General features: G+C 40.2%; 11 protein-coding genes and 2 non-coding genes across 14 annotated transcripts in view; 9 read left to right on the top strand and 4 right to left on the bottom strand.

Annotated features, from left to right (window-relative positions):
- Positions 1-30,908: 30,908 nt before the first annotated feature.
- On the top strand, positions 30,909-45,044 carry caln2 (calneuron 2). Its single transcript, XM_030782610.1, has 5 exons — positions 30,909-31,023; positions 32,824-32,967; positions 34,482-34,594; positions 43,873-44,029; positions 44,917-45,044. Exons 1-5 carry the CDS (start codon positions 30,909-30,911, stop codon positions 45,042-45,044), a joined length of 657 nt encoding a protein of 218 aa, XP_030638470.1.
- A 3,465-nt stretch (positions 45,045-48,509) lies between these two features.
- On the top strand, positions 48,510-50,330 carry LOC115819234 (legumain). Its single transcript, XM_030782796.1, has 5 exons — positions 48,510-48,550; positions 48,934-49,072; positions 49,225-49,395; positions 49,653-49,720; positions 49,950-50,330. The coding sequence occupies exons 2-5, from the start codon at positions 48,947-48,949 to the stop codon at positions 50,017-50,019; spliced, it is 435 nt and encodes a 144-aa protein (XP_030638656.1). The 5' UTR covers positions 48,510-48,550; positions 48,934-48,946; the 3' UTR covers positions 50,020-50,330.
- A 199-nt stretch (positions 50,331-50,529) lies between these two features.
- On the bottom strand, positions 50,530-55,410 carry sdf2 (stromal cell-derived factor 2). Its single transcript, XM_030782621.1, has 3 exons — positions 55,214-55,410; positions 54,287-54,483; positions 50,530-53,690 (listed from the first exon to the last, which is right to left on the bottom strand). Exons 1-3 carry the CDS (start codon positions 55,386-55,388, stop codon positions 53,394-53,396), a joined length of 669 nt encoding a protein of 222 aa, XP_030638481.1. The 5' UTR covers positions 55,389-55,410; the 3' UTR covers positions 50,530-53,393.
- A 344-nt stretch (positions 55,411-55,754) lies between these two features.
- On the top strand, positions 55,755-72,738 carry supt6h (SPT6 homolog, histone chaperone and transcription elongation factor). 2 transcript variants are annotated; one of them, XM_030781267.1, is made up of 37 exons: positions 55,755-55,825; positions 56,777-56,887; positions 57,418-57,585; positions 57,895-57,968; positions 58,273-58,453; positions 58,592-58,673; positions 58,882-59,137; positions 59,260-59,361; positions 59,632-59,745; positions 59,868-59,957; positions 60,068-60,210; positions 60,897-61,045; positions 61,304-61,417; positions 61,757-61,886; positions 62,166-62,316; positions 62,747-62,901; positions 63,283-63,478; positions 63,826-63,965; positions 64,074-64,191; positions 64,304-64,380; positions 64,730-64,865; positions 65,133-65,270; positions 65,562-65,729; positions 66,948-67,075; positions 67,385-67,592; positions 67,876-68,023; positions 68,265-68,407; positions 68,710-68,850; positions 69,060-69,255; positions 69,543-69,781; positions 70,127-70,240; positions 70,349-70,473; positions 70,686-70,798; positions 70,917-70,994; positions 71,121-71,302; positions 71,662-71,861; positions 72,269-72,738. In XM_030781267.1, the coding sequence occupies exons 2-37, from the start codon at positions 56,788-56,790 to the stop codon at positions 72,456-72,458; spliced, it is 5,187 nt and encodes a 1,728-aa protein (XP_030637127.1). In that variant the 5' UTR covers positions 55,755-55,825; positions 56,777-56,787; the 3' UTR covers positions 72,459-72,738. The 2 variants fall into 2 exon arrangements, with proteins under 2 accessions (XP_030637127.1, XP_030637126.1); XM_030781266.1 differs by having other exon boundaries at positions 57,415-57,585.
- Positions 72,739-76,831: 4,093 nt separating this feature from the next.
- Positions 76,832-80,476, bottom strand: rab34b (RAB34, member RAS oncogene family b). Its single transcript, XM_030782349.1, has 10 exons — positions 80,423-80,476; positions 80,030-80,121; positions 79,770-79,835; positions 79,298-79,399; positions 78,927-78,991; positions 78,709-78,760; positions 78,442-78,523; positions 78,264-78,354; positions 77,305-77,412; positions 76,832-76,896 (listed from the first exon to the last, which is right to left on the bottom strand). Exons 1-10 carry the CDS (start codon positions 80,474-80,476, stop codon positions 76,832-76,834), a joined length of 777 nt encoding a protein of 258 aa, XP_030638209.1.
- A 992-nt stretch (positions 80,477-81,468) lies between these two features.
- Positions 81,469-84,551, top strand: rpl23a (ribosomal protein L23a). Its single transcript, XM_030782296.1, has 5 exons — positions 81,469-81,517; positions 82,537-82,717; positions 83,172-83,348; positions 83,584-83,653; positions 84,487-84,551. Exons 1-5 carry the CDS (start codon positions 81,493-81,495, stop codon positions 84,499-84,501), a joined length of 468 nt encoding a protein of 155 aa, XP_030638156.1. The 5' UTR covers positions 81,469-81,492; the 3' UTR covers positions 84,502-84,551.
- On the top strand, positions 82,315-82,384 carry LOC115819887 (small nucleolar RNA Z17). Its single transcript, XR_004025558.1, has one exon. It is a non-coding gene; the product is annotated as a small nucleolar RNA Z17 (small nucleolar RNA).
- Positions 84,350-84,415, top strand: LOC115819886 (small nucleolar RNA SNORD42). Its single transcript, XR_004025557.1, has one exon. It is a non-coding gene; the product is annotated as a small nucleolar RNA SNORD42 (small nucleolar RNA).
- Positions 84,552-86,271: 1,720 nt separating the features above from the next.
- On the bottom strand, positions 86,272-91,002 carry tlcd1 (TLC domain containing 1). The gene is made up of 4 exons (XM_030783369.1): positions 90,797-91,002; positions 89,254-89,336; positions 86,999-87,081; positions 86,272-86,655 (listed from the first exon to the last, which is right to left on the bottom strand). Exons 1-4 carry the CDS (start codon positions 91,000-91,002, stop codon positions 86,272-86,274), a joined length of 756 nt encoding a protein of 251 aa, XP_030639229.1.
- A 4,098-nt stretch (positions 91,003-95,100) lies between these two features.
- On the top strand, positions 95,101-99,530 carry ca4c (carbonic anhydrase IV c). Its single transcript, XM_030783073.1, has 9 exons — positions 95,101-95,155; positions 97,250-97,297; positions 97,410-97,574; positions 97,781-97,926; positions 98,082-98,174; positions 98,386-98,452; positions 98,852-99,015; positions 99,209-99,326; positions 99,523-99,530. Exons 1-9 carry the CDS (start codon positions 95,101-95,103, stop codon positions 99,528-99,530), a joined length of 864 nt encoding a protein of 287 aa, XP_030638933.1.
- Positions 99,531-101,180: 1,650 nt separating this feature from the next.
- On the bottom strand, positions 101,181-106,550 carry asl (argininosuccinate lyase). The gene is made up of 16 exons (XM_030782257.1): positions 106,536-106,550; positions 106,126-106,320; positions 105,399-105,482; positions 105,181-105,237; positions 104,975-105,072; positions 104,758-104,835; positions 104,462-104,539; positions 104,312-104,364; positions 103,866-103,928; positions 103,580-103,694; positions 103,125-103,209; positions 102,630-102,689; positions 102,459-102,542; positions 101,980-102,060; positions 101,683-101,789; positions 101,181-101,370 (listed from the first exon to the last, which is right to left on the bottom strand). Exons 1-16 carry the CDS (start codon positions 106,548-106,550, stop codon positions 101,226-101,228), a joined length of 1,398 nt encoding a protein of 465 aa, XP_030638117.1. The 3' UTR covers positions 101,181-101,225.
- A 642-nt stretch (positions 106,551-107,192) lies between these two features.
- On the top strand, positions 107,193-110,413 carry crcp (calcitonin gene-related peptide-receptor component protein). The gene is made up of 6 exons (XM_030781989.1): positions 107,193-107,243; positions 108,132-108,168; positions 108,307-108,405; positions 108,890-108,984; positions 109,827-109,884; positions 110,266-110,413. Exons 1-6 carry the CDS (start codon positions 107,236-107,238, stop codon positions 110,407-110,409), a joined length of 441 nt encoding a protein of 146 aa, XP_030637849.1. The 5' UTR covers positions 107,193-107,235; the 3' UTR covers positions 110,410-110,413.
- Positions 110,414-114,200: 3,787 nt separating this feature from the next.
- The window catches only part of tpst1l (tyrosylprotein sulfotransferase 1, like), a 4,959-nt gene continuing 3,072 nt past the window's right edge, over positions 114,201-116,087 (top strand). Inside the window, exon 1 of the mRNA XM_030781988.1 lies at positions 114,201-115,121. Coding sequence (XP_030637848.1) covers positions 114,283-115,121 — 839 coding nt within the window. The 5' untranslated portion in view covers positions 114,201-114,282. The remainder of the gene's footprint in view (positions 115,122-116,087) is intronic.

Here is a 116,087-nt window from a genome sequence, read left to right as displayed (position 1 = left end):
ATAGGTGTCATTTTTGTCTTTTCTGATTCGTTAGAGAGGACTGATATTAAATAATAAATGAAGGCAGTCTGGCACATCTGACCAGTGAGCTGTCTTTCAGTTTCCTCAGATGTTAGCAGGTATTTTTTTCTTTAACCCTGTTGCAACATCTGTTTCTTAAGAGTTTAAATGCAGCCAGCACCAGTCCTCTCGGCCTGAGCACAGAGCATGAGTGCTACAGTCTGTATTTTACTGTACAAGAGTGGCTTTGTTATATTCTCAACAAATGAATGAGAAAAAAGCTTGCGTTGCGGTGCCTTATATCAGAAAAAAAGCTTTGCAACTTCTGCATCGTTTTAGAGTCAGATTACCAGTGCAGCAAGGTAGGTTTTTTAGGTATCACAGTTTTTTTGTTATTTAAAAAAACTAAATGATCCTCTCCCCCCCTCGAACATAACGTGTTAGTTAGTGTACTTTTTCTATGTACGCATTCGAATTAGGTCATATGCTCTTCTGTCTGTCCATAAAGGGAGTGCATGATTTCTCAAGGATTTCATTTAACTTGTATGCTGTTAAAACGGGAGTTAAATATTAACTCCCTGTTTTTCCTTCATTTTGCAAAGGGATGACTCAGCCAAATATCAAAATATTTCACAAAAATGTTTGAAATTTTTTTTTGTTTGTTTCTGTTTTGTCTTTTTGTTTGGTTTTATAAGAAGCCTGGACACATGTGGTTTGGTACTCATTTTAAGTCACCAGTGTCACTGACGCATATTCAACCATAAACTGTTGGATAAACAGAGTAAAGAAAAGAAATTACGCTTAAGAATATTCACAAGTTTGGTTACCCATTTCACAGCCACGCCACTTGACCTTAATCACCTTGTCTTACCCTTCAGCATTACCTTAGAAGCATTCCTGATAATTATTATGTGTGTACAACTGTTAGATGTGTTTAAGAAAGGCTTAGTTAATGCAGGTGAGGGAAACTGTTCATGTTTTAATGAATTCCTCCTGACACTTGCAAAGCTCCGGTCATAATCCTACACCGTGTGCTGAAACACCCTCTCCTTCAGTACAAGTGTAAAACACGTAGTCTGCTGAGGATTGCCTTAGCGGGGGTTTTAAAGCGTTTTATACAAATTTAACACTAAACATCATTAACCACTATTATGCAATTTTATCGAGTTGTGGGGGGAAACATACAGGTCCTTTGAGTAAGCAAAAGTGTTTTTGTTGTTGTTGTTTTGTTTTGTTTTTTTGCTTTCTCTGTGCCTATGTGCCTTAAGTTTTGTAAGATATGGGAACTCTGATCTCTGCTTATTCCTGCAAACAAACATAAACAAACTAAGTGTTAGAGGACAGTGAAAACCACTCACTGTAATGGATTAAAAACAGATCAATAACAAACCGTATTGTGATCTGTTCATTCTTTGGACTCCTCACAACCGTGGGCTCTTCATAGAATTTACCCTGCAGAGAGTGTAAATATACTGCAAGATGCCTTTTAATATATGTCCTTTATGTGTATATTGTCTGTTAATGAAATATGTTGCTTTTGTAGTGTTCAGCTTGTACAGAAATGTGAGCATATAGATGAGGTTATGGGAATGTACCACATTATGCCAAAAGAGGGCACAACATACACATTTCTCCAGTCTAGTCCTGTTTACCGTGATTTTCTGTTCCCTGTTAAACACTATGCATCACCTAATGATTTTGTTCATGTACCTATAAAATTAGTTACTTAGAGTAAAGAACATTATATCTACACTACACTGTTTTCGATCCTCCAGATAAAGCTGCTTTTACATTGGCTACAGTTTGTAAGATGAATAATTTGGCTTTACCCGCAAAACCTAAATATTAGGTTTTAATTAACAATATGACACTGACACACTGTTAAATACTGCAATTACGCTCAACAAAAGTAAATTACATAATTCAGTCACTAACCAAGAGTTGTAGAATTTCAGATTTAGATTAAATCTGATCTTTGCTTGAGGGCTGTTGGCCACTTCTCTCCCTGTGTAATGCTGTCATGCTTAATTGTACTTGGCAGTTATGAAGGGAATTACTCAGGTATCAATGTTAGTTTATTTGCTGGCAACAGAAAGCAAAGTTATGAATTAGAAAAATTGTAGGCACCTTGAATGCCTTGTATTTTTCCCAGAACTATCTGCTTCTTTTTCCCCAAGGTGATGTTGGTTTTCACATGACATGACAAGCTGCCTGTCCACACCCATAACACTGGTAAGTCACCTGGACTGAAGTGTGACTGGCTGGCTTCCCTGGTAATACATTTACAGTGCGTAATCCAATCAGAATGCCTAGGACTTCAGAATGTTTCAGACATGCAGAAATAAGAAGACTCAGGGATCTTTATGACCACATTTTCAACAAAGATCACAATCAGATTAAACAAAAAACAAAAAAAAACTTTGTTCATTGTGCATCCATTCCTTATTTGGCAGTCTCATCAAGTATTTCTCAGTAGTCTGATCAAGTCTACTGTTTGGCCTCACCATGGTGTTGGTTCAATGAGCCAATGAAAGCAGCTGGTCTAGCACAGGGAACATTTGTTATTCATGTGCCATTCATGTAATCGTATTAGCTGAAATCAAATTGTGGTCAAAGTGTATATTGTAACTGGGGGATTTTTTTTAAGACTGATATTGAGAGCACTTAATAGACTTAACTAAAATAAAAACTCACAATGAAAGTTCCTTAGCTTCATGGTAAGTTGTGGCTCAAACATGGTATGACATAATGAAAATACTACTAGAATTTGAGATCTGCATAAATAATCACTGCTTAACTCCTCCCCTGTTTTCATCATTTTATATGTGGAACCTCACACTCCGGTCCTAACACTGCCATGAAACCGGTCCCGGGGCATGTTCGTTACCATCTGTAGAGCTGGCAGAGTTACTTTGCCTTATCCAGAGTTTCAAGGTACTGGTTTAAATGTCCCGTCATTGGCTGTCAAGGTTTCTCTTGCTTTCTGCCTTGACAGATGGAGCTGCAAATCTTTGAAGGACTGTGCTGAGTACATGGTGTAAAAACAGATTTCTTCGTTAAACTTTTTCTGATTATAGCAGCATTTTTTGATGCTCCAGTTCTGTTCCACCTTTTTCTCACTGAAACCGAAGATGAAACTGAATACATTTCGATACACTTTCCTATAAAATAACATTTCTTATTTATAAACTTATCTCTGAACACTACAGCTGTATAACTGAACTCACTCATTTTTGCAATGAATGAACTGGACAGAAATGATGACTGCCTAGGTGGTGATATGGCCACCTACAGTCTTCAGACGTGATGGGAACAGATCTGGCACCTACCTGTTTTTTTCTGAGTAATGCTTAAGATTTCAGACAGATCTGAATATTTTAATGAATAAAGTTCTCTAATATAATCTTTAACGATTTGGGGGGAATGAGTCTGGATTATTTTAATATCGGATCTTTCGGCGAGAGGACAGGGCAGCCTCATCAACCCTCTGTGGGCGTGCAGTCCAGACTCCGTACAGCCGGAGTGCCGTGTACCTCCTCCCCCTCGATCTGGAGACATGAAAGAGCTCTGCACCTTTTGATGTGCCGTTTATCCGCAGAACCGTGCTCCGGGAGAAAGAGACTTCAGATCCGAGCAGCTGATTCGGGCCTTTTTCTCCCCTCCCACTGCGTCTGGGATCTTTCGCCACGTTCGCACGGTGAAAGTCCCACAGGCCGCACATTTCTAAGATAGGTATAGATAGATAACATCCGGAATACGCTGTCTCTCTTTTTCAGTTTGCTCTTCAGACCACTGTGAAATTGGCATGAAACAAATGCTTCATGTAAAGGCCATACGTAGACTATGTTTCTGTGGTATGAATATAGAACAGGCTGTGTGTCAAAAATAAAACATAGCATTTCAACACTGTACCTTTCCATTACCATTATGGGTGAGGATAAAAGAAACTATGGTTTCTATGGCCCACACCCGAACATGTGTTTTACACACATGATAAAGGTGTGAAAAGCTAGCCTAACAGAAGAACACTTTCTCTGATGCACATAAATAACCTGATGGATGATTTTTAAGGTTGTGTTCATCCATCTATAAGTGTCCTGTTCCAACATGGCCCAGTTCTCAGGAGCTTTGCAGTCAGGCAGAGGAAAGAGAGAGAGAGAGAAAGAGAGAGAAAAAAAGCACTTTCCCCTTTTCCTCCAGTCAAATGTTCTTTCATCACTTCTCTTGCTCAGGCAAGATGAGTGAGGTGGGAAAAGCATTCCCTCTCTCTCTCTCTCTCTCTCTTTCTCTCCGTGGGGAAAACTCTGCTGTGAAATATGGCGTTTGGAGAGAGTAGCTCTGAGCAGCAAGTCTCAGTAGTGTCAACTCTTCTATATTCAGAGAGGCGTCAGACCTGTTGGTTCCACACATATCACCAACATGTTCAAACTGTATATACCACAATAAAAATATATTTCTTGGGGCCATTCTTAGTTCAAGTAAACCCAACGGAGTACAAGCTTCTGGTAACATATTTGATATGCTTAATGATTTTTATACAGACTCTACAGCGTGAAAATACACCTACAGCTACTGCTCTTCTTTCCAAAGAATTAAGACATTTTATTGTAGTGCTGTTGTGTAGCATAGGTGGGTACAAGGCAAATGATGGAAAGCCATGAAAATAGCAAGCAGTGAAAAGCAGACAGTGGTAAAAAAAACTGCTGAATACTGTAACGCGAAGAGTACAGCAAATTCCTTTGCTTTGTGTGTCTAACAAGTCGCAGATGAGCAAACACATCCATAGCTGCTTGGGCAATTCAGAGCTTATCAACAGTAATCCATAATCCTTGTTCGTATTCCAATGATTCTAATGTTATATTTCCATAATTAACAAAGAAAGTACATCCTGAATAAACAATGAAAAAGAAGAATGGCTCTTACTGTAGGTTCTATTTCTCCATAGGTAATCCTTCTTTTGAGAGAAAATGTCAGAAAATATCATTCATTATGTGTTCTTGTTTGCCAATGTGAAGCAATAATGCTGATATAATTTAACTCCGTGTCGTTTTACTTGAGATTATTGCAGTAATAAGCTTGTCTTGCTATAGAAATATTTTTGCTTTTGTTTGCTTGTACTCAATAATCAGCAGCATTTGGTTAATAAGTGACTTCACTGCAGTGTCACGGGTGAAAAGTGTAACTTATACATCCAGTGTTTCAAGTAGCAGACCAGCTGTTGGATTCATATTATTTTCTGTGGGTGTGAATTAACTCTGGCACCTCCTGGTTGACTCATGAATGTGTCAAGGGATGGATTAACGGTTGATGTGACGATGGGACAGGAAGGGTGTGTGTCTGGACTTGTGTTCTGGACTCACTGTGTCAATCTGTAGGGACAGAGTATGGCAGAAAAGGTCACAGCTTCCTCTCCAAATGGGAGAAAAACACCTTTCAAATGCCTCACATCTCACAGCGGCACAAAGAAGACTGAAAAGGGTTTTTTGGGGTTTTTTTTGGTAAAGTGATTGTTTTCACTCTCATCAATATGTTATTGTCAATGCACCGTCATTCAGTAGTAGTTTTACTAAATAATATGTGAAATTATGAATGACATGGAAATTGAAGGTTACTGATGTGTCGTCCTACCTTTTTTAATGGTTTCATATCTGATCATCCTCTTTGGGCCACTGTAAGACATGGATTATTTAAGGTATTTGTTTTGTACAGAGATGAATATGGAGTAGTATTGCTTAATATTCAACATCTTTTTTTGTGTGAGTGAACACACTGCCTGCAGTGCTATGAAAACAGAGAATGTATTCAGTTTGTGGAAAGAGCGATTATGGTGTCAACCATAATCAGATTTGAAAAGAAAAAGCAAATCATTTATAAGCTGTTTTAGTTTTAAATGTATTTAGCAGAGGATGCTGTTATCTGACTTAACTGTGAAAAATGGAACAATTCTCTACATATTTCACAGACATTCTCCTACCAGATGGTTCTGGAGAAAAATAAATGTAATGTTTCCTACTTTGTTTTCCTCAGACTTTTGGTTGTTCTCTATGGTGCACGTAACATTTTAATGTTCCAATGCGGCATCACAGAGGACAGTTGAGATTCAAGTGAAACATATGGACCCATTTTTGTGTCATCTGTACAGTTTGGACTGGAGCCCTACCACAGTCCACACCAGTATGTACCATTAATCTTCCTCTTCTATTAGGACTCAGATGCTGCTTTGAGCTCCTGTTTATATTGGCTGTACAACATCAAGGTCATCATGGTATGTGTGTGTGAGCTTGCTGTCCATTCTAAAAAAAGAAAAGAAAAGAAAAGAAACGAAAAAAAACCCAATAAGTTCCATTGATATTCAAGTTAAAGCAACAGTGAATTAAACCAGGCTTTCATCAAGTAAGACTGAGTCATCCAATCTGTTACGCTAAGAGGGAGAGGAAAAGCCAGAAAGTCTGAGAGAGATGAGCAAAAGGTTGAGTGATGAGATTTAGAGGGGTACAAATAGAAGAAAGATGAACTGAAGGGAGGATGAAGGGAAGGAGAGAGAGAGAGAGAGAGAGAGAGAGAGGGAAGCATATACAGTGAGTTTGAGGACAGAGGGCAGAAGTGAAGAGACATAGCCTCTCTGATGGGGCTGTGATTATAACTCCATATGCTGAATCACTCCAGTGCACACCCACACAACCAGCACCTTAGTGAGTGAGTCACTCAGCCAGCAACAGAGCTTCACTGCAGTCATTCTACTCACACCAGAGGATTTCTAAGGCTTAGTACTTAGAGCCTCTTCACCCAAAGACCAAGACATCTGAGGATAGTTAATTCAGTTTAGTGGAAGATCTTGTCTTTTAATCCAGTCTGTTAGCCACAGAGAAGCCAAATAATCACAATTCGCAAACAGACATCCAAAAAAGCCATGTAAAGCTGGAATGAATCGCTAAATACATGTTACTGCTCAGTTTGTTCTTTCAGTTCATGTCTCCACAACAGGATGATTTGTGAACTGATATCGATGTCACACTATATCAGTGTCCAGTCTGCAAGAATGAATATCGCCTTCAGTGAAAGGACTTCCACAGCAGTAGGTACATGAGCATCTCAGAGGAGAGCCACGTATCAAACATCCACTCAAACATGTCTTTTTACAGGCAGAATGAGAAATTCTGTGTTGCTGAGAAGAGAACAATAGAAGAATGGTCTGCCCATTTATACTTGTCCACTGTTGAGCTTTGATAAATTCTGTTGAACTCTAAGGCCCAGAACTGGGAATTCTATCAGCAAAATGCAGTATGTCTGACAAAAGCCAGAGCATTTTTTCCTAAACTATGTTCCTCTGTTGGGTTTTTTTTTTTTCATTTGAAACTGATGTAAGCTTTATCAACATGGTGCTGTAGTTCGCATTATTGTTTTATGTCTGTTGTCAGCATAATTGTGCTTCAAAATAAAATGGGTCACAGGCAGCTATGACCTTGATAAAGGTTAAACATGACTTCCTTTCATCAGACCAAAGTCAAATGCTTTATCCACAATGCTGGATTAATGTAACAGATCATTACAAATGCTTTAGGTCCAGAAATAATTTCACATTCTGAAAAGAATAGAGAAGAATCACATTACATAAAATTGATTCCACGTAAGCCTGAAATGTGTATCTTTTGGCACAGTGTGAGTATATCTCTGTTAAACTCTTGCATTCTCATAATGGAATAGTAACAGCCAAAAGGAGGGTCCCCTCCATGATGGCTGTGTTACTCATGTTTCTTTTGTCATTTTCAGAGGTCGATGTGAATTAACAGCTCACTGACTTTATTGCTCTATCAATGATTTTCTATGTGGTTGGCTCGGCTGTATTGTTCTAAAAAACTGGAAATCTTTCAGGTCTCTTTTCCAATGAGTGAGAAAAAGCAATAATATGTGTCTGGCATTCTTAGTTACTATTCATGACAGAACAGTTTACAGTAGCTTAACATTCCCCTGGGGCAAGATAACAGTCTTTAATATTTATGTTTTGGCACACTCTGATCTTTATGAGGCTTTGGTTCTAATATGATGATGAAAAAGTAAAAGTAGTCTGCTAGTGAAAACATAACATATGTATGTACATTGTGTGTGCGCGCGCGTGCGTGTGAGTGTGTGTGTGTGTGTGTGTGTGTTTGTGTGCATGTGTGGGTTTCTGGAGACTTAATCACCAGAACACCACCTCTGCCAAATACTGTTTTCAAATACCCCTAGTGGCACATGAACCTTGACCCCCCCCCCCCCCCCCCCCCCCCGCACCCCCTCCACACACGCACACACGCACGCACGTACACAGATATACAGAGATAGAAAGAGAAAGAGAATGAGGGAGAGAAACAGAGACAGAGAGTGTTAGATGGAGGGAAAACAGTAAGACATACGCATAAGTTAGTCTTCCATTACTTTGGTGCAAAGATTATTAAGCTTGTATAGCAACACATTTATACAAACACATTTACACAAATTAACAGCCATGTGGCCAAGATCTCCACACACACACACACACACACACACACACAAACATTTGGAATTTTGCTGTCTCACCAAGGTCTTGGAAATAACGTAATTTATCACTCCTGGTCAGATAAAGTTTGTCACAGGTTTGTCCACACTGGGGAATATATGTCACTACAGAAAAGTCTTTCACAATAGTCCTTGATTATCAAGTCTGCAAAACCACAGGTCAGTCTAGGGCAGTCCAGTTCATTCTGGCCCAGACAGGTTCATTTTCGGTCTGTTTAATCTCTCCTGCATCTTCTCTGACTTGAAGATCCACCTCTGAATTATTCATTCTCTTCTGTATTTCTTCCGACAACAGCTAGACTGCTAACAAAAGCCGAAATAATTGCACACACAGAATAATCTTCTAAATTTGTTGCACTTTTTTTTTTTAATGAAATTTCCTCTTATAAATATTCAAGCAGTATTGAGTGTATGGTGTATCTGTCTGTGGATCCTAAGGTTAACACGTTAAAGAGCCTTTAATGAATACAGAATGAAACCTAGACTGTAAAACACAGTTACTTGTTGCCTGCAGATCCCTGACCGGTGCCGTGACTGGCAGATTATTTTGGGTTGTACCCTCTTTCTACTAATGACAAATTGCCTTTGAAGACAAGATAAATGGATGACTGGAGAATAATATATAAACTTCATATTTCAGCTCAGCGGTGAAGATCACAGCCATCAAACTCTTCCTCACATTTTAGCTCTTAGCTGTTATTAGTTCGGTCATTCAGTGGTTTCTCCCTCGGGCGGAAGGAAACCATTGTCTGTTGATTTGAATCTGTCTTGATCGTGGCATGGTATCGAACTGTGTTTGGTAATCAAACCTAGACAATGTCCATCTATCATTTTCAGGTCTGTGCGATTACGATGCAATTCTCATACAAGTGAAAAACACATTAGCGTTGCCGAAGCAGAAGGGAATACTCTGAAAGCGAACGCCTACTGAATTAGTATCCAGCAGATGTTTTCGGGGGGAGATGAGCGACGTCTCACCGTACAGATTGATCGCCTTATTATCGCCATCGGAGAGTTTGGCTGATTCTTTGAGTTCTGGGCTCGTTCCTTACAAGTTTACAAAAGAAACATTTTTACTCAAAGTGTGAACGTGTAAAATCCGTTTAGAGTATCTCGTTGCATGTTGCATGAACAGTTTATTTTAGAATGGTTTATATCTAGAGCCAAAGGCAGGCATGTATTATGTTAGCATTTAGATTGTTCTGTAATAGAATAATTTACTACATCTCCCCTGTGTGTTCTGCCCCAGTTGAGTACAATAAAGGACACATGATTATCTATGCATGTGGCGGATAGTGTGTACAGCATATCTTGATTCAGTTAGTTCATAGTATGTGCACACTATATTTATACAATGTATTGATTCATTTGATTTACATGGTGTGTACAGTGTATTCGTGCTATGTGTTTCACATTCATGGATTTGCATTTACCCTGCTACAAACTCTTGCTTCTCTAAGGCAATCTAACAGACCATTTACTTGTCTCGGCCCCCAGTCTCTGTGGAAAGAAACAGTTTCATTCTTCTGTGGAGTGATGTGTTTGTTTCCTGTGTTACCTCTTCAGCAGCCCTAGCTTGGTCTAAAGATGAAGTATATAGACATACACTGTAATTGCTCTGTGTATGTTTTGACTGGGACATTGATTGGGACACGGAGGATTACTTTTGATACAGGCAGATGTCCTTTTGTATCACTGTGTGCCAAGTGCCTCCCAGCTGACAGGACAGAAACTGAGAGGTACTGCTGACCAGAACCCAATGACAGGCAACTAACTTGGTGTGCTTGTTCAGGTTCATGGAAGGGAAGAGGCAAGAATCCATCTTTTTTTTAAAAAAAAATTTGTTTTCATGGAGATTGTTTTTCTGTGTTTTTCTGAACATTTGTTTCTCACTGTTGTTTGTGTCGCTCCTGCCTGCAGTTGTTCAGGGTCATATCCACACTGACGTCAGCAGGACACCTGAAGAGCTGATGTGACTGCAGAGCTCCAAGTGGAGTGGAGTGAATCCCAGACTGGACTGAACTGGACGGAAAGGACCAACGACTGAACAGGGACTCGAGCGTCACGGAATGGACTGACTGTGGGGCTTTCCCTTTCACCTTAATATTTTATTCATTCATTTCAAATTGGTCTTTTATCTTTGCACAGAATTGCTAAAGAAATACACTTGACACATTTTCCTTGTACATTTCTATGAAAAAAATGTTTTTACTTACCTTTGGTTCATTGGTTTGTGCTGGTGTGGCTTAGGACTCAAAGCTGCAGAAAGAAGAATTGTTCATTTAAAACACTATCATGTAGAGGATTATGCATAGTTAAATGACACATGGTACAATATGTGTTTGTAATATATTTACTGCTTGAGCACATTTGACTGTTACTTAAGTATTCTCTCTTTTCCCTTCCACCCATTGTTACAGTGTTTTTATTGAAGGATGAGTACAGGTAAAGGAAAGTACAATCATAAATGCAGGAATCTTCAACTGCAGAGAACTTTTCCCATTGAATTATTGTTGAAGGAGAGGAGATAATCTAATGAAAATAAAAAAAGCTTTTGTTTGAAACATAGTCCTCTGTTTTAACTCTGCGGTCGAAAACCTTGTCACATTTGACAGCCCAGCTTAAGATGGTGGCTCTGTCAAGTATTGATTTAATTCTGTGGTGTTACTGTCTTTCTTTGCCCTGCTTGTCACTGGACAAAAGCTGAAGTCTATTGATCCCCAGTGAGCAATTTATTCAACCGCTTGGTATTCCCTTCATGGATCTGTGTCTGTCCGAACATGAGAACTTATAACAAAATGTGACTGATTGGGAATTGACCCTCTTCATAGTCTTATGTATCTGTGCCATGACAAGCAAACATGGATTACCTCACCGACTCCAATAATACTTGATTCCTGGGAGGCGGAGTTGATATTGGTTAATGGTGCTAAGATCAGGTTGGGGCACATACCTTGGAATGATTAAAATGGTTTCTTTTCCCATTGCTCTTGCATTTGTAGGGCATTTATTATTAACGTAAAAATAAATGCAGTGTTTGTATAGGATGGGCTCAATCCCTCGCATTCTCAACAACAGATTGCAAACAAAAAGTGGAGGCATTGTGATTTCTAACATATCACTTAGATGGGCCCATTAAGGAGAAATAACAGGTTGTAAGCTCTCTGAAGTGATTTTGCAAATTTCACGGTTGACAACAAGGCCTCGTCTCAAGGGATATGTCCAGACTGACACTTCGTTTTTCCATCCTTTCTATTTTTTTTTTTTTTTTCATGGTTTGCTTTGTTTTTCCTTCTGAGGGTCTCTCTGCACCTCTTTGTTTATCCCACTCCCTCAAAATCCTCAAACAGCCTGGAAGCTTAACGTATCATCCCAAAGCTGGCAGCTTCTTAATATTGACAGAACAGAAAAGCCAGATTTTGCTCCTGTTGTCCTTGTAGTGACAATCCATTAGGGTGAACCGAGAGATGTGGGTAAAGCCAATGGGGAGCAAGGAGGAGTGAGTGAGAGAGAGAGAGAGAGACATACGATTTCTCAAAACCTTCTGGCAGGTTGTGTATGAGGGTGAAGGCACATCACTGTTGAACCTCCACACCACACATTACTCACACACAGATACACACATGCACAGTTTCTTGACGGCGTGTGTCCGTGTGTTGCGTTGAGCTCAGAGGTGCTCCTGTCTTGCTGTGGCCTATTTCCAGGCTGCTCACGTGATTAGCAGGCTGAAGCAGTTTGATTAAATCCAGAGACCTAGAGGTCCCTGAGTGCCCTCCACTATCTCTGTTTCTACAACCTGCTGAGATTTCAGTGCCTGTAATTAGTGAACATAGCTGCTGGGAGAGTGTGTGAATGTGTGAATAGGTTAACTGCCTTAGGGTTTTCATTTTAGCTTCTTGTGATAGATATTTCAAAAGGAAAATCACAAGCTTTAAGACATGAGTCTAAAGCATAGTATAACACAAATATCATTTTGGGTAGTACTGTGTGTGTGTGTGTGTGTGTGTGTAGCACCTTGGTATTGGATAGTTTATAAAATCATAAAAATAGCCCAGTAAAATGCCCACTCCAGTCTTCGTGTTAAATGTGGTCTCCTCTCCCCTCTCCTCACTTTTTCCCTCCACTCCATAATAAGCATGTCCTTCATTTCTCTTCTTTTGCTAATGCCGTAATGAATCACACTCACCGCCTTCAGGTACAGCATCATTCTCTCTCTCTCCATCTCTCCCCCTCACCTCTCCACCTCTCCGTTGACCCCATCATTCTGTCTCTGTCTCACTCTCCGCCTGCCCTCATCTCCTCTTTCCATGTGGCTGAAAGTATATTTTCTCTCTCACTCCCTCATCACCTCTTCATTTTCTAGACTTCTCTCTCCCTCTACCTCTTTCTCTTTTCACTTCATTCTAAAAGTGATTAATGGACATCACTGTGTTTCAATGCACTGGAAATAATACAATGTGTAGGAGCAATATAAATACACAGAGACCATAACTGTATAGACACAGACGCAATAATGGTAATAGTCATTGAAAGTGTATTAACATGAATGGGGTATAGCTTTTAGGCTGTCAAGTGTCAGGAAAAGATTTTTTATTTTTATTTTTTTGCAGCAAATGGAGCGTGCTCAGTTTGATGGAGGTAGTTGGATGGGTTCAACCATGTCACTCTCTGTGTCTCAGGTGGGAGAAAAAAAATTTCCAACAATATCTGTTTTTTAGTAAAGTCTAATGCTTCTCTCTCTCTCTCTCTCTCTCTAACACACACACACACACACACACACACACACACACACACACACCTCAACCCATCTCTGAGATATATTTGACTATTCCAGACACCATTCTTCCTCTATATTATTTCCCTTACTTTTGTTTTTGTTTGTTCATTTACCTTTCTCATTGCCCTCTCTTTCACTCATTCGACGCTGTAGCTTATTTTGTTTATGTTTTTTGTTAGACCCCTGCCCTTCTCAGCCTCCTCCTCCTCCTCCTCCTCCTCTTCCACCACTTGCCGTCTTATTCATTGTTCTCTGATGTTTTTGTTTTGTTTTTCTGTCATGCTCCCATCAAATCCTATTGCATTCACCATTACATGAAAACCCTCGCACTTTCTCTCTCTCTCTCTCTCTCTCTCTCTCTCTCCCTCTCTCTGTATTTGTGTGTGTGCGTGTGTGTATGTCTGTGTGTGTCTGTGTTTGTGCATATGTGTGTGTGTGTGTGTATGTTTGTGGAGGCTTCATCATCAGAACAACACCTCTGCAAAAACCGTTTTCAAACACTTTCAATGGCATATGAGTCCTGACTACCCCCCCACATAAACATTCACTGTGTTCTGCATCAAAGGCTCTGCTCTCTGTGTTCCCTCTATGAACGGGATGAAGGGAAGCAGTGCAGGGATGAAAGGGAAAGGTGAGACTCTAACAGTGGATGTTAATGAGACCATCATTTCGCTCCTGGATCCCCCCCCCCCCTCCCCAGCAGAATACTCTACCATTCATTCCATTCTCAGTCAATACACCCCCACGGTGATTTATACCCTATGTGATATTTCTTCCACTGATGAGTGTGAATCACTGATGCTCCATATCCAAAGTGATTTGACCTAGTAATTAAGGGTGGTATCGATTAGAAATATTGACTGTCTTTTTTTTTCTGATGTGGAGGAGGGTTTTTCTTTTCTTTTTCTCCTAAGATGGGGGTCATTGTGAACCTACATTCTTTGGTGACTAAGCCAATGCACTAAAAATTACCAACAAGAGCAGTGTGTCAGACCGCTGAATGAGCCACTCATAATGATGTGACCCACATACGTCTGCCCAATGAACACCCGACTTAAACGCTGTCATTTTGCTAAGCACTGCTGTTAAATTAATTCATGCTTTTAAAGTTCAAGCACTAAATTACTTTAAGAAATTAGGGAACCATGTTGCTATTTCTGTAGTAAAAATCCAAAAACATTGTAAATGAGAATTATATTTTCTCTTTGACTGGAGGTACAGTGTCTCCATTTCAGGGCCAAAAGTGGATTTTGGAGGAGTTGGTGGTGTTGGATTTTTGTCACTGCACTACCAAGCATCCCCCTGATTCAGGTTTGTCATTCATCTATTTTGATGGCTGTTCTGGTAAAAAAAAAACAACAAAAAAAAAACAAAAAACAAAAAAACCCCAGTGGTATAGAGAAGCAGTCTATCAGATGAAAAAAACACAGTACATTTGAAACGTTTAGCAGAGCTGTTCCCAATGATACACAATAAGATACACAGTGAAAACCAAAATGCTTCTGTTAGCAATATTAAAACAATGGTTAATTGATTTCTTCTGTTTCTTCCTTTTTATTCTGTCTTTCCATACAAAGTTCCCATGTGGCTCATGTCCTGAACTGTTATGGTTCTGGATTCTATGTTAAATTAACACAGATATTTCTGTAGAATAACCTAAAAGAGCAGTAGATGCGAATATTGAGTCACACATCCATCTATGGAACTTTGGTGTGTCCTCCTACACTAAAGAGGGGGGTCCATTGCTTAAGTGGGTCAAGGACATAGAGGTTTCTGCATCCCTCAAAGTGCCCCCAACCTCCTCTCTCTGCCCTCTCCTTCACCTACACCACAGGGGTTTTGGGCTGTACTGCAGGATATCAGTTAAGGTATGGTCCCATCAGTCCTAGCAGGTGCCCTTGGTGTTAACGAAGTGTGTCTTGTGTAGGCAGGTTTGGCTAACAGGAGCAAGTGGCTTTCACGATACTGCCATTCATTTGGTATTATTCATTTATAACAGGTGGCCATCTTTGCAGATACAATTAATTATGAATGGAGAAGGAATACACAATTGTATTTTTTTCTCACTTCTTAATAATGTCCAAATTTCACAATCTGTCAGAACAGTGTTGCTAAGGCAGAGAGGCACTGAGTTAGAAAACACTGCAGCAGAAAGGTACCGGTTGATGGGACTGTGTGGTGTAATTGCTTTGATTCAGTATGATGCAGATAAGTCTGGCCTTTTCTGTTCAATGACATAAGAATTGTTATTTGCTGTTTACCATCCAAAACTTTGATGGAAGTACACCTTTTATTTGCGAGAGAACTCTCCATTTCCAAAGAAAACTAAAAATACTTTAATCATTTTATCATACATTTGCAATGAAAGTGTGAGTCTGACAACTGTCTGTTCTGGAAATCCTCAACTTTAATCTTTCAGAAAGATACAGGTACACAGGTACTTTGAAAATAAAACAGAAGAAGATTCCATTTCTAACAATGGGGCTGATAAGAGCAGAGAACATTGTGAGTTGCAAGATTATGAGTGGGGTGCAATGAATGACAAACTCGAGGGAGCAATGTTGATGCACAGAACACAGAGATTCAGCAGGAAAAAAAAGCTCATTCATTTTCTTCAAACTCGGATCAGCTCAAATGTTTTCTTACTCGTGGTCGCAAACAGTGAATTTGATTTACAGCCTACCGAGAAAGTTCTGCTCCCTGTCTTCTTCTTGTCAGAGCTGAGTTATAAAATGCAAGCAGATAATCAGTCATTTTTCAAATGGAAATTGAATGTAACCCAGCGAATAAAAGACTTTGTCAAGCTTTGTCTGCAAATGTTTATTCATTAAGAGAAGGTGCTGGATTTTTCACTTGTATTTTGAGATGTTTGAATATTTTCCTCAATATTTTTATCAAACTTTCTCATCATTATAAAAAGGTTATACCAGGCTACAGATGTTCCACCCTCATACACAAACATGTAAGCATGCCAGCTTACATCGCTTCGCTGTATCCAGAATGCTGAATGCCTCTTTCTTCTTGTCATTCACTTTAATAGCAACCTCTCTATTTCTGTTTTTTCTGCCTTTCTCTTTCCTGTTTTTCATTTTATCCTTTCTGCTCATTCAAAAGATTTACAAGAACCAGGGTTAAGTCTGGAGTAATTCCTACAGGCAGGGAGAACACTGCCTTTCCAACAGTCATATTTTTGACTTCTCATTGAAGGCACAGGCATTGGGAGAGTTCTCTTCCTCCTCCTCCTCAGTCAACGGTGATTTATCTGGCCACCTGTGTGGGGTGATGATTATTCTGTGAGACTCGTCCGCGGGCTGATAAGGACTTCAGGGCTATCAATTCCACAAGTCAGCTGATAACTGCAATGGAGATCCATGCCTAGCCACAGGGCTATGTCTGGCCTCATTATCAAACCCCTTTCAACTCTCTTCAAAACGGGTTGCCTCATTCCTCATGGGACTGAAGGTAATGCCTTTCCACTCACAGCACAGGAGACCTGCATACTAGTCAAAGGTTTAAATGCCAAAGGATTAAGGTCACAGATTGCACATTGATCTTCAGAATGCATTTCTTTCCATAGCCAAAGGAACAAGGCTTTTTTCCTCAGCAGTGAAGGCATTACTTTTCAGATGTGAAGTCAGATCTTGAATCTGTCAGCAGAAAACCTCAGGAGATGGCTCATTTGGGGTTTTTTTGGGGGTTTTTTTTTGTGGAGAAACAAACTGGTGTAGATTTGCTTCAGGCGCTGGCCTTCATGAGTACGCGGTGTCCACGAAAGGGAAACATGTTATCTGCAGAAACTGTGTTTTTCATTCCCGCGGCCAATTTCAAACAGTCAGAGTCCAATTGATATTTGATTTGAGGTCATTTGTCATTGCCTCATTTCTTCAAGGCAAGACGTGGCACCAGCAGCCTCAGGAAAGCGAGCTCAGGATATGTGCTTGACTCCAGTGCAACTTAATCTTTCCATCAACATTCATCTATGCATACAGTCACAAACAAACAGACAGAGGAAGGGTGGAGGCTCATTATTTATTTACAAAGCTAGTGAATGGCTATAATTAACAGAAAGCAAAACTGGAATGAATCGTTTTAAGAAACAGTGAAGTTGTCGAGACTGTGACTTTACTCCAGTCCATATATATGCATGATATAACATTTTATATATATATATATATATATATATATATATATATATATATATATATATATATATATATACATACACAAAATGTTATATTATATAGATAGATAGATAGATAGATAAGCATAATATAAAATTGCTCTTTTAGTTTTTACCAATTATCCAGCATCACCATTGCAAATGACCCCTCATGCTCTACTTTACCACGTTAACACAGGCACAACAAAAAGCCTCAATGTGACGCCCAGTTTATGCCTGAAAAAAAGCAATTAATGAATTAGTTCTCCTCTCCTTACAGCGTTTTTCTTCATCTTTCTTTCTGGCACAGACCTAGTGATTGTTTGCGATGTAGAGAAAGTTAATCAAAAGTGTGCCCCAAGTAACTTAATTATTTTTCAATTAAATCTCTCAGTGGGTGGTTTATCCTTGGAGAATCCATTCCATGTAAATGAGGTTTGAGAGTAAAAAACCCACCTAAGATAATGGGAAACTATAAGAATGAGAAACATCTAATATCACCACTGAGACTACCTCCAAGTTATTGTAATAATATGATAAACAACACAGTGCAGTAAATGGCATAATAATGATTATGGTCTACTAATATCTAATTTAATTTGTTGTAATTTTTTACCTAAATATATTTATATGCAGTACTGAGAGAACTTTCGAAGTCAAATTCACTGGTTTCTCATTATGGGTCCATTGTGTGCAGGTCTGGTCCTGCCCGTTATGCCTTTGGCATGTGGAGCGGCAACAAAGGATTGCCACTCCTTTTTGTTTTGGGCCAGTGTCTTTATAGTACCCCAAGTGTAGTGCAGGGTCTTCATCTCTCTCTCCACTGTCCAACACCAGGTAGTCTTGGGTCGGCCTCTTTTTCACTTCTGTCTGGTGTCCAGTGAAGGGCAGTTCGGGTAATGCTATCCTGCTCTTTTTGGATGACATGTCCAATCCATTTCCAATGTCTTCTCATAATGATGGTCCATTTTTGGTTACAAAATGCGTATCGATTGTAGATCTGATGTTGATCAAAGTCTCCCTATCGTAGGTGATCATAACGTTCAAAATTATGGTGTTCTTGCATAAAATAGTGTGAATAAATTAACAAAAAAGTTTTTTTGTTAAGATAGAAGACTCGTGGTCGTATTCTCGTATTTAAGATAGAGCTCAGAGAAAAACAGCCATCTTGACGGCGCGTTACCATGGAAGTCAAGAACACATACAAAGTTGTATGAAGAACACATACAGAGTTTCGTTCCTAAACTTTAAGGGATAATATGAAGAAATGTTCTTGCTTGAACTACTAAGTATCAAAAAACAAAATATAGCTTTGGAAGCATTATCAAATGTTTTATCTTCCATTTGAGGTCCCGTTTGAGGTCACCCACCATGCTTAGCTAATCTTTTAATGCATAATTTATACCTCATAATTACATATAATGTACATGTGTTAAAACCAGTCAACTGAATTAACTTCATCAAGGGCCAAAACAAAGCAGAGGACCTCCCTTGTGCTGATTCTAAATCGATGTATTCAAACAACAGTGCTTAAAGTAACTAAACAGCTGGGGATTGTGGGATAGGGATGAATGGGAGGGAAACAGACGCTCATGGTTGGTTGAGAATCAGTTGGTGAGGGAGTTGGAGCTTTCGAGTCCTGTGACTTTCCCCTAATTTGCTCAAGGCCAGGGCTGACATCCAATTACTGATGCTGTTTGTTGTCAATATGTCTTTTCATATTTTTGATCAGTCCAAATTATTCCTGGGGCTCAGTTCCCAAAAAATCAAAGTCATAATGTTCATCTCCTGATACTTGTGGTCTTTTATAAGCACTAAATGTACAAGAACATTACACCATCATTTCCTAATACACTCATAAACATTACTGCTGGCAGAATGAACACAATAAATCAATAAATAAATAAAATCTGAAACAGAGATATCACTTTTGGATGCATGATAATGCCTTGGTGGAACAGATCAAGGACAATAAAAATAATTGTCATCGACAAAGTCTGTGACGAAGTCTGAAAATTTGACAATTAATTTATCTGGTAGAGAAACAGGCTCCGTCAGTTCACAGACTCAGGTCACAAGCTGTGATAGGCACCAAAGTACCTCAGTCTATTTCAGACTTTGCCAGCTCCTTACTGTGATTGAAAACACATTTTCGGTCAGTAATATGCACACATATCCAGACCCTGTGCTGTCAGTATCTTTTACCTGTATTAATGTTTCTCCTTCCCAACAGCATATAAAACAGCAGCAACAGACTTCAGGTTTAGACTTACATTTGTTATAAGACTTTCCCCCAATGTTTTACACCGCAACGATTCACAATACCCCTTTTGAAAATGCAAACACCTCTTACCAGGTGAAGCTGGGGGTTGACTCAGTTGCTAAAAAAAAATTTAAAAAAAGAAAATCACCAGTCTTTTCAGAGTAAATTATTTTCTGTACATTTTTTTCTCTTTGTCAACCAAAACACTCATTCCATCATCATGTAACAATCTACTGTTCCAAGACAATGTGAGAGACGAACACTGACAAAAGATTCTAAGATTTCATTCCAATAGTGTAATGACAGCACTGTATTCCAGAACCACGCAACTTTAAAGTTATCATTCTAGCAGCTGAGCAATATCACCTGGCAGCTGAGATATGGTTATGCCAAGGTCGGTAAATTGCTTTTCAGCAAAGAGTATAATTTTTGACCTCAGAGAAGGTCTCATGTTATATTCACATTGTATTGCATTATTCATTTTGTGTTTGCCTGAGTAACCTTCAGAATCCAGTTAAATTTTCATACCTGTTACATTTATATGCTTCTGTGTCATTTTTATAGATGAATGTGCTGAATCGCTCTACTTCCACACAGAGAGGTGAAGCATCCTCATCTATGACTGAGCTGTTGTGTTGACCCTTGGGATCCTGCCAGGAATACAGAATGATGAAATGAAACCGACATATGTTATACTTTTGTATCATGTAGCATAAGATGTTCAGATTGGTAAAACAGGCACAAATACAGAAAGGCCAATGTGCTGTAGCTGGGATGTGCTTTCAGACCACAAACAGACAAGTGGTGATATGGGTTCAATGGGGCTCTGTTGTCAGTCGTTGTATTTGAGTCAAAGTGTGCACACTCCAGTCCTCAAAGAAGGTGCAGTGGTTGCCGGTCTTGTATGCAACCACATCTTAACAGATTTCAATTTTTTCCTTTGCCGTTCTTCTTTTGTCCAGTTGTCTGCCCTCCCTGAGGTAGTTCACTATATGTACCAAGAATGGCAAAGTCATTTCGCTTCCATGTTACACAGACATGAAAACCTTAACATTACCTTTGCCGTACACTTGAAAAAAAAAAACAGGTTTACAACTGTTTATAGATCTTTAGCAATATCCCACAATGATTCAGACTTCATTCCATTTTATGGCTTTTTGCGTGCATAGACTATATATGTAAAGCCTGTCATTTCATCTGCATGTCAAAAAAATAATACTGACGTGGTGATGTCATTTGTCATTGTCATTACCCACAGCAATATCTGTGATAACAGAATGTAGAGTGATATGACACTCCGATGCTTCCTGATCTGCACTGATGAAAATTCCAACGTCTGATCTGCTGAAAATTTCTAACTGTGTAGCTGATTACATCCAAAGACGTTTTTTTAAGACAAGAGAATCCTGTCTTATCTCTTTAATGTATTTAATGATAATGAAGCCTTTGCCTAGCTCTAGAATAAGCACACAGTTGTATGAGTTAGACATCAGGACAAAAAGTATGCCTTCGAGAAGGATCCACTGCAAATACATTTGTATGCTAATGACAGTAATGTGAAGATTTGTAGAAAAACAGAGGATATTAAGAAAGCCCCTCAGCTTTTCCCAATGTGCTTATTTTCCATTCCAGGGGCTCTGGGATGTTTCAGTGGAGACTCTGCAGTGCCTTCCTTCAGATATATACTGACAAATGCAATCAAACCTATATATACCTTTCTGCACAAAAGGAGTGAATATTTTGGCTCAGTCTTTTCTGTTTACAAGAATAGGCCAACTGGATGAAATGCAGTGCATATGCTGATATCTGATATTCACTTTAGAGGCATGCATGACACAGTACCAATTATTTACCATTCAAGTGACTGAAAATACTACTAAGTTTCTCCTTGCTTCTCATGCTTCTACAGCTTCACCCCAGCACGGCTGCACTAATCGTTTCACCTCTCTATTGAATCTAGTCTTCTACTCTCTTAATAGTCCTCATATTTGTTCCCTAGACTGTAGTCAATTAATTAAACTGAATTCATGTATATTGGTAAAGCTGTATACTCTAGTGGAGATATGATACTGTAAGAAGTGGTTCAGAAGACATCAACTAAATGGGTCTCACAGAGCAAGAGTGGACATAAGAAAGCTGTCATAACTGTCCATGGAGAATTCACATGTATACTCACTGCCTATACAACTGTTATTAGCGCTGTAAAGTCATTCCAACATGCCTTCAAAACAGTGTTGCCCAATCTTGACCCACATTTTAGGTGTCTTCTTTCTCTGACACACTGATTCAGCTAATAAATGGCTTGATCATTTGCTGATAACTTGGGTTGGGTGAATTAGAGCATGGAGAGATCTAACGTGTCCAGTGCCGGTCCTCAGGATCAGCAGTGGGAAACAGTATTTATAAAACATTGCCTGTGAGACATGACATTAGACATGTGGCAAACTGTTGTCTCATGAACATGCACCTCAGCACCTGAACTAGTTTATGGTCTGCCTCATGTTTGTGACCATATCCTGTAAAACATGGAAACACATACTGACACACACTAACACAAACGCACAAACACACAAACACACATGGCCGTAGCTGTGCATACACAAACACACATAAACACGCAAACTATGTACACACATGCAGAGTCATCAGGGCAGGACCTTCATGCACACAGCACTTTACGCACAGTGAGCATTATTTATATTACCTTCATTACTATTTTTGTTGTTCTGTTGTTATTTATTACTATTGTTGATGCAATGTCAAGGAGCCAAAGCCCAAGAATTTTATTCTCTTATATTTGTATGCTGAGGAATCTTGAATGTTTGAATCTCTATACAGTATGGATGAATTGATGCTGAATTATAGACATGGGCTAAATGCAAAACTGCACTTGAAGAAGCAAATCTGAGTCACTCAGTAAACTGTGAGAAAGCAAGAACTGGTCAAGTGCACATTTTCACATGCATAATTTAAAAGTATTAAATAAGACGCATGCAGTTGCGACAAACGTCACCTTCCAGAGTGTTTGAGTGATGCCTGCGTCTGGGCGTGAAAATAGTATCATGTAGGCTGATTGTGTAAATATATAATTTCAGCAGAAAAAAAACACGTGAGGGAACCAAACTGTGAACCGTGACTTTTACATAGCCTAATCAATTCACTGCAGTGAAGTCCAGGACATGGATTTAATCAGTGTTCTCTACACATGCTGCAAAACAGCATTCGTTTCCAGAATCTCTGGCTACACGTTCAATTACTTGAATATATCGTTATTACATTATTTTAGCCCCACCCTACCATTCTCCCTGACACACCTGCCATATTTCTGAAGGTGAGGAAATACGGTGGCTGAACCAGTTCAACCATGAAATCGCTCCAGGGCAGTGGACTCCTTCTATTAGCCCAATAGGTTATTTTGGTCAGTGTTACAGAGGGGGTGCTTAGAAACAAGAAACGCAATGAGATCGGTTCCTCATGTTTTTTCAGATAATGCAACTTATGTAAAAAGGGGGCGACAAAATTTCAGTGTGATTTCAGATAAGTTGATCTGGAGATAGACAAGAGCAAGGTGGTTCGAACGCATAGGATCCTTGGGTGCGTAACGGAAAACGCCTGTAGCGCGAAACGCAAGCATGAGGTGTAGGTTTCTATGAATAAAACGGGCACCCTCATCTCAACCTCAAAATATGGGGACTCTGAGAGATGGACGGCTCATTCAGTCCACGAGCACTTGAATGAACTAAGTGCTGCTGTGGTTATGGGGTGTTCACATGCCTGTGGATCTGACAACGGATAACTGGATCATTGTGATTTTTTTTCCAATTATTTTTGTCAGTTACTGAAATTGTTGTCAACGTTGATATTTTGAATTTGTGAAAGCTCCACACGCCCAGAATATCTCAAATATTTAGCCACTGGACGCGACCTTTTAAGAGGTAGGTGCTTAAAACTGCCATGCAGTTTCAGCTGTCTGTTGTGTTATACTTCGTTATTAAATTGCATGGTTTAGCAACAGGGATACAGTTGGTCGGAGTGTTACTTCTCTCTACTTCGGAAAAGGCCATTCTATTGAACCTGTTGGAGGTGGCAATCAACGAAATGTTTCACGATGCATTAGACCGTGCGACATTTATTGTTTTGTGAAAGGAATATAATTACCTGATGGGGGAATGGCCATTGACTCCTTTTGCAAGGCACATTCAATCCAGCTGTCCATTTTCACTGCCAATCGATTACCCTGGAAATGCAGTGTTATTTAGTGTTTGAGTGATTTCCACCATAGGCTACTTTAGGCATAAATTGTTTTCGCAAGCAATTTTCTTATTGATGAAGTAGCCTATAGATATTTCACAATTTAGGCAAATGTTTGGTTATACAGATCGTTTCTATGTCAACATATAGAGCGCTGACGCTGTGTAGTTTGGAAGTTAACCAAAGGCGAAGGAAAGGTGTCCAGTGCATTCATCCTTCAGGGGTGTTGCGATGACATTGGAGTGGTCTCTGATGTATGGAGTGTGTGAATGATGGCGTGTCACTTCATTCTCCCGGGGCGACGGAGCAGGATGCTGCGAGTCCAGACTTCGCGCCGCTCTCTCAGGCGGTCCACTGGAACACGGGGAGAGCTGCCTCTCCCTCGCTTTGAGAAGTTATCGGCTTAGCGAAGCTCTCGTGTTTTGGGGAGGTATAGTACACCTGCGTCCAAATGCGGTGTGGTTAGAAGAGGAGAGTCACGGGTTCACGTGAGGAGAAGGAAACATTAAAAAGATGAGTCCGGAAAGGTCATTCATACAGTTGCCGCTGCCACCCATGGAGGAACTCGGTCTAAATTCAAAGGAGGGGTCGGGGGCAAAGGAACAGTGTGCACTGGATGCGGTCACAGATACCCCACCGGGAGACTCGCTCTTAGTGCGGTTCCCTGCTGAGTATATTCTATCCCGGTAAGCAAAACCAACAGCAGATAGAAACGTGACTGTCCACTCGTAAGCTTTGATTCTAGCGCCTCGCCCCAAACTTGAACCTTTCAAAGAGGCGTTTAATTCATGTGAGCATCACTCATATTTTTTTCTCTTTGAGAGACCTTACGCGTTCAATATGGTGGTAAACTTTGGTCACATGCGCGTCTGAAGGTCAATACAATGATCGTTTGTGACTCATTGTTCAATGTATCGTATTACTGGGATTTGAGTCGCTCATATTATTCTGGAAGTTTGGCTGTCTCCAAGAATCTAAATAGCGATGTTGTGTTTGAAATCTTTCGGTGAGTTCTATCGCGAGGAAGAACGGTCTCAGGTGATCTATGGGTGTAATGCTCTGTGTCAACAGTTTCAAAACTTCTGCTGGCAACTTCATTTAATACCCTGTCATGGCCTGCCAGAACCTGACAGCAATTTGAAAATAGGCTATTGCGGTATGACCATGCTATTTCACCCTACACAACTAAATACCAAGAGACACAAAATTCATTGCTCCATCCATAGAAACCCAGGCAACACAGCAAATAAGCTTGATGTCAGAATTTGTATTTTGATGTCAGAATTTTGCAATATTTATGACTCTTTCATAAGACTGTTATGAGTTTTATAACAGGCAAATGGCAGGTGAAGTGTACATTTTATATGAATGTTCTTATGACCCTTGAGATGACATTTCTGACAAACTCAGCATGCTATCATTCACTGAGTGTGAAATGAAAACAAGTCTGACTGCATCTCTCTCTCCTTCCCTCCTTCCTTCTATCCATCTATCTATCTATCTATCTATCTATCTATCTATCTATCTATCTATCTATCTATCTATCTATCTATCTATCTATCTTTCTGTCAGGACATCTGTCATCTAGACTACTGTCAGAACTTCCTTGGTGACACCATCCTTTGACTCAGATACATCACACTATCTCCTCTTCATACACCCCCTGCCATTCACATTTATGGTCATGTTCAATATGATGCAGTCAAATTTGTGCTACTGTGTTGTCCAACATTATCCGTTCCTATGAAGGAATCTGAATTTCACTTCGCCTTGAACAAGCGCAGCCTTGCTACTGGGGGTCATTATTATGTTGTCCATGTGTGCAACTGCTGATGTTTTTTTTTTTTTTTTTTAACCCAGCTAACATCTGTGGCATGTAGGTGACTTGTATAATACCCAACCAAGACACAGATGTGTTGGCCCATTCCGGTCTGTTGGCACCTGCTGCTCAGAACACATTTCAGCTTCACACATTCCCTCATTTCACTCAAGCTTATTCAGTTTCCTCTAATTCAATTCACCTGTACATCCTCACTGTTCATGCTCTGGATGAATCATCACTACCCTTGTTAGATTTGACACGGGTCATTGCTGATGAGGCATGGGTTCATTAAACACTCAGTTTAATGATTTATTGTCCTTCATGGAAATATAGGTGTGTGAATATTTATCAGGTCCCAGAAGAATATGGTCACAAGAGTAGGGTGTAGAGAGTCGAGTGACTTAAGACCTGGCTTCATGGGTGTATTGTTGAAATGATCAATGTTGTCAATGTAGTCAAACCATATGAACTTTTCATAAGTATCTTTTGGTGTTGACTGTGTAGGGAAGAATGTCAAAGTAACATGTTGAATGTTACTCCCAGTGTACAAACTGACAGCAACAAGTAAATATACTTTGTAAATTAGGTTATTGTTCAAAAGTCTTGTCAGTGTGATTAAGCTAGTTTGCACCAAGGGAAACTGTAGGTTTTTGTTTCTAATTTGACCCTCTCAAGTGCAATGTCTTGCAATTTGACTTTTCTTCGTTTCATTTACTTTCACAGATTAAGACTCAGTATGACATATAGTCACCTTTCCACTGCAACCAATAAAATCTTTGCTATTTTGGACAACATTCTTTAAATGGAGAACATTTGTTAATTTAATCTGGTATGTTCATATGTGCTTGAAAATTAATTTAACAGCTGAACAAACGGGTATCCACCTGGTCATCATTTTCATTTTGCAGTTTCTGGGGAGAAGAGATAAATGACATTGAGTGTCTGTGCCCCTAATGTTACAGTCACAAGACACCCTTTTTAGATCAACTAGTTAAACTACCTAGATAATTGGCTACCTGTCTACAGTAGCTAGCACAAGCTGTGCAATTAGACATTTAGGGGAAGGCTGATGTTAGCTTACTTTGAGTAATTAGCTCAACTGTACCAAATATTGCCAGCTAAAAATTAGGATGAGTTGCTTTTTTAGCAAGCTGTGTAGACTTCATTGTGTGTAAGATGAGTAAGTAAATAAAAATCACTGCTGAGTGACATCACTTACCTTCTGGCATTCTGCAGGGCTATATCAGGGCTATTCAATTACAAATTCAAATGGGCGAGATTTCAAAACCAGGCCTTGTAATATGGGCCAGAGATTTTTGGCAGCCTATTTACGTATTTACATTTGTTTAATTGGCTTTGTGTAGCTAGCAAGATGTTTACGGTGCTGTAAAGTGGAGTTATATATATTCTAAAATGTCCTAGTAGTGCTCTCCTGAATATAGCAGCCTCTTTTTCCAATCAAAGCACTCAACTGGAATTAACTGTTGTATAATTTAAATTTGACAGGAATCGCTTCTAGGCCACTGGAGATCACTTTTGGGCCAGATTTGACTGTGGGCTGACATGGAATAGGCTTGTTATATATTATTCCTCTCTTATGATTCCATATGCACACTCAACTAATGTTTTGTTCAATTATGCAGTTTACTGATCCTGTGACAATTTCACCATAAATCCAGCTGAATTCAGTATAAAAGCAGTTGCCTTGTCTGAAACATGGAAAAGAAATTCTGACAAACTCATGTCTGAGCCAGTATCTATTTGAAATACTAAAAGGCAGAGAAAACACAAATATATCCCAGAATTCAGATAGTGATTACAATTCCTTGAGAATGAAATCCCCTATTGTTGTTTGAGCAAAGTGCCACTCACAGGAGACTTTGGAATGAGGCTTAGGATAGGATGGAGAATCGCTGTCTGATCTGTCTAACCATGATCTAACTTTTGAAGAGCTGACTGATCTGAGATCAATGACCATTCCCAGGGAAAGCCATGGTTCTGACACCATAGAAGAACTAGGCCTGTTCTTAGCATGTTTTCCAAGTTATGATCTTTGTTTCTTCCAAAACCGTAGTCGCCTCTTTGAAGAAGATCACCTTCTCAAAGCTTGAGTTGTTTGGTGAATTAACTGGAGGAAGACATGGCAAGTGCTTGATTACCCCTTCTAAAATGATAGTTTCACAGACTGAGTTATGAATGGCTTTAAAGGTGACCTTACACTTGGTAAGAAGTTCTATAAAAACAGCATAAGCCAATTAATGCTAAGAGAGTAAAAGAAAACTTGAAAGTTCACTGGTCTTAACCATGAGTCACAGTTTGGGTAAAAAGATTCTTGTGTTGTCTGGGAAATGAAGATGAAAGGACCAATGAACTTTCTGGCCCTGAGCTTAAGTCTGCTGAGAGAGATTGAATACAAGTTGCAAAAGTAGATGTTTTCCAAAAGAAATAGTTCAATTAAGAGATAAACAAGAATTTGATGGAAGACTGAATGTTCCTCAGTGAAATAAGTTACCTTTTTGAAGGAATTGTTGAATGGCGCTTAAAAGAGAACAATAAGAACTGTGAATGTATTGCTGAAGAAGTTTCTTGTTTAAGCACTGAGTACACTACATAAAGTGCAGGCTCCGTTGACTGAGGCAGAAGTTGTCTAACTCTAGACCACTCACACACCTTCACCCTGACAATACAGACACAAAACATCTGCACACTTTCTTAATGGTGTCTGGCTTACGACTTCACAAAAGTTCTTAAATTCAGGAAGCTAAGGGGAGCTGTATAAAAGTTGGAAATATATTTTGCACCAGCTGGAGAAAGGGTTACTTGATGGAGAGGCACAGCTGACATTGCAACAAATAATGCAACAGCTGTTGAGTTTAAAGCAGGTGATTTGGTTTCAGTCACAGCTACCCAGGGCAATCATGGAAAATCTGCCAAGTTGAAGAAGTATGTCCCAGACATATAAAAAAAAACTGAAATAGGCTGGAAGTTGATGGATGAAGGAACCAAGTTCATTGGGCTTGGGATTGCCGTAAGTTAACGTTTATACATCCTGAGGCATCAGTCCCAGCAACCTGACTTCTGAAGGTGTTAGCATCTGCTCAGCATTGTTAATTCAGAAGTTTGTCCTCAACTGCCCCCCCCCCCTCCTCCAACTGGTGAACTGACACAGCATTACAAGCCTCCAGACTAAGAAAGAACACTGCATACAAAGTCTTGATTGAAATAATTTTTGTTTAAGTTGTATCAGTTATTGGTACTCTCACTAAATTACACAGGATTAGGAAACTTCTAATCTATGCAGTTTGTTTTCTGCACAGTCAAATCAGCAGTTATCACTGTTGTTGTGCTTCATGTATTGTGTGTGTGTGTGTGTGTGTGTGTGTGTGTGTTGGGGGGGGTGTACATTAAAAAGAACATATATGGAACACAACACAACGCCACTGTTTTTGTGCTCTTACATGCTGTGTCCATGGGAAACTGTTTAATTCTGTGGTAATGACCAGTTAAGCTCCATTAGTAGACTGGATGTATTGTGCTGAATTTCAAAGAGGGTGCTATTAAGAAAATTCTAGTGCTATGGCTTCCTTAGCCTCAGAGGATACCCCTTAAATATTTATGATGTCCCTTTACTTTGAGTTCGCCAACCTGCAGGAAAGAGACAATTCGGATACTAGACCATATACCTCGGATACCTACCCGTTTCACAGACAAAGACATAAATATGCAGCTCACTTTCTATTCAGTTTAAATACTATCTTAGTCATGAAAATCATGGTTTCAAAGATATTGTAAGCTGGTGGACATATTTTGTTAATGTGCAAAGTTTAATGTGCAATGTGTAATGTGCAAAGAGACACCAGCCTCCTTTTTAGCTAAAGATGTGCACATGGGTGACTCTTTTCCATTTTCACTTAAATCCAACTGGTGGTTTATAACATGCATGTTTTTTATTGTTTTTCACATTATGAAAAAAAGGGGAAGTGCATACCAAAAAAGTATGAAAGTTTTCCCGTGTGGTGCTAGATGTTGATTTGTCATGGCAACATTTTAAGCTGGCCAAAAGATTTAATGCTTTAAAGGCTGGGAATTTTGAAATTCTAGATGAAATAACACAAAAAACATGACACCCTGAATGCAATGAAAAAGACATATACTAAGTTTCTACCATGTTCCCACAGGCTGGATGCACTGAGAGTAATTATTAACAAGGGTGTACATTCCCTTTCATACTAAATTGTTGTTGCATTGCTGTTTGACCCATTTCCCTGAGTATGTCCTGCTGATTGCAGCCCTGACTGTGTTTTGGCTTTTAGGTGAGTCATTCTACTATACAATGTGCCAAACCCCCTAAGGAGGCTGAAAGATATTACCCGATGCTGAAAAATGCTCTGGCGTGGAATATGTTGCAACCTCCGCATTCATCTCTGTCTTTCCCTGTCTAAACCAGGGATATCACTTAAGTGTCCCGACTGGGATATTGACATTTCGACAGCAGTTAAGAGAGACTCAATGAAAAGCTCCACCAATCTGGAAGACTGCATCAAAGTGACAGAACTTTTGTCATTATTTATTTCGTTTGGCTCTGTGCCTGTGAGCAATACATGCGAGTCAGCAAGGGTTTTTCTCCGCAGACAACTATATTGGCAGTTTCCAAGTCTCTCATGTCACCTATCCCACCTACAGCCACAGGGTTGAACAGTACTGTGCTTTGACACTATGACAGTTTTTAGTTTAGGGGAAAAACACCTGACTGACTGAATGACTGACTGACTTTTTTGAAGAGCCAAAGTGAAATTTACATTTGGCCCAGTTAATACAGTTAATGCAGTATACCCACACATAGACAGAACCGTGTCCAGGACTCTGTATTTTTGTGCTCTCTTGTTCACCCACATCCTGAAGCACAGCCATGTGCACTGTGGGTTCTCTGCCTTTCACCATCACTTGTACAACGTCATATTTGACAGGCAGACAAAACTGGGTGAAAATTCATTGCTCCGTCTGTAGACTTCGACTGAGGCAGCAAAGTAGTCCATGTGCATGCAGCGGTGTGTGAGTGGGTTAATATTTGGCATGTGTTTGTGTATCTTGCAGGAAGAGGATGCCGTTTCATCATGTAAGAGGAGGGCTGCTCTACACAGGCAACTACCTGAGTAACTCTCTTTCAGAGACCAACGAAGAACAACTGGCAAACATCTCGACAGAGGAGCTTGGTGGTAAGAGTTTACGTATGTTGTCTCTTGTCATGTAATCTTACCAGTCCAAGATTTGAACATGCTGTAAACCAAGGTCATTCCATGTGGAGCTCTCTTGTGCCTTCGTGTAACTAAAATGAAGTGACACACAGCATAAAGTTCCTTGGCTTGACTACTCTAAGGTTACAGAAGACCGATGTCTCCACGCTTGAGCCATTTCTCTTGTGCTCCCTCAGACCATAAATCTCACTTTAGTTGATGTCTACTGCCTGCCATGTTTTGTGGCTCTACTTGCAGCCTGATCAGGGTAGATGGTAGAATTGAAGAAACCTCTTTGAGAAGAGATCTGAGAACAGTACCTGTCCAGGAGAAACATTTGAAGAAAACACACGGTTCTGTTCAGTAGTTTGTATGCTTATGCCGGTAATAAGAGAAAATACTGTGTATAAGAAAGGAAACCCCGACTGCATGTTTGTCCACACCTTAACTCTATTACTCACCAAAAATGTTGAAAAAAAAAGACTCTCCAATGCAGTATCATATCTGTTCATTTGCTGAAGTGTTATAGGATCAATAGTTTGTCACTATCAAGCACTGTTTCCATATTTTGTAGCATCTGCTATATTTTGTGGCATGTGGATTTTGAACAGTGAAGTGAGGCTCACAATCCAGCATCACACAGCTGCCAGCAATATACAGGACTTTAGGCACACACACACACACACACACACACACACTGACCTTCAATCTCAGCCCTCAATTTTCTTGGAATACCTTTAGTGTCATTTGTTGAAACAGGCTTTCAGCCTTATCAATCTGTGGGTCAGGGACAGATCGGTACTGGGTTTGAGAGATGGAAGATGGAATAAGATCGGTGTTTCAACAGCATTAGATAAGTACAACATGTAAGACGGATCAAGCCATTTAACTGGTCCAGTGATACATATGGTCAGTCAGCAAACCTCTTTCCTATTGAATAAATCATTAAGCAGATGCTTTGTGGGAAAGGAGGGGTGTCTGGAGTAATGTGACTCATTCTCCTGTCCATCTCCGTTCTGCCAGCTCTAATCACAGACAGTCTGGTATTGTCTTAACCCAGAGATTTTTCACCCCCCGCCCCCTCCCCCCATGGATTTTCTTCTGAGACTGAGGTGTTATCATCATTGCTTTGTAGCAAGAGCCTTTTTTCTTGTTTCATTTTGTTTTACCTAATAACTCCACAGGGTTCCAACAAACGGAAAAGAGAGAGCGAGAGAAATGCTGCCTGGATTCGGAGGGAGATGCATATTGTTGGTTTTACAAATTAATTACAGTACATTTTGGTGGCACTGAATTTTCTCATGAAATAGTCATGACTATGAATCACACGAGCAGACAATGACAGACAGACCATAGCCCCAGATGAAGCACGATGGTTGTTACATCAGCTTTGAAACACATTTGACATTGTCATGTTTTCTCCTTTGATGTCATCAGTTTCAGTTTACACTGCAGCGACTGCTGCTGCTCTTGTGTATATGCCATTGAGGATTACCTGTCCAACTGAGTTATGGTGACAAACATGAGCTTATATGTATTGATGGGGTTTCGTGTTTACAGATCTTCGCCACATGGCGGCTAATTTGTGTAGACATGTTTGTATAAATGTGTTGCTATACAAGCGTAATAATATTTGTACCAAAGTAACAGAAGACTAACTTGTGTCTATGTTGTACTATTTTCTCTCCATCTAACACTCACTGTCTCTGTTTCTCTCTCCCTCTCTGTTTCTCTGTATGTGTGTGTGTCTGTGTGTGTGTGTGTGTGTGTGGGTGTGGGCAGAGATCCGTGAAGCGTTCCGGGTCTTGGATCGGGACGGGAATGGTTTCATCTCTAAGCAAGAGTTGGGTATGGCCATGCGTTCTCTGGGGTATATGCCCAGCGAGGTAGAACTGGCCATCATTATGCAGAGACTGGACATGGACGGTGAGACCATCTCTCTTCTGTTATATTAAAGTTACTCTCTCTCTCTCTCGCTCTCTCTCTCTCTCTCTCTCTCATTTTCCTCTTCCTTCTCTTTATGTGTGAGAAAGAACAGTGAATATGCCATAAAATGGCTTCATACAGTTTTAATATAACTGCCTCAAATGCTTTCTATATATAAACACATTTTGAATAGTTGCACTTAAGAGCTATTGATGCTGGACAGAAAAGTGGGAAGTCATTCTATTTCACCCACACCAATGTCTTTCTCTCTAAAGAGGATAAACGGGATGATCCTCCTAACAAACTAAAAAAAGAACTGAATTAATGAAGTTTTATCTTGCTTACACATGGTCGTTTACTGCCCCAAACTCTCTTGACTCTTCTTTGACTATACAACCTTTAACACCTAGGTGCTGTGTGTGACCACGGCTGTCTAGTGTAAACAGCACATAGGGTGTACCTTGAGAGACAAGAGTCGTGATGCATGTGTCCGTTCTTACAAGGACAAATCTGTTTTGACAGGAGGAATGGTTAGCCTGCATTGATTTTACCCATCAGTCAATTCAGCAGGTGATCAATAGTGACAGCGTGGCCTAGGTCGTATGTGTGAACAGACTGGATTAAAAACACCATCCAATCATGTTACATCGCCTCGTCAAAAAAAAAAGGGTCCTCAGATATCGACATAGCCTCCATCTATAAATATAGACATCATTAGTGATTATGTAGCAATAGCACTTATGAACTGAGTAAATCTCCAAAAGATGTTATCATAAAGAGGTCTGATTCTGACATTCCAGAATGAGTCATGTGGTAACTTTTTATTTGAACTTTGGGCCATAATGCCTCGATGGACTACATTATGCTATAACTAGGTCCATAACTCTTCAGTCTCAGGAAATATGTTTTGTCATAAGTGGTCAATGAAATTTATAGGCCAGTCCAGTTCATAAAATTATCCAAATGTATGAAATGTATCACCACTGAGTGTATTGCTGAGAATCTGACCAGAAAGTACCACGACAGCTCTGACTACACATTTGGTACAGACAATTTAGATTGTTTAAGATATAACAAAGGGTTTTAACAGCAAGAGTATTTGAGCCAAATTGAAACTGGGATATTTGTAAGAGTGGACCTGGCTGCTGATGATTTCCTGATTGGCTTTATTTCCTGATTTTCTTGTTGTGGAGTTGATTCAGCTGGGGTCAGACATAGTTCGCTATGCTTAGTGGACTCATTTTGAGTTAAAAAAAAAAAAAAATCTCAAAGAAAGATTCTCTCAGCGTCAGTAAGACTCTAAGCCTTCAAGTAGAGGTACTTTCCACTGACAGAGAATATAAGGTCTACGTAGTTTTTGACTCTGTAATGTTTATGCATATAACAAAATGGCAAAGAATCACCTGACTTTTAAAACAGCACAGGACAGTTTTTCTGGTAAAGAAAAAAATATACTTTGAGATGAATGTTTTCATGAATGTGACCTGTTGTAATTTTGGGGGGGTTGTCCGCAGGTGATGGCCAGGTGGACTTTGATGAGTTCGTGACGATTCTGGGGCCCAAACTCCTGTCCTCCGAGACCAGAGAAGGTTTCCTGGGGAGCACCATAGACAGCATATTCTGGCAGGTATGGGCCATCACTACTCACGTTCTCTCTCCGCTTCATCCCTCTCCATCCATCTCTGATTCCGTTTGTTCCCTTACTCCATCTCTCACCCTTTCCTCTATCCTCATACCTCACCAGTAACTGCCAAAATAAAGGAAACTCCAACATAAAAAGTCTCCTTAAGGCATTAAGGCCACCATAAGGCACAAAGTCACCTTCAGTATGCCTTGGCACAAGTCCTACAAGTGTTTGATGCTCTGTTGGAAGAATACATGTCCATTGTTTTGCAAGAAATTTGATGTTTTTGTTATTAGTGGTAGAAAATTCTGTCAGCAGGCATGCTGCATAATTGTCTATAAGTGCTAAAATGGGTGGAGTTCTTTTGACCAAGAAGGCAGTGGATCATGGTTATGCTGGTCTCTCATTAAGCAGTGACTGCTTAGGCTCTGTAAATGCCCCCCCACCCCCACCCTCAGACTTTTAGGCTTCTTTCCTTGTGTACAACAAATGCAATTGTCTATTCGTTGAGGATGGGGTGAAAGATGACTCGTCCAACCACAAGACTTTTTACACTGCCTGGCAGACCACTGTCTACACTCTGTATTGTTCTCAATGGACTACTATTGATGCTACTGCTTGCTCATGAACTGGATTGATATTGGCAGTTAAAAGCTGATTAAAAGCGACTGGTCTGTTATGCCTTGCATCTCAATGCAATGCACAGACATTATGTCTTAGGAGTATATGCTTTTAACAGTATCAGACCTCCACACCAACATGACTCAAGCACAGTTCCTTGTGAATCATCAGCTAATTGACCAGTCTTTATCACCAAAGCCCTAACAATCAATCATCTTGCAAAGTTACTGAGATGTTTTCTTTTAGCCATGGTAAACAAAAACAAACAAAACAAAATATCTGACTGGACCTGTCCTACATTTTTACATAAAATCCTTATCAGGAATGGATGTTAATTGTTTAATTAACTTGGGAGCCTCACCTGTGTGGATGTACTTGCTTTTAATCTATTCTGTGTCTCTAATTCAATCAAGTATCTCCTTTATTTTGGCAGTTATGTATATTTGTCCCTTTCTCTCTCGCTCTCTCATCATCCCTCCAACCATCTCCAGCTCTATCTTTCTGTCCTTCCCAGATCCTTGCTCTCTGTCTTTCAAGGAGCGTTTGAATTCTAGGCACGTGGTAAGGATCGCTTCTCGTTCAAAGCCTGTTTTCTACAGATTATCTCACACGCTGCCCTCCCCACCTGCTCTCATTGTCCCGTGACGAGTGGCCAAAAGGATTCTTCCCCAGCTGGAGGCTTCAAAGGGAAAGAGGCTGAGGGGGTTTTTTTTGTTTTTTTTTTGGTACACAATTTTAGAGGAAAGAAGAATTCATATAGATGGAGTACCTCCCTTTCAGATCCAAGACTTTCTCTGAGTTTGTTTCCTGTGTCTATGAAGAGCACACATACTGAGCGTGCATTTGTACTTAAAAGGAAGAAAACGGGTTTTGATACTGTTTGAGGATGTGCTAAATTTAGATGATGTATCTCGATTTTTTTTTTTTTTTTTGCAGATATGAATGGTGCAGTGTTGTTTAGTTGTACTGGTATGTAAACAGTAATTAAATTCAATGGTAGTTAAGAAAATCAGATCAGTGTTTGTGTGTGTGTGTGTGTGTGTGTGTGTGTGTGTGTGTGTGTGTGTGTGTGTGTGTACAGATATACTTGTGTGTGTAGGGTGGCTTCAATGTCAAGATGCAATATTTTCAGAGGGAGAATATGAGACTGTGTGTGTCTGTAGTGTGGGCATACTACTCAGTAACACATCAAAATAAGATAAAAGACCCACAGAGAACATTATAATCAGAATTGTGTGTGTGTGCGTGTGTGTGTGTGTGTGTGCGTGTGTGCGTGCGTGCGTGCGTGTGTGTGTGTGTGTTTTAATGATTTATTCAAATATTGCTTCAAGACAAGATGAAAAATATATAAGCAATATTTTAATGTGTGTGTGTGTGTGTGTGTGTGTGTCTAAGTGCATACATGTGCTCCAAGGTCGTAGACAGGGTCTAGGTCTCAGACAGCTTGTGTCTCCGGGGTGATCTACACACTCATTTTGACAGAGCTTCACAGGACACAATGTCTCATAAATAGAACTATAATTCAGGTTGTATTATCACGCACATATTCTCTCTCTCTCTCTCTCTCTTCCTCTCTCTCTCTCTCTCTCTCTCTCTCTCTCTCTCTCTCTCTCTCTCTCTCTCTCTCTCTCTCCCTCTCTCTGTCTATCTCTCAGCCACACGCACACACACACTGTGCTGGTTCATCCTTGTGTTATAACCCTTTGTACCAGTTCAGTCACATCACTGTGATACCACGTGAAGCTGCATCTGCCGTGCAGCGGCCGATGAGAAAAAAAAAAATATTGAGAATAATGTCTTACGTATTCGTCCTTGAGTCACTTATGCAATAATGTATTCCCATTTATGTGGAAGCTTCCAGTCCCCCAACGTATTGTGAGAGTGCTAAGGACAAATCAGTGTGAGGAGAGACAGAACAGTTAACGTTTTATTTCTCAGTTTACACAGGTGTTTCTCTATCCATTTCATTTGCTCTAAGAACCGCACTTGTATTTCACACCACACATCGGGGCAAAAAAAGAAAGAAAATAAACGGACAAAAGAGAATAAAACAGGGGAGGATTTGAGTATAGTAGGCACTCCTCATGTCCCTTGTCTTCCCTGCAGAGGGTATTGTTTGGGCTGATCCTGTGACCGTGACTCTTACCTCTGGCTCACTTTGACCACAAAACCCATTCTGCTGAAGTACCTCCACCAGCCTGAACTTTGTTTAAACCAGGAACAACTGGTAAAACTTTCCCACCCACCAGTACAGACAGGAACCTCACTGCTCGGTCTTTAGGGGTTTGAATCCCAGCTGTGCAGAACATTTGCTGTGTCTATGGCAGAATAATTAGATTAGATCACATACATTAAAATCTGCTCATCCTATCAAACTACTCAGAGATTCCAGAGGACTGTGTGACATTGGGGCCCATTTTCCATGGTCCTGTGGTGTATTGTCATGCTCAGTTTATTCGTATAGAAAGTCACTGCAGCTGAAAGATCTCCCTGGGAGAAAAAAAAGAGGAATTTTGAAGACTCTCAGGTAAATTAATATACCTGTCACGTAGAGTCGGTCGTGAGATGGGCTAAGCTTGCAGTGAGTGTGTGTGCGTTTGTGTCTGTGCATGTGCACAGAATTGAGCTATGGTTAGGTCTGTTTCCAATTTGTGTATGTGTGGGTGTGTGTTTCTGTGTGTGCACGTACATCTGTGTGTGTGAGACCTGTTTGATTTGGGGATCCTTTAAAGCAGTAGGAGTAACTTGAAAGGCTGAACACCTATTAGTGTTTTAAGAAGTCTCTAACAAGCTTCTCTGTGGGAAGGTCAGAAGGCAGTCCTCTGGAAAAGTTTCGGTTGAGTAGCGTTGTTATGCAGTCACAAACAGAATTCGTCTCTCACCCAGCCTCCAAAGAGGCACGAACCTGATATGAGACAGCATTTGCCTGTGCAAGCAAGCCGCTGTTTTGACGGTGGAAATGTTTTAAAGTAAACAAGTCAGCACAAAACACAACTAAGATTATGCATACGCAAACAATTTCAGGTTGTGTCATAGAACAATACACAGAGTTTCAGTTAAGTTTCATCATAAAAAATTGGTTATGGGTTTTTGTCGTCCAGTGGCATCGTAGTTTGTGTCGACTATCTGCACCTTTTTTTCTGATTTTGTGATTAAAGCAGTGGCTTATTAAAAATAAGCTTTAAATGAGTAGTGATGATTGACACGTAGTAAATATTCACACAAAAGAACTGTGTCTAGCCCACAGTCAGTCAGTAAAACAGCTGAAGCAGAAACAAGCAAAGAGCAAAGACACCTTTTTTTTTTTTTTTTATCAAGAACACACAAACAGAGGAACATAATGACAGAGTGAGACAAACAGACAGTGGAGTACGGTCCGTCTTTTGTCACCTGCTTTTGCTCCACTAAGCTGAGTGCTCAAACTGCCCAACCAAGACAAATCATGCTGGTTCCTCCCCCAGTCCTGTTCATGGTGCCCACAGCAGCTGCAGCGGTAGCAGTGGCAGAAGGATGGAGCTGCAGTGTTTACCAGGGAGAGAGAAGCTCAGTGAGCCTGTTAATAGCCCCATACCTGGAGCTCTATAACTCTGGTTTGATTTGGCATCTCACCACATCAGTCATTCTCCAGGGGCCCTCTCTCTCTCTCTCTCTCTCTCTCTCTCTCTCTCTCCAGGCTACTTCGAGCACTTAAAATGAAGAATGAAATTACAAAGCATCTGGAATATCTGTCTTTTCCAGAAGAAACGTAACAATATTTTATGTGTATTATATAATGTTGTATAAGTACATTATTGGGAGAAGATGTGGTGTGTTTGATTACAAAAATTAGAATTAAGAAATTATGCAAAAATCCATGCTAAATGAGTGTTTGTTTTTTGTTTGTTTGTTGTTGTTTTTTTGTTGTTTATTTGATTGATTTGAGGTATGGGCTGAAGTTCTCTGCTGGATTTCCCATCGTCTCTCACATCTGTCAAGGTGTCTCTATACACATACTGAAAACAAAGCTTTTCCACATAATGACACAAGACAAGACCAGTCTATCTGCTCAGAGCTGTAAGTCCTCTTCAGTGGGTGTTGCTCTAACTGAAGATGTGTTATATGAGACAATCTGGTACCCACTCCATGTCCTGGTCTGTAGCTACTCAGCTAATTACATTCCGTTTTATGTGATGGGCTTATTAACAAAGTGAAGGTTAAAGTGGATTGGATCAAACGACTCTTTCTTTCTCAGGGGTCATTAACATGACAAAACAGCATTGGACGCCTCCCAAGAGATAAACATCTCAATATATGCGTGTATGTTTGTGTGTCCTCTGTTCATGTCAGGCACTTAGCAGTTTGCAGATCATTGTGCGGAAAGCTGAGGCTGGCAGGGAATAGAGTAAACGGAAGTAACGATCGTCGCGGTGAGAACGGCGGTGAATGAAAATGAGAGAGAGAGCATCGCGTTATGGGTGGCTGATAAACTCCAAAGCCCTAGTCATAATCTCCCAGCTTCCCAGACTCACCATTCACAAAAATCTGCCATCTGTCTTATTCACACCTCCCCAAGTGACAGTTGAAGCACCTAAGGCTCTAATGCAGTATGTGTCACTGCCTTGGAAATGGTCTCCTGAAATATCTGCGTGCGTGTGTGTGTGTGTGTGTTCAATCTCAAGGTTAAAGATTAATTTGGTGATGAGGGAATGTCGTGCAGCACCCCTTGAGAATTTCTGACACATTGAATTGTCTGTGAACATCTCCTGTCTCTGTTAAAAGACTTGTAAATCTTGTCCTCTGATATCTTGAAGGACAGAATTCTACCGATTGGCTGACTTGACTGAAAAAGAGATCTCATGTGTGATTGGAGCACAGAGCAATAATCCCTCTTGTAGGTTTGTCAACGGTTTATTTTATCTGATGATGGTTTGATTCTAAAATATAATGTAAAAATCTGTAGAGAGGTGCGTAACAGCATGATATAAACTAGGGGTATGGCTGTTTCTCTTTTGGTCTTCTATCTCCTGTGACTGTTCAACGACCAAATGATACTTTATGAAAACATAGTAGTCTACTACAGAAACTACAGATTCAGACTTAAAAAGACATTGATACGTGAAGTCCTACATACTGCTGTTTGTCATGTAGTAACGCCCCCCCCAACAATCAGAAGTCGAGTCACTCTAGCTCCGGCAGTTTCCTGTATCTCTGCGAGGTCACGGAAGAGTGAGGATGTGAGATATGAGAGGAGCGGGCAGAAGTGGAAGGGAAGGGCCGTGGACTTGAGTGCCCATCATTCACTGTGATTAATGTGTCTGGACACCTTCAACACCACACTTCCTGTTGTAACATTCTGCTTGACAAGTCACCGAGAGACATCTGCCTCTACTGACAGATCTGTTCACGCTTCATCTCTCCCACCAGTGATATTTGGGTTTTGAGTTGCTACATGGGGAGGCATTTTGTCGGAGGGAGGTATCCTCTTGCGTCACTTGTGTACTCGCAGTGCGAATTGTAACGCATTTGAAGTCTTGCTGCGATCCAAGAATAGGAGATGGAAATTTTTTTTTTTTTAAAAAACTGCGTGGAATGTTAATGGAGCTTCTAAGCATAATGTTTCTGTGTTGGGATCAGTTCTAATTTTCCCAACCTTTAACATAAACCACTATGGCTAAAACCACAAAACTGACCAGAGGTCAGTGAATAATCCCATCCCTCTAAAGACGCGTCGGTCAATCAGAGTAGTAGGAAGTATAAGAATATTTATTTCTAAGCCATAAAGCAATATTTCTATCAAATTTACTGTGTCTACTTGTTGTTACGTCTTGAATATAGTGGCAAACCGGATTTGTAACGTAACTTTCTTGTGATGTCATTAATTAAGTGATAAATAAGTAAATAACTTAAACCTCATAAAATGGGTGTATTAGTGGAGTGATTATAGACCAGGACAGGCGGCAGGCACTATTACCTCATATGAAGCTCTTCATTTGGGGCAAAGAGATATTTCACTCACTGGCCCGTGAAAATAGCATTTTGTGATTTCAGACACTTTTGTCACTCTGGCATTCCGACTCTTTCAAGCGACCTCCTGTCTCCACGTTCCAGAAATTCTCTTTGTTGTAGTTCCCTTTCCCACATTAATCTTCCACCTGGTTGTTCCATGTTAGCGCTCTGGTAATTGAAGTGTAAATCAGCTGCACTGTTGTCTGGATAAACAGGATTGATAGCCAGCCTGAAAACAGGAATCAATGCAGCTTTCATGGCCACTGTTTCACAAAAAGCACCATTTAATGAGTGTAAATCTTTGGCAGTGAACGGTCTTTTAGAGGCATATCAGAGAAGAAAGAAAGAAAGAAAGAAACAAACAAACTTTATGTATTCTAGCCACCCAGCTACGTCTATGAAGTCCACATCCACATTTTATGCAAACAGTCAGGGCCAGGATGTGGAAGTTTGAGTCAGGGAATTGGATGCAAGAGATTCACTATTTACTATATTTACTGCATGCTGTGCTTCCCTGTGCTGGTGGGAGTTGTGCCTCTGTGTGGTTGTAAGATCAAAATTACAGCTGCATGACTACATCTGACATTAGCACCCATGGGAAATGTGTCCTGGTGTTTATGTAAGTGTCTGGTCTTAGTTCATTTTGTCTCTATGAAGTTAATGAGCCAGTGAACACAGGAAGGGAGTGACAAGCAGCCCTAGAGTTAGCTTTGCTTCAATGGCACTCAGTTGTAGATCATCTTCAGTAACTTCATTTGTTGTCCCACTACTTATTAAACTACCTGCCTGTTATCAAGTTAACTTTAAATATCCCAATATGTTGTATATGTCACAGGCAAAAGCCGGGTCCTGAGAGGCTACCCAGACTGCGATCTCATGAATGGCTTCATAGATCCCCAACAACTCAATCTTTACTTGGCCATCTCAAGCCACTGTCGTCCCCCCTTTCCCTCCTTTCTCCCCTATGAAGGTTTCTAGAGTCACTTAACAAAGGATAGAGCGGCAAAAAAGAGAGCAAGACAGAGAAAGGAAACGCCAGGCAAATGAAAGGCACTGTGCGATATAATCAGCTTTGCCCAAGGGAGACATGACTGGCTTTGTTTTCTCCTGACATCCTTCCCTTTCAAAACCAGAAAATAGAGCAGGAAAAAAAGTATCTGAAGACGAATGAAAAGAAATGAAATGAAAATGATGGTCCCATGAGTGTGTGTGTGTGTGTGTGTGTGTAGAAGTTGGGTGATGTGAGGATGTGGGTTTTGGACTTGGAGATGATGTTTCCTATCTGACAGTCAGAGACATTCGTTCATGACCCGTCTCAAACCCCTCAGGAACGGCGAGCTCGCTGACCGTGTCCCGTAACGATGGCCCAACCTGAAGCTGTTTGAGTGACAGCTACTGACAGCCCCGATTGACTGGGACTCAGTGTTAGATTTTACTGTTGTCCTGTTGCAGCAGACATGAAGAAAAAACCCCCCCAATATTTCTGAGATGATTAAGACCATGACAGCTTTGTCTGTCCATTTGTCTCCTGAGCCACTGGTTTGGCAGTTCCACTGACTCAACCTGATTATGGAAGAATGTTTTGTTGTTTTGTTGAGAGTTGACAACCCCTGTTTGTTTTTTTGTTTTAAAGCAAAAATTCACAGAAGATGGAGTCCAACAAGGACACACACACACACACACACACACTGTGCTACAATATGTGGAACATCTCATGCCGCTCAATAATTTATTGATTGCAAACAGCAGTCTAACACCTCTCTGACACTAGTGCTAAGCCCTCTCAAGGATTTCCTGAGCTCCCTCTAGAGAGATATTGCTGAAAAGTTAAAGGGGTTGTGGTCTCTCTCTTCCAGATAATAAATTATTAAATCCTCTGAGACCTTACACCCCCCCCCCCCTCCTTCTACTTCCTGCCTCTCCATTATCTCTCAGCAACTGCATGCTCCCAAAAATGATGTGCTCTGTTTAGGATATTCGGTGAGGAGGTTTGAGGTTTATTTAAGTAGAGTCTGAAACGTTCTGGACAAATGTTATTTTAAGAATGTCACGGCTGTATGAGAACACATTCTCTGAATTATAATGTGAAATTAAATGTCGGATTGGAGAATATCCAGCTCTCCCCTTCGCTGCAAATTAGCCTGAATTTCCAAAAGCACATTTTATTTAAACAGACAGCAAGAACACAGATATGAGTCTGAGTTTTAGTCTCACTAACTTTTGTGTGTGTGTGTGTGTGTGTGTGTGCATACGTGTGTGTGTGTGTGCCCGCGCGTGTGTGTGTGCACATGTGCGGTGGGGGGGGGGGGGGTGGTCGGGGGGGGGGGGGGGGGGGGTGGAGTGAGAGAGAGAGTCACTGAAAGACAAATTGTCAGTCTGTAAATCAATGAAATGTATATGTGTGAGTATGCCATGCAGTTCTGGAATGACAGTGAATAACAATGGCCCATCTGAGTGAGGAGTGAATAGCTATTGACTACGGGATTGAACGTCTCACTTTTGTTAAGCTCCATCCCTCTCCTCTCTCCCTGAAATTCTCACCTAGAGGTCTCTTTACATTCATGTCCATTCCATTCAACAAACAGTTCAAGCATCCAAATGTCTGTTACCCAAGAACAGCAGAGGGTTGGTTTGGTCTGGACCTGATGACTTGTCCCTGTGTTTCCTCCCTGTAGTTTGATATGCAGCAGATGTCTCTGGAAGAGCTAAAACAGGTCCTGTTTCATGCCTTCCGCGACCACTTGACCATGAAGGACATTGAGAACATCATCATTAACGAGGAAGAGAGTCTGAAGGAAAACTCAGGGAACTGTCAGACCGAGTTTGAAGGAGGTGAGCAAACACAACTGATTTGAGACCAGTTCACGGTCTCAAGGCCTCACAGACTCATCATTAGAACTGGCCCTGGATAAGTCAGCATGGAAAATCAGGAAATTAGTTAGGTTGGTCAAATCAGACCACATGCTCAGGGAGGGTAGTCTCTAAATTTCTGTGTGTATACTATATACCTTAAGGAACATCAGCACTAAATATAAAATACAGGCCATGACATGCTATAAGATCAAGGATTCTACATAGCTTTGCACCACAGGACTGCTCAATTTTGAACTGTGAAAACTTGGATTTTTTTGGGGGGGGGGTGTTTTGTTTTGTTTTTTAACTTCCTGCTCTAGTCACTTGTGACTGGATGCATGCTACCAGCAATACCGTGATTCAGTTTACTCAGCTGCTGCATTAGCCCATGGGTTTCACTGAGAAAGTTGAGCCCAATTATTATGCATAGCTGTTATGTTATTTAAACAAGGCTTTGCGGTAATTAGAGGCAAGCGAAAGCAAGCATAAACTTATTGAGTTTAATGGGCCAATATGCTCAGAGCTTCACCGTGCATAAATGACAAACAACTCTACTGGACCTCTCCCTTTGTTTGTCTAGCTTATATATACTGTGTGCTCTTGTCTCGGGTCCAGATGCCCACTTCTTCATCCCATTGTTCTCATTCTAAGTGAAAAGTAAGATCTTCATAAAGGTTTTGTTCTTCTCTCAACTAATTTATTTGTTTATTTTTGGCTATACGTGCCTCTGTACATGTACAAGTACAGTTTTTTTTTTAAATACATATACTTGCTTCCCACCCCTTTAAATTGCTCTCTTCTCTTCTCTTCTCTTCTCTTCTCTTCTCTTCTCTTCTCTTCTCCTCTCTTCTCTTCTCTTCCGTCAGTGCATTCCAAAAAGAAGAACCGTCAGACATGCGTACGCAAGAGCCTCATCTGTGCTTTCGCTATGGCCTTCATTATCAGCGTCATGCTCATAGCAGCCAATCAGATGCTGCGAAATGGCATGGAGTAGCCCTGTCCACTGTGTACCTACCTAGGAGTTGTCTGGACAATGCAAACTCCAGTCTGTGGGAGACTCGATTAATTTGAGCCACAAATCACTTGCAAACGCAATAACTACTGAGACAAAAGCAAATTTTACTTTTGATTTTGGACATTTGTAACGGAGCTAGCCGTAACTAAGCCATACACTGTGCAGAAGATATTCCTTTGACAAGAAGACAAGAGAGTGATCTCCCAAAGTTAAGCCTCCTGTGCTTTTGACACCGAGTAGTGGTACTCTGAGAGACTCTGAGTCTGCTATAATGGTGCCATGGCCTGGATGTAATGAGATACAAGTACTGGTACAATGATGGCTCACTGATCCTGCTCCCTTTTTCTCAATCTTTCCAGTGAAAGGACACAAGGGCTTGACTCTGCTTCACTTTCCCTTTAATGCAATAATGTCCAGGGCTACAGAGCTCTTTTCCCTATCTCGGTCTCTGCGTATACGTTTGTACGTCTCTCATTTTATAAAAAGAAGGACATTTCTTTGAACCAAAATAAGTCTCCAAGCTGTGTCAAATGGGATCAAAAACAAAGGGATTAACAACCTGTCAAAGAATGACCAATCCAAGATAACTGGCGACGTATTCAGTTCATTTTCAAATGTATATACGTTCATAGACGTGTGTGTGTGTGAGTGTGTTTTCACTGTATTACCAACATTATGCTGCTCATTTTGTCACCTAACTAAATGAATAGACAGAACTGAAAAGAACAGGCTATTTTATAAATTAAGTCATCTGAGAATCTTAAATTATAAAACGTGAGGTGATCAGGAAGTCACATAAAGTCTCCGTGGAAGTCTCAGTGATTTCTAAATGATTTGGGCCAGAACAAACAAGGTCTTAGTTTCACTAAAAGATCAACTCACTGTGAGATTACAAGGGAAGCCCAATAAAGTTTTACTATCTACAACCTGACTTGAGCACATTTGGAACCACCGACAGTTTGCGCTGGCTGCAAACATTTACCCTACAGTGCTTTTTATGAAAACTCTAAATACCATTTCTTACAGAAAAATTTCTAGATGAGAAACTAAGGCAGTGGTGCATCAGATTCATGCTCCATGTGCCTTTTCAGCAATATTGTGACTTTAATTAACCACTAAAATTGAATTCTGTGATTAAGGGAAGATGTTGGATCGGAGATGTGTCAGTAGCTAGTCTGTATTTGCATGCTCCATATGTAGAATGTAAAGCTTGTGTAGCTTCTCCCAATACTTAATATTGGATGCTGGAGCTCTGATGAGCCAGTGTGTAGAATGCATCTGGTAGGTCTGACAAAAACTATTGGGATTTGTATGTTTTGTTTGTCCTACTGCTTCATGCTGTTGCAGAAACAGCATGTTAGCAAATCACAGCTTTGAAATTAAATACAAAAGTCACCTCAAAATGTACAAATCAAAAACACGTGCACAACAAATTTTGTGTAATAGTTATATGATATCTTGATAAATGAATACCGCTGTCTTCAGTAAAGCTGTACATTTTAGCCATCTCTCAGAATGTATGTGTAACTGTCACACATACTTGTAAAGAAGAGGCTGTGGTGAGAAAGAAAAAAAAACCGATAAGACTCTGGACCAGTTATATTCTTCTTTTTTTCTTTCCTTTTTTTTTTTTTTTTACTTTACTCAGACACTGAGTGCAGCATTCATGTTCCACATGGAACATGATAACACGTATTCAATTGCTGGTGCTTTCTATCAAATCCATTTCCCTAAATTCAACAACTGCTGTATTTTTGAGTTTTTCTTTCCTAATGTATACTTAATGTATGAGATGTAAATACAATATTTGAATGTAGTCCTCGTAAATCAGATGAATCTTCCCATGTGTCCCTGCTCCATTTGCTCTGTCTGTGTGTATGTAATGTTGTAAAAGGCCTGCAAATGTTTTTGCACAATGCTCTGTATGCATTGCATGTTGTGGGATATTTCTGTATATACGCCTCCATGGTATAGGAAATGTTTATGGTGTATTTGTTTGACTGTGCTGTCTCGGCATGTTCAGGATAGATTTTGATCTCTCAGTTTTTGAACGACAGTCTTATCAGGACTGCAGACTGTTTTTAGTGTTATCAGCTAACAACTCGTTTCAGTGCTGGTAATTTGTTTAACCCTTTGGGTTCCATTCTCTTGAGGATCATCCCTAAACTAATAGTATGGAAAGATGTTCGGAATGAAATGCCAACAAGAAGTCCAGAATAGAAAAAGAGATAATTTTTTAGGAATTTACCATCAAAAAATGCTTTGTATGTTCAAAAAGGCCCATGACAATTTTACAGACTTACATTAGTAACAGACTGATCCAGACTAATCAGTTATGTGTAATCTGGCCACTGTTGTATACTGAAGGGTAGAGGAAGGTTTGGATACAAAGGGTGCCATCTAGTGACTATATTTTAAATTACATCACACAAGGTACATTTAGCTTCAGATAAAAGGTTTCAAGTCTGTTCCCTTTGTGCAGACACTTGGACATTTCTCTCATAATGGCATGTCCTTGCATTGTATGATTCACACTGTATTATTGTAATATACATACCTGTGAATGTGTGTTTTTATGTGCATATTATGTATATGCACAGCTGTTATACTATCAGAATGCTTCCCTAAATATGCAAGTTGTTCTCCACTGAAAGAAAATTAAGTTTTCTGTTAACCACCTCGTAAATACTGTGCAATGATACTGAAAGCCCATACATCAACAGTGGTTTCACTGCCGAGGTTCAGCCTAAATCCATAGGCTGTTATTGTTTGCTATTGTTTACTTTTTTTCCTCATCTGATTTAGTGTGGTCTCATCAAATCTACATGTCAGTAAGTATTTTGAAAAACAAGTCTACACAAATACACTATTTTATATTTTCCTTATTTGTTGTATATGTGTTTATATTAAGTTTTATTACATATGTATTTTTTATTTGAATTAATCTTTTGTGATTTTTTTAGAAATTAGATTGATATAAGGGATGTTTGAATTGTATTTGCTCTCAATCCAGAATCCTTTCTGAAGATCAAACATGCTTGTTTTTGAATCATATGTACATATCTTATAAATCATATAAAAAGACAATTAATATCCCAAATAATATTCAGTTGCATGCTGGATGTGGATTGACAGTAAGAATATAGCAATACTGTTTTTAAACAAATGGCTTGTTAGTGTTAATGAATATTTCAGTCTGTTCAATGAATAGACTAAAGTTACTGAATAAATTTTGTCACTAAGACAACTAAATGTCTTCATTTGCCGTCCCTTGTGTCACCATTTATAGTTCAAACTAGAATCTATGGATTTTGGCGAGTCTAAATAACGAAGTGTGTCTTGGTATGTCACGCGCGCCGCCGTAACATCGTTCTGCCACTAGGTGGATGCACCACGAGACTTTTAGTTTCACTTCCGAAAAAACCCGTCATCGTTTGCCTCTTTACTGCGTTCTGCGATTCGCGAACTGCATTCGACAGCCCTAGGTAGGTAACCTAATTCAGCTAACTTATAGTCTGTCATTTCAGACTTGGCATTTATACGTAACGTTGGCGCAACTGTATCCCATGCCCATCTTTCAAGAACTTAGAGTAAATGAATAAGAAACTGTAAAAGCAAATCAAAAATGAGATCTCTCATCCTGTTTGTCAAAACGACATCTGTCAGAATCCATATGTTTTGGGCCGCAGACATGGTCATGAGTTGTTTGAAATTCATTTTAGACTTGGGATGCTGGATGTGAAATTGAAGTTCAGTGTTAGCAATACTTGTTTCGAGCCTGTAATTTCGCTGGGGGCGGGTTCTGCTACTTTATTGTGACTGCTCTACTGTGTTTCTAGTGAAGCTAAGGACTCCCGATATGTTTTAGGGACAGAAGAATTATGGATATTCAGGATTGTGTGGCTAACAAAGATGTCGAAGTGGCGATTTTACAGAAAAAGATTCAGTCAGCAAAAAGCCCTGAAGAGGAGTCAAGGCTGAAGCAGGAATTGCAAGACGTCATGACTGTAAGGTTCATTTTCCATGTTTTACTATGACTCAGCCATAGTGTTGAAAATCACATCATAGTTTGACCAATTCATTTTCTATTCTGGGATCACCAGCTGCCTTGAAATACTTGACGAAACACACAAAATGTTTTGCACTTCATTTTCTGCAGACAAAAGAAGTAATACGGGACTCAGTACGACACATCGTTGAGAAATCAGCTGACTCTCCAGAGCAGGCCGAAAGGGTGCTAAATTCAAAAAGTGGCGATTGTATGAGCAGGATGTACCGAGACGTTGTCGAGTATTATAAAGCCAAGTGCTTTAATTGGCATGAGCCAAAGGTAAGCGCCACCTGCCTTCATAGACTGTTCTCTGCAGCTAGATGTGATTTAGTCTCCATTCCATCTCAGATAACACCTGTCATCTAAGATTGTTCTCAGATGATTTGTCCAGTTCGATGTAGATTGCACGTGGTTAAGGAAAAAGTGATCATGTGGAATTGGTTATCTTACTTTTGTCCAATCTCAATGCCACCTGTTATGTGACAAGGTGGGTTTGTGTGTCCTGTGATCTCACTTAACGCTGGTCCTTTCTACAGTACCAGTCTGCCATACATCACATGTACCTGTTTGCTAACCTGTGTGAGGAGAAGATCCCAGTGGAACGGTGAGGGCATATCGTAGCTCATCCAGAACTTGACTTTATTATTAGTTCAGTTAGATGAATATTTTAAAATCCAGTCCAGTATTCTAATTATGTAGCAATAGACTGAAGTGCAAGAAAATGTGCATGTACTAATCAAAATTATTTTTATAAAATAGCAACAACCAGGAACTAACCCATTGAAGTTAATCGCAGACCATGTGTTTAACACGTCTTCACCTTTGTTTTACAGGATCAAGTCTGCAATTGATGAAGTTAGTGTAGGTCTGAAGAAAGATCCTGTCTCCAGCGAAGGACATTAGTCATCCTCACAAGTTTGAGTTTCCTTAAATCTAGGGTCATATGATTTGTTATGACTGTTTATCTGTATTATCTAGTTTTGCTGCTTTGACTTTGATTCAGACTCACATATCTTTCCTCCATACATTGGTATTTCTTAACAGAGATAGAGAGCACATTAATCCCTGTTACCTTAGCAGTATCCTTTGTTTCAACATTGATTTTTCTTTTTTCATTGGGTGTTTGTTTGTTTATTGTTTTGTTTGCGTGTTAGGTATTGCCTTGTATTTTCAAACTAACTTTTATATAACGTTTCAACATTGCATCAGTGTAACACTAGTAAATGAAATGAATTGACTGTTTAAAGTATGCATGTCATTACTCCTCAAGCAATTTATATCGCAGTTCTTTCACCCACAATTCCCTCATTTAGAATGTGGACAGTGTAATATGTGCAATGGCAGGATTCACTGAAGAACAGTATTGGAACACAGGGGTGATACCATAGAGTTTATCAACCTGAAATCCTAATCAGAAACCCATTCAACAGCATTGTTTTCATAATATCACAGACAAATTAACTCACCACCACTTCAAAGATGCACAATTCAGATCAATTTAATGAAAAATATCTAGATTTTTTATTTCTAGTTATCCTCAACAAGCCACATGAAAACTAAGCTATTGAAATGCAACCTACAACAAAGAACTCATTAAAAAAAACAATGCAAGCTGTAAAATGCTTGAAATAGACTTGAGACACAGCCTGAGAAACCTGTTTTCAAGCCTGGTTTCAGTGCAAGCACTTAGTCAGAACAATGTGGAACATGTTACATTCCATACTGTGAGATATTGCACTGCAAACTGTAATACTGTGTTTAATTAGGTTCTGAATTACGACAGGAAAAATTGGGAGAACACTATTTGTATGTGTGTGTGCCTGTGTGTCCATTCTTTTTGGCATCATCAGATTCTCCATAGTGAAAAAAACACAGAACTCCCTTACTGTCTATGTGCAGTCATCGGCCATGCATAAGACTATTCTAATATCCAAGCACATGGTACAACACCATTCTATTTTGATTCTATTAGGCTCAACGGGCAGTTCATTAGATATAACACCCCATTCACAACAGCGGACTGCTCTTGCAGAGAGTCAGTGCAAAACTTCTCTGTCCTTGTCGCAGATGGGCTTTAGCTGCAGATAACCACATCAGGTGCCACTCCTGTCAGATACAAAAAGAAGAAACAGCTCCAGTGTGCATGCAAACATACACACTGCATAACTGTGAAGTGGAAAAACATCGGTAAGTCAAGTGAATGCCAGTCCCTGCTGCATCTTGCTGATGACACAGTCAGGGTTGTAAGGGGTGTAAGTAACATAAGTCCATGGACCTTTCCTTTCAGTTGTCAACGGTAACAGCTGGTGGCACCGGTGTGATTGTCACAAGGTGTTGTCTTGGCGCACTTTAGGCCCCTTGATATCAGCTGAGCATCCCAAGGCTAGAACTGACCCTTTGGAATATGGACACGTCTTGCCGCAAGACATACCATATCCAGATACAGGCACTGTCTCAGTATGGACCATGACAGTGACTTGACTTTAACTGACTGGCCTGCACAGCCCTCAGACCTCAAACCAGAAGAGCATCTCTGGGATGAGCTGGAACAATCTGGTCACGTCATAAATCCATCGGACTAGTTACCACAGTGATTACAGTGCCGTCATGTTAGCATCGATCAACATCCATGTGGGACATTTCCAACGCCCTGAAGGATCCACATCTCAAGAGAATTCTAGTACATCTTGGGGGTGGCGAAGCAAGGGTGAACCCAGTGCTGGGTGGGCGCACATAAGACACTGGCCACTGAGTGCATGGGGGCATGTTTACATAATTCTGAATTACATCATCACTCATTACTTAGTTCTGATGAAATCACAATACCTTTTCATCTTTTAAAAAGGCACAACTTGAAGTAAGTGTTACAATTCTTTCAAAGTTTTACAGTGGGGGGAAAAAAGAGAAATGGTTATTTTGATATGAATCAGAGTTAATACCTGTAACATCATAATGTGTGTAGACTTTCCTGGCAGTTGTTGCAGATTTTTTCTGAGGTAAAAAATAAGTCACAGATTTCCCTGTTTGGGTCATAATATTGTTTTAGGTCCATAGTGTAGTTATGGATATGACTAGTTCTCATGAGCACCTGATAACTGTTTTTCTTCCGAGCTAATTCCTGTGACATTAGTGTATATTTAATCAAGGGACAGGCATATGTTCTTATGAAGATATTTCACCAGGATGAAATTATTGGTCATTGTGGCCCTGCAATAGACACAATTATATCAATATTAGTAAACACAATGTTTCAAACATGAACTACATGCTTTTGCAATAAGACTTGCGAGAACTGCAAGGCTTCCAATACAATATCACGCTTTCCGATTTGTGTTTGATACAGAAGTAGTGAGTTGCAAAATGAATCACATGAAAACATATTAAAATAGTTCAGCATTTTATATTAAAACAGCATCAGAAGCTGTGTCAGGCAGCATTATGCTGGTGTTTAATATGGCATTCAATGCACTCACTACATTTGTTAATGAGGTAGTGTCTGATGATACCGTCTCTGCATGCTCTGGTAAAATATCCTCATCACTCTATGCCACCACCCTGTGTAAAACAGAACTTCACCCTTTTGGACATATGGGTTCATTTGAACCATTACCTCAGTGTTTGTCAGTACATCAGATGGCTTGTTAATCAAACACAAGGATTTTTAAAACTTTGAGGCGTTTCTAACCTTATCATATGTAAGCAGATCATTTTCAAATAAACAATTTTTAACTGTAGAATGTGTAAAAAGAAAATGGATACAGTTCATTCCTTTTGATAGAATTCATGCTTGCGGGAAGAGGGTCAATGCAGCATCTTTTACTCTCCGTATTTAAGATAAAATGTAAAGTTTAGCTAGTCTGTGAAGGCTGTATATCGATATTTTCACTGAATATCAAAAAGAACAAGAAACATTATGTATTGGTCCACTTAAATAACGGATCAGACAAACTGCATTAACCATTTCATTACAGGGAGGCAATTATTTAAACGGAGCCATATATCAATAAGGGTGAACTGTAATGTACTAACACTGATAAGAGCCTGAGAATAAAGGTCAGTTATTTTGTTGGGCGTATAAAAAAATGAGGCACGACCAGCACTGTGCTAGGAGATACATTTCAAATGCTTGAGTTAAAAAATGAAACTGTTGTGAACTATATGGGCACCAGTTCACCCACCTGTCCTGTCAACACAAAATAAAACGAGGTTTGACCAAAAGGCTGCTGGAGACTGACATTGGTGGGAAACAGATGCATGGAGAATGGAGAGACTCTTGTTCAGAACTCAGTGTGCAGTGGACTGCTGTACTCCCTGGACATGTTCTCAGAAGGTTTCATAAACACGCCCTCCATGACCTTCCAGTAACTGTGCTGGCTGGAGCTTGTCATGGCGTGTACCTCTCTCTGGCCATGGATGGGTCTACCGTACTGCTCCCCCGTCACAGACAGCAAGGCGTCAGTGGCAGCATGACGGAAACGCACAGCCTCATTACGATCCCATACCGAACCGCCGCAAAGAACCGTCCACTCATCAAGATGGTCTCCCTCACCATCCTCTCCAAAAGCACTAACCTCCTACAGGAAATAAAACAACAGACACGTTAAAATTCATATTTTTACATTTTTTAAAAAACACTGATCAGGAAAGTCTCTGTGTTTTGTATCTTCATTACAAAAAGCGGCAATGCTGGCTTTGGAGGTTGTTTGTATTTCAATTACTATTCAGTGAACTATTCAGAGTCTATTCACGGGCTTGTTTATCCCATTATAGCTGGATTACAGCTCTGCTTTACTCTGTGTGATGCTGATGTTCTGTGTCATTTTAATCCCAATGACTGCAAATCCAGCATTGTTTAGAAATACCCACTATGAGATAATAATAACAGAGAGAGAGAGAGAGAGTAAGAGGTAGAATATTCTCTGGACAAGGTGACAAACTCTAAGAAAGGACTTGGTAATGATGAGGAATTGGAAAAATTGATATCCAGGAAGTGTCTAGAATGTAAACTGTACAGGAATAAGCTGTAAGATTTTGACAGTGTCCCTAGTAAACATATTAACAACTTTCTTTGTCCTTACCAAACAACAACAAAGCAAATAAGATATTCTGAACAGTGACAGGGTTATGACCGGTGGTGGGGGTGGTGGGTGTACACAAAATGTTTGCAAACCTGGTTAGAAGACAAAGGAGATGCAAAGTAGTGACTGTGCAGATTTCTCCCCGTGTTGACATGTGTTAGTCGAATGTTTTGGCCACATTTTACAGCGGTTCCACGATGGCACAGTGCCTTAGCTGTGCCGCGCACGCTCCAGTAACTGTTGCTGTCTTCCACTGAGGTAACACCGGTAACCGACTGCTGCCCGCTCCCTGACAACCAATGACAGCACATTGGAAAAAAGCAGCAAACAGTACACATATCCAATGCCCTTAAATGAATTTCCATATACAGACATTAACATTGTGCTCTCGATATATTCTGTTAGGAAAGTGTGTTAGTCTTAGATGCTTAGTAAGGCTACAAAATACTGAAATGGCTCAGGTAAATCCACTTAAACTTAATGTGTTGACATGTTCTCACAGTGTCTTCACCAGTAGGCGATTTGAGGGGGGATGCCATCCCCCTTGCCAGCAAAATGATCAAAATACATCCCTCTTGTTAACCTGCCACCACCCTGCATCCCCTGTAGCAGAGAGAGTGCTGGGGCAGTTGAATATGTCAGTCTAGTCTGCCTGACTCATTGATCCTTTATCTGACTGAGGTTTATGCAAGTTAGAATCTATGTCCCCGACCAAAATGTATCCCCCTTGTTAACCTGCCATCCACTGGGCAATCCCCCCTATTAAAAAAACAACAAATCACCTACTGGTCTTCACAGTGTACTCTATGGTTATTCGTACCCCAAGCAGTGACTGACAAGACCTGTTTTTACTGCCATTCGGGTTTTCTAAAAGATCAACCCGAGTACATATATGCCTGGTTCTATAAAAGAAACAAGCCAGTAATGAGCACAAAACACTTACTTCCTAGGCAGGATGTTAATTACTACACACTGACAGTATAACTTTCTTGACTATCTTGTCAATGAAATTAACTCACCAGAACCATATCGGACATCGTGCGAATGTAACCTGACGTTGTGTTTCACGTTTAATAACTTAATAACTGAGCCGCAAGTAACAAAACTTAATTCCGTGGCTGCAGAAAAACTACAAGTAGAGAACAGTAAAACTGAACACCACAGAAAAACTACCAAGAACATATGATAATCCATAGCCACATTCACTTCTGACACCCGTTTTGTTACTGAGAATACGAGACTATGAGCTACGTCACCAGTCAGAAAAATGAAGGATCTTGTGCTGCCGTGTTTAGAGCGTCATCTATTGGTTTGGCGTAATTATCATACTGTGCACCGCTTCGTGAAATCTGTGTTTGCAGATCAGTTTGCCAATTTGTGATTCGACGTAAGGCATTTTTTCGGAAAACAAACGCGCTCACTTAAAAAATTGTTGCCAGTGTTTTATTAAAGCGCAATATGTGATTTCGGGCAGCCAAACAGAGAACCGGAAGTTCCCTTTCCATATCCCGGAACATAATCACGCCGTCTTATCAGCCATTTTTTGTTGTTTAGCTATTGCAAGAATTGCGTTCCTTCATCCCTGTGAATACATTTTGAAGATTTTAATACAAGGCCGTCGCAGGGGAAACGTAAGTGACTTATTTAAAGAAGTCTATTGCTCAGTCGTCTGGCCCAGGCGGGATAAATATCGAAAATAAGAGCACATTTGTACATAGATGCGAGATCTTTTATCGCTAACGAGTTAAGTGGAGCTTATGTTCACACGCTAGTTCGATTAGGCCTGGTTGTTCTCTATTGTTGCGCAGCTATTGGAAACGCTTTTGACATCACTTAGCGTTTCTTTGGAATTCACACTGCAGCAATCCAAACAAATATAGGGCGAATGTCGAACATTTTTTTTTGGTATCTATTCAAATCAGCTAGTTAAGTTGATAGTGGGCAATCTACAAAAGAACGGGGAGAGATAGCGAGAACTGTTATTCTTCCCTTAAAGCGATTTTCTTGAAAGGTATTTATTGACTAACAAGGTAAACGATGAGTCGCTCTCATATAAGTCCATTATTTAAAAGAAATGTCAAGATTTGTTATGTTCCTCAGCAACCGTTTTTACAGTAGCTTAAGCCAAATTGTTTTGTGCCCATTAGCAAGTTAACATGGGATCTGCATTGTAGGTATCTTTTTAATCTCGGTGTTCTAAGTGGTATGACAGAATTTAGAGAGCCGAATATGTTCACAAAATACAGCGGATTTTGTGCATTGTAATTCTCCATGGTTGCCAGATCTGAAAAGGGGTTATTTAAATCTATCTGTTTGAGCACACCCAGCATTGCGCCAAAACGAAACATGCCGTATTTTCTAACCTGAGTTGCTCGGTTAGCGGTACATATGGTCATTAATTTGGCTGTTTTTTGTGGTGTCTATGATACTTACACGGTGCCTGCTGTCAGTGAAAATCACTATCGGTATTGTTGTCTGGTTAAATGTATGCTTTTTGACTGGGCTCTGGGGCATATCTACCCTTCTGGGGGAATTGCTTTTCTGGTTACATAATCAGTTAACTGCAATGGCTTCTGTTCTAGACCTTGCAGACATGTCTGACTTCATCGAGAGTGAGGCAGAGGAGTCCGAGGAGGAGTTTGAGGAGAAGGACCTGAAGCCCAAAAAGACTCAAAAGTTTATGGAAGACGATGGTAAGGCAGGTCTAAGCACTGGTTGCACTCCTAAATAGCTGCAGGCAAATATGCATGGAAGGCAGTAATTATCTAGTTACCTTTGGGGTCACAGCGTGACAAGACAATGTTACAGTAGCCTTGTGAGTATGACAGTTATTACGTAACTGAATGACGACATTCAAAACAATGAACAGTTGATAGGTATCAGTTTTTGCACCCTTGAGGCTCACAGATGCAAAAAAAATGTTAAAAACACACATTAGATTTTTAATTAAGGAATGGCGAACTCTCAAACATGAGTGATTGGCCTCTTGATGTCTCATTTTGTAGTCCTTTATAACACAAAACTATGAGAGGAGATCCCACCCATAGTCAGCAGGAATCTCCCGCTGTAAAGATTGCTTTAAGAGCCCAGACAAACACTGACACTACTGAGAGCCCAGCATTGCTCTGTAACTTGATGTGGGCATGTGATGCTGCTGAAAAGGAGACACCACCTGTGACATTTTTCTTATAAAATGATCCTCTGCTGTATTGGTCATGAGAAGAAGAAGAAGAGGAGGAAAATACAGAGGATCAGGATGAGCATGGTAACCTGCGGGGGCTCATCGATGATGACGTGGATGAGGAGGAGGAAGAGGAGGAGGCAGCAGATTCCAGTGAGGGTGGTGACAGTGACTCTGCAGAGGAGGTCCGACATCGCCGACGGAAGCGTAGTAAGTTTTCATCAGCTGTGTGTGTGCGCGCGCGCAAGTGTGTATGTATTTGTGTGCGCACATGTTTTTAGTACTGAGCTCCGCAGCTGTTTCCTATATGTGATGTCAGCCTAGCACACATTATCAGTGTAAACATATGTGACGTGGTTCTGCTCAGCCACAGGTAAAAGCATTTATTTGTCTCTTGTGACTCCCCCCACAACATCCTTTTCAGTAAAAAAAAACCTTCTTTTTTGCGGACTCAATCTGTGAAAGATTTCCTTTTGCCTATGCTGTTGAATGACGTGGCCTTTTCTCCCCCTCCCTCAGGCTTCGATGACTACCTTGACGATGATGATCTAGACCTCATTGAGGAAAATTTAGGTGTGAAAGTGAAGAGAAGGGTAGGTTTAAGTCCCATATCATCTCTCTGTACATTGTACATTGTGGCAGTAATAAACATGAACCGGTTTTCTATCCATTAATTTGTAAAACTCCTTCTCTTTTCAAAAAGAAAGTAAACTTTTTGCATGTCTGTCATTGTGGAATTCAGTATTCTGGGGAAATATACTTGTGTAACAACAGATGCGTGCCTTTAGTACCATAGTCAGACTTGTTGTGTATACAGTGTCCTAAAGAAGCACTGTGGTTGAGTCAAATGCTCTTTCTGTGAGTCATGGCTGCATACCCTGTCCTGTTTTGTGCTAGAAGAAGAAGTACTCTCGTGTGAAAACTTTGGAAGATGAGGGAGAAGATGATGAGAAAGATCTGATTGCGGATGAGATCTTCACCGGGGATGGAGACGGTGAGGGAGAGATGGAGGAGGGAGAGGCTGTGGATGTGATTCGCGGTGCAGAAGATGAGGAAGAAGATGACGAAGAGGAGTCAGGTAGGAATTTCCAAAAATGAGAAACTCCTGTTCTGTTCTATTCTGTTAACTCAAATAAAAGTAATTTCAAGAATTAAGAATTAATTGAGAGAATTAAGAAATTTGTGTATTAATTCCACCCCCCACTCCCCCCCCTAGATATTGATGATTTTATTGTGGATGATGATGGGCAGCCACTAAAGAAGAAAAGAGGAAAGAAATTCACCGGCTACACTGATGCGTGAGTTTCGCCTTTAGATCTTTCAAGGATAGGATATAGGGTAGCCTGTCCTGACTGGGCTTCTCTTAGTCATTTGCTTTTTGCTTTCAGTAGCTCACTAACTTGTTCCGTCTACTGATTTATGCTTTTAAATGACATTGTCACCATTGTAACTGGCACTGTCCTTCGGCGTTTGTTAGCTATACAACCTGATCTTTTTACCCCACAGGGCCTTGCAAGAAGCTCAGGAGATTTTTGGAGGGGACTTTGACTTTGCAGAGTTTGATACAGAGGCGTACGATCACGCGGAGGAAGAGGAGGATGATCAGGACGAAGAGGGATGGGACCGGCCAAAGAAGCAGACCAAGAGGAGAGTGGGGCGCCGTAGCATCTTTGAGATTTACGAGCCCAGTGAGCTGGAGAGCAGCCACATGACGGATCAGGACAACGAGATCCGGTCCACAGACATGCCTGAGCGATTCCAGGTACGTCTGGTGTTTACAGCAGAAAGAGTGTCATGCTGGCTCTTTTAAAGATGATGCATTGAATCTTTTGAGCGAGATTTTCTTTGTTTACTCTAGCCTTAATGTGTTTTCTGTCCCTTCAGCTGCGTTCCATACCCGTGAAGCCTGCCGAGGATGACGAGCTGGAGGAAGAGGCAGAATGGATTTATAGGAATGCCTTCTCCACCCCAACCATCTCCATGCAGGTACACACACCCTGCAGGACTCACCCTGTGTCTTTCCACAACTCCGTTTCTTTGTTCCTCCACCTCTTCTCTGTTTGGGGTTAAATGATTCAGAATGCTCTCTCTTTACATTGCATCATACATCTTGAGGCATCTGTGATTTTCTTAGCCTTCTGTGTCATGATCCAAATCTCTCTTATGTATATTAATACATTTGCTACATTAAACTTTTTGAAGTTCTTGAATTAGGTTGATATGTTCATTCAACGTGATGTTTTGATTGTGCTTTAGGAGAGCACGGATTACCTGGACCGCGGGACCACTACTAACTATAGCAGAAAAGGCCCCAGCACTATTGCTAAAATCAAGGAGGCCCTGAACTTCATGAGGAACCAACACTTTGAGGTAGAAACACATTCAGGAGACACGAGCACTTGCAAACAACACAGAGACATTGTTGATTTGACTGACCTATGCCTTTGTCTCTTCTCTCTTTCTCTCTCTCTCTCTCTTCTGTCGTTTTAAAGGTTCCCTTCATAGCCTTCTACAGGAAGGAATACGTGGAGCCCGAGCTGAACATTAATGACCTGTGGAAGGTCTGGCAGTGGGATGAGAAGGTACACTGTCCACTTTCTGTGATGGGTTTTTTGTCGTTCTGGCTTTTGTCATTTTGTTTGTTTGGTTTTTGAAGGCTCATATTTTTTCTGTTTTTGCATTTATCTCTCAGTGGACTCAGCTGAGAACCCGGAAGCAGAACCTGACCCGTCTCTTCCAGAGGATGCAGTCATATCAGTTTGAGCAGATCTCGGCTGATCCTGACAAACCGCTGGCCGATGCTATCAGACCCCTGGACACAGCCGATATGGAGAGGTATAAGTGTCAGTTCTTAACGCTGTCTGGCTGTCCTTTCATGTGTTGTTCGCTCTGTGGAAGTGTGGTTCAATTATTATTAATGTAGCGTTCACAGTTTTTGTTTTGGTGTCGATGCTACTCTCTGTAATTTATGGGCTGTTTAGATAAACACACGCGCTACTGCGCTCGAAGAATGAACTGTGCACCACATCAGTGTGACCGGACTTTTAAAAGCATACTGTTAATTCTCATACTGCTGTTTCATCATCTGGTTGAAGAACAGTTCTGCTACTCACCATAAGCTTTGCATTGGCAGACTGACCATTAAACCAGTTAAACTATTGACTACCATCAAACATTTAGTCATGTCTGGCAGGATTAGTCATAATCTGGATCACATACCATTTTTCTCCAGAAATTCTTTGTACTTTTTGTATATTGGCTACTTTTCTTAAAATGGATGTGATTGTGCCTCCATATTCAGTTTTCCCCATTTTTTATGTGTTTGCACAAATAGACTGGTAATTAAGATGACATCTGTCGCCAGTTGATTAGATGAGCAACCAGTTATAAGCCTGGAAATATACAAAGAAAATGCATTCAAACGCTCCTGTTTCTGCAAAGTATTTACTTTCAGATGTTTTTGTTCTTTCCTTCCTCTCACTGACTACCCTTTGAAACCTGTTACATTTTGTATTTGTCAGGCTGAAGGACGTCCAGTCCATCGATGAGCTGAGCGATGTGTATAACCATTTCCTGCTGTACTATGGCCGAGACATCCCTAAGATGCAGAACGCAGCCAAAGCCAACAAAAAGAAAATGAAGAAAATCAGAGAGGTCTCAGAGGAGGATGGTGAGTTCACAGAGCACCCGTAATCGTCTCTTGTTGAGAGATCCACAGCATGGGTAGCTGCTCTGTACATGCTATTAAATGCTATATGCTATATACGTTATATACGCTATTAAAATAATTGTTGATAAAGTTGCACTGATATTGCATTGTAGTTCTCTTATTTAGTCTGCTAGGAATAGGCATCTGAATAAGATGTCAGTGATGTGGCACGTTTTCTTTGATGATTCCCCTGAATTGTTTTTCTTTGTTGATGTCTAGGTGAGCAAGAGGCAGAAGTTGAGGAGGAAGAAGAGGAGGAAGAGCAGAAGGGGCCTGATCTGAAGCAGGCGTCCCGCAGAGACATGTACAGCATCTGTCAGAGCGCTGGCCTCGGTGTGTAGTCCGCAGACAAGACAAACGCCCGACAAAGAATGTCCACAGACAAGACACTTCACAAACACTGTACAGAGAGAGCCCACAGACAAGACCAACACTTTACAAACACTTTACAAAGTGACCAACGTTCCATCAGACAGCAATAGCACAGTATCCCATCAAACACCTTATAGACTCCCACCAAGATTGCGTTCACAACTCCAGCCTCTATTTTTGACTCTTAGACAACACCAAGCCTCATATCTGGCTTGTGTTTGGTTGTTATTTTTTAAACTGTCAATGAGATGTCTTTGCAACACCATCAGCCTCTGTTGACATATTCTCTTTCTTTCACAGATGGCCTCGCTAAGAAGTTTGGTCTGACCCCAGAGCAGTTTGGTGAGAACTTGCGTGACAGTTACCAGAGACACGAGACTGAGCAGTTCCCTGCTGAGCCTTTGGAACTGGCAAAGGACTACATGTGCAGGTAACAAATAGCTCCTAATGGTCTCGCTTCATCCTCACGGCCCTTAATGGCTCCTTCGCTTATCCGGAACATCTCTGTCAGACAAAAGAATGTTCTGGTAACTGAACTTTTCCCAGTAACAAACAACTTAGTGGTAAGAGGTTTCAGCTGTGATATAAAAAAAAAAAAAAAAAAAAAGTTTGAATCAGCAGTTTTTGTTAGTTGTTTTTAGCAGGCAGCCTTTCTCTAATATCCACTTCAAGCTTCAAAACCATCATACTGTCTTTCTTTTCTTACCAGTCAGTTCAGCACGCCGGAGGCCGTGCTGGAGGGGACGCGTTACATGGTGGCCATGCAGATTGCACGGGAACCTCTGGTCAGACACGTGCTTAGACAGACCTTTCAGGAGAGGGCCAAGATCAACATTAAACCTACCAAAAAGGGCAAAAAGGCATGTGTGCCTCTTACTGAAATAATTTCAGTTTTTCCGATTTAAATGGGGTAGTTACCTTAAACAAACGGTCTAATGGCAATTAACAAATGCGTGATTATTATTTTATTGTGCAGTTTGTTTTTCCCCACCATTTTTTTGAAATCTTTTTATTCCACAACTTAACATGTTTTGTCTCCTTAAGGGAAAGGTACTGCTGAATGAAAACATACTAATCCACTTTTTTTTTAAACCTTACGAACCTGTAGTTTTATAGTTTTTTGAGGCCTTCATAGAAATTCCAGATGTTATGTTTAGATTTAGTTTAGATTTTGAGTATTCCCAAGGTTAAACAGTACCTTGGCTAGAAAGTCATTTACACTCACAGACTGGTTAAGTTTAAATGGTTTACTGTGTGGTCCCACTCTGAACCTATATTCTTTTGCTATAGGACGTTGATGAGGCTCACTATGCCTACACCTTCAAGTATCTGAAGAATAAACCAGTGAAGGAGTTGAGCGGGGACCAGTTCCTTAAGATGTGCCTGGCAGAGGAGGAAGGTCTGCTCACCATAGACATCTGCATTGACCTGGTTGGGGTCAAAGGGTACGATCCTTTCAAGTCCTGTCAGATCACAGACCCGTCCTTCACCTTAAGATTACACTTTAAGATTAGAGTGGAGAAGTTCATTGTCATCTTCAGGGGGTTTCACCTGGGGGGTTTTTGGTGACACAGTAGGTTTTTTTGTGAGGTTGTGATGGAAACATCAATGTCAGATTGAAGTCACTTCGCTCAAGGTGGCACTTGAGGAAAATAATTTGGGTTGAAGATGTTTAACTGTCAAAAAAGGTTGGGAATCCCTGGTCTCCTTAATGAAAGAACAAAAAGGCTGAGACTCATTTCTTAACGCAGAAATCAGTTAAGGCGATCGCTCGCTCTCTCTCTCTCTCTCTGTATGTTTATGATTACCTTTCTGTCTTCACACAGGTACGGTGGTGATCAGACCTACTTTGATGAGATCAAACAGTTTTACTACAGAGATGAGTTCAGTCACCAGGTACAGGAGTGGAATAAGCAGAGAACTTTGGCCATAGAGAGGTCGCTGAAGCAGTTTCTCTACCCCCAGATGGCCAAAGAACTGAAGAACAAACTCATCGCTGAGGCCAAGGAGAACATTGTCAGAGTGAGCCTCACCTACTCTATTTGAGCCCAGTACAAGAGCATGGAATGACCATAGAGTGAATAAAAGTGCAGGGATAAATGTCCTTGTTACGGATCAGTAGAGGCATTACCTCATTCGTTACGCAGCTGCTTTTCACTCTTTCAGTTTCTTTTATGCGCTCTGTGTTTTTAAATCACTAGGGGATGGGTTGAGGCTGAGTCAAAATGAGAGCGAAACCATTAAAGCGGATTTCTGTTTGCGGTTCACATAAAAGTTTAAATGTATTTTTACGCAGTAGTCTAGGAGCATCGAAATTCACAGAAGCCTGTAAGATCCTGCGTTAACAACCCTTTTATTCATCTTCCCAGTCGTGCTGTAGAAAGCTGTATAATTGGCTGAAAGTAGCTCCATACCGACCCGACCAGCAGGTGGAGGAGGATGACGATCTGATGGACGAATCACAAGGCAAAGGCATTCGTGTGCTGGGAGTGGCCTTTGCCTCCGGAAGGTACAAACCTGGGTCATTTTAGAGTTTTCTAATGTTTCCCGTGCGTACATATTGGGTTTTTGTTTGTTTGTTTGTTTGTTTTTCAACACATGTGTGTTGTTTCCATAGAGACACCCCTGTGTTCTGTGCTCTCATTAATGGTGAGGGAGAGGTGGTGGATTTCCTGAGGCTGCCTTATTTCCTCAAAAGGAGGAATGCATGGAGAGAGGACGAGAGAGAGAAAAAGGTGCAGAAATCGACCTTCTGATTTGTTCTTAACGCTTCTATGAATTATCTTGCTGTGAAATGTTCCCGATTGTGGTTATTTTAGTAAAGAATGTATTTTGTCATCTCCTCAGCTTCAAGACGTTGAAAACCTGAAGAAATTTCTCCTCAGTAAGAAACCCCATGTGGTTGCTGTTGCCGGAGAGAACCGGTAAGATACACAACCCTCAGATCTGAATCCAAACATTTAACTGACACTAAACTATCCCCTTTTGAAACTTTGTGGTGTTCATATTAAATATTTTTCCCAATCCATGAAGCAGATCATTGAATGGATTGTGTTTAAGTATATGAAATCTTACTTAATCACCTTGGCCATTGAGAACTGAGCATTTGACTTTTCTGAATAGCGTGTGTCAAAAGATATTAATTTCATGTAGTTTTTTATTGTTAATGTCTTTGAGGTAGTGAATTCCAAATTCGTTTTTAATTATTAATGGTGATGTTTTGTTCTTTGCTGTCTCTTGGCGTAACCCCGCTGTTTGTTTCCTGTCTTGTAGTGATGCTCACATGGTGATGGAGGATATCAAGCGGACGATCGGTGAGCTGGAGCAGGACTCCTCTCTGCCTGCTGTTGGAGTGGAGCTGGTGGACAACGAGCTGGCCACTCTCTACATGAACAGCAAGAAATCAGAGGTCTGTTAACCCGATCACTATGACCTGTCCCAAACCATGTGATCTGAGCCACCACTCACCTGTAGACAGCAGCATGAAGTCAGTGGTTTATTATCACCATTTTTGAAACCCCTCGAAAGGACTACGAGAAGTAAATGATGATTATGGGCTTTGTAATACAGAGTTACAGTGATCAGCTGGTTTCACTGCTGCCAGTTGAGTGGGAACAGTGTAAAATGTAAAGTAAAAATGTAATTGTTGACGTGAATCGACACTATTCATTTGCAGATGGATTTTCGGGACTACCCTCCCCTCCTGAGACAGGCTGTATCTATCGCACGCAAGATTCAGGACCCTCTGGTGGAATTTGCTCAAGTGTGCACCAGTGATGACGACATCCTGTGTCTCAAATTGCACCCGCTACAGGTACTTTACCAAACAATTATCTTTAAAACCTCTCTTGCTGAAAGTCAAAAATACACCTATTACTCAATTTCATTGTGTTAAAATAGGTGTTAATCCCTGCCACTGTTGATTATATCTGTTGACTGCTCATTAATTTGTTCAGTGTTATTATTGCTCGTGTAAATTAAAAACTGAATGCAGTCCTGATCCCTATAATCCTGTAATAGGAGAAAGATAATGCATTAAGAAACCGCTGATTCAGTTCATCCCTTCCTCTTCTCATCCTTCTCTCCTCGTATCCCTTTTTAACAGGAGCATGTTGTTAAGGAGGAGTTGCTGGGTGCTCTGTACTGTGAGTTTATAAACCGCGTGAACGAGGTGGGGGTGGATGTGAACCGGGCCATCGCTCACCCGTACACACAGAGTCTGGTCCAGTATGTCTGTGGCCTGGGACCAAGGAAGGGCTCCCACCTCCTCAAGGTCAGCCTGCTGCACTTTTGAAACAAGCGTGTGTGTGTCTGTGTCTGTGTTTTACATTAGCATTGGTGTCAGAGCACATCTACATGTTAACTGAAAAACCCTGTTAGTTGTTCTGCTTCAGAGGTGATCTGTGCTGTTGTAGTACATGGTCACCTTATTGAACTTTCAAGATAAAGTTTTTATTCTCCCCTGATGTTACTTAATTATAGGGGTGGAACGGTGCGCAAAAGTCACGGTTCAGTACGTAGCACGGTTTTCTTTTTATTTATTATGAATTTACTTGTAAACTTATAAACTTGTAAACAATGGCAAACTGGCCACAATTTCCAATTTGCTCTCTCTGTTTTTCCCTTGCACTGGTGATATTCACATTTGGATGGTGCCTTCTCAAATGAGTAGTAATGTTCGACATACTGCCAGCAACATACCTGATCTCAGTTGAACAATGCAGGCTGCACACTGCCTTCGTCTTAACCACTCTTTGCCCATTGCTACTGTAGTTCACTGGAAATCCAAAATGTTCCCAAACAGGAAACCTGAAGGATATGGGAGGGTCCTCAAGGCTTTGCGGTCGCCATACTTATAAGGCTGCACCATTGAACATGTGCTAATTCAGTTGCTAAGTTACAGATCCATTATGGAATCGGAGAGGAAACTGGATTTTTAATTTTAGTTCCGTAAACAGAAATGTAGAAGAGAGGGCACACTGTATCTTGTCAAGTATCACTTTATGCGCTGACGTTTCAGTCAACTGACCATCAGAGCATAAAGTTATGCATGTAACGTGCTTCGATAAAACTACACTACATTCACTTGGATCACAGCGCGCGCCGAACCGAACGTCCTGTCCCAAATACCGTTACACCCCTAACACAAAATATACAGCTTGACCTAACTTTAAATAGAATAATAATTTCATGATTTACATGTGTTATAGTGTTAATTGTGAAATGAAAAATGAGTTTTGTTACATTAGTAACGTAATGAGAGCTCAACAGGCTGCACCTGCAGTGGTTGGCAGCGATTTGGGGTTGGGTGGGGTGGGGGATCGCGGTCCCATCTTCCGGAAGTGTGACCCGAGACCGTGGACGTTTGTATTGCAGTTTCAGTCTCAGTTTCAGAACCGTTACTCCTTTGCTCAATTTAAAATAGCATCTAGAATGATGCACAGTCAATAAAAGTGACACTGAAGTTCTTTGTTCTTCAAATGTACTCCAGATTCTGAAACAGAACAACACTCGTCTGGAGAACCGAACCCAGCTGGTCACAATGTGCCACATGGGCCCCAAAGTCTTCATCAACTGTGCCGGCTTCATCAAAATTGACACTGCATCGCTTGGTGACAGGTGAGCCGCTGGAACATGTGTGTGCGAGTGTCTTTTCTTAGACCTGTTTGATATGCACCAGATTCACAGGAAACCTCCAGACTGTTTTTCTGATTTTCATGCTGACCATGTGTGTGTTTGTCTTGGTGATTACATCAGATGACTACATACAAACACTGGTTATTTATGACAAATATGGTGAAACATGTTGCAGTCTTTTTCATAAACCACTTGGGCTACTGTTATCAAAGCGCTTTGCTGCCTGCTGTGTGATTAGACGGTTTGGCTGTTCTGATCTTTAATCTACATTCCCTCTGTATTGTCCTTCAGCACTGACTCCTACATCGAGGTTCTGGATGGTTCTCGTGTGCACCCTGAGACTTATGAGTGGGCTCGTAAAATGGCTGTGGACGCTTTAGAGTACGATGAGTCGGCAGAAGACGCTAACCCTGCTGGAGCGCTGGAGGAGATCCTGGAGAACCCAGAGAGGCTGAAAGATCTGGATCTTGATGCGTTTGCAGAGGAGCTGGAGAGACAGGTGGGTCGATGATCGAAACTGGGACGTTCGTGCTCTCTCTCTCTCTCTCTTTTTCTCTGTCTCTCTCTCTCTCTGTGTCTCTGTCTCTGTTTGACACTGAATGACACTGGGACACTTGACATTTCCTGGGGTTTCAGCCATGTGGTTTACTGGTAAATGGGAGAAGACCAGGTCATTTGGGATCTCCTTATAAAAGTCATTATGTAACCTTACATGAGGATAATTACATTCTTGCTTGGTTTATTCAGAGCTCTAACACTTGACTTTTGTCCTCTCCTGACAGGGCTATGGTAACAAAGGTATCACACTGTATGATATCCGAGCCGAGCTCAGCTGCAGGTATAAAGACCTGAGAGCGCCATACAGATCCCCCAACACTGAGGAGGTGTTCAACCTGCTGACCAAGGAGACACCGGAAACCTTCTACATCGGTAAAACCCCACACCTCCTCTCCCATGGGTCTTAGCCGTAGTATTCATTGTAATGCTGTATTCATTGTAATGCATTTCCTGACAGCCAGGGAGTGTCGAATTTACTATCCTTATTCTATACAGTGATTTCATGCCCATTTTCCTTTAAGACCAACACTAATCCTCTGTTATCCCTGTATTGTGGTTTCACTGTTTTCTTCTCTCTCTCTCTCTCTGTGTGTGTGTGTGTGTGTGTGTGTAGGGAAGCTGATCACCAGCGTGGTGACGGGCATTGCACACAGACGGCCGCAGGGGGAGAGTTATGACCAGGCCATCCGTAACGATGAGACGGGCCTGTGGCAGTGCCCCTTCTGCCAGCAGGACAACTTCCCTGAGCTCAGTGAGGTCAGACTCCTGTCATCACGCCTACTGTCAGCCAGAACACAGCCAGATCTGAAGTCCACTGTAAAGTCATCCAAACGGCTTAGTCATTAAGCATGTGACAAAGCAGATCACGCAAAAATGCACTCGGTTCCTTTGAGAATTTTATCAGGCTGTTTATTTCAAGCCTAAACTGTTTAAGCTCAGTGATGTGTTGAGTTCTCTCATGTTTGAGCAGCAAACTAAGTGAAGGTGGTGATGTGAAACGCATCAGGAAGAATGAGAATGAAGTAATATAATGCTTATAATCCATCTCCCATCCGCAGGTGTGGAACCACTTTGACAGCGGCTCCTGTCCTGGCCAGGCCATCGGCGTCCGAACGCGCATGGACAACGGTGTTACCGGATTCATCCCGACCAAATTCCTCAGCGATAAGGTGGTTAAGCATCCAGAGGAGAGGGTGAAGGTGAGGGTGAACTCACTGTTTTATTCCTCTCGTTTGACACGTTGGAGCGGTCGCAGATCAGTTTATACTTTATCAGTAGCGTTACGGTCACTGAACAGTCGCTGCTGCTGTAGACAGTTTTAAGAAATCCAAAATTGCAAACGCGAGCCAAGACAGCCTTGAAACTAACTCAGAGACTAACTCAGTGTCCTCGTTGTTCCTGTCCTCAGGTGGGAATGACTGTCCACTGTCGGATAATGAAGATCGACATCGAGAAGTTCAGCGTTGACCTCACCTGCAGAACGTCTGACCTCACCGATAAAAACAACGAGTGGAAACTGCCGAAGGACACATACTATGACTTTGACACTGAGGCTGAGGACATTAAACAGGACGAGGAGCAGAAGAAGAAACAGCAGAGAACCAGTTCGTTGAACTTTCTTCACTCACAATATGAATACAGTCTTGTACTCCGAAACAGATAACACTCAATATTAACACCATACTGACCTCAGAACAGACAACACACAGTATGAATATGATACTGACCTCAGAACAGACATTACACTGTCCTTTACACATCCTTAAGAATACTTTTATCTTGTGACCAAATCAACCTTGACTTCAGGAGTAAAGATGATGCACTTTTCCATTCACAGACTTCCGAAGACATCTGCCTAGTTAAATGCGTTTCTCTCTTTTCGTCTCTCTAGCCTATATAAAGCGAGTGATTGCCCACCCATCCTTCCACAACATCAACTTTAAGCAGGCAGAGAAGATGATGGAGTCCATGGACCAGGGTGACGTGGTGATCCGACCCAGCAGTAAAGGAGAGAACCACCTGACGGTCACCTGGAAGGTGGCTGACGGGATCTACCAGCACGTGGATGTGCGTGAGGAGGGCAAAGAGAACGCCTTCAGCTTGGGCCACACCCTATGGATCAACAATGAGGCAAGAGTTCAGCCAGTGTCTTTTCCATGACACTGTTTGATGTCATACAGTATTAAAGTCTGGTCATTGTAATAGGCGAAGCTTTAATTGTTGTCTGGCAATTGCAGAAAATTACATACGATTTCTGGCTGGTGCTCTGGAAAGCCGCTTTTCAGAACTTGTCAAAAGTACTTCACAAATGTAGCTAAACTGCTGTGAACTGAATAAGGCATTTACACAAACAGTTTTTAAGGTCTGGGCTTAATCTGTACCAGATTATATTTCTGTAATAAGAGTATGCACAGGACAGTCTTATGGTGTTAAACACTGACTGTATAACAGCGAACCCGTGCTCTGCGTCCACAGGAGTTTGAGGATCTGGACGAGATCACGGCACGCTATGTTCAGCCAATGGCAGCTTTCGCGCGGGATCTCCTCAGCCACAAGTATTTCCAGGAGTGCGGAGGAGGAGACCGGAAGGTCCGTCTCTGCTTTCAGCCAAACTTTCTGCTACTTCTTGATGTTTCTTTTTCCTTTTGACAGGACAGAGGTGTGCATTTCTTTCACGTGTTTCTTTTCTGGCCATAGAAAATGGAGGAGCTCCTCGTCAGGACCAAGAAAGAGAAGCCCACATTTATTCCATATTTCATCTCAGCTTGTCGAGACCTGCCTGGCAAGTTCTTACTGGGCTACCAACCCAGGGGGAAACCCAGGTGATTCTCTCGAACATGCACACATACGCACACATACACACACACACACACACACACACACACACACACACAGTTTATTTGAACTGTCAGTTACTGTTAGCAGCAGTGTCCTTTAAGCTATGACAGTAGAACTTTGTTAAAGCTTCTCTAAATTGTTTGTTAGAAAATTGTTTGTTTATTTGAATGAGGACATATCTGTGTTCCCCTTACAGGATTGAGTACATTACCATCACCCCAGACGGCTTCAGGTATCGCTCTCAGATATTCCCCACCGTCAACGGGCTCTTCCGCTGGTTTAAAGACCACTATCAGGAACCAGTGCCAGGTTGGCTAAAACTTCAGACACCCGCCTCTGTTCTGTTTCAGATGACTGTGTGGAGGTTAAACATCATCACAAGTGAATTACTTTGTGGTTTTGTTTTGTTTTTTCTTTCTGTCTGAAGGGGTCACCCCCAGCAGCAGCAGCAGAACGCGAACACCGGGTTCTGTCAACGCCACACCGGCTAACATTAACATTGCAGGTTAGTCAGGCACCCACAACACAGCCACCCTCATCTGTGTCTGCCTCATGATTCCCTAATGTTTAGACTTTCAGCTAGACTCCATCTTTTATCTGAAAATTTGACATCTTTTGTTCTCTCCCTCAGACTTGACTCGAGCCGTCAACGCCCTACCGCGAAACATGACGTCCCAGATGTTTAACGCCATTGCGGCCGTGACGGGTCAGGGCCAGAACCCCAACACTACGCCGGCCCAGTGGGCCTCCAGTCAGTACGGCTACAGCGGGGGCAGCAGCGCCGGGGGAGGAGGGAGCAGCAGTGCTTATCACGTAAGAACAACCACCAGACAGTCACTCTCTCCTGTCATCTACCTCCAATCACCGCGTGTCATTTTTATCAGCCAGAGCGTGTAATACCACCAAAGTGAAACTCTCACAAAGGGATTGACTCAGCATTTTTTTCTTTTTTTTTCTTTTCTTTTTTTTTTCTTTTTCAAGATCTGGCATATGTCTCTAACCTGTATAAAACCAAGAATGACAGATTTTATTGCTGTTATTGTGCTTGTGTCTTCTAATTGGTTTAGTAATTCTAATCCTGAGTAGGTCGTACAGTGACAAGCATGCATGTTGTTCTCAGTCTGTAGCTTGTGTGGTTAAAGAGGTTCAGATCATCTTAATGCTTTCTCCAGGTGTTTGCCACGCCACAGCAACCTATGGCCACGCCCCTCATGACACCCAGCTATTCTTACACAACGCCTGGACAACAGCAGGCCATGACCACGCCCCAGTATCCCAGCAGCACCCCCCAGTCCTCACATGGACATCACCACCACTCTTCCTCCACTCCGTCCTCCTCCTCCTCCTCACGGGTCAGGACACCGCAGCCAAAGTGAGTGACAAACAGCATTACTGAGAGAGATCATACGCTTAACACACAGATCCTGCACGCTCTCTAATACATACTTACATGCTATAGTCAAAGTTTTGCCAAAACACTTATCCAGCTATCAGCATTTAGCTGATCTAGCTCCTAATTAGTAACAGCTCGTTATTATACATTGTCTCAATTCTTAGTTCTATCTGATTCAGAGCTTTTTGTGTCAGGTTAAAACTTTGAGGTACTAGTCAGCTGGTTTGTTGAAAAATGTCACTTCTTAACTGCTACTCTGTGAATGTGATGTCTCAGCCTTGACTAGGTTAGTGGAAGGCTATGCTTTAACTGGCCCTGTGTGTCTGATGTTTCATCGCTAAGCCACGACTGATCCTCGTTCTCTCTCTCTCTCTCTCTCTCGGCAGAACAAACGCCCATACGGCCGTGGACTGGGCCAAGATGGCAGAGCAGTGGCTACAGGAGAAGGAGGCAGAGCGCAGGAAACAGAAGAGCTCCCGCATGACCCCTCGTCCCTCCCCAAGCCCCATGATCGAGAGCACCCCCATGTCCATCGCCGGAGACGCCACGCCCCTCCTCGACGAGATGGACCGATAGGAGCCCCCTCCCTCCCTCGCTGCTGTACTCTCCTTTCTTTTACCAGCCACACCTCCATCTCCATGTCTTTTGTCTCGCTCTCCTCATCCTTTACTCTCCCCATTGCTTCTGTGACCATAATACAGAGTGTGTTTATTTGGGGGAAAGGAAGTCATTCAGAGCTACTGACACACACATACACTGAAAGAAAAAAAAAAAAAAACATTACCAGACAAACCGATGCAGGAAATGGACCTGTCTCAAAAGTTTGTCTTTTGGGTTCACCCTTTCTTTTTCTTTTTTTTTTTTTTTTTTCCCCTTCCTCTTTAAAAACAAAAAAACTGCATGGGGTGCGCTCTTCTTCTTCTTCTTTTTTTTTTTGTTCTTCTTTTTAGGTTTTAAAAAAAACTAAGGATTAGGAGAAAAAAATATATAAATAAAAAGCACATGAATAGTCTATGGTTGTTCTATCACTGGTGTATTGACATTAACACCCTTTAGTTTATGCCCAGGTATCTATACAAAACAAATGTGGATGAGCTCAGAAAACCACTGGACGAACCTTGTTTTGCCAAACAGAGAAACATACCTTCATTTTTTTTTTTTTTTGTATTCTTATCAGAACGAAATAAAAAGACTTTCTCCGGTGTGTACCGTAATACTGTAAAGTCCCTAAATCCCTGTGTTGTCACAGCTGAGAAATTACCAACGTTCTCTGTTAGGGAGTCCTAAAAAAAAAAAAAAGAAGAAAGAAAAAATACTTTTTAAAAAATGTAACGCTCTGGTTTGTTTCCTCCAGATGACAAGACTTGTAGTGTCCCACATAAAGATATTTCCATCCAAGTATTTTACCTTTGAAAAAGTATCGTTAAGTCGCAGTGGGAAGAACACCGAGAAACAAGCTTTTATCTTTACACCAGAGATATTATTTCCCATCTGCTTTGCTGATATAGAGGCTCTAAAAACAAGTCTTGAATTTTTGTCAGTTCCGTAGAAACATGTTGGGTATAAACTCAGTTTTTGATCAGACACCCTTGAGAATTCTTTGACGCGAATGTTTCTTAACCAGTACCCAGTTCTTGAATACAGTGTTTAAAAGTTGCTTTTAAAGGCATGTGGTCAGCAAACTTGTCTGTTCTGTTAATGAGAACTCTTTTGCCAGGCTAACATTGAAAAGCTTGTGTGTGAGTCTCAGTTACATCGGTGTCTAAACCCAGTTTATGCTACTGTCTTGGGTGTGCACATGGGCAAACTGTGTTTGAAGTAAACTATATTGTTTTAGTTGTAAGTTTTTATTAACTTTTTAACCTTATTTTGACTTTTTGCGGGGTCAAGGGTACTCAGTTGTGAAGAGTCCTTTTGTTCCAAATACCTTTACTCTCCCTTCTCATCAAACGTCATGCTTTACATCTGCATACATGTAACAAGCAGTTTTTTCAGCAAATAAAAACGTTGTGAGCGGGAAGGAAAATGAAACCATAAATAGTCATTAAGACCCCTTTATTGTAAAACAGCTTTTTCGCTCATGGCGTTTTATCCATTGTATGGCTGAAGACCCTTATCTAAGCTCTTTCACCCGTGGCTCCTGGGGATGCTTTGATGCAGTTGTGAATCTTCTGTATGATGATGTTGAACTCTGGGAAATATTTCAGGCACGATCATGTGTTCTGTACAACATAGAAGTCTCATTATGCTTTAGGCTGACCCTGATGGTAAGAAAGCAAACTGAAGAGGATGACTGTGTGATCAGTGCTGACAACCTTTTCATTTGATTATAAAAAGTGTGAAAACGGAATTCGGCTGGCTCTGGGCTTTTCATTTAAATAGCTGTTCTCATAAACCACTGTTCCTCTGGATGGTGTCTACATGTACAGCAAAGCAAAATATTCGATTTTACTCTTCTTTGGTGTTGTATACTGAGCAAACGCATATGCAGTATCACGGTTTGGCATCTTCTATTTGAGACCCGTACAGCTTTACATATAGACATTGCTATTAGTTATTATTATTTTAGTACTATTATTATTATTTAACGTTTTGCTGCTAACACTTATTTTGGACGCATTTATAACGTAATGCATGTCATGTAAGAGCTGTCTTGTATGTCTCTTAGATTACAAACTTACTTCATAACAGAGGCTTCTACTGGCCTTTATCATCTTTGTTGAATGGACAGATGACTTCAGATAGCCATGGTGGTGACCTTTGTGAGCCTTAAGTGAACCGAATGTTAGATTTAAGCCAGAAATGTGAAGAGATTTCAGACGCCATAATATTGTTGTAATTTGGCCATGCCTCTTTGGCTTTAGACTATTTATATTTTCGAGGTATAGATTTTTTCCCTATATTTCTTTTCTTTTTTTTTGTCCCCTGGTGTTTTTTTGGTTTGGCATCATCCGACTAGGAACTACAACAACCAGCTTGTAATAAAAAATTCAATCAATATGGCTATGTTTTGCATAAATTAAAGAATGGCAGTGGGTTGTTCAGAGCTAGAACAGTGGTCAGTAATGAAACAAGGCTTGTTAGAAAGCTATGCGCTTCAGGGCTAAAATGACTCATTCAAACCTTGTGATATGGACAGTGATACCAGACAAGAGAAAATATTTCATTTGCTTTATATTCTCCTGTGGAATCAGAAAGAATATTGAGTAACTGTAGTCTAAATATTAAACAGCAGATCACAGGATACACAACAGCACCACATATATCAGAAATGCACTGTTTCAGTTAGCTCAGCTTCTCAATATCCATTGGAAAATGTCCCTCATCAGTTTTCACTGAACTAAAAAAAAACAACAAAGAACTATTAATAACTCTAAATGTGAGATTGAGATTTTCCATTGCTGGTTTAGAAAGATCATGTGGATCACAGGGTCTGGAAATCACAGGAGTTGTAATTGTGCTCAGCCTGTCCCTAAATTTGCCATAAACAAACAAACAAATAAATAAATACAGCATGAACCATAAATCAGTCCACCAACGTTAGCAATCTGGCATCCATATACTAATATACTTTTGGTAATAATATGGCTCATCCTAGGATTGCCATGCTTCATTATCAGACTTTCAGAGAGACCACCTCAGAACAGGCTATGATATTGTGCACATGAATGTTTCTTGTTTTCGCTATAATTTGATTGGTCTTCAGTCTGAATGAGACTTTTCTTCCACTCACGAGAAAAACAATTCATCTATTCTGCTCAGTGTGGGAATCTAATGTCGCAATGACTATCGCAGTGCACGTGGTCTTGGGCACTGCCGCATGAATCATATTAGCAACAGAGACCCATGATGCAATTATAATGCAAAGAACAAGGAAACCAGTTAAGAAACCTCCACATGAAAAATACCCCTGAGGGTATTTAAAGACAGAGTAAATGTTACCTCTTCTGCAAGACATGAGCGTGACCAGGTCTGAAACAAGAAATTCCACAAATTTTTCTACTTTGCGTTTCAGTGCAGTAATTAAAACTAGGTGAATCTGATGAGATTTATATTTAATGAGCGTCACTGCATGAGTATCCGCACTGGGCTTCAGTAATCTCTAAATTTGATTAAATTATATTCAGGTGTAATTTTTGCATCCAAAGTTGCTGGTGAATGAAATATTTAAATACAAAGCAAAAGCCAGACCACTGCTATTCCACAATTACCTATATTTTACAATAAAATAATTAATATTACATGTACTCTGGATTCAAAAAATATTCTGGCTATTAAAGGTTCTGACTCTGCATAACTATGGCAGCGAACATATTGTCAGAAAACTACTAACTGGACAATAAAATGACATTACCTAATTACTATTCCCAAGTGCCTACTTCTCTTAACTAGACGAGTAAACATGAAATCACACTTTTTTGCATGCTGTTGGGTCTCTGGCTGTTGTTTACGTCCAAAATAGCGCCCCCTGTTTCAGAGCACAACCACATAAGCACAAAGTTAATGAACCTTACGAACTTTTACGAACCTTATTACCCTCGGCAAAATTAGACTGGAATTTTCTACCATTTACTTTCATGTCTTTTTGTGGATGTGTTGCCTCAGTGAAGTTAGCCGGTACCTTTCCTCTTTAGACAATCATGGTCATCATGGGTGAGTAAGTCTAACTCTCCCTGTGAGGACTTTCTCTGTAACCTTTTGATCCTCTGTTTGGCTATTTTTAGGCTGTACCTTGCCATTTAGAACATCAGCAACACTACTGGATCCACAAAAAAACCCCCAAAAAATCTAATTTAGAACTGTTATCAGGAGAGCCTATGAGTAAAATCACCCATGATGCCTTATGATAGCTCATAAACAAATTTCAGTTAAGTCTGTTCCTTTGAATTTGGTGCAAGGTGATATCCTCTGTCAATGCCCTTAACTGACAGATCAATCCTAATGGACCGTTAGCAGCAGTTAGAATTTCTCTTCTTAGATGCTGCCAGTTTGTTGTTGGGGGTACTAGAGATCCCTGTGGGAAAACAAACAGGCATGGTGGTCATTGCAGGAGACAGTATCATTGTGCTTAGTAAATTAAGTTAGTGCAGGTGTGTAGAACTGGAATACTCAGTGGTAAAGACAGAAGTTGCCCAAATACAAGTCTAAAAGTAAAAAAGAAAGTACTATGCACACACTGTAAAGATAATCAAAATCAAATGACAAGATTAGATCTATTTAATTTTACAAAATTGCATTTGCTTGTGATGAAATCAAAAGTGCAAGGTGTGAATAAAACTGACACACAGAACAGACTACATTCAACTGGAATACATCATTGCAGATGGTATATTTCGCAAATCTTTCATTTCAGGAACTTTGTTACTGAAATGTGAACCAGCTACACACACATTAGAGCACATATCCACTTAAATGCACTCACTGACGATGTCACCAACACGCCGAGAGTTACTCTTTTCCAGCTCTGCTAACACAGTTGCCTCAAAGGTCAACGAAGCAACCCGGAGGAAAAACTCTCTGATGCCCTCCCCTACAGATGAGAGGACACAGACAGCCATTCATACAAAATGCTCTGCAGTTTGCTGCTGGATATCACATTTTTCACACTATGCATTCCTGTCTCATTCCTAAACCTAGACACAAATACCAAACGGCATTAAAAAAAAACTCCTTTTTAAAACATTACTGTTTTCTTTTTATGTTTTTAAACCTACATGCACTATCTTAATTAGATAATTAGCACTGACAACATACAGTTTAGCTCCTTCAGGAGGACTTGATGCTCTTTCAAGTTTCAAGTTTCAAGTTTATTTAGAGCCCAATATCACTTTTTACAGTCTCAAAGGGCTTTACAGGCCACAACAGTCAAATCAAGACAGGACGGCACCCCCTGACTTAATCCTCATGGCGGGCAAGAAAAAACTCCCCAAAAACCCAAAAGGGAAATGGGAAAATGGGAGAGATCTTGAGAAGGGCCACAGAGAGAGGAGACCCCTCCTTGGCCAGACAGGTGTGCAATAGCTGCCGACGACGTGGGCAGTTACAATTGAAAGTAAATTGGAGCATGAACAAAGGGGATGGCGATGCTGACAGGAGGCTGACAGGGGGATGAAAGATGATAACTCCAGGATGGATCGGTCCACAGGGCAGGAGGAGTCAGGATCACGGGTATCTCAGGAATAAGTTAGTACAAATGAATTCATAGGGTTACATCAGGTCTTATTACACATGACTGGTTTCAGATGAGACCAGGTCACGACCCCTGACCTCAGAACCCTGGCCTGTCAGTAGACAGTCAAAGTCTGAGCCAATCATTAAATGGGTCTTAATATCATTAGAGCTTGGAAAGAAGTGGAGTCATGTGTAATTGCTCTATGGTACCTGACAGAGCAGAGACAGCCCAGTACTCCGCTTTGATTTCCTCAGATAACTTTATGGCCTCCTCCTCCATCTGGGCCAGCTGGGCTGGATACTGACAGGGAACAAAGAGAGAGTTCATGAACATGGGTTACTGGGTTACTATTTAACATTAAAACACATAGTTTAGGGGTCTGCTCACACTCAGGTCTTTCTTGGTCCCCACAAGGAAGAGCAACACACTTGAGGGATCATTGTCTGTCATGGCGTCCTCAAGCCACTGTCTGTGAAACAGAAAACCGAGCACACCCTCTAATGTGATTTTTAAGATTGATAAAAAAACAGTCACTGAGTGAAATTTAAGTTTGCCCCTAAAATAATAATAATTACTGTTGTTATTATTATTATTATTGCTAGGATAAAAGGTCAAACATTTTTGATGACTTTGTATTTGACCTCTATGTCTTACCTTGCATGATCTAGAGAGTCATAGTCACTCAAGTCAAACACAATTATGATGGCTGCAATATAATAAAATGAAAAATTATTGAAAGGCTTTAAAATAATATAGTTTGAACATTACACTTCTCTATGTCCTTAAAAAAGAGAGTACAATTTGGATTATATAAATATGTCCTCATTTCAGAAAGAAGAAGGGTACAACCAGACAACACATTTATTATTTACCTTGAGCTCCTCTGTAGTAAGTGGAGGCAACGCATTTAAACCTCTCCTGACCTGCGGTGTCCCACCTACAGTACAAAACCTTTTTATTTCATACTCAATCTATACGGCAAAGAGGTTAACTAACAGGGAAAGTTCCAGCATTTTAACAGCTAAAGTGCAGTTTGAGGCGTCCAATGTATTCAAAGAAATACTCTGTTAATTCACGAATAGAGTCACAGTGATTAACTGCTTGCTTATCATTAATAACCATGACTGAGCATTAACATGTTTTTAGCTATTTTAGTTGTTTGTTTAGATCTCTAAATAACTGTGTTAAATCAAATCTGGGGGAAAAATGTAAGCAATGAATGGGATGAAAGAGCCTGACTCACAGCTGCAAACTGAATGGCACTCCTAAGACTTCAAATCTCTCCATCTCAAAGTCCACACCGATGGTGGCCTTATAGTTTTTATCAAAGGCATCTCTGCAGAACCTAGAGCACCAGATAATCAGGTAATGCCTACTTTCAAGAGCTGGTTTATGTATTTACACATCACACTGATCATGTGATAGAACCTTTTTATTCTCGTTTTCTCTGTATTTGTAAAAAAAAAAAATAAATAATTATGGAAATTTATAGAAATGCTTCTGACAAATGATCAGTGTGTTGCTTTATGTGGATTTCTCACTGAAACCTTTAGTGAATGCATGTCATATGTAGAAATGTACTTTTTTTGGAGGACTAAATACTGAGGATCACCATCAAATTAATGCTGACTAACATTTCTCAGAAATTGTTCTCCATTTCTTTGATCAATATGACATTCTATCATGGCTATTTCAATGATTTCAAAACTGCTTACCTATTAATTAAACAGGTTTTCCCAACTGCCACATCACCAACAACTATCACCTTTGCAACATTAAACCTGTAAGCACATGCACAAGACAGAGTCACTTCTCTCATACACCAAGACAGACTGGCACCACACATTGCACCCATGTTACATGTCTTCAATTGTTTCAATTTAAAATGTCAACTAAGACAATGACTCAGTAGTCATGTCACTCCACATATGAGAACTGACATCAGAGAGAGAATGAGAAAGAAGCTGAAACTCACTCAACTGGACCAGCCCTCTGCTCCTGACAAGCTGCTGTCACTGTAGGGTGGAATCCATCTTTGGTGTGCAGGGCAGCATTTTTTGTGAAGTACTGAAGGAATCACAAAGATGATTATTTACAATACAACTAATTAGAATGAAAATATGCTCTAAAACTGCAGTAAGGAATTTTTGCTACCAACAAGGACACAGACATTAAACCATCTTGGCTGCAATATGTTGAACAGTCAAACAATGAGACTTGTTAGAAACATTCTGAGAATAGCCTGTAGCAAACACTGGAACACTAAGGTTTCATGTGTCAAAAGCCAGAAGTGTATGAGTGTGGAAAATAAGTGCTGATACTGAGCGAGCCACTGTCAGAGAGAAGGGAAAGAAAAAGAGAACGTTACCAGGGGAAGTTCACAGATCACTCTGTCTCTTCGCACAGGTGGCAGTGCGCTCATTGCTGGAGTGTTTGAACAACAGACAGGGACAAACACCAAGACACGCGCATACGTTGCGTGCTGTGGAACTAAGAAACTGCAAATGAAGAAATATTAAACATGACAGAGACATATACAATTTTCCACACACACTACAGCATACCCTCTGACCTGATTCATATTTGTTTGGCCAAAATAGGTAAAAAGCTTTAAGAGGAGAAATCCTACCAGTAAAAAAAAATACATATAGGTGCCCAACAGTTGATTATTGTCACAACATATGCTGTTTTGAGCATTTATTGACACTAGGAGAGACGTTACCATAGTTGCATACGTACCATAATGGTTGTCAGGAAGACTTTGTATGCTTTTCGCGTATTGTGTATTTATATGACCACGTAATTATATAAAAGCCCCATTGGTAAGCAGTTCACTTTTAAATGTTTAAGAGATCCATGGTTCTGAATTTCTCAGTAACTACCAGTGTTGAATTTATTTCCTATTTTTTTATACGAAGACGAAAAAACGGCACAACAATGGAACAGCATGTAAAGTTACATTACTTCACGACTGATGCTTCAAAAATGTCAGCTGAAAACGGGACCATTAAAATAACTAAAACATAGGATAAGAATATCCAACAATTAAACCAAGTTGCATACCTAAGGTTTATCGACAGCAAGAACTTGCAAGGAAACTGCGAACCATTTGGCAGCAGACTCGTGGCTCCGTTGAAGTAAAGTCAACACATCCTATTTGATCATTCCAGCGTCATTTCATTTTAAGTCAATTCTTCAACTCATTAATATTTCAAATCCGTTTCAATACAAGCCCGTCAGTTCAGACAAACTTCAGGGGATGTCTCCGGGTTCATATTTAAAGATAATAGCACCCCCTGTGGCATGTGCTGGTAAATACAACAGATCAACCATGAACTACAAATACCGTGAGGCACTATTATGTCTCGCGATACAGATTTGGCGTATCGGCCCGTGCAATAAACTTTCGGAAACCCCGTTGAATCTTCCTTTCCTAACATGGCTCCGAAGGCGAAGAAGGAAGGTCCGTTAGTATTGGTGATTTTTCTCGTGTTTAATATGTTATTTTAAATGTTCTTGCGTTCGATAAGCTATTTAAGGCTACTGTGGTTGTTTGGGTCGCTTCGGAGTAATGCCAGTGGCTGAAAAACTATCTGTAATGTATGTTTCAGACGTTCAGAAAGTCACGGTCGGTATATAATGTCTTCGGCAGATAGGTAGCTCATGTGCAAGGCCTATTTGTCATAGGTATTGCCACGTTTTCTTAACATGTGAAGGCTCTTGTCAGTGATCGTTGCCTGGAATTGTTGTATTAAAGGTAATTTGGATATATTGTACTGCTGAATGTACCGTTCCGATCCAGTTTGTGTTTTACATTGGTAGCGTGTTATCCAGTGAGTTAGCTGTTAAACCCACGTGAAGTACTGTAGCAGCTAATAGCCTCCGAGTTTAACAGTGTGCGCTGAACAAAGTTACTTATAATGATCAAATTATCTATATTCATGGCGCAACTTTAATAGTATTGCAATACTAATCTAACCATAGATGATTAGTTAAACGTTTAGTGGCAAGTTATTTGAAGTCATTGATTAGCAAGCAGCCCCTAAGCTACCGGCTGTGACGCCTTCTAATGAAGTGTAAGAAGGGTTGATGAAGCTAGTGTGTCAGAGTCGTTCACCAAGCGCTCATTGTAATTTCAAACGTTTTGTCCAATATTGAGAACTTGTGTTCGTACTCATCACATTGTATCAATAGATGCATTTGGGCACATAATTAACCGGCGGCGAAACAATATCTGTTATGTAGTTTGTCAATGTTGATGGTGCATGTGATGATTATATAGCGATCAAAGCATGATATGCTATGATTTCAACTATATTACTGATGCACCTCTAGTTAAAAGTGAAACACTGTTTCTAACAATTCCTTACTAACAAGTTCAAATCACCTGACTGAGTGAATTTACTCATCTTAAAATGGCTGCTTGATGGTGGATGTCTTCATTTTGTTGAATCTTAATCTTTCGAATCTGCCCCCTCACAGCTGTCCAACCCAAGACTGAGGCCAAGTCTAAGGCCCTTAAAGCCAAGAAAGCTGTGTTGAAGGGTGTCCACAGCCTCAGGAAGAAGAAGGTGAGGACCTCCCCAACCTTCCGTAGGCCGAAAACTCTCCGTCTGAGGAGGCAGCCCAAGTACCCCAGAAAGAGCGCTCCACGCCGGAACAAGTAAGTCCTTCAGCTGTACTGTGTGATAACTTGCCCTCTAAGGGTCAGTGGTGGGCCGATGATATTTCTTATGTAGGGTGTTCAAGGTAGATGCTCACAAGGGATAGTATGTGTGCAGCTTCAGTATTTTAGTTTGCTTGGCTGTCCTGTACCAAAACAGTACAGACATGCAAACCAAATGTGGTGTCTCAGTGCTGATCCAGAAACTGTTAAGGCCTTAATTGTTAGTATTGGCTGAAAATGCGTTTAGTTTGTTGATTTGTGTTGTGGGAATTGCTTTGGAAACAATATTTTTCCCTATTATTTAACTCATGAATCTTTTCATATCATTGTCAGATATGCTGCCTTATTTTTGTTGACATTTCAGCATTCTGTTCATTGGTGACGTACAGTTTTCCTGTGTGAGAAGGGTGGGGAGATTGACTCCATATTAATGTCTGTTTGACACCACTAGGCTGGACCACTATGCCATCATCAAGTTCCCTCTGACCACTGAGTCAGCCATGAAGAAGATTGAGGACAACAACACCCTGGTGTTCATCGTCGATGTCAAGGCCAACAAGCACCAGATCAAACACGCAGTCAAGAAACTGTATGACATCGATGTGGCCAAAGTCAACACACTGATCAGGTATTTTCTCCGGCTCTGGCTTTTAACATAAAGCTTAACAAGCATTTCTGTTCGTCATGTCTGGGTAGAACCTTCAGTTCCTGTGAGATGATGTAAATCAGTTGATAACTCTGAGATGTGATGTTTTCAAAGGAACCACTGATGTTCATCGGAACTGAAGCTGGTTTTCTTTCTTGAGTTTTCTCAGGATGGACGATATACGCATGGCTGATTAAGCTTTTGCTTTTCTCTTTAGGCCCGACGGTGAGAAAAAGGCATACGTTCGTCTTGCGCCAGATTATGATGCGTTGGATGTTGCAAACAAGGTAAGAGCAGTGTGTTCCATTTGATGTATTTTTATGATCAATATCAAGTAGGTTCTGGTAGACAAAACAGTCTGTGGTAAATCCAGGGTTTGACCATTACTTATGAAATACAGGATACTGGGAATTTTATAGTTTTTATGAAATTATTCATTCCTTGAAAAGACTAGAGGATAGATTACAGGACATAAATGAGAGGTGTAGATTAAATTTGACTTTTGGGATTCTCCTTTGCCAGCCTTTTCAGGATCCTCAGCAAGGGTTAATCAGCATTTGCAAAACCAATCTGGAGATTAATGTCAGTTTAACTGTTCCGATATACTCACAATTCTGCTTACAGCACCTTTATAGTTCAAAAAGAGTTTTTTCTTTGTAAATTATGTAATCCAGAGTGTAGTCATATATTGTATCTTAAATTGTATAATCCAGAGCTTTTTTAAAAATGATTATTTATTTAATTATTTTCCCAGCTGCACACATGCAGTATATTAACATGTCATATGCAAGGCCACAGCAGTGTAAAGCATCACTATATGGTTTTGCCTTAATGTTCAGTGCAGCAGATAGAACTACTAAATAAGAAATGATTTATGAAAGGAGGCCGTTCATTTCATTGAAATAACAGTTTTGAAATGACAGGTTTGAAACGGAACAATTTTCCACACCATGATCTTTAAAAAATTTTAGATGCAGTTGTCTGTGCAAATGATGCAAACTGTTTGTGTCTGATGAAATGTGACGCATTCAAAGGAACCACTGATGCCAGGCATAATTATTGTAAATATTTGATAAAATCGTTACTCTGTCTTAATGCTGTTTCTCCTTTTTTTCTACAGATTGGCATCATCTAAACTGCTCTTGGCAAGATGTACAGAAGAATAAATGTTTGTAAAAACTCCTGAATGGTGCTGTCTTTATTGATTAGGTCTCTGGATTATCTAAGTATCGAGAGTCTTTGAAAAAGATCAAATGTTATGAGGTCTTCATAAGAATATTCTTGTCATAATAAAAATGGAAGAGCCAGTAGTCCATCATAACCTGATAGTAGTGCTTAATGCAGTTTTTTTTTTTTTTTTACATTTTCCTGTGGCAAAAGTGAAATGTGAAATCCATACCGTGAAGACTGTCCTTTTAAAACACATGGTGGATAGATGATACAACCTACAGCATGGATTAACATTAGGTAAATAACAGTCATTAGGTTTATCCACAAAGTTAATTTTTCTGGATATCACTTAGATTTGGTTTCATTCTTTAAGTCTGTCTGCATGAGGTGCAGTTCTGAAACAGAAAATGTGCCAGAATGACCAGTGGAGATTGCCCTCACTGTCATCACTGGTTAGAAAATGCAGGGTGATTTGCTAAATAATTCAAAAGGCATTTTAAAACACTAGCGTGTTTTCTGAATCGCATGGCCTGTACTGGACAATTAATGTCGAGTTCTTGAAGTACCTCGGTTGGAAAATACAGGATGACTAGGTATCTGATAATTTAAAGGTTCTGAATTGTTTAAGTAATTTTTGCTTAACTTATATGCCCACTGATAGGCATGAAGGACTACCTATTGGGTTTTTTCTCCAGAATAAAGTATATCTGTGAAGAGATGCACAGTTTTAAAAGAGGACCAAACTACTGCCTTACTCAGTGTCTTCAGACTTTTTTTTTTATCCTAGAGGACATGGAAGAAATTACATTTTTGGACTGTGGTTGGTGTCAATAAAATACTGGCACTGCTGCACAATTTGCAGACATGCAGACACTGTTTTGGCACTGTTATATATACATACATACATACATTAGTTTACAGCCTCCAATAACTATTGATCGGTATAGCTTTTGAGATGCAGCAAATTTGCAGTATTGCAGAAAAGATGTCAGGTCATATCTGTGTTTGTATACACCACCTTTTAAAGGTCTGTGTAGTGTGTCTTTGAGGAGATCAAAGATGCAGTGAATTTCATAAACTACTGTTCTCATGTGTTACTAATGGTTTTGTATGAACTGGTGTCATTAAAATTCTTCTCAAAGAATGTTCAGCTGATGTCCAGTAGGGGGCATCGAGGACTTGGGACTGGTGCGTTAGTGCTGGCTTGGAACAGATAAGACTTTCTGATACTGTAGTTTTGTACTTCTGTGGTTGTAAGAGAGATGTGCTATTCACGGGAACCCCAAAAACCAGTAATTCAAAGAGAAACTGGAGCGGCAACAATAAACCCTCCTCCCTAGTGATCTTATTGGCCTAGGTATGTTAAACACGTCAAACAAATTACAGCTCTTCCCCATGTCAGCGTCTTGCATACTTCATATGGCAATCTCTCTTAAACTGACAAACTGGAGAGAAAAATCATGTAAACACATTTAACATTTATTTGACAAAAAAAAAAAAAAAACAAGCAGCACGTCTCGTATTAACAAACCCTTTAGTTTAATAAAAGTTCGTTCGGTTTTCCTTACACTCCAGAACACGTTTGAGCTCAGTTGTATTCTCGGCCCCCACCCACAAATACATACATACATATACTCTCTCTCTCTCTCTCTCTCTCACACACACACACACACACTGTCAATCGTGCCTACAAATTCCGGTCAGAAACTTTGCAAGGTTGCCAATCAGTATGGTGTTAATCCTTGACAAGTTTATGCATGCCATTTTGTCTGCTATGCTTGCTGAAGAAGTCAGCTCGCAGAAGTCTATAGAAATAGATGAGGATCATAATGTTCATAAGAATCATCGTCACTAAAAAGTACAGAGCGTGGTCCAACCAAGAGTAATTCTGTATGATGTACCAAGTGATGAAAAACTGTGCTCCCAAGCGAAAGGTTACGTAAGTTACGACGTTCAGCAGTTTGTTGATGACAAAGATGCTAGAATTTGAGGCTACGTCAGCCAGTTTTAGCAGTAACCGTGTGTGTAGAAATACGCTGTTCACCTCGACGAAGAGTGCCACCACTGCCCCTGCCACATAGTGACTCGTGAGCAAAGCATACATGAAACACCAAATCACCTGCGGAACAAATATGTTATTAATTAATATATTTCTTTATATACAGTTTCAGAATTTTGCATATCCTCTTACCTGTACATTGTATTCTAACAGATATTGTTCTATATTCCTACATAAAAGCACTAATCAGTCAATAGCTGAATCTACAGTGGAGTTCACAATATCACAGCTGTTTGTCCTGTTGCTGTTTTATCAACCATCTCATGGTTGACACTGTTACAAGTAAAAGATGATGAATACGGAGAAAGATAATGCATACAAAGATTACACTCTCTGACACATGTTCTGCTGTGCTGATCATTACTAGATTTGAACTCGAACTGGGCACTATAAGAACACTCACTAAAACATGATGAAGCAGAAATTCCCATGATTCTCTGACAAATCCACTGAGGATGATGTCACCCGCATCCTGGATGAAGTACCCTGTAAGAGGAATATCATGTTAGTTGACTTTGATAGATCATATTTATATGAAACATGCAATTTTTGTTTCCTACAACACTTCATTGCATAAACTGTATTTTAAACTTGTCCTGATTCATTTATTTTACTATAAACATATAAATGTTTATTCCCAGGTTAAGGTTAAACAGGCACAATGGAAAGATTAATATTAATCAAAGGGCTTTCCAAAAAGCTTTGATTTTCACTAGCTTCTTTACTTGGTTTATCACTCTTTAACTGCAACACAGTCGTGTGTTACTGTAGTCTAATTCTGTCCTGGATATCTACAGTCCTGCTGGATTTGTTCTCATTTGAAAAAAGAGGCTGATTTGTAAATTAGAAGTAGGTGTCTGCATTCTATAGTCACTAGGTCCCTAGTTTTGGTTTACGTAAAACCTCCAGAACTTGAGACATCCAGGATCAGATTTGAGGAGCCCTGCAAAAGATGATTCCTGTGGTGTCTTTTTTCCCCCTCAAAGCTAAAAATACTATCATTTTACTGCATGTGGGGGCCTATCATATCATACTCTAGTATTTGCATTATTTCTCTGTACTTAGATCATCAACAACGTAAAGCAAGTGGACATACATGTAAGTAGGTTTTGAAAACAGTAAGAATATGAAAATGACTTTAGACAAGGACAATGCTGGGGACAGCCTCTCATAAATCGGTTCTTACGGGAAGAGTGAAACCTCACAATAAACTAATCACTCTGGCAACAATGCCAAACACTCTCACATCTCTCTGTGTCACAGCCCAGCCTCTGAGACTCCCCTATGAATGATCTCATATTTCAGTCCATGGAGAGCACACTGATGCAAAGACTCTCTTTCACTGCACAGAATAGTGAACAAAACATATCTTTTCTAAACAAAGAGAAGAGTAACATGGTTGTAAAACAGTCAGATAAAAAAAAAAAGATTGTTTGAAGTTGATCAATGCTGATGATGAATATATGGATGTCTGGGCTATGCGTGTACATGTGTGTGTGTGTGGGGGGGGGGGGGGGGTACAGGTCTGCATTTGTTTCCTCACAGGTAGAAAACAGATGGTTATAAAATGTCTGAAAGGCAAAGATGTGTTCATTGGGTGTTTGCTGCTTCAGGTGGACTTTATCTTAGACCCACAACTGTAAGGTCACTCTGAAAAGAAAGGTCTACAGTACTTCCAGGTTCTGGAATGAATGAGCATCCTGATCTAAATTCCATTTTAAATAGACCAGCCTCCATCAGTAATGCAAATCTCTGATTATCCGTAATCCATGTCACAGAAAGCAGCATTGAACTTTTACTGTAGCAAACAGAAAGTATCCTGACCGATGATATTAGTGCCTGGAGTGGCAACACTACGAGATAGGACAGGAAGGCTTTGCAGAGGAGGGTCAAGATCTGCCTACAAAATTTTAAGACCTGATTTAAGACTGGACTTAAAACCTCATCCACCATCTACTGCTACAAAAGTGCCCATTCTATAGTACAAGACCCCAGCCACCCAGATTAAAGCTGTGTCTACTCTTTGTGGTCTGTATCAAAACACACAACAGTTCCAGTACATTCTGTACCTGCAACTCAGCTGCATTTGAATGCTCCTCTGTCCGTTCTATTGTATATTGCATCATATTGTACTGTAAATTGTGCCTTGTTTACTGTGCTCACAGCAGGTGCAGGGAATGAATGTAAATAAGAATTCAGATGCACAAATGTGTAAATAAAGCTCTCAAATCTGTCTATATATTTCATATTCCCTTATTTACAGCTCTTGCCATGAATACAAACTCTACAATCTCCAGCCACTACTCTTGCAGAGATGTCTGTATAAATTGGTGTTAGGGTGTCACAAATTTTCAGTTGTCAGTAATTGTTAGTTTCAGTACCTAGTGATCATGAAGACCTGTGTGGCAAGAACAATGTTTTATCTCCAGCCTGGAACACTACACAAGTCACATAGTTATTCTTGATCAGTAGACAGTGAAGCATACTGAACGCGCAGTGGCTCACTTAGATAAAACTAAAAAAATGTGACTATGGAATGAACACTCGAGACAAAAACATTCAAGTCGGCCGCGAGCGCACATCAGCCAACTGTCAGAAGAGGCTTTGACCTCTGACCCTGAGAAAGAGAGGAGTTTATTTATTTATTTTTGTACTAACCTGAGGAGACGATGACGAGAAGGTATGAGAGAGGAGTGAAAGTGGAGTACATCTCATGCACCATCACTGGATACTGGACCACACTGAGGGGGAAACACAGAGAGAAGTGTCTGTATGACAATACACGGAGAGACGCGTTAAAAACACCACAGTAACACAAGACAGTTCACAATGTGATCAGGTGAGAGGGAAGAGGGGTCAAATGAGTGCGGTACTTGCAGGGATATGGATCACGGTTAAGAAGGACTGTTGAATCAGAGACTAGCCCATTGTGGAAAAGGTGGCAAAACTAAACATGATGGCTTTCTAAAAACTGTCATGTGTAATCACAATATATATGCATATTTTACAATATGGAACATGGCACAGAGATGTTTGCGTCTGTTATTACATTTGAAGGTAATATAGCAAGAGGTTTAAATACGTTGTATAATTAGGTTTGTGAAAGAGGAATGTACCAAGACAGAGCTGGGTATAAAGAAAATATTTGAAGACTTAATACATAATATGTTCAGGTAAACTAAAGAGAGAAAGTCTCTCAGCAGCCTCCTCTAACCCAAGTGAAATATCTAAAACTTTGGAATTAAGTGTCACAAAAAATGCAATCACCCACTTTCAATAGCTCTCTCTCCCTCTCTTTCTCTATCTCTTTCCCTCAAATGCATACACACCCACACACACTTCTCACTTTAACAACTCCAAACCATCCGTCTGGCGGGTTTTTCCTGTTCCCATAAAAGGATCACAACACTGGTGTAAATACAGACTAAGTGAATTTCGACATCACCGCACATTGGTATGAAAATGAGTTTTAGTTTACCACTTTAAAACTCAGTGAACAAACCGCCGTATGTCTTTCTTTAGATTTAAAAAACAGAAGTTTAGATAGTTGAGATTTACTAACTTTTATGCAACATTGTAAGTCACGTCACTGAGTAAAAGTCAACGTGAGCAGCAAATAAGTCAGATAAGATTTAGATAAGACCCACTCCCCTTCTGACTGAAACAACTGGTTTGAAATGGAAAAATCTCAAACACGAAAGCCTTTTTTACGTTTTGATGTGTTGCTCTGAGAAAGAAAAAGGGGGGAAATTAATTTGCGAATGCACATGATTTTTCCCTTAGTTGCCAAAGGTGGCCCTCACATGTTCCTCCATACAGAACAGAGCTGAGTTTTACATGTGGACAGACATGTGATTTCCACTGCAAGCATTTAGCTAACGGTATATACAATTCTGTTCTTCCACAAGTGTCAGCAAATCTTTTAACTGTCAACTTTTAGAAACAGTTAAACCTTACTTCTTGTGCTACTTTTTGTCATGTGACATTTTAAAATCACAATATTGGAAAATGTTTACTTACTAAATATTAAAAACTGCTTACTCACCAAACACAAGATACTTGATTTGTAAATATTCCAGCTCTCTCTTTCTGTCCTATCAAGTTACAATGCACTCTTGCTATTGTGTATGTTCTGCAAAATCAATAGTTCATTTTCACAAATGTTTTAGCAAAAGTAATGTGAGGGTTAAATATCACTGACCAAGCAATGGCCCAAGTTCCAGTCAGTAGGGAGTGTACCAGTGACACTGAGAGGTTCTTCCACTTCCATGTCCTCCAGGGATGCCGGTCCACCGCAGTGGGTCTGGGAAGGTACTGTAGCAGCCGGTGGATCACTCTGAAGACCAGGGAGAAGACAGCTACATACAGGATTGGACGCTGCCGGAGCACCATCAGCCAGCTTTCCATCTTTTCCTCTGTTTTTCTTCTTTTTTTCTCTTTTCTTCCCTCTCTTTTTCTTTTTTTTACTATCTCTCCTCTCTCACTTTCTCACCCTCACTGTCTCCTCCCTTTTCTCTCCCCGTGTCACTCTCTTTTTGTTTATGTGTGTGTCTCTATCGCTTTCCGCAGTTCCTTTCGTTTTCTTCTGCAGGAGCACCTACTCACACCCACATCTGTCTACTTTTGTCCCGGCTTTGCTTTCTCTGTGGCACGCTGCTGCTTGTGTTGAGGTGTGGTCTTTTTCACCATACCTGTTTGCAGAATGGTGATTGGTTAAAGAAGTATGAGTTCATGAGAATGTGTCCATTAGGGAGGTGGCTTACACCAGAGTTCAGCTCTCTTTACATCCACTACCAAAGATATTGCTAATGGGTGTATTGCTAATTGCAGCGAGTGACTAAATGTTACTCAACTCAGTTGTGACTGGGAGTGATAATGGGAACAGTGATTACCTACACAACATTTTAAAGTATTTGTGGTCTGTGCTCCCTGAAAACAAAACACAAAGGCTATGTATTTTTGTGTCTGTGAGAGAAAGAGAAAGAGGCAGACAGAGAGAGAAGGGCAGAGAATGAGCTCAGAGAATGAAAGTGTTATTCCCTCAAAGACTTACATCCTTACTGGTTATTCCTCAGCAAAATCATCCAGTTTCATGTTTGTCTCCCTGGGTAGCCGTAATCCCAGTAGGATAGCTTAACTTGCTGTACTTTTGTATCCATTTCCCCCAGATACATGAATGATGCTCATCACCATAACAACTATTGTTTTTATACTGTTACATAGAGAATTCTCAAAATAAAAATGAATTTTGTTGTCTACAAATAGAAGATTGCAAAGTATTTACTGACTTATGACCAACTTTGTGTCAGATTTTAGATGTGTCACCAGTGTCTGCGATTGCACATGCTGTGCTGTATCCTAGCAACACTCACTGTAAAGCCCACTTCCTTGACTATGGACTGCATGTCTTATCTAAGGTAGCCTGGCACACACCCATAAAAACAATTCCTCTGTTTTCAACAAACCCTTGTGTATTTACAGAAATAACTTCAAGACTATTTTTTATGAAAAACTATATTACAAAAATTTATAAAACTGTGCCAACACTGGAAAAAAATATAATTAATAAATTGTTATGTTATGTCTACTGGCCTTAAACAGTTACAGGGGTCAGGTCCCCACTTATGAACTTAGCCTGGGTCATGCTGATGAAAACTCTACTACAACAGGTTGACAAGGTGGACCAAAATGCAGACAATACATCAAAACTCAAAGTCCAGAAACAAAGCAGACTTTACTGAGGTTTTCATAGACTTATAGAGGCTTTATCTTGAGTTTAGAGTCAAGACTTAACAAAAAAGGCAGGACTTAAATACACAAAATAAACAACACACATGTGCAAACCATAACTACTCAACGCAGGGAAGATGCATAAACATTAACAAAAAACAAAACATAGAGACTACACCACCCTCTAGTGGCAGGAGGAAGCAGCAATTGAACCCCTCACACTAAATAAAGAAACTGTCTAAATTTAGAGGCTTGCTGCATGGTATGGACTCTATTCTATGAGTAATGGCTTTAGACAGACAAGTCCAGACCCCCATTAGGTGGGGCTACTTTGTGTGTAACATGTTGTCACATGATTCCTGAAAGTATTTATCAGTAATTAAGATTAACCTGTTCCTCTTCAGTTGCTCACAACAAATCCTAATTCCCCATGGTAATTATTGCTGTAATCCATCATCAGAAATGGATATGGATTGTTTGAACTGAAGTCACTGAATGTAAATGAGTTATTAAAGTTATTGTTAGCCGAACCAAGTCATATAAACAGACAATTATTTCTCAACACATAAGCCACACTGGATGGAAGCCAGACTTGATCACCCCATTACCTGCATACAGCCTACATTGTTTCAACAGTCATTGTCAGTCAAACCAGTGTGATTTGATGTGTCTCCATGTCTTCTGTAATCTGATCTTTAGTGGAAGTAACGTCTATCATCTTCGAAATCAGTTGTCCAAACAATTGTGTCTGAACAACAGATAAAAAAAATCTTTCCATGATTAATGTGCAATTTTCATGAACAGACCATAACAGAAGCCTCTGAGCAGTGTGCTATTAATCTGAGAGTGGCTTATTACTTTATAAAAATCTCTAGTTTGATAAGTCGCCCAATCAAATAACAGAATGCAATACAACGAAGTCCATCTTTTCCATGTATTGTCTGATGTTCAAGACACATTTGCAGTAGTCCTGCACATATTGGAACCAGACTGGTTCCTCAGGACCTGTTCTTCTGACTTTCACGTCAGAATTATGGTTTTGTTTTGTTTTTTTAATACAAAAGGTTAGTTTAAAAGCTTGGTGCCAGCTCACAGTTAAATGTGTGACTTATTCAATATGTGGTATGAAAGCATGAATTCATGGTTAATTGTGAAAAAAGCCTTTCGTGTTCAGTGACAGGATAAGATCTATCCCCTATCCCCGTTATATACATTCAAAGTAATGACAGTTCTGAAATGCACAACAACTCCTCACGTTAATTCCCTCATATGATTTCAGATTTCTATCTATGCACATTTTCGCAATCAGTATCCTGTGAATGACTATAGGTTTCACCAATGTCAGTTTATCCACTTTTTGTCAGCAAATCATAAAGTTAAATTCACATTAATTTTTTAAAAAATTTCTTCTCTTTTTCAAATTTTTTTGCTTCCTATAGTTCATTTTACTTTCTTGTTCTCTCTCTCTCTCTCTCTCTCTCTCTCTCTCTCTCTCTCTTTCTCTCTCTCTCTCTCGCTCTCTCTCACACACACACACACACACACACACACTCCCTCTCCAGTTGTTCAGCAGGATTCCTTCTCTAGGTGTAACAGAACTGAGGGTTAGATCAGTTGAGTATGTGATACATGGGAATCTCTGCACCAGACTCAGGTGGCATCTGTCTGAAAACATTACAACTGACTCCTCCCACACAGTCCTTACCGAAGCACCACTGAGCTTCTCAGCCCTTCAGCACAAGCCTTTCTCACCATGTGTTAATCACACATTCACAGGCAGACTCTGCTGTGTTTCCTGCAACAAATATACAAATGAAGTCTGCCCCCCCCCCCACCCAATCAGTCTTGTGTTAAATAATACCAGAGTGAAAAAAAATAACCAAAGTACAGCTCAAAAATTGATCTTAAAACAAATTTTAAAATATTAAAAAAATAATTTAAAAAAACGTCACAGATGCCAAAAAGCTTGATCAGAATTATTCTGTTTGAGTGATCACTAGTTAAACAAAACTGCACTTTCTGGGTTATACTGTATACATGAATCAGTTATGTAGGTTGTGAGGAAGGAAAGATTTAACACCCTTTTTTTTCAGATTTGAGCTGGTGTTTATGATTCGTTATGTATGATGCATACTATTTTGTGTTAATGCATTTTGTACAACAGCGGGTTTAAGAATGAGGCTGGTTAATCATAGTTATTTACTTACAAGAATAAATAGTGCCACGTTTGCCAATGAAGTGAATGAGTAGTGTGGCTAATCCATCAGAATTGACATGATGAAGAGTGTTTTGCTTAGTGAAGCACATTCTAAATGCTCAAATGGGGTGTGGCCATCTATCTCTGGACCCTTGAAATGTGTCCTTAGGTTTTCAGTCACATAGCTGTCTAGCTGGCAGACAGCCACAGTCCTGTTTGTATTAGATCTATTTGGTGAACATAAGCATATTTTTACACAGATTCTGTGTCACAGTTTCAAATTCATATTTGTCATACTTTGTGTAGTGATATCTATAAATCGTTCAACACATTTTAGATAACTGGGCTTTTATTCTTCCTTTTCTGTTTAAAAAAAAAAAGCATTCAAGCAAATACCATGAAAATGTCAATCTAGATAGTTCTTTTCAAAAGTCCACTCCTCTGTAAGTCTGTTGTGGTTGTAAAACACCTCTCACTATTTCTCCTCCCCTCCCTGTTCTCTCCCCTCTTCCATCCCTCTGTTTTTCAGGTAAACTCCTGTCTTTTGTGCCAGATCAGCCTCTGTATGTGCTGTGGTCATGAGGTCCTTATTGCACTGCTTCAGTCTGCTGCCTCTGCTCTACCTCTGCTCTGGTAAGACAGATAAGACAGTATAAGAACAAGTGTACATTTAAGACAGGGGTAACTCCATAAAGCTGTTTCTTTTCTTTCTTTTTCTTCTTCTTTTTTTATTTAAACAATCTCTAAAATCTGATACAGTGTCTATTTGGGCGTCCTGATGCACTGTGAGGAATACTTGTTGTGCTACTTCAGAAATTTTGATGAAATGTTTGTGATATGCAATAACTATAAGAGTGCATAAAGATAGGCAAGGGTCACTGTGATACACTGATAGCTATAAATTATTCAGTAGAATAGATGAAGGTTATTTGTCACGATTTTTATTCTGTTCAAATGCGCATGACGTTTTCTCTTGATATATTTATGAGCTGGTTACATGAATTTCTGAGAGGGAGTGCTGATTTGAGAGCTATTTTTGCACAGCGGAAATTTGCTATCTGAAATACTAGTAGATGGCATATCTCATATTAATCAAAGCACTGGTTCTATAATTCAGCCGCCCTCTAACATGGCAAAAGACTTGTAAAAGAGGTGGTTCAGATCCAGATACTGAGATATTCTTTTGAAACCACATTACATTCACATTACTGATGATGGCGGTGGGGTTAAGCATAAAGAAAATTAATACTCAAAGAACATGATTGTACTATTTTATGATATGTCTAAATATGCTAAAAAAAAAAAAAACATATAATTTTGACTCAAGTCTGTCTATGACAAAAAATCAGAACTGTGTTTTAATTTGCGCAAAGCTGTGTTCTCCTAATATCACCTGAATAGTGTGAGAAAAAAGTACTATTTTAAATGACTGCATTGTCAATTTGACACAACTGCATTAGCTGGTGAAGTGAGTAAAGTGATTTTTTTCTGTGAGTGAAAAAGGCCTCTATTAGTGCCTTTGTCTAAATGACTATAGGTTTCCTCATTCTCTCCATCAGTCTCAATGAAATACAAAGCTCCATTGTGTTTGTGGAAAAATTTGCCATGATTAACAAACCCAGATCGTCAGGACTGCACTGGTCAGGTGTAAGATTGCATTTCACCTCAGACTTTAAATCACTGACCTTGACCTTGATTACTATTTAAACATTTTAATCTTGCAAAGAGTCTTTCTTTCTTTCTTTTTAATAATAAGACGTGTGTCTTAACTGTGACAAATAACAAAACTCAGTTTAGCCTGATTTCTTAGTCATTGACTCAGGAGTGATGGGTTGTTCACTTATCTAAAACTCATTTGATTCTCATAAAGAATTCTAAAAACTCAGAGAAAGTCAGTAGGGTATTATTCGTTTATACCTGCTCTGCTGAGTCATCACAATAAACACACCATCACAAACACTTGTAAACAAATAAATGTAGCCTAAACTTTCAGGCTAATGCCACTGTCAAATCATGCAGCCAAGAAGCAACTTTAAGTGATTAAAGACATGAACGCCCTTCTCAAATTTATCAGCCATAATATTCTGCTAATTTCTGTTGATTTGTAGATTATTTTGTAAAGTGTAAGGGATTACACACTTTGACCATGTTTTTCCTTAGAGTACAAAACTATGTCAGTGCTGGGTCAGGAGAAAGGTTCCTTAGACCATGTGTAAAAAGTTCACACAGGATGACAGATAATGTGACCATCTCATGATGACTGAACGGAATACAGCAGCTGGCCTTGAGTTCAACGCTCAGTCCAGTTTGCTATGATTCCCCTTAGTTTCAGGTCAGGTGACAGCGGAGTCATTCACTAACCTTGGCTAATAGAGCATGGCTTAAATGACTGAAAGATAAACACATTTCAGATTTACAGGTTAGACATCGCACATTAGCCCTTCAGTGAGTCACAGGATTTTTGTGTGAAATTCAGGAGAGATAGACAGACCACGCGTGTGTGTATGCATGCATGTCTGTGTCTGTGCAGTTAAGACTCCATTTTCCTGACCTTTTTTATTGTTTTTACAGTATCGACAGCTAGACGTTTAAAAAATTAAGTCTCAGGTGTGAGACTGTGTGTTGTTTGTTACACAGGAATAACAGTTAAAGGACCACTTTTGCAGTAATGTCCTACAGAGATAAACAGAGCAGAACCAAGGAAATGACCTGTGATTTCTTTTCCAGCTCAGTGGTGCTACCAAAGCCAATACTCATGTGATCAGACATGCAGAGGTAATGAAACTGAGAATTCAAGCTCAGTTCTTAGTCTAAAATGCAGACTATAAATACACTTTAAGTACAGAACAAGCCAACTAAGATTCTGATCATTCTGATTGTGTTTCAGAGCCCAGCCACTGGTATGTTGAGTTCTCAATGTGTGGAGGGAGACGACAGTCTCCCATTAATATTGTCACACACAAAGTCCAAAGCAACATTTCTCTGGGCCCCTTCATCTTTGAGGGTCACACAGATACGCTCAACATCACTGTGGAAAACATGGGACACTCAGGTGAGTTCTGATTTACTCCTGTGGTGCCATTTTCCACAGTTAATGTGTACACAGAAAAAATGAAACCCATTCCCTGAAAGTACTTTAACCAGGAAAAACCAGTGAGGCTGCTAAAAATGTGGATGAAATTTTGATTTAGCAGTCTACCAAGTAGCATGCATCACGAGATACATTTATGAAGCGCACCCCTGTCCACTTGTTCTCAGCACACTTTGACCTTCCCCCGACGGTGCGGGTCAGCGGAGGAGGTCTCCAAAGCCGGTATAAAGCAGTCCAGTTCCATTTTCACTGGGGAGAGAATGCAGGACCGGGCTCAGAACACACAGTGGATGGGGAACGCTACCCCATGGAGGTGAATCAGTCTCAAATCAAAACAAAGTCTTTCATACACACATATACAAGTTTAAATCTCTAAATGAGGACATGCTATGGTGTAAGCTGTCACAGCATACTTCATATACCCATGAAACACTTTTGTTTTTTTTTTGGTCATGTCCACACTCACAGCTCCATATTGTTCACATCAAAGAGAAGTACAGTTCCCTAGAGGAGGCTGAGAAAGATCCAGAGGGTATAGCACTGTTGGCCTTCTTCTTTGAGGTACTGACATCTATGTGTGGTTTCCATTATTAGATGTTAGTGTCATGTGCTCAGTGAATGAAAGGCTGAATGTGAATATCCATATTGTGAGATTTCATCATTACTACAGATTCTCTCCATGCCTTACCTGCTCTGCTCTCATGACTAAATACTTGGAACATTAGAACATCGGTGTATAGTTGTGAAACGCTCAACGCGCTCCTTCTTTCAGGAATCCTCAAAGCAGAATGAACACTTCAATGCATTGATAGAAGCTTTGGGGAGAGTGCGTTACCATGGTGAGAGTCCTATTAGCTTTTTTTTTTTTTTTTTTAAATATAAAACTATTAACTATCTCTTAAACATAAATTACAAACATCAAATTAGTCATGAAAGTCTGAATCAAAACAAGAAAATGCTGATAAATTAAAACTGGAATTATGCAATTCCATGAAACATTTTGGGAAAAACACTCACACAAGGACTTTACATGCTCCTCTGAAACATTTGAGGGTCAAAGCTATTCACTGCAGGGATTGTGGATTTTGGAGCAAGTGAATTTCTCAAATAACTCAAACACGTTTCATTTCTTTTGTAATGTATTGTCATTTTCTTTCTTGATTTATATCACGTTATATTACATTATGTAACGACAGAATTCTGTTGCATTTTGTCACATTGTTACACAACACTCCAAGGCAACACCAGTTCAATACCAGTCTTTAGGATGAGTGATCTGATCCCCGCAGCCAATGAGCTCTCCAGCTACTACCGCTACATAGGTTCTATGACCACGCCCGGCTGTGACGAGGCAGTCATCTGGACCGTGTTCCGCCAAACCCTCCCCATCAGCCACAAACAGGTATACTATTACTATTACTATTATTATATTATTATACAGTGAACTACATCTAACCCTATCTAAATACTCCCATGACCCTCTTCTTTTGTTGCCTTAGCCCTCTGAGGTTTGAATCTGAACAGAGGCAGTGCCAGTTCTTTCCCCTGTACGTTCGCTCCTAACAATCAATCCCTTTGTGCCTTGTTCTTTGCAGCTGGTCAAGGTGTCCCAGCAACTTTTGTTTTGGACAGGGAGGCCCATGACCAACATCTTTCGACCTGTGCAGAATCTGAACGGCCGGACTGTCAGTGGAACCAACTCAGTGGTTAATGGTGTGTTGCAATTGTCCTTTGGTTTGTGGCTCTGTGTCCTTTGCATGTCTGCATGCCAGTTCTTTCACAGTGGTCTGTAGAAACGGCAGCTGATATAATCATAGATGTATGTAGGTAACAGGGTTGTTTTTGAGCATGTATTTTTAAGAGGATTGTTAACTGGTTTTTACTCTCACAATGTTTATCACATCTGCAGCATTCTAACTTCTCATATAGGTAACATCCAACTCACTTCACAAAATTACCCTAGCAGATCTGTAAATGTTTTTAAAAATATAACTGAAACAACACTGACCTTAAAACTGGTTATTTTCTTCATGTCAGAACTCTCCTTCTCTAAACTATTTCTTTAACGTGTATAAATCTCTGTATTCATCATTATAATTTAAGCACAATTCAACTAACTATATAAATAACCTGCTCTGTAATTGGTGTTTGTTTTTTTAATAGAGGTGTTTTACCAGATGAATAGGAAATTATTCATTTTAATCATATCATTAATATTTTACATTAAACAGAAATGGCTTATTTATTAGCTACATTTTATAGGCTAGTCAAACTGTTGGTGTGATGGGAGCCCAGACTATTCTTTCAGGTACTGACCCTTAAATCCACTCACTGTTGTAAACTTTCTCTGCTAAATATGTCTAACATAGCATGTCTTTTATTTTTCCATCTCTGGTTCACTTTTGGGTAGTTATTTTATTTTGTCTTTTTTATTTCCTAAATTTATGTTAAGTTCTAAGCTCTATGAATGAAATAAAATACTGTATATGATCCAGAAACTAGTTTTTGGTCAAGAATGAGCCCTCATAAACTATCCCCTCATAACTATCACAAAAACTTTAAGATGTGTTAAAGCAAGATGAAAATGATTACTTCTGTCACACCAGACAGATTTGAATGAATGAGCATCAATTTTGTTTCATTGTTTTACTGATGAGCTTGAAAATATAATAACACCACCTTCTCCCGAGTTAAATTTGGCTTTGGATTTTGGTGTTACAGAGGGTGAGTTTACCCATTCATTATTTCAAGATATATTCATCATCATTCCTAGTGGAATTTATAGTGATAGCAAAGTAGCAGTAGTTGTAGTTGCATGAGTAAGGTTATCAGTAGTAGTAGTAGTGGTATTATTATTATTATTATTGTTATTAATAATGATAATAATAATAATAATAATAATAATGAATAGGATGTTGTAGTAGTCTAGAAAAACAACAGTGTAGTGTAGTTTAACTTCTCTGCTTATTTTGGTGATGAATCGTAATGAATTTAGATGAACTCTAATTTCAGTTACTTTGGAAACAGCCCATTTCCTGTGAAATCAGCCATTTTGTTTGTTAGTTAATCAGTTGGCAGATTCCATGAGAACTAGATATCAACTGGAGCAACAGTTTCTATGAAAACCAAACATGATTTTGGAAGAAGTAAAGCTTTTCTTGAAATATTCAACGCGTCAGTCTTCCAAGACGATGTCCACTATGTGCCCTTGGTGAAAGTGCTGCATATATTCTGGGACAATAGAATAATCTGTAACTTTATTATTTACAAACAGAGCAGGATTTTGGCCCCACAAAGGTGCCACTTTAGCACTAATAACAACACTAAACTCCACATGCCCCAAGGCCAGCCTGTTAGCATTTATAAAAGCCACCCAAAAAGAACAAAGAGAGATCAAACTAAGGTATTTACAACTGAATACCAAAATATCTTCCATGGTTAGATCCTAAAGTCCAGGTAAAGTTTAATTCTTAATTGAATGGCACAGGGCACCATAACATTGCACAATGATATCTGTATAAAAAAGATACACAGATCACACATTCCAGAACGCGTCCCGTGGGGTATGAACACATTACTTGAGGGGTAAGAGACAGGCAAGCATGGGCGGGGTCACTGTCTATGGTTCTTCAGCCAGGATCTCATGTGTTCTATCTGTGCTGTCACACTGCTCTTGGCTGTGCCACCAAAAGCGCTGTACTGTTCCACACTACTGCTGTAGTCCCACACAGAGGACACGTCACTGTCAAACAGAGGACTGTGGGAGGAGAAAGAGAGAGAGAGAGAGAGAGAGAGAGAGAGATAAAGAGAGAACTATTACATACATACATCAGCAAAATACTTTTATATACAAAATTCTCTTTGAAATGTACATTTAATCTCTGAAAAATGTCAGAAAGCAAATGAACAGCAGAGTTCTGAAACTTCACTTATAATGGACATGATTTGTGTGACAGAGGAAACGCATAGTACTCTCGGCATGCGCACGCACACACACACACGCGCACGCGCACATGCACACACACACACACACGCGCACATGCACACACACACACACACACACACAAACCTGGCTATGCGGAGGTCCTCCAGAGTCAGTTGATTAAGTGGAATGTTCTTGGATTCAGCCAGATAAACAGCTTTCCCAGAACAGCCATGAGCTTCTCTGAATGGCATCTACAACACCCAAGCACAGCCATGACCATTCAAGTTTTCACACAGATTTTTTCCTTACTCCACAGAGTACAGAACAGTGTGTAAAGCTAGATGTAACAGCAGTCTTTGGCAAGCATTTAGTCTGTGCACCTTGTTTTGATTTCTTTTTTTAAATGGCAAAAAGGAGAGTTGATAAAGTTGATATACTGACTCCTTTTCTAACAAGGTAGTAAGCCAGGTCAGTGGCTAGCATGTCTGGACTGAGTGCAGCCTCCATAGTCTTCTGATGAACCTGTTCATTAGAGAGAAAAGATTTCACTTAAAGAACAGAAACACTGCTAAATCCCCTTTGGCTGATACGTAGTATCACAAATAGAACCAAACTATTTGTGTACTGTTAAATGTCTGTGGTCTTCGTTTAGAGCACTTATGTTTAATTGTACTTCTTTCATTTAAAGGTTTAACCTATGTGAAGAAAACTGCAAAACACCTCTGTTATCTTCTTAAGAGGCAAACCTAGGAACAATTTGTTAGGATAAGACAGAAAGGGCATATTTTACTGAACATGTGGTTTTATGAAAGGGTAATTGTCATTACATTAAACTTGCATCTTGAAAATGTATAGACATACACAGAATTCTCAATCAATCAAAAGTGACTGACTATTACATTTTTCAGAATTAATCTCACCTGCAAAGTGGACATAACTCCTGTTGCTACCTGCAACACAGCGTGCACCGTGTCATGGGTGTCAAACATGGCCTCCTTATCCTCCTGCAATAAAGCCACAATTACTGTTGGCATGACAAGCAGAGAAGAGAGACTCGCTCTCGTATACTTTCATAATTGACCCGGGCTTACCTGCAGGTCTTTGTTGTATGTGCTGGGCAAACCCTTAAGAGTCATCAAGAACCCTGCACACTGAATGACAGCACAGGAGAGAGAAGCTTTTCATTACATCTTTAGAGGCAATGTTACAAATGAGCTCTTACGGGCAGGTTTTCGAGGTTAACGGTGAAGTGAAATAAAAACTGCGCAGCAGCTAGAGAATAGCTATGAAGCAGAGCTACGCCATAAACTACCCTGATGACATGTGAAAGACAGCGTTGTCCTGGCAGTGCTGAAATTCTGAAATATATTTTGCAATCAGTTTTGGGTCAGTCTGTCCCCAGCACGAGGCCCTGCAGAACACACTACCCCCACAACACACTACGTTATCATTCAATCTTAAGTTAATCTTTGAAATGTCAGTTTGGACAAAAACAAGAAATAAGTGCATTTCTGGAGTACATATGTGCGACTGGGTAAAGTTTGTCAGTCCGCTGTGTTAGTTGGTTTCCGTGGCGAGGCTCTTACTCTTCCAAAGACTCGTCCTGCTTTGCTCCGAATGAGCTCCAGACTGTCAGCATTCTTCTTCTGGGGCATCAGACTGCTACCGGTGCTGCTCGCACCAAACAAACAAAACCAACATTTCTAATTAACACACAAAGCAGTCATCAGCTCTCACAATAAAGGCATGACTGGGTTAAAATCAGCTCACTGCACTGAAACACGAGAAAGCAACACACAATATGTTTAGGTGTGGAGGGATGTCTGTGTAGGTTGTAAATGTTACTTGGAGGGTGAAGGAGTCTAGAATTAGCTGTTTTGTATTTTTAACTTCAAAACGACAATGACCCAAGAAAACATGAAAAGGATACAAAATACTATGCACAACATGAGTTACTACTGGTAACAAATAAACCCGAGCACTCACCACAGTCTGTGAGCCACCAACAGATCAAAGAGCTGAAGGTTTATACCAAACTAACCTGTATGCATCAGACAATGTGATGAAGGAAAATTCCTTAGTAGTGTACAGGATCAGATCTTCTGCCATCTTACTCAGGTGAGTGAGACACATCGAAGCCCAGAACAAGAACTCAACTACCAAAAAAAACCCCACAACCAAGTAAAGATACATCTTGATTTAATTATATGTGCACACAAACAAAAAAAAAACACAGGTAAACACCTATAAATAAAAAAAGAACAAGCTGTAACCATGTGTTGTTAGATAAACCATATGCACATTTAAAGCTAAAAACTGAAACATACCAACAAAGTCTCTCTGTCCAGTAGCATCCATACTATTAATGCTGACCTCATCAAAGTCAAGTTCTGCCAAGAGAGAATACAAAGATTTCTACTGCAGACATTAAAATTGCATTATAATTTATCATACGGTACAGTTGGTCTCTGTCTAGACATGGGATAAGGCCCTTTGCATCTTTATTAGGGTAAAACACCTCTGTTGCTTTTAATCTGGTCTGGGGTGATGACACTGACAGTTATTGTTCACACTAGAACTGGCTTATGAAATAACTATATATATATATATATATATATATGTTTAGAATACATTTTCATTCAAATTCTTTAGGCAGCTTACCTGACACTGGTGTGCTTTTGGTCTGGTCATTGTTTTAAGGAACAAAAACCCAGCACAAAAATGAAAGAAAGGATAAAAATATCTGATACGAAACTGAATTCAACCTGCTCACCTTTCCGGAGAAATTCCCTATCAATATTGAAGGGGTTTCCAGCAATAGCACCACTACAAAACAGATATCGAACAAATATGATGATCCTCAAACTCAGAGGACACTTCTTTCACCACACTCAGGAAAAAACACAAACGAAAACTCTGTCACCTTCCCAGCGGGAGCACATTGGTCCGCCTCCGGATCACTTCTAGCTGCTCCACATCTCTGCTCAGAGACACTGCGTGGCTAAAACAGATCACAAAAAAAAAAAAAAAAACACAGTACTGTAGAGACATACAAACACTATTACTAGACTGAAACATGAACTCTGATCGGTGAGTGGCAGTCATATCAGTATTACGCACTTACACAATCTTGATCTCCTCAACAAGCTTACGTTGAGCACAGATTTAAGCGATATGAGACATGTATTTTCCGAAGGCGATAAGGACTTGAGGAGGTACCTGAGAATCCAGTGGCTCCATCTTATTGGTTGAGCTCTCTGCATGTGAGTGTATCCTGGAAACAAGATGTCAATCTCTCTGTAGGCGGGACAAGTGGATAATTGAGGATGAGGACAGGTAGAATAATCACTAAGTTAAAATAAGTTAGGAACAGGAAAACACTATAAAGTGAATGTATAAATGCCATGTGGTTGGCTCTGAATGTGTGTGCTCCTACACTGCAGCTCTTTCCACCATAGTGTTTATGAGCTCTAAGGCATTGCTCTTCAAAGTGTTGATGGCATCTCGTAACCACAGCCTCATGTCGGTCACCACCTGCTCAAACCACAGAAAACATCCATCCATTCAAATTCACTGATCAGTATTTGTTCAGTAATCCATTTTAACCGGTAAAACACATTTTTTCAAACTGAATCCCACGACCTGGTCATTCCTGCTCCTGCCAGTGTGAAGCTTTCCTGCTGGCTCACCAATCAATTCCTAGACAAGAAAAAAAAAAGCTGTAGTGTTTTGGAGGTTGTTTTGCATGTCTTGTTTTTTGGCTGAAAATTATGACAAGAAACTTTTGTATTTTGCCTTAACTCTGCCAAAAGCTATGCTGAAAGAACACGTTCAGACAATTGCCAGGTCCAGCATTTAACCTTTAGTCTGCGCTCATTGGCCGTGTGAATATCCTCATCTCCGGGCTTGATCTGGAAGACACCTTTGGACCACTCAGCAAATACCTAGCAATCATTTAACAAAGGAAAATCAATGTTTACTTCAATCATGCTTCACTCGTTAACATTTAAGTTCCATCATTACACACAAAGAGTGTGTGTTAAAATTCAAACTTTAAAAGCATTCATATATACAAGCTATTCTGTATTAAATACTCACAATTCAATATTCAAGTCCAGACAATGCTGTACACTAAACCTGGAATGCACACTTTGCAACACTATGGGAAAATTTTGTGCTCAATAGGTGTTTGCCTCTAGAGCCATCACATGACTTTGGGACCGCTATTGTTTTTCACCTTAGAGCAGCTCTGAATTCTATGCTTGTCTGTCTCTTATTAAGCTTTGGAGAGAAAGAGTGAACAATGACAGTTATTTCTCCCCACATCAGTAGGGAAAACAATTTGGATTTAAGGGCATATTTTACTAGTATGACTTCCAAAGTCTTAGGCAATCAGCTAAATATCCTGTCTAACCACTCTCTGCCTGGCTGTCATTTTATATATTAATTACTGTTGATAATTACACGACATTTACTTAGTCCCAACGTTACACTGAATTAATACTGTGATTACTAATTGAATCATATGGGTAAGACAGATATATTGGCCCTGTGTTCACACACACAAAGAACGCTTCCAGACCTCACCATGTCAAGGCCCTCAAGGATCTTCTCCTTCTCCTCGGGGGACACTAGGTTTGCTGTCTGCAGTGCTTTTGCGTATGCTTTGCTGCCCTTGATGTCGACATCCCACATCCGCTGGTCGTAAGCGATAGAGGCGTTAAATTTCTCCATTATAGGGTCAGTATCCCCTACAAATCGCCCTCCCCATAATTTGTTTCCCTGGTGAAAGAGCAAATGACAGCAATGCTTAATCAGTGTACTTACTTTAAACTATACGAAGCGTTGGTTAGCCACCTTGAAACATTTGTGTAAATTTGTCATTAGGACTAAAATTCGACAGCTGGACAAAGAATTGCCACAAATACAGACAGATTCAGAAACAGTACCAGGACAGCCAGGTGTTAACGTTGCAACACGAAAAAGTATGTTTTTACCTCCGAATTTGCCATGATCTCGTCGTAAAACTCTGTTTGACTCTTAGCTAGGTTATATCGAGGGTAATTTCAGCAGATGGTATCTTTTTTTCTTTTCTTTTCAAAATTTGACTTTTCTAATGTTTTCACATAGTAAGCAGGCTATCACGGCTAGGACTTTATCAAAGCATCACGTGTGTCCACTGGAAATATCTTCAAATTCCAGTAACATACAGCGAAAGATCTGGTGTTTAGGAGCCGTTCTCCCTCCGAGTTGCACACAGAAGCAGCTACTTTTTTTTAGAACCTGTGGTTCACACAGTATTTTGGGAATGCAAACGCCTGCCTACAGATTGGCAAATTGGGTGGCAAGCGAATCAGATACTGTGCAAGACTGTCATTCATCCTTCTAGGCCAATCACTTTCAATCATTACACGGTAGTCTCTTGCCTTTTCGCTGTCTCTCATCACTCTTGCAGGTCCACGCACGTTTTTGTGGTGTGCGAGAGCTATGGCACAAAATAGTTCCAAAAAATAAAGCAGTACGGAGAGGGGATGTATTACTAAACATACCTTATATTAATTACGTTTGCAGATATTTTCTGTATATAACTGTTAGATGAAAAAACACATTTGACTGCTTGCACTGTAATGTAACTAGGAACTAATGGTTTCTGGTGCACGTACTCACACGGATGAGGGACGAACGGCAGCAGTCAAAATGGAAGTGTAAGTAATTTAGGAAACAATTGCCTATGTTGCCTTTTTCTGTCGTTTAGTTTCGCAATTAATTGCTTTTTTGAGTTACCAGACTTTCTACTAAAAACCTTTATCAAACCACAGGGAGTTTCCAAAACTACTCTGTTGTAACTTGGAAAAATATCACAGATGATACCCGTTTAATGCCGCTTTCTAGAAAAGTAGCAATTGATGTGGTCGTCTCTTACACCTTAGTTTTCTTTCTCTTTCTGAGTTTGTTGATCTAATTGCCTCAGCGGGGTCCTACTCAAACCGGACTTTGTGCAATTTGTAATTCATATGTTACTGAAATCAATTTTTGCTCATTTACCACAATCTCCCTCATAAGCAGCGTCGGATTTAGTCAGGTTGTCAACCACGCGTGTTATGTCTTCTCCCTTACAGCCTTTCACATGTTTTTATCTTCTTTACTTGAATATCTACCTACATTATAGGACAATTGTTGCCGTAGCCTTTTCACTTTCTCACAATCGATGTCAAAAACGACTGGATAGTATGGCCATGTGTGTATAAATATACATACACACACACACACACACACGTGTGTGTACTCTCTCTCATCTCTCTCTCTATATATATGTGTGTGTGTGTGTGTGTGTGTGTATGTATAGAGTTGTCGCCGTGTCCAAGAGCGAATTATTCAAGGTCATTGACAAGTCAACGGTTAGATTTAGGGAAATGTTATAACAACAGAATTGATTGTCACTTACGTGCTTTTTGACTTAAATGTGTGCATGCTTACAAAGATCTCTCCGTTTTCAATGCGCAATATCGTCACACAAAGTATTGTAGAATATTATATGTGTCCGTTAAATTATTACTACGTTTAATAGATATTAACCGTGTATTTTTCTTCAGGAGGGATTCTAATGCTGCTATGCTCAGCAACTATGAGGTTAGTGTCCCATGTGCTGCTTATGGTGTATGTGTGTATAAAATCAGTTTCTCATTTCAAACGATCAACTCATGGTTGTGTTGAAGTCACTTTCTAAAGTATTAAGCATTATCTGACAGCTCATCTTTTCCCTCTAAGGTGTATCAGCTCCTAACAGACCTCAAAGAGAAGAGAAAAGAGAGTGGCAAAAGCAAACAGAGCAGTGGCCAGCAGAACCTAAACAACATTATGTATGAAGTGGGTGCCAACATTTAAAGATAGATCCTTTTCATAAACAGACAACCTGAAATGCACAAGGTTGTCAGATCCCATTGTACCAAGTGCTCATTTGGGATTATTGTTCACAACCTGAGAATCATTTGTGGCCAACAAAGCTCAAATGTGCCAGGCACGTTGGAGTGGAGCACTGGGTGATTGTGGTTAGGTCTCTGATATAGTCTGATTTCAGACTGTTAATATGCCATACAAGTAGACTTTGTTGTATTTCACAAACCAATGGCTTAATTGGAATCTCTGGAAATGCTTCTCCAATTTGTGCGCAAAAATCATTTCAAACTATGCTTTAGTTTTTCACACACATAATAAAACAGTTATTTCCATTAAGTCACTAGTTGAGTAAGTAATGAGAGAAGGCACAGAAGTCAGATGTATGTTTTTAAATGAAAATTCTTTTCATTCACTTATCTTGCTGTTTCCTTTCTCTTTTTTCTGCCCTTTTCAGACTCTGAAGTACCTCTCCAAAACCCCCTGCAGTCGCCAGAACCCAGAGATCGTGAAAGGGTTTCTCACTGCTATGTTATCACATAAACTCACTAAGTGAGTTCAATATCAGTGTATCAAAACTATAAAGCTCTCATTCTCTCATACTCAAAAACATGCACAAATAATACTTATATATGGTAGTTGTGTGGGTCCTGATTTGGCTGCTGTTTAATGCAGACTTAGTTGACCATTTTAGAGCTTTACTGGATGTTAGATAAGAGATCCAAAACATTTCCAGTAGAAACTTTATTACGCGAGATCTCGGCGTTTAGTGTTAGGTCAGTCACAACATTCACTTATTTAATCAACAACCTTAGAATCAAAACACATCAGACTGACTAAAGGTAATCAAGATAGACTTGATTTAACTAAGATATGGAATAGCTAAGTTTAGTGGAATTCTGATACACTGTATTAAGATGGTTTTAGATGAAGCACAGTGATTTAGTGTTACTCTGGAGATTCAGATCTTCTCACATACTGCCTGTGGTCATCCTTCAGTTTGTAACACCATTTGCAAAGTGCAGTGTATGTGTCTCCCAAAACTGTTCTGTAATTTCAGAGTGAAATGTCACATAGTTTAATGACCTAGGAGTGTTGTTTTGGCACACTGGACCCTATATTGAAAAAGTTGGTTTCTGCACTTGACAGTCTATGGCTTTTATATCTGAGCCAAGGATAATTTTAACTCAGTGTTTCAAGTTAAGCTAATACCTTAGTGTGCATGTGTGAGAATATGAAGCAGTAATTTAGGTTGATACAATATAGGGCCTTGGATCAAGCATCTCTGTAATCTTCTCAGCCTGACCAGTCTTGGTAACTCGAATTTATTTTGCTGGCATCATAAGACTGACCGACAACTCAAGCATCCTCATTTCTTGTTCTTTTTTCTGTAGAGCTGAGAAACTTCAGATCTTGAACCACAGGCCACAGACTGCAGTGGAAATCCAACTAGTGAGTAACTCTATGCTTTATTCTCCTTTCTCTCTGTCTTTGTTCCTCATTCCATTTTAACTTTTTTTCTGTTGCCTTTCTCATTGCATGTGTATATTTAAAGATTCATCGCTTTACCAGCTGGTCTTTGTTCATAGTATCGTAGTGATGGCACACATTTTGTCTGTCTCTGTCTGTCTGTGTCTTTTATCTCCCTGCACATAAATAGCACAAAAGGAAGATATAATATTAGCAGAGATAAGTTGTGTGTATGCATGGATGTACTTTGTAATTGGTGTCATTCTGATTGAGCAGTTTGTTTACTCTATGAAAGACTTGCATGTATACATATATTTGAGTGTCAATAACTGTTTTGTTTTTTGGGGTTTTTTTGGTGTGTAGATGGTGGAGGAGAGTGAAGAGAGGCTAACAGAAGAACAGATTGATGAGCTTATAGAGAAGGTCAGAGACATTCTTCCTGGAGACCCTGCCCAAGAGGCTGATGCCCAGGGCAATGCAGAAATGGGCGATGCCATGGACCAGTAGAAGAGCCCCCCCCCCCCCCCCCCCGGTCAAACTGTCTTCTTCAGCTGTCTGGACAAGGGGCAGCACAGACTAAGAGCACACGCCAGCTGTGACTACTAACTTGTCTAGTGGAACATTCCATGTACCCTCAGTGGTTCATGATCATGAGAGTTCCTGTATTCTCATAGTTCATGGAAAAGTTAAAACAACAACAACAAAACAGGACATTGAGGAATCAGCATGCAGGAGCTCACAAATTCGGGGGCAGCCTAATATCTGTGGAGCCTTAAGATGCATATTTTGTTTACAGATACATTGCATCAAGATGTAGTTTCTTTGATAACATTACAGGAAAAATGTGATAAAATTATGCTGTGGTCTGGTTACCGTGTTGTGCTGCTGCATAATTGACAAGCAGTATTTTCTTTAACGCTATTATTATTGAAGAGGTGTGAATGCACTCATAAGAAGAGCTCCAAACCCTGAACTTCTCTTTAACATCCTTCCTGTTCTCTCATGTACTTCTCATTTGTCAGCACATTATCATAGTAAATGAAAAACAGGTCATATTTGAGATAAGTTCCTGAATTCAATGAATTTTATTACAGTTGAAATATCTGTTTCTCCCAAATATGTTTTTGCAGTAGTTTGAGTAATGATGATAAGCATGATTAAATCTTCAGAATTACTACTCTTCACATATCAGCGCTTATGAAATCGCTGATTGGGTTTGCAAGCCGTAATACAAATACTAGAACCGTTAAAAAAACATTAAGAGTGTGATAGCATTATCGTATGCCTATTATAATAATGCACACTCTGTCCTGTCACATCTTAAGAAAACGAAAATCGTTGTCATATCTTAAATGTTGTGTAAAAGGAACTCAATAACTACATATCCTTTCAATTTAACCCGTTATAATAACTATCGAAATATTTCAAAGGTGGAATGAATTTCTAGCGTGGTCAAGTTCAACAGTCAGACGGTCGCTCGTTACATGGCTACAACACGAGGGTTTCCATCTGTGATCGTTCTAATCAAGTGCACAGCAGCGATCGTATTTCTACTCATTGGTAGCTGTGTACAGTTTAATATATAAAGCTATACTTAGTGTTTTCATAAAATATTATTTTAGACAAAACAGCGGTCTCGTACCTGACGTAACCACGTTGCTGTTACCTACTGGAATGTGTTTGGTGCGAGACAAATTGTACGGAGCCAAAACCTATTTGAGTTGGGCACGTGAAGTTCGCTAACCAATGAAATTTGAGCTGATATTTACAAGTTCGACGACTGCGGATGGCTAGCTGACTTTAGTCGCTGAGAATTTACGTGGCCTTGGTTAAGGTGTGTAATACAATTCAGAGGTGAAGCATCAGTGATAATGAAACATGAAGACGAAGACTCTTTGGGCATTTAAATGAGTGTAACGAAAGTCCCATTTGGCAAGCGTTTCGATAACCGCAAACTAACTGCACGTCAAGAGTTTGACTCTCACTACGGCGAATCTAAAATTTGGATGAAGAATGTAGAGTTGTCTGTTCTTCACGGTAAGGATTTGTGCAAAATTAATTTACTGTTGCTCTCACTGTAGCGTATTGTGTCTCAAGTTGGTCACGGTCACTCTCACAGTAATAAGTCACATTTGGCATTTGTTCCTACAACAAATACACGGTAGACTATTGTTTGTTTGTTTTGTTTTGTTTTGTATTTTACCGTGATGCAAATCTCCTAGCTAATCAGGTGTTATCGCCAGCCGTCTTGAAATAGGAGTATAGGTAGAATAGCCGCCGACATTTCAACCACCACCGTAAACGGTTAAAACAGACTGCTCTTTGTTTTCTATAACACAGTTATACATGTCGTTTAATTTGACTACGTGTCTGAAGCAAGCAAAGTAGATGTTTCTGTCGAGGTGCATTCCAGCGCAGTTCGCAAATCTTCTTGTGAAGTGACGTTTATCTCACCAGCCCATTCATTTTACTAAGGTTCTGTGCAGGAAGAGTTGCTGAAACTTGGGCCTTCTGAACTTGCGGTTGCGGTGAGAGGGCCTTTGGAACACATGTACACCCTTAGTTAACCTGTTGCTTGACGTTTGACAGTTCATCAGCTATTGTAGCTGTTATCTTGCCAACTGCGCGTAGTTACTTAGCAGGACAAAGAAGTAGTGCTGTGCAGTACTAGCTCTTTGGACCAATAAAAATCTAGAAAGTGTGCACATTACAAAAGCGAATTCGAGATGGTTTTTGTAGAGAACCACATGCATCTGAAGATGCATTCTGCAGCTATTCCCCTTGTTCTACTTTGTAGCGTGAGGTCGGTTTTGTCTCTGTAACCACTTTTGAAAACACACGCTCTCTCACACCTTTGTGTAGCTTAATTGTACATTGAAATCTAAGGCCTTTTTGTAACATGTTGTGTACATGACATGCACGTGAAAAAGTGTCTCGCGTGACAACCGTTTTAAGCAAATCATTCTCACTGCTACTTTGTTTTTCACATCTTCGTTACAGAGATTTCTAGCAAGTTGGCGTTCTAAATCTTTCGCATAAAACCGTCATCAGGATTTGCAATAATAAAGATGAAGTTGTTCGTGAATTCAAAAAACATTTGTATTTGTATACTGTATATGTATTTGAACCTGGTCTGAATCTGTTGCCTAAGTATGGCCTTAACTATAGCCTATATGTGTCTTCCTCTCTATTCACTTCCCTGTTGGTGTCCAGTTTTCACAAGACAGAAAGTGAAGTTTTGCTGAAATCTTTAAATCTGAGAACAAAGCCAATTTGCATAGCAGGCCACCCTAGCTATCTAAATGATATTAAAATAGTGAGTGGCAGCTGGTAATTAAGAGCTTTATAGACACATAAGTAATACTGTTATGCTACTAGAAATTGTAGTTACTTTAACTATATGGAGCAAGGGTAAGGGTGTTTAGCGCTGGTGAATGTGCCATTATAAATGCTTTTTCATTTGTGCGTTTATTAGAGATTCGGTATGATATTTTTAAAATAATTATAATAGTAGCAGTGATTGCATGGAGAACTGTCTTTGTAGAAGTTTTCAAGTCCACAATTTTTGCACACATACTGTGAAAATGACAGGGGGAAGTACCATTTTCCCTGCTAAGTTTTTACATATGGCACCCAGATGTAGATTTCCTGCTCACATGCTCAGAGAGAGAGTGAAACCTCATCAAGTAACTCAGCAAATGTGCTAGGGACTGTTCCTTGTGCATTTTGCTATGATGTTGCCCTGAACAGCACTGAAATATATATAACTTCTATACAATTGTATATACATCTATGTATAACTTCTGATAACAGATATCATTAAAAATGCACACATGCAATAGGCCTAACACTGTATAATGAGAACACTGTGTAATACCATCTCTGATAATGCAAGTGTGTTGTAAATTAATTAAGGGTGGTAAGGTATTACTTTAAATAGTTTTTGAAAACAATTGTAAAACACCAAACTTTTCTCTCTTTTCAGAGGCAATGGACCTCAGTGAGGGACAAAGGCTTGACACGACAAGCCTTTATTCTACAGTTAAGCCCCAAGCTCAAGCCTGAAGGAGGAACATAAACCTATTTTGTCACTCTTTTGTCTCTTCCCCATACCCTGCCTTTGCTCCAATTACCTTGCATTCCTTCCCTCCCCCATTTTTAACTCAAATCCCACATTCCATCTCTTTGGTCTGGCTTAATCACTTTTCTCTGCTCATATCTTTTCCTTTGTTTATCTTCTGGTGACCCACCTTATTACTTCCTTTCTGTTTTCCTCATCATTTTCGCCCTCATTTTTCGCCTCTGTCCCCTCTCTCTTCCTTACCCATCCAGTTACATAGCATTTGAATCTGTTGAGTCAAACTTCACAGCTTAGTAACCATGAGGAAACAGACACATGGCGTTCTGTTGGCCTGTGTGGTCATCAGCTCCATTACTGTGTTCTATCTGGGCCTTAGTGCAATGGAATGCCCAAGCAACCAATCAGGAATCTCCTCTCAGAGTGCCTGGGCATCTCATCCATACGCCAACAGGAACTCGAGTGATGCTCTGCTACTCCCTGTGGAGTACAATGAGGATACCCCATTCATTTTCGTTGGAGGAGTCCCACGCAGTGGCACGACTCTGATGCGAGCCATGTTGGATGCCCACCCTTATGTCCGCTGCGGAGAGGAGACCCGCGTCATCCCTCGTCTGCTGGCCATGCGCGCGACCTGGAGCCGCTCAGCGCGTGAGAAGGTCCGTCTGGACGAGGCTGGAGTCACGGATGAGGTCTTAGACTCAGCCATTCGCGCCTTTCTGCTGGAGATCATCGTCGGCCACGGTGAACCTGCCCCACGTCTCTGCAACAAGGACCCCTTTGCTCTAAAGTCTCTGTCCTACCTCGCCCGGCTCTTCCCCAGAGCCAAGTTTGTCCTGATGCTCCGTGATGGCAGGGCCACGGTGCATTCCATGATCTCACGGAAGGTCACCATCACTGGGTTTGACCTGACCAGCTACAAGGACTGTCTGGCCAAGTGGAACCGGGCGGTGGAGATGATGTACGATCAGTGTCTGTTGGCAGAGAAGGGCAGCTGTCTGCCTGTTTACTACGAGCAGCTGGTCCTGTACCCAGAGAGAGTGATGCGACAGCTGCTACAGTTTCTCGGATTGCCATGGAATTCTGCTGTACTTCATCATGAAGAGCTCATCGGCAAAGCTGGTGGTATCTCACTATCAAAGTGAGTAACGTTTTTCTTACACACAACCGCGATTCACACTATTCTTTTTTTTGCTGGGGAGGCATTTTAGCTGTACATATGATATTTATAATTCTGAAGGAAGCCCTAAAGAAAAGAGCGGTTGTTTTTTCCCTCAGCGCAAGCAATGGTCTTGGTTTATTCTTAGGAAAAATAACTGAATGTCTGTTTTGCATAGTAGAGGTAATATTTCCATATGCAAATATACAACCATCATTGCTGCTGGTTCAGAGACATACCCTCCTCCACACAATATCCTTTTTCACACCTTTACCCTGACCTTTCCAAATAGAATGGCTTAACAATGAAAATCTGCGCTCAGGAACAAGCTATAAATTTATCTCTGCGAAATTTGGTGAAGTTTCAGAGTAGGTTAACCTGGTATCAGTGCTTGGACAGATTACCTTGAGCAGGTAATAAGAGACATTAAAAAATGAATGTAAACCTGTTACAGTGATGTCAGTATCCCTGTGCGAGGAATCAAAAGGGAGATTTTACTCCACTTTACAACAGAGCAAAGGTGGCTTTTTTATGTGAATGGGTGTGTGTGTGTGTGTGTGTGAGAGAGAGAGAGGGGTAAAAACTTGGCATGGTGGAATGATTGAAGCTTTAGAAGACTCAAAAGCAGGCTTGTCTCCTTCAGATTAACCTGTCAACGAGGTTCATTCATATAAACATTTCCCCCTCTTCCTCCCTGAGGAGCCTGCATACCTTTGGTTCAGTGTACAAACTCCCAGTTTAGTGTTTGATCTCCCAATGTAGCATTTGATCTGTGTGTGTGGTGTTGACAGCTCTTGTTGACAAAATTAGATCTGAGAAACATGTCCTCAATTCTGCAAGAAAGAAGAGCTACACAGAGGTGAATAAGATGCAATGAAGGGCTCATAATTTTGGAAGAGGTGATGATTCTAAAAAGGGGTTACATGGGTGATAAAAAGAAAACACTAC

The sequence above is a fragment of the Chanos chanos genome, chromosome 8 (assembly GCF_902362185.1).
Source record: "Chanos chanos chromosome 8, fChaCha1.1, whole genome shotgun sequence".
NCBI classification, from domain to species: Eukaryota; Metazoa; Chordata; class Actinopteri; order Gonorynchiformes; family Chanidae; genus Chanos; species Chanos chanos.
Note: the sequence above shows the minus strand (reverse complement) of the source record. Positions and strands in the feature narration are given on the sequence as shown.

Bases quoted from the DNA above. Each gene is read 5' to 3' on its own strand.
- caln2 (XM_030782610.1), top strand. From the start codon at position 30,909: ATGCCGTTTCATCATGTAAGAGGAGGGCTGCTCTACACAGGCAACTAC. The intron at 32,968-34,481 runs GTGAGACCATCT...GGTTGTCCGCAG, and splicing joins GCAGAGACTGGACATGGACG to GTGATGGCCAGGTGGACTTT. The intron at 34,595-43,872 runs GTATGGGCCATC...TCCTCCCTGTAG, and splicing joins TAGACAGCATATTCTGGCAG to TTTGATATGCAGCAGATGTC.
- LOC115819234 (XM_030782796.1), top strand. From the start codon at position 48,947: ATGGATATTCAGGATTGTGTGGCTAACAAAGATGTCGAAGTGGCGATT. The intron at 49,396-49,652 runs GTAAGCGCCACC...TCCTTTCTACAG, and splicing joins TTAATTGGCATGAGCCAAAG to TACCAGTCTGCCATACATCA. The intron at 49,721-49,949 runs GTGAGGGCATAT...TTTGTTTTACAG, and splicing joins GAGAAGATCCCAGTGGAACG to GATCAAGTCTGCAATTGATG.
- sdf2 (XM_030782621.1), bottom strand. From the start codon at position 55,388: ATGGATTATCATATGTTCTTGGTAGTTTTTCTGTGGTGTTCAGTTTTA. The intron at 54,484-55,213 runs GTGAGTTAATTT...ATTGGTTGTCAG, and splicing joins CGATGTCCGATATGGTTCTG to GGAGCGGGCAGCAGTCGGTT. The intron at 53,691-54,286 runs GTTTGCAAACAT...TATTTCCTGTAG, and splicing joins CTCCTTTGTCTTCTAACCAG to GAGGTTAGTGCTTTTGGAGA.
- supt6h (XM_030781266.1), top strand. From the start codon at position 56,788: ATGTCTGACTTCATCGAGAGTGAGGCAGAGGAGTCCGAGGAGGAGTTT. The intron at 65,271-65,561 runs GTACTTTACCAA...CCTTTTTAACAG, and splicing joins TCAAATTGCACCCGCTACAG to GAGCATGTTGTTAAGGAGGA. The intron at 65,730-66,947 runs GTCAGCCTGCTG...AATGTACTCCAG, and splicing joins AGGGCTCCCACCTCCTCAAG to ATTCTGAAACAGAACAACAC.
- rab34b (XM_030782349.1), bottom strand. From the start codon at position 80,476: ATGAGCGCACTGCCACCTGTGCGAAGAGACAGAGTGATCTGTGAACTT. The intron at 78,761-78,926 runs GTAAATAATAAA...ATTATATTGCAG, and splicing joins TTACTACAGAGGAGCTCAAG to CCATCATAATTGTGTTTGAC. The intron at 78,355-78,441 runs GTGAGCAGACCC...GTTCCCTGTCAG, and splicing joins GGACCAAGAAAGACCTGAGT to TATCCAGCCCAGCTGGCCCA.
- rpl23a (XM_030782296.1), top strand. From the start codon at position 81,493: ATGGCTCCGAAGGCGAAGAAGGAAG. The intron at 81,518-82,536 runs GTCCGTTAGTAT...GCCCCCTCACAG, and splicing joins TCCGAAGGCGAAGAAGGAAG to CTGTCCAACCCAAGACTGAG. The intron at 82,718-83,171 runs GTAAGTCCTTCA...TGACACCACTAG, and splicing joins AGCGCTCCACGCCGGAACAA to GCTGGACCACTATGCCATCA.
- tlcd1 (XM_030783369.1), bottom strand. From the start codon at position 91,002: ATGGAAAGCTGGCTGATGGTGCTCCGGCAGCGTCCAATCCTGTATGTA. The intron at 89,337-90,796 runs GTCAGTGATATT...TTTCCCCCTCAG, and splicing joins GGAACTTGGGCCATTGCTTG to TGTGGTCCAGTATCCAGTGA. The intron at 86,656-86,998 runs GTGAGTGTTCTT...TTTGTTCCGCAG, and splicing joins TTCTGCTTCATCATGTTTTA to GTGATTTGGTGTTTCATGTA.
- ca4c (XM_030783073.1), top strand. From the start codon at position 95,101: ATGAGGTCCTTATTGCACTGCTTCAGTCTGCTGCCTCTGCTCTACCTC. The intron at 97,575-97,780 runs GTGAGTTCTGAT...ACTTGTTCTCAG, and splicing joins GGAAAACATGGGACACTCAG to CACACTTTGACCTTCCCCCG. The intron at 99,016-99,208 runs GTATACTATTAC...TGTTCTTTGCAG, and splicing joins TCCCCATCAGCCACAAACAG to CTGGTCAAGGTGTCCCAGCA.
- asl (XM_030782257.1), bottom strand. The intron at 104,365-104,461 runs GTGACAGAGTTT...TCTGTTTTGTAG, and splicing joins AATGTGCTCCCGCTGGGAAG to TGGTGCTATTGCTGGAAACC. The intron at 103,929-104,311 runs GTGAGCAGGTTG...CTCTCTTGGCAG, and splicing joins TAGGGAATTTCTCCGGAAAG to AACTTGACTTTGATGAGGTC.
- crcp (XM_030781989.1), top strand. The intron at 108,406-108,889 runs GTGGGTGCCAAC...TGCCCTTTTCAG, and splicing joins TAAACAACATTATGTATGAA to ACTCTGAAGTACCTCTCCAA. The intron at 108,985-109,826 runs GTGAGTTCAATA...TTTTTTCTGTAG, and splicing joins TTATCACATAAACTCACTAA to AGCTGAGAAACTTCAGATCT.